Raw genomic sequence first — 144,179 nt, 5'->3', positions numbered from 1 at the left:
CAAGAGGTTTGGCTAAGGTATAAGAACAGAAAACAGAAATGAATATTATGCTATTAAATTACTACACTACCAGTTCACGGCAACGTAAGCTGTAAGCTTCAATCGCTACGTTTGTGGTCATTTATTTACGTGAGAACAATGGAGGCTCAGTGAACACACGATCATTAAAAGATTGGTCGCTCTCACGGGTTACACCAGCGTTTCGCGAACAATCCGAACATATGGAAGAAACATTGATTTTTATCGACACCGATTACTTGATGACTTGAAATTGACTCGTGAATTTTGCTCCGAGTCACGAGTCAATCCACATTTCTGATGCACCGAGTCAAGTCAAGTCATTTTAGCGAAGTGACTCGAGTCAAGTCAAGTCATAGGAAAAAGGTGACTCGAGTCTGACTCGAGTCATCCCAACACTGGTAGGTGGTCATTGATTCTGATATCGTTTTTCCGTGTCGCCCTGGCGCTGGTAGCTGTAAGCCGATAATGTCCGTCGTATTCAGATCTCATCATCATCATTGGTTTATTAGCAATTTTATCAGTTCAATACACCACAAAAATGCGATACAATGAAAAGACAGGAAGATGTCGAAGCAACAATAAAGGAGTAGTCTATGGAATCTGTCACCCACCTTGGCCTAGGCGATGTAAAGAGGAGGCATGCACATTGCACACTGAATGAAAGTAAAGAATATAGTATAGAATAAGAAAGCGACAAGAAATAGGGCGGCATGTCATGGGAAGCGAGATCGATAGGTCAGTCGTGGTCCGGTAATCTTGAGGATATGGACTGTATTTATTTAGTAGTATTACTTGTATTTCGACTTGAATGTGGACATGCTCGTCGACTGTCGGATGGTCGGCGGGATATTGTTCCACACATCAGGTCCGGCATATTTGATGGAGCGATGATCTTTTCTGTCGATCATATGGTATTTGGACGACGTGGACGCGCGTGTGTTGTACTTGTGCGCTTTTGATTCCGAGGTAAAGAAGTCATTGAAATATTCGGGGCAACGACCGCAGTGGAACTGATACATAAACTTGGTGATTTTCTAGTTTCCGCATATCTTCTATGTTTAGGACGCCAAATATCTTCAGCAGCGACTTGTTGGATGGGCAGCCAAGCCCCTTTTGGGCCCTAGCTATGATTCGGAGTACTTTATGTTGTAGTTTTTGCAGTGGCTTGAGTGCAGTTTTACTGGCAGCCCCCCAGCAGAGGATGCCATAAGTGTAACTTCGATTGGATTAAGGATTTAAAGAGTATCAGAAGAACCCATGCTGGCATGAAGCGCCTAAGGCCGTAGAACAGGCCGCACTTCGGTGCTAATTTAGCTTCTAGGGACTGAATATGTCTCTTCCAGGACATGTTCAGTCCTTGGTTTGATTCAAATTACATATGTACTGCGGTAGATTGGATTCAAATTATATATATACCGAGGTAGATTGGTTATCTAGATCTAAATTTTGGGTACATTCCTGAGCGCGCTCTCTCGTGCTTGAATGTAAGTAGTAGTCAGTATGCAAGGCGGCTCGTGGTGACGAGGTGAATTCATGAGTTAGGACTTGTTTTTCAAAGCTACTTGAGTAGTTTTCAAAGACAGCAAATTCTGCTTCTTAATTCAAGTAGTTTTGGACTGCTTTAGAATGCACTACTAACCGAGCGATGTAGCGTAATGGTGACGCGTCCGCCTTCTGGATCGGTAGGTCGCGGGATCGATCCCCGTCCGCGTCAGATCAAAGATCCGAAACTGGTATCCGCTTCTGACCCTGAGTGCAAGACGTTGGAAGCTGATGACTGAAGCAAGAAACAAGATCAAGATTACGTCATGCCTCGTCTGTTCATTCCCAGATTCTGATGGTGGCGACTAGAAAAAAAGTCATAAATCAATCGTCAGAACATATTTCCATCCGCCCAAGACAGACACACACTGTACAATGCGATATATTAAAGACACCCAATGCGATGTAATGGACAGAACCAAACCCGGGTCGCCTGCTTGGATGGCGCCAACGCTCACCAGTCACCACTACGCTATACCTCCCGTCAAATCTCAATACCATGGCCCAAGTGCATGGATGATGACCCTTTTTCAGTCATCGCCTGTGGAAATACCACTGCATGCCATATATATAGTGTTGGCGTACACCACTGCAATTGACAGTCAAGGCCCCGGTTCCATTCTGGACAATATAGGGTTATACCAAGTAAAAGTAATAAGTCTTCCAAGCTATAAGCTTTACCTCGAAAACTGAAAGACAAAGTAGTCTAAATTAGAGCCCGACTGATATTGGATTTTTGGGCCAAAACCAATAAAACCGTCAGATTTTATTCTTATCTGAACAAGACACACACAATGTAAAATGCGATAAGACACAATGCGATGTAATGAACAGATATAGGAGGATGCTGAACGACCAGTTGTTGTAGTTGCGTTCTCTTAAACTGGCATCCGCATATGCCTGATGTCGCAGCTCTTGCTTCAACGTTTTGTCTCTATTCCGCGGCCCATTGTTGCCAGTTTCATTCATTCTATGTGTCTACCGGGTTATCTAACACCTTCATCGATATATTCCGCAGATATTCAAGTAGGGTGGAATCTACCTCAAAAGGCGCATTTACAAAACGTCAGAGCATTTATTTCAACAGCTTATTATGCAGCCATTGTCATACTCGAACATGAAATAAACTAGAAAGGCTGCAACAAGACATCATGAAAGTGTAAGCTATATGTCCTGGAAGAGTCACATACAATCACTGAAACCACAACTATCGAAGGTATGTGGTCTATTTCGCCGCCTTACCTACACTCTGCAAGTCAGCGTGCTCTTGATACTCTTCAACACTCTATTCCTATCAAAGTTACAATACGGAATTCTTTGTTGGGGTGCTGCCTGCAAGAATACAATTGACCCACTGCAAAAACTTTAACATCGGATCATCCGTATCATTGCCAAAGCCCCACGGGGGCCTGGATGTGCAACTGATAAATCGCTTCTCAAAAGATTTGGTGTTCAAAACTTAGAAGATATGAGGAAGCTAGGAATTGCCAAGTTTATGTATCAGTTCCATTGCGGTCAATGTCCCTCAAATTTCAATGACTACTTGTATTCACCTCGGAGACAAAAGCGCACAAGTACAGCACACGCGCGTCAACGAAGAACAACTACCAGATGATCAGGACTGAATACAAGAAAACGCATTGCCCTATCAAGTATGCCGGACTCCAATTGTGGAACAGCATCTCGCCAGCCATCCGACAGTCGTCGAGCATGTCCGCATTCGAGTCGAAATACAAGCAATTTCTTCTAAATCAATACTAGCCAGTCTTCAGGATTACCAGACCACGACCTAACATCGACCTCGCCCTCCGCCACATGCCACCTCATTTTGTCGCTTGCGTCTTATATTCTCTGCATTACTCAGAGGTGGTCAAAGTAGTCAAGAAATCTACTCAAGTAGAAGTAGAAGTAGCGACGAAAAAATCTACTCAAGCACGAGTAGAAGTACTTCTTCCATAAGCAACCTAAAACTACTTGAAGTATAAGTAGAATTGACTGACTTTAAAAGTACTCAAGTAAGTAAGTAGTTATGAAAACGATCCTAATTCGTTCACATGGACTGTAAAAAGGTGCAAATTGAGCTATGCGATAGGTGAGGAGCTTGATTCATATTGATGCATACCAGCAGGTATCCAATATTCGCTAGCATAAGTATTCGTCCACATCATGGGATGAAAATGATAGCATTGATATGGAAATGCGATGCTAATCCTCTGTTTTCTCGAACAGCGCGTTTTAGAAAATAGCATGATATGGCGTCATTCCCCATATTATAAGGCTCGCAGTTTAGTTGAAGAACAATACGGAGGCAAAGTTGTATAGGATACGGTGTAAACACTTTGCGCGATTAGTAAACGTTATAAAAATTATGGTGGACCGTAAAAATGCCATATTGTGTAGCTTTATTTCCAGAAATTAAAGGCATTACTACACTTGCTTTTATACTTCCACATGTATGTTCTCCAGACAAAAGAACTGATAATAATTAAACTCAAAGTATATGATACTGGGAATTGAAAGTGAAATATAAATACTACTTCTAAAAGCAGAACATGTATTTCATGTTTTTAGTCCGGTAAGTTTCAAAGGTGGTATGCTAAAACAGCTCTAAAACTAAAAAAAAAGTCACAGTCCACTTTTCCAGATTTGGACACGCCATGGTCATGCTAGATTACGATATGACTAGTAAATGCTAGATTGCGAAACATCAGTTTCAAACGTTGTATACTGTGATGAATTATTTGATATGGACGAAGGGCGACAATGTGGTGTGAACGGAACCACGCCAACCCTCTACCTAAATTATATTCACCGATACTTTCGTGACATCATACTGGTCACTCCGTATCCAGCACTGCGCACGAAGCGCGACGAAAATTCAGGGCTTTACTAAACTTTTATGCAAATTAAATGTTCATACTCCGCGGAAACAGAAATTCCTCAGGCTATCTTCCTGATTGGAAGATTGAACTACTTCTACTTGACAAACTGAAAATAGCGAAAAGTAAGTAAGTAGATCACAAAATATTACGAAGGAGAAGTAGAAGCAGCGAAAATCAGATCTACTTGAGTAAGTACCAGAAGTAGAGGAAAACTACTTGAGTACTTCGAAAAAGTAGAAGTACTTCGTTACTGACCACCTCTGGCATTACTTTCCATTCAGTGTGCATGTGCATGCCTCATATTTACTTCGCCCAGGCTAAGGTGTGTGTCTGATCTTAATGGCTACTCCAAGTTGTTTCGACCCCTTTCTATCTTTTCATTGTATCGCGGTATTGTGATGTTTTGAAACGATGAGAATAATAATAAACCTGATTGATTGATTGATGGAAAGACTGCAATATTCTCAATCTAGCGGCCAAGGATTATTGTTTTCTGACTTCCTACCACCATGTTGTGACGTCACGAAAATTGCCGATATTTTTTAACTCCAATGGCCGATGCCGATAATTCCATCAAAGTGTGATATCGACGTGATATTATGAGCGAACCGATAATTAATCGGTTGGGCTCTTCGGTTCGGTTTATTAGCAATTTTTATCAGTTCAATATATAGGGCCTACACTACAAAAATCGCGATACAATGAAAAGATAGGAAGGTGTCGAAACGACTTGGAGTAGTCTTTGGAATCATACACCCACCTTGGCCTAGGCGATGTAAAGAGGAAGCATATGCACACTGAATGAAAAGTAAAAGAAGATAGTATAGAAAAGCAAGCGACAAAAATGGGGTGGCATGTCACGGAAGGCAAGATCGATAGGTCAGCTCTAAACCATAGCCACCTGAGGAAGTAGTGTAAGCAGGCAGAATCTACTGGAAGTAAAAGTAGAATTATTTTGTTACTAACCACCTCTGCTATCCGCTCACAACGAGATCTACGGATATAATAGCATACGACGAAGGATTTATTCTAGGGTTACCATATTTTGCAAATCTGAATAGAGGACACATTTTCAAAATTTCAGACTAGCAAAACCGGAGGAAAATCCTGAAAAGGTTAACTTTCCGGCCCAGCTCCCGAAATACCCGGCGGAACGTTACTTCAGTGCTAATTAATTTACTGTATGTAAGTCGATTTTGATATAAATTTAACCAAAATTCTCAAAAAAGAGGACAAAATCTCAAAAAAGAGGACATTTGGGCGTCCTCCGAGGACATTTCAAAAAAGTCAAAAAGGGGGACAAATCCTTGTGGACGTATGGTAGCCCTAACTTATTCCATTACGTTTTTATGAATAAACTTGTACTTGGACGTTTTCCTCATGATATCTAAATCAGAGATGAGCGGATTTGGAATTTCTATGTCCTAATCCAATCCAAATCCGAAGCTGCAAATCGTAATCCATCATCATCATCATTGGTTTATTAGCAATTTTATCAGTTCAATACACCACAAAAATGCGATACAATGAAAGGACAGGAAGATGTCGAAGCGACAAGGAGTAGTCTATGGAATCTTCATCATTGGTTTATTAGCAATTTTATCAGTTCAATACACCACAAAAATGCGATACAATGAAAAGACAGGAAGATGTCGAAGCGACAAGGAGTAGTCTATGGAATCTGACACCCACTTTGGCCTAGGCGATGTAAAGAGGAGGCATGCACACTGAATGAAAGTAAAGAAGATAGTATAGAAAAAGAATGCGACAAGAAATAGGGCGGCATGTCATGGGAAGCGAGATCGATAGGTCAGTCGTGGTCCGGTAATCTTGAGGATGGACTGTAATCCAAATCCCAATCCAAAACTTTGGTATATTCAAGTCCATGTCCAATCCTAATCCAACTGATCTGAATTGAGTTTGTCGCCATTCGCCACACCGCATATCAAACTCCCAGAAAATCGTTAAATCCAATCCAAATCCTAATCCGTTCAGAAAAAAATCTCTAATCCTAATCCAATCCAAATCCGACAAAATTTCACAAATCATGTTTTTTCAAATCCTAATCCATGCTCACCTCTGATCTAAATACCTCTTTCATGACACCTACTGTCGTGGGCAGTCAAGCTGCTGCAGTTGTTGATATCGTAAATGTAGCTGTTCTTCCAATCAACTGTTCATTGTATTGACCGACCAGATAAGCACATCGAGTATTTTTGTGTGGTGTGCTCTGTTGCCTTGTTGGCTTGCCCGCTACAGAGTTACGAACTGTTAACTGTCTGCGGTATTTAGTTGGAGCATCATCTAACACCCTTGAGGATGGTGAAACAGACGATTAAGATATTTTGTCGGGTAAAGCCCACAAGGCTAAAGACCGGGGTAAGTTGCAAGTTACTATTTTTGAAGTGTAAGATTATGTACTGCACAACCAGAAATCAACCCTCGGACCCTCGCGAATGGTTGAGTTTGCTTTTTCGTATTCATAACAATTCTTGGAATTTTCGCGATTCTGTTTACTCCACACACTTTTGATTCTTTCTCAATTTGTTAAGTTCCAAAATATTCATCATGAATTTCAGATATTTTCTGTGGATGATGACGAGACGTTGCCCAAGTCCTCTGTCGAATTTGTAGTTCCCCGTGATCAACAGGATGGATTTGTAAACAACAAGAGAGAGTCGTACAAATTTTCGTAAGTAAAACATGAGGCAGAAATCAGGAATATAGCACTTGTTTTTATTTGTAAAATCAGCCAATAGTTAGTCAATTATCGTTAATATGTTATTCTCCCACAGTTTTGGTAACTTTGATGTTTCAAATATAGTTATAACTTATTACAGCTTCGAGAAGGTGTTTGACCAACAAGCAAAGCAAGATGTGGTATTCGACCACGTCGCAAAAGATGTGGTTGACAAGTAAGATCATATGGCTTTTATCTCACATTATCCCTGTATTACAATTTTGTATTTCTTCAGCGTTTTGTCTGGATACAATGGAACAATATTTGCATATGGTCAAGTGAGTCGTTAAATATTTATGATCTCCTAATTTCAAACTTCTACACGGAAAGGGGAATATTGCTGCACTTCATTCATGAATATAATTTATTCACTAATTGTTCTACTACATCTTCTACCCCTGAATGATCATTGAGTCAGCCTCTATGGTTTTCTATCACAAAAATAGCCCGTAATCAGAAGCATTTCAAATGCATAATCACTTATCTTTGTCACAGACTGGTAGTGGCAAAACCTTCACAATCACGGGAGGAGCGGAAAAATTTGCGGACCGCGGCATCATACCCAGATCTCTTTCCTACTTATTTGAGAAGGTATCGAAATACATCCTTTAATTCTACTCGCACTCATTGCAATATTGGCAATGGGCATACGCACGTTATTTAAAACATGTTTAATTCTGCGACCAATGCCAATTTTATGGTATGAGAGAAATTTCTTGCTGAAATAGCGTAAAAATGTCCGAATAAGTTTGTAGGCTATATGGTTCTTGAAATATCTTATCTCTAGAACACGTACTGTATAATAAATGATGACTGCCTGAATGACATGACTTCGTGAGACCTTTTTTGTTTGCAATGTCATTGTCTAACAACAAAAATGGTGGGCCAAGCCGATGGAAAGTGATGAAAATCTTGCTCTGAGACAGCATGTTTCGTTTTCCAAATAGATTGATTGATTATGCTGACGGTAACACTGGCATCTTAGAATGTAACCAGCACTGTGGAATAAAACAGTAAGATGCTGTAATAGCAGAAGAAACCTGTGCTCTGGTAGAGAAAACACCTAAACAGATGCTATCTGATGTGAGATTTTATATTCCACCCCTAAGAATTTTAAAAATGTAAAATTATAATTGCTAAATTTTCAACTTCGAGCTATATCAAGAACAGATTTCAATTCGCACAGAAAATCAATATCAGGTGTCCCAAATTAATTGCCACAAAGTCCAACTGCTAGTACTGAGTACGCCCACGTTAATGGTACATTAGTCCCCCGCTCTCTGCCATTGCACTAAAAATAATTTCCTGGTACCTGTACCAACTGTTTGCACCATAAAAAAAAGCATAGACATGTGTTACTTTTTCAGTATGAAGCAGACAAGGGACACATATACTCCACAGAAATTTCGTATTTGGAGATATACAATGAGAATGGATACGATTTGCTTGATCCCAGACACGAAGCTGCAAAACTAGAAGATTTGCCGTAAGTCATTTTGTTCAGTTTGGCCGTTGGCAGACATATTTTACCAGTATGGCAACCTGACAGCAAAGTCCTGCTGATGGAAGATCCCGACCAAAATATTCACTTGAAGAATTTATCGCTTTTACCCGCGCAAAACATCGAAGAAGCTCTGAATTTACTTTTTCTCGGTGATACTAATAGGTGAGTTGTTTAATATGACACAATTTAATAAACCGTAGTGAAGGGATGAGCTTCAATAAAAGAGTGACCTTTTTCTGAATCCAGTTACCCAAATTAGCTCGAGTCTCATGCACAAGTAATATTACATACAGACAGACAGACAGAAGTTTATTTCCAAATGCAAGAAAGTATTGCGGTGAAATGGTGGCCAGTGATATGACCATCAAGTCAGCTGGTCAAGCCATTTTACAAATTTCACAAATTCAACTAGATAAAATACATCCCTTCTGTGCAATTTCATCCAAAATGTAGGCCTACCGTTCGTTCTAACATGGTAGGTCGATTCAGAAAAGTGGTTATGTGATGAAAGTTAATTTTCGAAATACCAAGATACAACTGATTCTGTAATGCAGTACAGAGATATTGCTAGTGCAATTGCAAAGCCACTGATATCACAATTAGGATGCTAATCCACACTTCTACCTATTTTAGAATGATTGCCGAAACCCCAATGAACCAAGCATCCACACGGTCTCATTGCATCTTTACGATTCACATCACGAGTCGTGAACCTGGCTCTGCTACTATAAGACGGTCCAAACTACACTTGGTAGATCTCGCAGGGTAGGCGATTCAATTGCATGAGATGATATTGGCAGAATTTCATGTAACAAACTTTGCAGTTCCGAACGTGTTACAAAGACCAATGTCGGCGGGCAGTTGCTGACCGAAGCCAAGTATATTAATTTGTCTCTCCATTTTCTGGAACAGGTGAGATATTTTAAAGTAGCGCTTTACATAAAAATTTCCGCAAATTCGTAAATAAACTATCATCTATTGAGAAATTTTACTAGTATATAGTAGATACTTTTATCAATTAAATTAAAAAGCTTTTAAAAATGGCTCGAGTGAGTAAAGCTGAATCTGTTTATTGCCTGATATAAGTAGATTAATTTCAACACTGACCTAATCAGTGGTCGCTTCCGAGTACATGTAAAATGTAGGCTACCGTTAATGCTGCTATTTCCAAGTCAGTTACAAGCCCTATCAACTTCATTGGCCACGAATTTTCATGACTAAGTCAACCGAGATTGAACATTTCTTGCAAAATTATTTGCTTTATTTTGTTTAGGCTAACAATTGTATGCCATGAGAATTGTTTCGCAATAATAATATATCATGTTTTCAGAAATCTTTTAATATTGCTTTTAGGTCATTATTGCACTGTCTGAAAAAAGCCGACAGCACATTCCGTACAGAAACTCGATGATGACATCGGTGCTGAGGGATAGTCTCGGTGGGAACTGCATGACGACAATGATTGCTACGGTTGCCGTGGATAAGAAAAATTTAGACGTATGAACAATGCTTGTAGAGATGTGCAGATCATGGAAAGAAAGCTGCTAATCTGGATCCAATCCTGTTTCAGAAAAACTTGCCGGATTCCTGTCCGGTCAAAATCAGAACATCTTTGAAAGCCGCTATAGGACTACTACATACATACACATTGTCACAACACAAAAGACTTTTTAACTAGATACTTGAATTGGACATTATCAACTCTAGCAATAATGCTTCTGCTTGGGCAGGATATGTGATATAGTAGGACATAGGATATGTTGTATCAACCTAAATATAATTACAATCGGATGTAACATATGTTCCATTGTGGTTTTTGCCTGGAGTGACGAGTTTGCTGTTACATCAGCCTGTAACAATGTTTGTTTCTCAATCACATAATGAGGTAACTCTACTCTAATTGATTAAATAGGTTAAGGCTGTGTGTAAACCCTAATTTCAAGTGCCCTCATTAATAGGCAACTTTTGAATATTTTATTGTGAACGAACACTTGGTATTTCAGGAATCGATATCGACTTGCCGTTTTGCTCAGAGAGTTGCTTTGATCAAGAACGAAGCGACTTTGAACGAAGAGCTCGACCCAAAACTTGTGAGTACTGTTCCGTGGAATTCAAGTCCCATTTGTACTCTTTTTAGAAATAATTTGTCACTGATGTCACATTATGTAATGTCATAGTCAATCAAACATGGTATTTTAACAATCTATCCACTGTTCTTCACACGATCGAAAGTTTAATATGAATCCAACCACTTTTGAGCAGTGTGTTGATGGCTCGAGTCAGACTAGAGACACTGCTCTGGAATGACTCGAGTCACGGCTTCAAAATGACTTGACTCTGACACGATGTAAATAGGAAATGACTTGCGGCTCAGAGTCACATTTTCGAATTAATTTTCAATTCGTTGAGAAGTGACCACGTCATTAATACTAATCTTTTGTGTACCGGATTCCATGTCACATTTCACTTAGAGTATATTCCGTGAGCAGCATTTCAAGCTACAAACTTAAAATTCAGTCACTTATATTGTCTTTCTAGTTTTAACGCGGCATGAAAAAAATTGGACAAGTATGACATTCAGTATTATATGCATCTGCATCTGAGCATTCACTCAAATGACCTATCTGAAAAGATTTCATGACTGTGAATTGCCTTCAAATTCGAATATTTAAGAGTTGATAATGTGGTGACCTTATCCCAACACTTCTTTGAAGTTGGTTTTTGAAGAGTTACGTCTTGTCTGTTATTAGCGATAACTCACCGCAACTCCTAAAATTACCAGTGATTGCTCTGCCAAATTCATTATGTTTTATGAAAAGATTTGATACCTAAATTGTCATTTATTATTGTGATGCATCAAATACAGTTCTTATCCCGAATTCCACATATCAAATAAGAAGGGTTTGAGTCGAGTAGCGAGGGTAAATTTATTTCGGATAACGAAATTATATGGCTTTCACACAGTAAGAGTTAATTACACAACTGAAACATTATTATTGTTCAGATGATCTTGAGATTGAAAAAAGAGATCCAGTCGTTGAAAGATGAATTGTCGTTGGTAACTGGAGAGCAAAGAAGTGACCAATTAACGCAGGAAGAGATTGAACGGTAGGTTTTGTCATTTTTGGGCTTTATATTCCAAATCTGTGTCAATATAAGCTAGAGGTATAATAATTGTAAGTGAAATCAAATTTGTTATCAAAGCTGTTGCTAAGCAAGACGATGGCACACTTTAATACGAGTTAGTCGTTCCCAAATTCTAACCTTTTTCTAGTCTAGGCTTTTTACGGCTGACACAAATATAGCCTTACGTATGCATACATTTATAGATACCGTAATTTTCCATGTATAATCCGCAAAATTTTCATGATTTTTTTGCCTTAAAATAGGGGGGTGCATATTATACATGGGTACAACAAGCCTTGAAAAAAATGTCCCTGGATAAAAAACTTGAAATCACACCTTTCTTCATGTTTGTTTCCAATCGCGCATCACTTTCAGCCATCGCGCGTAGTAATTAGTGGGAACCGTGTTGCCAATTAACGAGAGTCGTGTGCAAAAGCACACGATCTCCTGCTGAGTTGGTTTGCGGTTTGTAGGCGAGCGAAATTAGGTCACTAATAGTAGGCTTACCATACGTCCTCTTTTAAGAGGATTTGTCCTCTTTTTTGACTTTTTTGAAAGTGTCCTCGGAGGACGCCCTTTTGTCCTCTTTTTTGAGATTTTGTCCTCTTTTTTGAAAATTTAGGTCAGATTTAGAGGAAATCGCGAGTGATATGCCGTAAATTAGCGCAGAAGTGAAGCTCCGGCGGGTATTTCGGAGGGAAAAGTGGTGATTTAAGCCCTGAGCGAAAAGAAGACCTTTTTTTTTAGTCATCCACCTGGCAAGGTAGAGAGAAAAACGTTATTTTGAGCTCTGAGCGGAAGTGATGACCTTTTTTTTTTTTTTTAGTCAACCGATCACGAAGCGGGAAAAATTTACCGGTTTTTGAGAATTCTTCTCCAGTTTTGCATGTCTGAAATTTCTGAATAAGTGTCCTCTTTTTACATTTCCAAAATATGGTAAGCCTACTAATAGACACTCGCGCGCGCCAATTCATCGCGTCAACGACAGGCCCGAACAATCGCATATGCAATTTAGACATACACATTACACAAGAGGTCATGTGCGCAAGATATAATCGCTAGCGTAATCAGTCGCATCTCCAACAGACCTGTTGCGCATGACGTAACCGTTAGCCTAGGCGCAATCGCATGTGTAATAGGCATCGTGCGCAAGCTGTCGGTTCGTTGGCCTAAACTAACTCGCCGCCGGCCTCGCAGGCTTTGGCTGCTATCTACTATCGTTTAGAGACAATACCGTTAATTGTATAATGATTAGCGATCGTTGTGTAATGATTGTTCAAGAGTGTCATCGCAAAACAATGACATCGTATACGGAATCGGAACTATTCATGTACTGAAATGCATGGTGCGCACTATACATGGGTACAGGCTTTTTCCCAGAATTTACATGCTATTTTAGGGGTGCGTATTATACATGGGGGCGTACTATCCTTGGAAAATTACGGTAGTAGCATATTTTAAAAGAAATATCTTGGCCAAAATAGGTTAACTAAAAATAATGCTGCATTCAAGAACTAGCCTGTGAGAAGATATAAAATAACGAAATACTTCCACTTTTCTGTGGAACTCAAGTAGACTTTGCCTACTTGTAAGACTTACTCAAGTGGATATGCCTTGAGACTTACATGACGCTTTTTAAAACAAAACTACATACTTTGGATTTTCTGAAGTAGGAAGGGGTTTTGGGATATGCTTGCACCACTTTTCAGAGTGACATTATGAAAACTGAGCGAAATAGCCCCTGTATCACGGTAACTGAATATAGTTTCAAAAATTGCACATATTTCTACTGCCTCAGTCATTTGCGTTAGTGGAGGGGATGCTTCTTGCGATTTTTGAAGTAGCTACTTGCGATTAAGTGCTAACAATATGAGATCTATCAACCAAATTAATTCACCTTTTGAAACTACTTAAGTGAGTACTGCTGAAACTTCTTACTATCTACTTTGACTTGAACTAGTTTTGACACATTTTTTGAAATCAATATTTATATTTTTAGTTGTAATTCAGCAGAAATTCCCGGTAATACTTCTACTTCAGCTTAAGTAGCAATGCTGACTATTTTCACCATCTCTGTCAATTACACATATACATGAATACACTAGTAACAAAATCTTTTTCATTCAGCCTCAATGAAATGATAGAAAACTACCTGAACGACACGGACTTGGAGGCGACCCTCGACGTTGGCGGCGATATGAGAAAAATCCAATATTCTTACGGGGCATTAAAAAAGCACGCCTTGAAGTCGATACAACTAAGCAACGGACACAACGATTCTGCAAGCTCGGATGGGCCAGCACAGCAATCAAGCGAGAGTGAGGCTTCCCTTACGCCCCATGAAATCAAAAGATTAAAAGAGATTTTGGAGCAGCGAGATATGGAGATTAGTATCCTTTTCGAAGGGAAGTTCCTACCGATCGAAAAGATCGGTCATGGCTAATGTGGTGATCACATGGTATCGAAATTGGCCCGCGACTTCGTTTCTTTCTTTGCTCCGCTCCTTCGCTAGCGAGTGCTAGGGCAAGTCGTTAGTGAGGTCGCTCTTGATGTGTCTCACTCGCGACTTTTAAATATGTATTCAGGTACTATGATGCAGAGGCTCTTTTTCCCAATTTGTCATGACACTGTCACTCATAAAAGTGACGCAAGCATATACCCAAACTACTTTCTGTTTTACATAGTAGCTTAGTAACAAAAGTATTTAGTTTTGCCTAAACGTGGATCTAATCAAAGTAGTCTTAAAACGTAATCACTTTCAGAAGTAGGCAAAGCCTGCTTGAGTACTCCATATAAGTAGAAGTACTTCGTTACTGACCACCTCTGACTATAATGAGATCACATTGATAATAATTTTCTGTCCGACTATCGGAGCAGTCTAACAGATTCTTTTATCGGAAAATTTTGTGTACTAATGCGTTGAGCTGTCAGTATATCTATGCCTCAAAATTTCTCCTGCATCTATTTTCATGATTTTTGGATATTGAAGTTGGGACGTGGATGCTCACGAAACGTCTGGGAAAGTAGTCCTTTAACTGTTCGAATTAGACATCTTGGTGAACATGCTGAAGAAGGAAAGGAAAAGGGCGATGGACGCGGAATCCAACGCAGACTCTTCGAATCGATCTCAATCCGACGGCAATCTTTCTAGCGGCACGATGCCGTACAATAGTTCCGCTTACGAACCCAGCCCCCATAAGAAAGATGATAACGTGCAATTCGAGCTCAAGTCCCGTGTGAAAGGTACGGAAAAGATGATAGTGTTGAAGCAAAAATAAAATATTTTTCTTGTGCACCCGTTCGCAAACCGGGATCAACATACCAACTGGGGTTCGTACAACAGTTTGAGATGATTCGTAATCAGAATTCACTCGATATCAACCTACTGAGACCGAATGACGGTACCCCGCTACATGACAGTTGCGCTATCCCGAACAAGAGTATATAACTTACTTGCAGAAAAACATGTGTTTGTGCTTAGAGTACGCAACCTGTCAAACGCTTACAGAATTTGACAGTTTTCGCCATTTCTGTCATGGGTGTGGTTTTTGTATTTATCCTATAGGAATTCTTTGATGTTTGTAGGGCGTTGGAATTACAAATAGTCCACCAGGCAGAATACTTTTAAAAGTTTGAGAACCGATACTCTACAAAGAGACGGAGAGAGTCCCTCAACCTGTAGCCGATGAGTGCTCAGTTGTCGGCTTAATGATTTGGCTGAAGTTTAACGCCAAAAACCCTTGATGCCGCAAGCTTAACCATTTACCCCGGGCTATGGCAGGGGTTGGATTTTCTTGTCACGGCTGGCTTCTAGGGGTGACAGCCATTAGGCATCTAACCTGAGACCTCTTCATTGCAAGACTAGAGATGCAAGTTACTGAGCTAGTGCCGCTGTCCAATATTTCTGTCGAACAGCGATGTAAAGTCCAATCCAAAGTCGAGACTGATGGAAATACTTTGAAATTTTGATTCGCACCCTGACTCATTTCCGCTTCTATCGTTCAGATCCCGAGATGTCTGCCGGGAGGCAGGAAGCTTTTGAAATTTTCAAGGAAAACTACGCTCATAAGCAAGCGATCGTTGATCAGAAGGAACGATTGAAGCAACGATATTCGGAAGCGAAATCTTTGGGGTTGAAAGTCAACAAGACGAGAACCGTCATGAGTAAGAGACCGTGCATGCGTTATCGTCTCTGTGACCCAAGCAGAGTCAAATCAAATATTCAATTACGACTCATAATTACATCATCAGTGGAGGTCGAAGTTGTCAGCAATGATACTCAAGTAGAAGTAATGCGGTAAATCGACTCAATTACAAGTAGAAGTAGCAATGCAACCACCACTACTAGACTATTGATGAGATAGCAGAGTGTCACAGCGTTCAGCTTCTGACCAGATATAGACTAGGTGATGAAGTGAACATGTCACTCTCATTGTGCCATTATATTTGATGTTTGCAAAAGGATCTCACATCAAGGTTTTATTCAGATAAATTGAAGAGTGATTATGAGCAATTCAAGAAGCAGAGAGCCGTGCGAGGTGAGTTTCCATTTCTTGCATGTCAGCAATGTTTGTCTCAACGGGCTTGGGGATGTATGAGAGAAATCGTGAATTTTCGTATTTTCCCGTTAACCCGTTCGGCAAAAATATGTCAGTTCGTAATCTGCTAATCTTGATTTGTAGAATCGTGCGTGAAATCTGTTCATATTTCGACTTTCATGAAAACTTGCTCGGCGACTGTCCGATTGCTTGCGAAATACTGTTCTATAGTGGTGGTACTGTTAACGCACTTTTCATTCATTTATGTTTTATACTAACAGTCAAGTGAGTCGTCTCTCTCATCCTGTTTTTTTGTATGTGTGCTTTGCTGAATCTTTCGCAACTTATATTTCCTATCAATTGCAGAACGATGCATTGAAATCCTAGTGTGTGTCTTTTCAATACTTTGTTGAGATCTACCATTTTGCTAGATTTGGCCAATGTGAATTATGGATATTCACCCTCAGACCACAGCTCCACACGAGATACAAACATTGCATAGTAATGCAGTCATACGATCAGACTTTTTCCGAATTTTGCTACTATTAAAGCAGACATAGTCTATGTTGTTGCATTACATTGGTACATTCGACATTAATTTCTGAGTGACGGAAGGGAAGTGAACTGGCACGCACATAGGAACAGTGATTACCAAAATATAACTGCTTGCAGTAAACACACAAAAAGCATTCAAAGAGGTACAGTGGTAACTTGCCTTTGGGACAGCTCATTCCAGTTTCTCATTTCATAACTGCCCAAACTCATCATGACCATTGTTTAGGTGTGTGTATTATGTGGATTAATCATGTCATGCATAGTTAACAGTTGCAGGATATATATGCTGGTGATAGGCAACGGTAATTTTCTATTCAATACTATATCCTGATATAGCCAAAAGTGCCTGAAATTACCAATACCATTCCATTTATGCAATGAATCTGCTCGAATCAAATCTGAGATAATAATTAAATCCGTCTGATCTACGTTCCCTTGTTGAAGCTTTATGGACACTTTTTATTCAAATTTTACAAATTCTGTTAGCCACCATCAGCGGGAGTGACGATTCATTTGAGGACAACGAGCAAGAATCGCAAATTCGACAGCAAATGGAAGAAGTCAAAGAAGAGTAAGTGGACTGTTACCGGTAATATCGCACAGTTCCTGGCTTGTCGTTCTTTCCAAAGATTAAAACACTTGCTGCCATCAAGAAGTTTTGTGGAGTACCCAATATTTTTGAGGCTACTAGGGGCTTAAGTCATTTTTTGTCCATTTTCTGCGCTGATGAGCTTTTCATCAATGTCATGTCCGTATTTTTGAGTTGAAATAAGCATTTAGTCAATAGATTGGCTTCTGGCTGCGGCTTTTCCATCATTGAGAACCACCACCATGGACAAAGCTTCACTTACATATTGCCGCAGGTACAAGGAATCATTCACGATGCTGAAGGCGATGAAAGCTGAAATAGACCATTTACATCATCTACTCGATCGGACTCGGGTGCAGATGCAAAGAGATTTCGACGTGTGGTGGAGTCAACAAAGCACAAGACCACCAAGCGGGAAATCAAGGTAGACGAACTTTTCCGATTACGGGGGGTACCTAGAAAATTTGAACATCTCCAACAGTCATATATTTTTTCACTATCCTATAAATTGTAGACTTTCGTATTACCTGAATATGAGTTGATGATTAAATTTTCATTGACAAGTTATGCCTTTGTTGATAAACTTGTAGACTTTATCCCTGAAATTGCTGATGTTTACAATACAATGTAATCCAGGGTTGTAATGACTTGAGTCACGATTTTTGGTGACTCGACTTGACTTGAGTAAAATGACTCGACTCGAGTCTATTTTTGTATTGACTGGACTTGTACTCGAGTCATTGTGCATGTGCATGACTCGAACCAAGAAATAAGACTCAAGACTAGGATGGCCAAGACAGACATTTCATCGTAACTTCGAAGAATAGTAAAGTTACCACATCATTGGTGTTTTATCTATCAGTCGTGATACTTGGAAAATAGGGTCAGAAACTGTTAAGACTGAGGAGAATTTGTATATTGTGAATGCGAGCCATTCTATATCACTCGAGCAGAGTTGGAACAATTGGATTGAACCGGATTGAACTGAAAACTGAACGTTGACCATAATGACTTGGACTCGGACTCTAGTAAAAACGATCCGCCTCGGACTCTGCCCTCTATTAGCTGACTTGACTCGGTGGTGAATTGAAAATGACTCGACTTGACTCGAGTCAAAACTATAAAAGCGAGATTGACTTGGGACTCGGAACCTTGTGACTTGGTTACAACCCTGATATGATCAACCATTCTACGGTTTTATTTCGTTAATCCAGATAGGAGGGTCCCAATACGACCATGTCTGGCCAAGAGAGATTGTCAGTTACGAATTACTTTTTTTCTTCTACGATCTATTGCTATTTTTGTACGCTTTAATCAATATCGTTTTTAGATCTTCCAGCGTCCAAAAGCAATTATTCAATGGTAACGGTTATCGTTACTCCGACGTGCCTTTGCCGTCCACCTCAACCAGAACGAAAGAAGCGTGGAGAACCCCGCCCGAATCACCCCACCGATACCCAAAGCCTCCGGCACATCCTGCCGACACATCACCCTCACAAAGGACTAAACCGCCCGTAGGAAATTACCGCGTACCAGTTCCAGCGTTCAGGCTACCCGTCACAAACTCAGGCATTTCCATGCCGTCCGAACAAAATTCGAGCCATAGTGCACCGTCCAGGAGAGCGATGCCTGGTGATAACGAATCTGGGATGCTCCATCGTAGCTTGAGTTCTGGTATAAGAATGCAGCAGCAAGGGAGCGATACGAAAATACCTTTAACCGGCGATAAAGACACAGATGCTAATATCATGGCGTTCATCAAGGCGAGAGAAGGCCTCATGAAGAAGAAAGGACCTTATGGCTGATTCAGTTGTGTTTTTACTTTGCTAATTATATTTTTACTACGTCGAAATTATATATTTTGTAAGTACCGGTATTTGAGCTTGTCGAATATGGCACAATCAAATAATTACGAGGAAAGGTCGACCGGCCCATCACCGTTAAATGGCGAATGTCCATGAAGCCAGGACAATACCATGTATTCGTAGTGGCGAGCGCTAGATAGCTGCAGCAGAGTCCATGATGTTGCAGCGCGGGCTGTTAGTTCGGAATTTACGGATTGGAATTGAGTGAGAATCCTTCGTTAGATTGGTTTTCAGATAAACCCTAGGCCAGGGGAGGCCAACCTGCGGCCGTATAAGTACAATTGTGCGGCCGTCTACACGTAATGAGCGTGTGTTGATTGCCGCCAAAATGCAATTTGAATTTACGACTTATTGGCTACTCAATTTTTGACTTGAAAATTTTAATCTCATCATTAATTATGTGCACTAAATTTTAGAATACAACCCTCCATCAGCTGTACCGGTAAATATGATCACATGGGCGGAGAAAGGATAAATATTTGATAGTAGCCTAATATGTGCATTGTGCATGTATAAATATTATTGACGAAATTAATTCATGAGTTTGAGAAACGACTCTCAACAACTTTTCATGAGCGAGATATGGTCATGCATCCGGCTTCTCGATCGGTAGGTCGTGGGTTCGATCTCCGGCCCGCCGCGTCATACCAAAGACTCGAAAACTGGTATCCGCAGTTATCCTGGTAGGCGCTCAGCATCCACGGATAGCATGGAGGAGAAAAACGGGGGTGCAGACCTTACGGTCGTATCGCATTTCCGTCGTCAAAGCATCTCGATGGTGCAGGAAAAAAGGATATCATCTCTCTCTCTCTCCCTCCCTCTCTCTCTCTTAGGCTATTCGCGATTTCGGGGAGAATAGCAGTTCGAGTTCGACATAGGCTAAATAAATAGATGAGTCTGCGGTTCTCCGTTACCGTTCACCGCAATCACAATCCTGTGAAATACCTTATGACCAGACATGGGGTAATCGCGATTAGTAATCGTAATCGATTACGACGATTACAACACTTTGAAGTGATCGTAATCGCAATCGATTACATTCGAAAAAAATCCGAAGTAATCGTAATCGACTACTTCCCATCACTGGCGTAGCAGCACGTGCTGCCGCACCTGGCTCTCGCTTAAAGTGCCGCCACCCTAAGTAGACCGCAACAAATTTCGACATAGATTCATATTCAAGCAATCTTGTCAATAAAAATAATTACAAATAATATGCCGCGTCTCAGCCTCACCGTCTCAACGTTAATAAGGCCAAAAATAATAAAGACAAGAAATAGCGAACGAATGTATTGTGCAAATAGATAATCAGTAGCCGCCTCAAAACTTGACTTTTCGGGCTTTCGCCGAAGCAAAATCAGCAATAATATCCTCAAATTCAAGTTTTTTTAACGTGGTCTCTTTCTATAGGCAGAATGGATAGAGCTGATAGCCGATCATCATTCATGGTAGAACGTAAATAAGACTTAATTAGTTTGAGCTTTAAGAAGCTCCTCTCACACTCGCAATTGAAAAACCAATGGTCAGATAAAGTTTCAGACACAAGCATAAATATGGGGTCGAATCAAGTAGCTTTGCATTAACTAACCACCGTAAAACATCAAACGCTGTTGCACTACGATCAAACGTGGTTTCACTGCTCCGCACCAGCCTTTTAAATCTGTCGATTTCCGCAGCCAACTCCAAAAAGTCCACCTCGTCGTCATAAGTGCTTTTAAAAGCGCTGCTGAATAAATTGTGACTTTCGATTTGCAGCAGCGCGTGGGGATTCAAAAATCTAAGCATATCATTCAAGTGGTGTATGCCGGTAAACCTAGTTTCAGCTTCAAGTTTAAATCTGTCCGAAGTTTCAAACATGCATCGTCTAACTTCTTCAACAACACTGAGTCCAGCATCTTCTGATTGTTCGCCGGGCATTCTCCTTTTTCTGCGAACTCTCCGATCTTCAACTGGAATCTCGAGCTCTCTGCATTTTGTGATCGCTGCATCTACAGAACCTTCAACCACGTGAGCTCGTTCTTCCACTAAAAAATTAACAAACGCTTTCATCTTGTTAGAGCATTGCTCTAACAACAGTCCTTTTTGCAGCAAGTAAGTTTGTGTGTCATGAGATTCTCGCAGGATTACTTTCCAAAAACATAAGAAGGAATAGAAAGAGAAATTCTGAATCGCTTCCAGAATACTATGAGCGTCACCTCGTGTAGTAAGATTTTCGTTTGGATTACCTAGTTCCTCAAGAGCATCCAAAATTTCATCAAAACTTGCGTGAAGGGCCTTTACAGCGGCGTGATGTGCGCTCCATCGCGTATCAATCACTCGCTTCAGCGCGATTGGCGCATGCTTTAGAACAGGGGCGGGCAACTTCTCCAGTCGGCGGGCCGGATATAGGAAAATTAAGTAGGCTACTTGGCGGGCCGGATTGCTAATTCGATACATTATTCGCCCATTTATCCACATCTACAAGGAATAAATCGTATTTAATGAATGTATTTTAATGACAGCAATGACACTTCAAAGCCATTTCTCGCCAATAATGACGAAGACAATGAGGATTTGAGAATAGCATTGACATACAGGCGCCGCCATATCTGCTTCTATCTGATCAATCAACACACGGTGCAATCCTTAATTAAGATTTCTTCAAGGCGTTTCGATAACCCCGTTACCCCTAATTTACCAAGATATCAATTCATTAGGGTTGAGTAGGTGACGAGATAGCGGCGTTGCTCAACAATCTTGATATTGAATTCATGAGGTCCGCGTCCTCTACGAAATTTGAAAAGTGGCCCGCGACCCGTTCTGAGTTGGCGACCCTGGTATAAGCGGTGTCTTACTAGGATTACCATGCGTTCTCTTTTAAGAGGATTTGTCCTCGTTTTTGATTTTTTTGAAAGTGTTCTCGGAGGACGCTCAAATGTCCTCGTATTTTTGATTTTGTCCTATTTTTGAGAATTTTGGTTAAATATATGGCAAAATCGACTGAGATACAGTAAATTGGCACTGAAGTAACGCATCAACGGCTATTTTGGGAGATGAGCCGGAAAGTTGAGCTTTTTTTAGTCAATCAACTGATATTGTGAAAGGAAAAACTGTATTTTGGTCGCTGAGCGAGAAAGTTGACCTTTCTTTTTTCAGTCAACCGACCACGAAGTGGGAAAAATTTATCATTTTTTCAGGATTTTCCTCCGGTTTTGCAAGTCTGAAAATTTTGAAAAAGTGTCCTCTTTTTAGATTTCCAAAATATGGTAACCCTACGTCTTACAAAAGCCTAGAAGTGTCCCGTGCTACAAGTCGGCGGTTACGGAATGAAAAATAAGAAATATCAACCTGGTGTAAATGACCATTGTATAGTCGACAAACACCATGATTACAACAAACGACATTAGGGTTGAGTATACATCGTGAATAACGATAATGCAAGTCTTTTCGCTTCGACGTACTTACGCGTAAGCTCCACACTCGCACGCTGCGCATACACGTATATATACAATCACTAAAATTTGACGTAGTAAGCAAGATAGTAAGAAATCTCGGCAGACTGGGGCCGCGGGCCACACTTATATCATGTATGACGGAAAACCCTCCGCGGGCCGGACAAAATCCCTTCGCGGGCCGTATGTTGCCCTCCCTGCTTTAGAAGGACATCCCATCTATGCGTAGAAGCAGCAAAAAATACATACAATCTTTCTAAAACAGCAAAAAATCTGTCGCTTAATTGCGGTGATCCGACGGCATGAACGCCTGCAAGATTCAGTGTGTGATTTCCACACGGCACGAATAGTGCTTTTGGATTTATGTTTTTGATTTTTTGCTGCACTCCAGCATGAATTCCCGACATAGTAGATGGATGCGTTGTCGTGGTAGCCTTGTCCCCTACACATCATCACATCTAAGTTGTTTAGTTCAAGTTCATCTAGAACAGATTGAGAAATGTCAGCTGCCGTTTTTCCGTTCAGCGGAACGAAATTCAAAAACGATTCCTTCAGTTGGGCAACGCTGTTTTTGATTGTTACATATAGCCTACCTCACTATAAGAGTCATTTGATCAGTATGTGATATGTCCGGAGTACTGTCGCACATAATCGCAAAATATTTAGCTTCGCGCACCTCTTCAAGAACGATGCTTTTGACTTTTTTACTGAGAAGCAAAATAAGCTCATTTTGAGTAGTGGAAGAAATATAAGTAGTTGTCATCTTCTTAGAAATACAATTATCAGAAAGATGTTTGCTGAGTACGGGACTATATTTTGCCAGAAGCTTCACGGTCTCTAAAAAATTCCCTTGGTTGTTGGATTCAAAATCTTCACAATGTTCTCGAAAAGGAAGGTTTTGTTTACTTAGAAATAATATGACATCAACAACGCTTTCTAAAATTGCTCTCCAGTTCTTTCGCTCTCCATCCATATGTTTCTGCATGTTCTTGTCAATTGTTTGTTGCGATTGTAGTCTCATTGCAAGCTCTTTCCATTTTTCCATGCATTCATTGTGAATTTGGGAATTCTCATGTTCAAATATGCGAGGATTTAAATGCCAAAAATGATCGAAACATTTTGTGCTAAATAAGGCAAGGCCAGTAAGGTGGAACAACTTACAGCAATAACAATACAATCCAGATTGCTTTTTCGAATATAATAACCAACTTCTCAAAATTCTGTCACCGTTTCTGAGTATTTTATAGAATCATTCTTTAGAAACACTTCTTCCCTCAACCTTAGTGCTGTCGCCAACTTTAATTATTCTGCTGCAGGAAGCAAATGGCCAATCCTTGTTTTGATACTTTTCTGGCCCTGCTTTGACTAGCTCAACTCTCAAATGGTGATCTATAACTTCAGGCCAAGAGGCCACATCATTGGGCAGATTATTGACTACTGCAACTGCTTCTTCGTTGTTTTCACCTTGGTCTACATGTGTATAATTGATATCATTGGTAGGCCTATTACTCTTGGTAGACTCTGTCTCTCGCGTTTCTGCAGATAAGCTGATCTTTTCAGTATCTTTCTGGAGCTCAGCGTTATTGTCCTGATTTTCATTTGAATCGTTTTTTGGTAATGTTAAAGAGACGTTTCAGCTAGAAGAGGTTACAAATTTTAGCATATCTCCCTCGTGCTTTTTTATTTCTGCTTGTCTTGCTTTCTTCTTCTTTCTAAAAAAAGCTCCACTCTCTTTGACACGTTTCATTTTCTAGTCTTAATTAACACTTGTATAAATTTAAGCACAATCTGTGAATCTGACAATTATTACCAACTTAAACAGTTCCTAAGACTGGTTACCTTCACAGCTATCTCGGTCTGCTGTACCAAATCGTAACCCAGAGTATAAATCACTAACCTACGGATACATGCCCAACTTATTGTCACACTTGAATACTCATCCTATAGTTGGCCAGGCCCTCCGAGCGCTCAAATTTACCAATACTGATCTTAATCGAAAGCTATTGTTGCCCTGATTCTGTAAATACAATTAAATGCTGATCTGAAAATCTGCATTGTTCCGAATAATCGCACGATATAATTTTCATTATCATGGTCAATTGGTCATTGTGTTGTGGCGCTGCGATTGTTAAGAACGATCGGCCTTGACGGCTATTTCGGAGTATGGTTCCATTGCCATGTTAAACATATTAATTCGTGTTTTCGGAATCAGCGCGACACTAGCTTTCGATCGAAACCAGTTTGATTAGATTTTAGCTCACGCCAGCTATTGGACTACCAATTACGCTGATTTTAGCCGGCTGTGTACACTGCGCAGCCTCATTTTGCCGCCTCCTTGGAGCCTGCCGCCACTGGCGTAGAGCCAGAACCGCCAAGTGGCTTCTACGCCACTGCTTCCCATATGTAATCGATTTCTTTGTGAAAGAACGATTACTTTTCATTTGTACAAGGACTACGACATAAACTGAATATTCGTGAACAAGGAAGAGATATTATACCAGGTTAGTCATAGCACAAACGTCTGATTTTCAAACGCCACTACTCATTATTATGTCAGAAGTATTAGCTTTGCTCGTCATTGCGTAAGAAGTATCCACACATAGTACATAGATATTCGATGGATATTGTAGTGTGATTGTAAGAGCACCCACCGTGGTGTATTTCAGGTTATCAATACACTCCAGACGACACTACCTCGAAGCAGGATATTAATCACCATGCTCTCTGCCTAGTTTAAAAAAGTAACATATGTATTGATGTTAGGTGATGATTAGTTAAACGCAGTTTGGCCGTTGCTGCTTGGCGAGCAGTGGGCCTACGTACGTCCGCACACCTGGTAAAGATTCGAAATTTTGTACTCGTTGAATAAAACATTACGGTTTCCACAACGAAAGATTAAAAATAAACAGCTGCTGATATATATCATAACCGAGCCGTTCTTAATCGCTTCTCGTATCAGCAGCTCGCAGTTTATGCTGTATTAAGTTGAAGGCAGATATTTTATGTTCACTTTATCTTATTCCCATGACTCTACTTGAAACGGGCGACAATCGTTATTTCACAATTCTTTACTCAGCATTTGGACCTGCCGCCATAGCCACCCGCTTATATAGCCTACCATGTTAGCGTGGGTTGTAGGTAGAATCAGAATCAAAACAGCAATTCGCCCCCCACTCCAAACGTTGGTCAATTTTCAAGACTGAATTTCGTCAATAATATTGGTAATTGCATTTTATTGCTAATAATTTAATCCTCTCTCAGCCCCCCAGTTTCAGATTTACCTGTAGAGCTGGGACACGTAATTCATAATTATACCATCTGGTATGTGGTTATAACCAGAGGTGGTCAAAGTAGTCAAGAAAGCTACTCAAGTAGAAGTAGAAGTAGTGGCGTAAAAATCTACTCAAGTACAAGTAGAAGTACTTCTTTCATAAGCAACCTAAAACTACTTGAAGTAGAAGTAGAATTTGCTAACTTTAAATCTACTCAAGTAAGTAAGTAGTTTTGAAAACGGTCATAATACGTTCGCATGGACTTTCAAAACTGCAAATTGAGCTATGCAGAAGGTGCAGAGAGTTTCATGTACAATGCATACTGATGCATTCCATAAGTTATAAATTTCCGACAGAATTAGCATTCGACCGCATCATGAGATGCAAATGATAGTTTTGTTATGGAAATGAGATACTAATCTTATGTTTACTCGAACATCCCGTTTAGAAAATGTCATGGCATGTTCCCTCACGCATATTACGGCCTTTAGTTTGGTCAAAGAGCAATACGGAGAAGTTGTATGAATACGATGTTAACACTTCACGCGATTCGTATACGATGATAAAAAATATGGCACGACGTAAAAATGCCATATAGTGTAATTATATTTTCGGAAAATAGAGGGTGACGCTACACTTGCTTTTAAACTTATACATGTATGTTCACCAGACAAAAGAACTGAGACTAATTAGAACTCTAAGTAATGATACTGCGAATTGAACGAGAAATACCAATACTACATCAGAAAAGCGGAAAATGTAGAGCATGTATTTTGTCGAGACAGTCTTAACGGTGGTCTGCTAAAACAGATCGAACGCTCTGAAAGTCAGAGATTACGATATGATTGGTATGGTAGATTGCAAAGCGGTAATTTCAAACGTTATGATGGGCCATATTTACTGTAATGAAATATGTCACATGGGCGACAATGCGGTGCGAAGGGAACCAATCTACCTGCTACCTAAATAATATTCACTTTCGTGGAAACATATTTGTAACTCCATATCTACTTTGTGTGAAGCGCGACATAAATTCTGGGTTTGACTTGATTTTTTTTTAAATTGAAAGTTAGAACTCCGTGAAAACAGCCCGAGGGTTCCGCAGTTTTTCTTTCTAATTGGAGGGTTACACTACTTCTACTTGACAAAATGAAAATAGCGAAAAGTAAGTAAGTAGATCACAAAATAGTACGAAGTAGAAGTAGAAGTAGCGAAAATTCTATCTACTTGAGTAAGTACCAGAAGTAGAGGAAAACTACTTGAGTACTTCGAAAAAGTAGAAGTACTTCGTTACTGACCACCTCTGGTTATAACTACTTTATTGTATCTTGTTCATTCGTGACCTACGGTCTATCAGATAATCAAGATATATTGCAGTCGCCCAAACGTAGCAGACTAAAAGAATATCTTTCGTGAGATGCACACACAAATTGCCATGCCTTTATGCCTTTGTGGGTTCGCCGGGTGGCATTTGCATTTTGAGCTCAGATTGGAAGGCCAGGACTATTAGTCATGCCCACCCAACGCGAATATTGACAATGGACGAATACCCTAAGTTTCGGCCAAGATAGCTCTTTAGTAGCACACTCCGTGGAGTTGCGTGTTGGCCGAAACTGCATATGTCTTTTGGTGTGTCGTGGCGCGGCAATGACCGGCACCCAAATGCCTATTCCCATAAATTAGGCATGTTTTTTCTTTAGGGGTAGAGAAGCTATCTACTAGAGCAGGGGTCACTAACCTTTTTGAAACCAAAAGCTACTTCTTGTGTACTGATTATTGCGACGGGCTACCAGACTTACTCATGCCGTTTATCCACGCTCAGTTGGATTTCTCTTCACTTAAAGTATGACAATCAGAGCACTAGGCAAGGTACCAAGAACAAAATACTCTCACGCGCGGGGAATATAAACTATAGATTCCCGTTACGCCTCCGCGTTGGCGAATACGAGCAATGCCCCGAGCAACTGCGGTCGTATGGGTCGACTGACCCATGTTTAACTGCTGCTCATATGTAGGGTTGGGCACAATGATTCTCGAGTACTCGAATCTGAACCGGACCACGACTGACCTATCGATCTCGCTTCCCATGACATGCCACCCGATTTCTTGTAGTTTTTTTCTATACTATATTATTTACTTTCATTCAGTGTGCATGCCTCCTCTTTACATCGCCTAGGCCAAGGTGGGTGTCTGATTCCATAGACTACTCCAAGTCGCTTCGACATCTTCCTGTCTTTTCATTGTATCGCATTTTTTGTGGTGTATTGAACTGATCGAATTGCTAATAAACCAATGATGATGATGATGATGATGAATCGAGTATTATTTATAATGATTCGAGTTGAGTATTATTACGCAATTTCCATATACGTTCCACGCAACTGAAAGTTGGTTTATCAACGAGGATTATAATTTCGATATTAGTTTCCACTTCAGAAGGCTTCAAACCTTGATTGGCCGTATCGCAGCAGATGAAACACATAGTACTAAGCCACTAACGTTACTGGAAATAACATATTTCTGAAGTATGATCAACCCTCAACATCTCACAAAGTGCAATGAAATCGGTATGGTCGAAAACGATACCAAAATCTTTAACGTGATGGATAACAGGCATTATATTCTTTGTGGACGCATAAAAGGTACAAATCTGAACATGAAGATCTTACATTCTGTTATTACGTCATAATGAGTGATACTCGAATGGTCAGCTCGAAGAATCGAATCACTCAGATCAGTGCTTTTCAACCTGTGTGACGGTTCGTACTAGTGCGAATGAAAAAAAATTCAGTGCGAATGACGAAGGTGGTGCGAATAGTGCGAATGAAAATCCGGATCAAGTGCGAATGAAAGTCGTGATTAATTCCTAACTTTTCTAACGTGTAAATTCAAATAAACCTAATAGGAAATTTAAAATCAGTGTAACATTTGTAGTTGCGACGCAATTGTAAAAGCTTAATACGGCGCACCACTAATCGTAGCTCTCATAAGCCGTATTGAATAAATATTCATACACTATAATTATTACGTAACCAAAAGCCGGATTTGGAATCTGGTGTAGTGACAGTCAGACATGGGGTGATTACTTCATGAATGTAATCGATTGCGATTACGATTACTTCGGAATCACGCGATTACGATTACGATTACGATTACAGCAAAATCACGAAGTAGTCGATTACGATTACGATTACATTGGAAAAGTAATCACGATTACTCACGATTACATTTATTTTGCATCTTAGTAGTTATATTGGAAGACAATACATGGATTGCGCTGAAAAGGCCTAATGAGATAACATATTTCTTCAAAACAGATGCGACATTTACTTGTTACGTCATAATGCACATATTGCCCATTTTATAAAGGACAATTTATCGCACCCAATGATTTGCATTCTTGCCAGGTCCATAACTGCTGCACCCCAAATTCTCCAATAGGGTGGGGAGCGTGCTCGGAGGGGACTCAAAAGTATTTCGTGAACCAACATAAATTATAGCGCATTCTCGACAGATTTCATTAACTTGAAAATTCTCTTTGAGCTTTGCCATTTAAATGTCTCTAGATAGCTTGATTTCGAAATGCATACTTCTCCCCTCAAGAAATAAAGGATGCATAACTCATAGTAATAGGCATTATGGTGCCAGTCAATACCGCGCCCCGACACACCAAAAGACATATGCAGCTTCGGCCAACATGCGACTCTATACGAAGTGTGCTATCAAGGAAAGACGTTGGCCGAAATTTGGGGTATGTGTCCATTGTCAATAGCCGCGCTGGGTGGGCGTGACTAACAGTCCGGTCCTTCCAATCTGAGCCCACGATGCAAATGCCACGCAGGCACACACAGAGCATTAGACATGACAATGTGTGTGTGAGTCTCACGAAAGTTTTTCTTTTAGTCTGCTAAGTTTGGGCCACTACAATATCTTTTGACTATATAACAGACCGGAGGTCACGAATTAACAACATGCACTACAGTAATTATTGCAAGATACCAGATGTTATAATTATGGATTACGCGTCCCCTGCTCTTCAGGTAAGTCTGACCATCGGGGGCTGAGATAGGATTAAAAATGCAAAATAATGCAATTACCAATGTTATCGACGAAATTAAATCTTCAAGTTAAAAATTGACTATACCCTTTGGGGGCCCAAGACCAACGTTTGGAGTGGAGGACGATTTTGCTGTTTTGGTCTTGATTCTAGCTACAACCCACGCTAACATGGTATATAAGCCGATGGCTATGGCGGCAGGTCCAAATCTTCAATAAAGAATTGTGAAATAGCAATTGACGCCCGTTTTGAGTAGAATAATATGAGAATAAGAGAAGGTGAAAATAAAATTCTGCCTTCAACTATAGATAATGTAATGTAAGCTGCCATTACGAGAAACGGCGCGGTTATGATATATATCAGCAGCTGTTGATTTTTAATGCTTCGTTGTGGAAACCGTAATATTTTATTTGACGAGTACAAAATTTCAAATCTTTGTCTGGTGTACGTTCGTACCATCACATAGGCCTACTGCTCGCCAAGCAGCAACGGTCAAATTGCGTTTAACTAAGCATAACCAAACATCAATAAAAAAGTTGCTATTTTAAACTAGAGAGGTGATTAACTATCCTGCAGCGAGGTAGTGGCGTCTGAAATGTATTGGTAACCCGATATACTGAACGGTGGGTGTTTTACAATCACACTAATGTACATCGACTATCTATTTACTATAAGTGTGGAATGTGGATACTTCTTACGCAAAGACGAGCACAGCTAATAGGCTACTTCGACGTAATAATGAGCAATGGCATTTGAAAATCAGACGTTTGTGACTCAACAACTGGTATAATATATCTTGCTTGTTAACGAATGTTCAGTTTATGTCACAGTCGTCGTACCAATAAAAAGTAATCGTTCTTTCACAAAGAAATCGATTAAATATGCGAAGTAGTCGATTACGATTACGATTACTTCGGATTTTTTTCGAATGTAATCGATTGCGATTACGATTACTTGAAAATGCTGTAATCGTCGTAATCGATTACGATTACTAATCGCGATTACCCCATGTCTGGTGACAGTATATAGATATCTATAATCTCTATAGTGGCAGACATACAGTGTATTAGCCCGTCTGAGCCTGCGACAGGCTGGAAAAATAACATCAAATTGACTTTCTGCTTTCTTTCGCTAAACAATCAACATATTTTCGTAATAACTGTTCGATTAGCGCAGGTGTTCTCAGCCGTTTCTTGGCCGTGGCCCATTTTGCGGTTTGAAAATGTGCTGTGGCCCACCTCTTTTCTTAGAGTCATAATCCAGTTCAATGTGTGTTAATCGACAGCGCCGATATGCCTACATTCTCTAAAATATGCGCATTTTACTCCTAATTTACTGATGACATTCAAATCTAGACCTCTCGGGACATTAAATCGCACCAAGTGCGACGAAAATTCCCAAGTTGAATAAATAGCCTCCAACAAACGACCAACGAAATAATCTTGGGCCCCTTCGAGCTCTCCCAATTTTGGGTTAATTGGGGGCGGCAGTTACGGCCCTGGTAGATCATAGGCTAAATCTCCTGTGTATATTATGATCGTCCGCTGCTCCATTCGCGTCGCGAAACACAATGATCAAATCCCCTCATCCACTGTGTGATTAGGGTTTTAGTTTCACCATTGCGGGGAATAATATAATCTTTCTGGGCCAGCTTCAAACAATTCATTATTGAATGGGGTACTACAGAGAAGAGGAAAAAGCGTTTTTAATATGCATGTCATGCAATGTACATTGTATGTCATGCACCAAACCAACTGAAGTTTGCATGCTCTACAATGTACATTGTATGTCTTGCAATAAACCAACTAAAGTTGCGATGTCAGAATATTCAATCCAATGATACAATCAATTCACGTGACTCTTACATTATGTAGCCTACAATGGTTTCCAGACCGCACATTTTAAAGCGACTCCAAAGATAATGCGCTCCGTTTACGATTCGTTGCGGTCGTGCAGTACACCTTCACCAGAAGTTGCTAATAATTCGCAATTGCGGCTATTTTTATCTTACAATAATACGACTTGCCGAAGTACAGTAAATCTATACATCAATTATACTTCATTCCAAGTTTATTGCACACCGCTTTCAACAGCATACGATATATGACCCTCCCGGAGTACTTGGCTACTTCAGCATTTTATCTTCCAGTTATTATGTATTCGAAATTATTTTAGTTACTGTTAGCCGTAGGTTGTCATAACCAATGGAAAGAGCCGCCGTTATCCCTCCCGTTTTCTACTTGTACATGCTGACTCCATACGTGCCTCTATACCTCTCATCAGGGTCGGATGAAAAGGATTTTGAATATATGTTTAGCGTTATACATAACAAATATAACTAAACTTACTTTAATTCTAAAATTTTCTAAATAGCTTTGTGGCCCACCCAAAATGCTCCTGTGGCCCACCCTTTGAGAACCCCTGGATTAGCGCGAGGCACGAGGATAGTAGTAAATACCATCATTACAGACTCACGTTTGCAAGTTACTGTAACGCAAATTTGTACCCCTTCAAGGGTTATTAAAGTATGGACCGCAAAGGTTATAATTTTGGATCGACACGGTGCCAGAGCTATCTGTTAATATGTATGTAATATTCATTGAATCTATTGCAAAGAAGCCTGCGATCGTTTTTACATATCCAAGATCACTGTGTTGGGTACTGTAGCCAATAAGCGAGACACGCATTAAATATTGCTTTATCGTGAGAATTCATGATAAGATTTGTCCGACCGTTGAGATCAACTAGTGTAGGCTGTAGGGTAGGGCTGTTCAAAAATAACTTTTTTTTCCGGATTCCAGCCATTCACTGATTAAATTGTCAGGTTGCCACAACAAAGGCTGCACACCAAATTTGGTTCAATTCGAACATGTCTAAGCGTCCGCAGAGCCAATTAAAATTTTTAATTTACTACGTAAAATTTAAAAAAAAAATTTCAAATTTTTCTCTCAACCCCATGAAAATGTTGAGATGTCTTCAAAGACCATACAAATGAAATTTGAGTCAATTCCAACCTGTAGAAACGGAGTTATTTGAGTTTTTCGTTGATAATTCTCGGATTATCCACAATCAAGGATAATTTGAGAATTATCAACGAAAAACTCCAATAACTCCATATCTACTAGTCCGAATTGAGTCAAATTTTTTTTGCATCGTCTCTGAAGACAGCTCAACAATTTCATGGGGTTGACAGAAAAATTTGAAAATTTTTTTTTTTCAATTTTCCTATTTAAATTTAAAATTTTAATTGGATCCGCGGAGCCCTATACTTGTTAGAATTGAACCAAATTTGGTGTGCAGCGTTTTTTAAGGTAACCTGACAATTTAATCACTGAATGGCTGGAATCCGGAAAAAAAAGTTATTTTTGAACAGCCCTACTGTAGGGGTGTGCAACGAGAGAGTCCAGGCCTATGAGACTCATTCATTTCGAGGCCAACCTCTTCTGCATTGCGGCACATGAAGACGTAATCGTAAAGTTTTGGCGAACAAACCGCTGATAAAATGCGGCGCCAAAAACATAAGCGGCGACAAACCCTCGGTCTAAAAATGACCGATGCTGGATGGCCAAACCTTTCGAGATGGATTGGATATGCTCCGTGGTCGGCATGGAATAGTCCCGTTCTTGCAATCTGAGTAGACAGTAGTACAACTGCGATATGCAGAGGAATTTATTTCGCCCTAATTTGGAATCGCGTGCGTCAGACATGTTTTGTAGAGCTGTGTTGCGTGGAATTGTGGTGTGCTCGTTCTGCATGTCATAGATGCCAGTAAAATCGTAGCATACAACTGTAATATTAAAAAAATCCTTTTCATAGCTAAGGCTCGGATCGCGAGATGCCACAAAAACTCAGATTTCGGTGGTAGTCTAAAAGCTGCTTTACCGTTATTAAACTGTCATGAATTCTCAAGTTAGATAGAGTAGATAGAGTAGAACACAAAGTATCGTGAGTTATTTGCTCTTCTCATAAACTTGCGAGACAGAAGTTGGAGCAACGTATCATCAGGTAGCGAGCTCTAATGTGCCTACTCTCCTTGATTGTTTTGCACCTTATGTTCAAAAGACATAAGGCAAAAGCCTCAACACGAACACGTGGGTTTTTTCTTTCTTTCGACAAACTGGAGCCTCGAGGGACCTTTGTGTCAGCTCCCAAAAATGGTTTCTGCCAGCAAGCATTTTTCACTCGCGAAAAATACGCTATATTTTGGATAGAAGTGCAGAACAGATTTTAAAGGGGCACTGCGCTCTAAAAATGATGTGGTCTCAAATTGAAGGTAAAAACGAACAACAATTTTTGGCCGCAGCCATTTCCTTCAGAACCCCACCGTAATGGAGCTGCAATTTATTGAAATTTCTACAAGACCAGCTGCCGCGGCTGCTTAACCCGTTACATGGCACGATGTCTTCATCGTCGCACTTGCTCGACGCGATAAGACAGTCACGCAGAAAACGAAACTTAGACCCATTTCGTTCATAACATCGGCTGACAACTATCTAAAATTCGTTCTCTGCGTGACTGCCTAATCGCGTCGAGCAAGTGCGACGGTGACGATATCGTGCCATGTAACGGGTTAAGCAGCCGCGGCAGCTGGTTTTGTAGAAATTCCAATAAATTGCAGCTCCATTACGGTTGCGTTCTGAAGGAAATGGCCGCGGCCAAAAATTTTGGTTCGTTTATTTGTTGCACATCTGAACAATTATTGTTGAATAGGCCTATCTTCATCTTCTTTTTGTATAACACTTTTCGATTAGTTTGTGCGAATGAAATTTATTTTACAAAAAAAGTGCGAACGGAGCTCAAAAAGGTTGAAAAGCACTGACTCAGATACTAAATTTTACCCAGCCCTACTCATATGAAACCTGCTTCAACTTTCAAATCTCTCATTTAGAGATTTGCTACTGCGACGGCGAAGGACTCATTTGGTCCACGTTCGTGACCCCTGTACTAGAAACATTTAAATCGCGAAGTTCGAAGAACATTTTCAAGAATTAATTAAATCTCACGAAATTATTATGTTGGTTTACGAAATACTTTTGAGTCCCCTTCGAGCTCACTCCCCATCCTACTGGGGAATTTGGGGTGCGGCAGTTATACTGACATGGCAAGAATGCCAATCGTTGGGTGCAATAAATTGTCCCCTATAGAGTTGAGCAATGGGTTCATTATGACGTAAAAAATGAATGACGCATGCTGTATAAAGAAAGTTGTTATCTCATTAAGTCTTTTCATCGCAATCCTTATATTGTCTTCCAATATATCTTCCAGGGATATATATCCCTGATATTTTCTAATATTACAGTCCTAAGAAGCAAAATGAATGTAATCGTGAGTAATCGTGATTACTTTTTTAATGTAATCGTAATCGTAATCGACTACTTCCTGATTTTGCTGTATTCGTAATCGTAATCGTAATCGCGTGATTATGAAGTATAGGCCTAATCGTATTCGCAATCGATTACATTCATGAAGTAATCACCCCATGTCTGCTTATGACACAGAAACTAATATAATCGCTACTCAGCAGAGAAATTGGTCGCCGCCCATAATACTTTTTCGGAGTATCCATGCAAGTAGGTTTTGCCCACTTGCACTACTAAACTCAAGTTGTTTAGCCTATGACCAGCGACGGGCTTCAATTTTTTTGTCAGCAGGTTCTATCATATTTTTTCAGCGGGTTCTTTTACGAACTCGGAAATCGCCGGACATTACCGGAAATGCTATTACCGAGAATGAACATTACCGAGAACGGACATTACCGAGAATGGACATTACCGAGAACGGACATTACCGAGAATGGACATTACCGAGAACGGACATTACCGAGAATGTACATTACCGAGAATGGCCAATGCCAAGAATCTAGCTTAATGTAACGGATGTTGTCGAGAAATTTATACCTGAGAATCGATACCGAATGTGGCAACGCCGTGATGCACACACACGACCAGTTCATATGCATGACATGTTTGCATTGCATATATTGCATTCTCGGTAATGTCAATTCTCGGTGGTGTCCATTCTCGGTGGTGTCCATTCTCGGTGGTGTCCATTCTCGCTAATGTCCATTCTCGGTATTGTCCATTCTCGGTAGTGTCCATTCTCGGTATTGTCCTTCTCGGTAATAGCATTCTCGGTAATAGTATAGAAATTAAACATGGAACGGCAACGACCGATTTTGCAGCTTCGTTCCGCTTCGCCGAGGCTGGAGTGGAGAGTGGTTTTGCGTAAGCGACTGTAGGATTTCTAGCAAGCCAAAAGCTTTCTTCCCGAGCACATAAATTATTGAATATGGTCTTGATCGAAAGCCACTGCTGCACCGATTCCGAAAATATAAAGTAAAATAATGATCAGGCACTGATCCACCTAGAATCCGTCGTCCAAGTCGAAATATCGGCATTGTTCGGACAATCGGAGAGTCGCAACGGGTCATTGTTATGGTCATTGTGTTGCGGTTACCCGATTGTTCTGAACAATGCCGATATTTCAGACTTGGAGGACAGATTCTAGGTGGATCAGTGCCTGATCATTATTTAAATTTATATTTTCGGAATCAGTGCAACAGTAGCTTTCGATCAAGACCAGATTCAATAATTTCTGCGCTCGGGAAGATAGCTTTTGGATTGCCAGAAATCCTACAGTCGCTTACGCAAAACAATTCTCCTCTCCAGCCTCTGCGAAGCGGAACGAAGCTGCAAAATCGGTCGTTGCCGTTCCATGTTTAATTTCTATAGTAATAGCATTCTCGGTATTGACCGGACACCATTTTCACTGGTACCTTATGCCACCTACCGGTCGCTCTTTTCACAACGTTATAGTCAGTAGATTATGAATGTACTCAAACTCAACCGGTGCTTTATCAAAACATCAGAAAGTGCAGCATTGCATTATGTCATTCTTCGTGGACCACCTTCGTGGCGTCATGTTTGAAGTCTGCGAAGGCTGTATTGTGCGTCATTGTCATTTTCTGGATTTATGAAGGCGCGGCTAGTCGAGGATTTACAATTTCGTTTTGCAGACAGAAAACAAGCGCAAGAAGAATGGTATTCCGGCTATGACTTGAATGCGATTGTATTTTACGATTCAGATTTGCCGAGCGTGGATTAGATGCGTGGGCGTTGAGCGGGAGCTTTCAAATTTTAATGCTTTTCCGTTGATGTGTTGCTGTAATGATGCTGAAATATCTTCAATTTTCCCGTTAGTGTACTACTTGAGATCCAAGCTCGCTAAAACGATTTTCTGAGCGGGTTTGCACCGCTGTGACGTCCGTGATTAAGGTATAGTATAGATGCCCGCTTTCCCTTGCAGACACCGAGACACAACTTCAATCGTAATCGATTTGTAACGCCGACTGATTTATCATCCTATCGTTTAATTCCCGTCAGTTGCAGCTCGTACAACGTGCGATAACTGAACGTAGATGCAAATGAATGTACAATCACCTGGACTAGGAGGGACAAATAAGTGTGTTTCGATTTTTAGTTTGCAAGATCATTACTCGTTATTGTAATGAGCACAGTGTTATAGTGCAGTGTATATAGGATGCCAGCTCAGATGTTTGGCAGTGACATGTCAGCTCTTGAGATATGTATGGTAAGGGTCCATATCCTTGAGGTGTATATATCCATTATCCACTTTTCAGTTTTAATTTTGAATACCATAAGGAGAATGCATTCTAAGGCATTTTGAAAATAATATGTCACGCGGCACACACCATTGCAATAGCTATACGCTGACTAATATATAGAAAGTAGTTTCTGTTACAGTTGCAGGTATCGCTTTTGCTGTTCAGGCAGTGTTGAGTCATAAATGAATGCTCTGATACTGATACTAAACTCATGTTGCTAGTGTAATCGTAGATTTTTAGCTGTTAACCTGTTGTATTTATTTATTTTAGCGTTTGGCTTATTTATCTTGAGAATGTGATATTGCTCACTGTTATTGGCTACCTACCTTTTCATGTTAGTTCAGTGAACAGTCTTAACAAGTAGATTTACAGCAATTTTGAATTAGTTCGTTCAACGCTAAGCAATTTTGTGTATAGGCCTATCTTGGAGATTATTGTGACTGGTATTTGCAGTATTGCAATGCCTGTGGACTGTGCCCTTCAATGAAGCTCCACTAACGACCTCAATCTTTAATACTCGTAATATGTTCTAAAGCTAAGTTCAGTGACTGTTTGCTTCACCTGAATCTTTCTACTGGATGTACTGTTACCTTAATATGAAAATTTATACTCAATTGCCATATTTATACTCAATTGCCGTAAGAAATTGTAGCTTGATAATTTAATTTGATCAGGTTATGGGTCCATTAAATTATTGAGGTACGTTGAGGCGGCACTCAAGTGATTCAGTTTCATAGGCATGTAAATCATCAGTACGTACAGTGATATTTATTGAGCAGGAGTGTCTAGCTACTGTACTAGATCAATTGTTTTGTTTCAATTTTCTTGAAATTTATAGAAAAATGTACATGTAGGACAAGAAACTTTCAAAGAAACTTTTTCATAATTTAAATAAGTGAATAGTGACTCCTGTACTTCTTGCTAGAATCAATCTCATGATCAAGCAAACTTTAGTACAGTTGCTGATATTTAGTAGTAAATAGAAATGTCTGTTTACCTGAATTACTTAGCATCTTTCATTTTTCAACAGCAATCACTCAAGGTTCAATAATTTGTCTGCTCATTTAGTGGCCTACAGCACACTAATCACCTTGTCATAGGAAATGTGATAATGACTAGTGGAGAATATTGCTTATCAGGGCCATTGTCTCTAGTCTTACTCATTTCCTGACAGGCTTTTGTTGGTATAATGCTTTTTTGAAGGTCTGAGTGAGTACCCTTATCACAGAGTTGATAAGGTGTGATACGTGTGTAGGATAGTTGAAGATTGATATGATCTGTCTGGTCTACTTATTAACCTTCTTGACAGTTTCCTGCAGCTTTGTATAATGCATTCTGATGTATGTGATTGTTGTCATCAGTACATAGGAGGAAGTTGCTTATCAATTTCTGTAGGGTATACAATTAGCAGACAGAGCATTTGCACGTGTTAACATACAGAACTGGCAATTACCAAATCATTTAAAGACAGACGGCCACATACAATTCCAAGATGAAAGCTTTGCGCATAGGCTATAGAACAAAATCACTTAGTACATTTCAGTCATCAGACGACAGTTGAAGGCGTCAGGTGCTGATGGTGTTGGTTCAAGATCTGTATTTTTGGATTTTCTTATAGGCTGAGTTGTAAGAAGGAAGTATGATAATTAGACATATGTAAAATACTGCTGTATACTATGCATACTGGCTATTCAAGGATACGTAGAGGCTTATGCGGAACCTTGGTTTAGTTATAAGGCCAAAAAATAGAAGTTGTGCCGATGGCAAAGATATATTTCAGGATCAATGGCATACCTAGCCTACAACTACCTCCATTCCACAAAAGAAAGTAGAAATTTGTTGATGGGAAATCCGATTTTTACTGTTCATTTAGCATTACTGAGATTGGTACGACTGAATTTTGAAGAACATTGATCGTTTGAAGTGCTATCGTGCATTGAAAGTAAATGAGGCAGAGAAAGAGAACTGTTGGACATGTGATATCAATGAAGGGAAGGCTGTTTATTTTCGTGCTTTGACAATTTAGATGTTAGGTTATTCAGTCAATATCGACATAGTTTCCTCCACAGAATCCTTTAATGGCAAGCGTGCATTGTGGGAGCCTTGGATACTTGCTTTACAAACAAGTCTTTCACACTGACCTACTCTGGGGTCCGAAGTTCGAATCCATGGCATGCCAATCGAGAGACTGGACGCTCCCGCACTCAATGTCATCTAATCAGTCAAGCAGTGAATAGATATTTGAATTTTAAGGTCTTCATGGGACCTTCAATTCTAAATAGTGTAAGATGACAACCAACTCTGTGATTCCTTGGTTTGCTGTCGGTATGCACTTCTCCACCAAATATAATAGAGAAGCCTTTGTTTTGAAAATAACAGGATACTCAAAAGTAATATATAGCCTATATAATTCTCCTAATGAAGGATCTCCATGGAGAGGTGTGTGAATAAAAACATAATTATCGATGCAGCTCAGGTACCTTTTAATCATCCCAAAAGTGAAAATGGAAGCCTCTCTAATGGCAGAAGAGGTGCCTTATTTTTCTGTAGAATAATTTGATAGTGTTGTGTGTGCTTTCTGAATAAAATCAGCAGTATTGTTCCTACCATATATGGCGGATGTAAATAGCAATATTTCATACGCCACTGAATAAAGACCTGGCAGACTCCGAAGCTGACCTGTATAAATTGAACGACACGCCTCTGGCCGCCTATATATCACTAATCTAAATTTAATATGACAGTCGTCACACTTGATTGTAGCTAGAGGCAAAGTCACTCATTGGTTATAATTTAGTCAAAATCTAGACAAACTCAGAGCAAAAAGGCTGTTTGTATAAAAGTATAGGCTACTTGAAAAGGGTATCTTCAAAAGCAAATACAGTTGTGAAACACTAATCAGTATACTAGTGACCTTTAACAACCTACGGTTGGAATATGACAATGGATAGTTCTCATTAAATTTCCTGGAGCAATTTGATCACATATTTCCAGTAAATGCAGCTGCATGATGTAAATTGTCTTATGCATTATGTTGGAATGTGCTATGGAATGTGGATACGGTATATGAAATTACGGTATGGTTCACCTGGATTGTTAATAAGTATGCATTTGTGTAATTTGAACAGGTATTTTAAGTTAAGATTTCAGTCGGAGGGTATATGATCACGGGGTTGAGGATTGGGAATCACATTTTATGGATATAGCATCACTGCGTTATTATTCACCATAAAGCTCCTCAACAATACAACGATTCATGCCTTGGCTAAAGACTAACAAAGATTGACAAAATCTCGATCATCTTACGAGGCAGTGCCTAACAGTTCGAAGCCATAAATCATGCCTCGGAAGAAAAAAAGAGGTGGTGGGGGGATATTCTGCGGGTGTTTCGGCGCAAGAGATGAACCTCCTGAAATTCACATGGAGATCGGACCCGTGCCGACAATGAATCCTGACCTACCCATGCCGCCTGCCTCTGAGCTTGAAGCCAAGTTTTCTGAACTAGTGGTAAGTGCCATTAAATTGTATTTACTTTACCATCGGCAAGCTTGTGGATTGTAGTTTATTATTTCTACTTTGTATCCTTGTTCTATTTATACTGCATTGTCATGTAACGGATTTATCTTGGAATCAATGGATTGTCAAGTGAGCCCTTTTTGTCTTTACTGTGTCCTACAGTGGTTACATTTGTTGATACTGTAAACAGTAGTAAGCCTACAGGGTAGGTAGAATGTTGTACTGTTAAGTTGATGGGAAGTGTAGGATTTGTTCTGGATAGTTGCATTTGTGCTATCTGATATGAATGCAATGGTGTTATGTTGAGGTGTGTAAGTTCTTCACCAATCTTGTATATAAGAATTGAGCATGATGGTTCAATACCAATTTTGAGATGTTCTTGGAGTTCATTCCTTTTCAAGTCACTCTAACCTGATCCGTCATTGCTTTCTCCAATTATACACTTGAGGTGAATGGTGAATTTCTTGGTGATTTTTTGTGCATAATCAAATGAATTGCTACATATTTGATGAACACGCATGTGAGTTTTGGCGACTGCTATTTCTGTGGGGTTTTGATGAATTTATAAAATGACTTTACTTCAGAAAAAACACTAGATAATATGCCGAAATTGAAAGTATCCTAGATATCAACTCAGATTACAAGTGACCAGACCAATATATTTATGGGCATTGAAATTCAAAAACATTGGCTGGACCAAGACATGATGTCATTGGTATCGCAAAAGTGAATCTACAATCATATACTTGGAATAAATCACAAGAATCAGAACACAACCTCCCTCCTTATGTCCTGTTAGCAAAACTTATGTTCTTGTTTAGAATATATATGTTTTGCTGCTGGTTCCAGATAATTATGCTATCTCAACCCTTGAACTATCCCAGAAAAACTTGTCTTCAGACTCGGATTCTACCAATATATAAAATTAAGTTGTCAATCTATAATTTGTTATTGATGGTTGATTGATGACTAGTATTGTGTAATAGTGATGTTTCAACATTGATAGGCCTATATTGTCACCGAATTCTGTGTAATCTGCTCAAGGCCTACTTCAACGCCTGATCAATTGTTAAGAAGTAGATTCCTGGAATAAGCATCCTGCACCCTGGTGATATTTCAGATTAACATGAATAATCAAAAACCTGCTGCAATATAAGCTTGTGATATAATCTCCCAACTAGTGGATAATCCAACGCCATGGATATTATCCTGGGACCGAATGAATAAGAGTTCTATATTCATCAGAATGGTCAAGTTCTTTGAGCTGCAATTCCCGGACCATTGATTGACCAGATCCACGGTAACAGTGGTAGTTATGGTGCCGTGTGACAGATTTCCCCCATATTGATTTCATGAATCATTAATTTCCAACCTTTTGGTGCCTACCCTCATGGGATAATGTCCTGGTGATACAACCAGATCTTTCGTGACAGATGATGCACGATGATAAATTCTCTTTGGGTACTTGTGTCTAACGATTTTGCTAGGAAGTACCAATTTACCCTTATGCCCTTGCTGTTCATGTGGTTTGAATCCAGTAATGTGATCATTTCCTCAGTCGTTTACTATTCAATCTTACTCTGGTCTGAACGATCATCACTATTGTTGTTGTGTTTGTCATGGGAACGACATCACTTGCCCTTGTCAGTATCTGTACTTGGTTTTAAAGCATCACTAGTTGCTATCATTTATGATTTGTTATTCAGCAATGTTGATCACTTTTAAGTAGCTTGTAATATGAATAAGACAGTTTGAAAGATGAGTTCTAGAAAATGTCCTGATTGGCATGAAAGTTCCATGTGATGTACCAGTACGTTTTATTTGGCCCGCACATGTATATTACTCGCGCATTGGATAGTCTCGGAATAGGCTGCGACCGTTTTATACCAAACGGAATCGTGACAAATCGCGCTTTATTTTGGTGTCCAGTTACGTGGTTCTGCTGTAAGTTATCATCCGAAATCGCGTCGTCATATAGCGAATCAAAATAGCGTCATTTTTGTATCATTGTTAGTCCGTCTCGCCGCACAATTTCGTACAGTTGGAAACCTTTTATGGCGTGCAACTTATCATTTATTGTTGTCGTCAGCGGTGGCCTGTAAAGAATTGACGTCGGTTTGAATTCATGCGTCGTTCATGCCTGTTCGAACTCAACTCGTCCTGGCGAAATTTCGGCGAAATCTCTGTGATCACGTGAAACACTATTTCCGCGAACTCGGAATATTAACCCTCAACTCGCCGCAGGACAATATTCCACTATTCAATAATCGAAATGTTAGGTTATTCTAAACAAATATAATATCTCTAATACCTATACATCTTCTATTCACAGTAACACCGGCTAACGAGAATCAACTTGACACATTAGTACCATTTTCCCTGTCGCAATATTCCGCCTTTCGGACATTATTATCATGGCCGCCATTCCAAACGGGCGACAGATGCCAAAGTATGCTCAATTCCAAGATGAATTCAAAAATGTTTCGCCAATATATTTCACACAATCAACGTATTATCGGAAAGGTATTTCACAGTACTTTAAGAAATATCGACATTCAGAGTGATTATCGGCCTTGTTTGTTTTCAGTACGACTACCAACCTTAGATAATATTGCGCTATGAGACATATACCCGTCATTCCAAATGTGCGACATATTCCAAAGTATGCCCAATTCAAAGCTGAATTCAAGGGTCTTTCGCCAATATATTTCACACAATCAGCGTATTATCGGAGAGGTATTTCAAAGTACTTAAAGAAAAATCTAAATTAGGAGTGATTATCGGCCTTTGTTTGTTTTTAATACCACTACCAACCTCAGGTAAAATTGCGTAGCCTATCGGACATATGCCCGCCATTCCAAATGTGCGACATATTCCAAAGCATACAAATTCCAATCTGAATTCAAGAGTGTTTCGTCAATGTATTTCACATAATCAGCGTATTATCGGAAAGGTCTTTCACAGTACTTTAAGAAAAATCGACAGTCAGAGTGATTATCGGCCATGTTTGTTTTCAATACGACTACCAAATTAGATAATATTGCGCTATCAGACATATACCCGCCATTCCAAATGTGCGACAGATTTCAAAGTATGCCCAATTCAAAGCTGAATTCAAGGGTCTTTCGCCAATATATTTCACACAATCAACGTATTGTCGGAAAGGTCTTTCAAAGTACGTTAAGAAAAATCTAAATTCGGAGTGATTATCGGCCTTGTTTGTTTTTAATACCACTACCAACCTGAGGTAAAATTGCGCTATTGGACAAATGCCCGCCATTCCAAATGTGCGACAGATTCCAAAGCATACTAATTCCAAGCTGAATTCCAGAGTGTTTCGCCAATATATTTCACACAATCAAGGTATTATCGGAAAGGTCTTTCAAAGTACTTTCAGATAAATCGAAAATCAGAGTGATTATCGGCCTTGTTTGTTTTTAATACGACTACCAACCTCAGTGCGCTATCGGACATATGCCCGCCATTCCAAGTGTGCGACAGATTCCAAAGCATACAAATTCAAAACTGAATTCAAGGGTCTTTCGCCAATATATTTCACACAATCAACGTATTGTTGGAAAGGTCTTTCAATATACTTTAAGAAAAATATAAATTCGGAGTGATTATCGGCCTTGTTTGTTTTTAATACCACTACCAACATGAAGTAAAATTGCGCTATCGGAGAAATGCCCGCCATTCCAAATGTGCGCCAGATTCCAAAGCATACAAATTCCAAGCTAAATTCAAGAGTGTTTCGCCAATATATTTCACACAATCAACGTATTGTCGTAAAGGTATTTCAAAGTACGTTAGGGAAAATCTAAATTCGGAGTGATTATCGGCCTTGTTTGTTTTCAATACGACTACCAACCTTAGATAATATTGCGCTAACAGACATATACCCGCCATTCCAACTGTGCGACAGATTCCAAAGTATGCCCAATTCAAAGCTGAATTCAAGAGTGTTTCGCCAATATATTTCACACAATCAAGGTATCATCGGAAAGGTCTTTCAAAGTACTTTCAGATAAATCGACAATCAGAGTGATGATCGGCCTTGTTTGTTTTTAATACGACTACCAACCTCAGGTAAAATTGCGCTATCGGACATATGCCCGCCATTCCAAGTGTGCGACAGATTCCAAAGCATACAAATTCAAAACTGAATTCAAGGGTCTTTCGCCAATATATTTCACACAATCAACGTATTGTTGGAAAGGTCTTTCAAAGTACTTTAAGAAAAATCTAAATTCGGAGTGATTATCGGCCTTGTTTGTTTTTAATACCACTACCAACATGAGGTAAAATTGCGCTATCGGAGAAATGCCCGCCATTCCAAATGTGCGACAGATTCCAAAGCATACAAATTCCAAGCTAAATTCAAGAGTGTTTCGCCAATATATTTCACACAATCAACGTATTGTCGGAAAGGTCCTTCAAAGAACGTTAAGAAAAATCTTGAATTCAGCTTGGAATTCGTATGCTTTGGAATCTGTCGCACATTTGGAATGGCTGGCATTTGTCCGATAGCGCCATTTTACCTAAGGTTGGTAGTGGTATTAAAAACAAACAAGGCCGATAATCACTCCGAATTTAGATTTTTCCTAAAGTACTTTGAAAGACCTTTCCAACAATATGTTGATTGTGTGAAATATATTGGCGAAAGACCTTGACTTCAGCTTTAAATTTGTATGCTTTGGAATCTGTCGCACATTTGGAATGGCGGGCATTTGTCCGATAGCGCAATTTTACCTCAGGTTGGTATAGTCGTATTAAAAACAAACAAGGCCGATAATCACTCTGAATTTAGATTTATCTGAAAGTAATTAGAAAGACCTTTCCGATAATACCTTGATTGTGTGAAATATATTGGCGAAACACTCTTGAATTCAGCTTGGAATTCGTATGCTTTGGAATCCGTCGCACATTTGGAATGGCTGGCATTTGTCCGATAGCGCAATTTTACCTCAGGTTGGTAGTGGTATTAAAAACAAACAAGGCCGATAATCACTCCGAATTTAGATTTTTCTTAAAGTAATTAGAAAGACCTTTCCGACAATACGTTGATTGTGTGAAATACATTGGCGAAAGACCCTTGAATTCAGCTTTGAATTGGACATACTTTGGAATCTGTCGCACATTTGGAATGGCGGGTATATGTCTGATAGCGCAATATTATCTAAGATTGGTAGTTGTATTGAAAACAAACAAGGCCGATAATCACTTTGACTGTCGATTTTTCTTAAAGTAGGCTACTGTGAAAGACTTTTCCGATATTACGTGGTATTAAAAACAAACATGGCCGATAATCACTCCTAATTTAGATTTTTCTTTAAGTACTTTGAAAGACCTTTCCGATAATACCCTGATTGTGTGAAATATATTGGCGAAAGACCCTTGAATTCAGCTTTAAATTTGTATGCTTTGGAATCTGTCGCACATTTGGAATGGCTGGCATTTCTCCGATAGCGCAATATTATCTAAGGTTGGTATAGTCGCACTGAAAACAGACAAGGCCGATAATCACTCTGAATGTCGATTTTTCTTAAAGTACTATGAAAGACCTTTCCGATAATACGTTGATTGTGTGAAATATATTGGCGAAACAATTTTGAATTCATCTTGGAACTGAGCATGCTTTGGAATCTGTCGCCCATTTGGAATGGCGGCCATATGTCCGAAAAGCGGAATATTGCGACAGGGAAAATGGCACTAATGTGTCATGTTGATTATCGTTAGCCGGTCTTACTGTGAATAGAAGATGTATAGGTATTAGAGATATTATATTTGTTTAGAATAACCTAACATTTCGATTATTGAATAGCGGAATATTGTCCAGCGACCAGTTGAGGGTTAATATTCCGAGTTCGCAGTAATAGTGTTTCACGTGATCACAGAGATTTCGCCGAAATTTCGCCAGGACGAGTTGAGTCTGTTCGACCGTGGTATTTCAGCGCCGTTTGGCTTTTACTGTTACTAGCGGGATTCTTTGATGGTACCATTCCGAAATGGATCAAATGTGCATTTAATTCGGCGTGTTGGTTCCGTTTACACGTTAACGATTGATTTTTGTAATAATACGTTCCACATTCTTTCGGTGGGCTGACTCATCCTGATGATTGCGGGCCGGTAATTGATAGATGTCTGCGTGTGACATCACAATGTGTGAAAAGAGGTTAGTCGTCAACGATAAGCTAATGGCTGCGACGCAAGACAACCGCTGGTTACTTACCCTTACTGTCGTGGGAATGGTTCGAATTTAACGGGTACCGTCTTCATTGATTTTATGTATTAGCGGTTACGCAGACGGATGGATGGTCGGATGTGCATTGTTTCCTTATCACCTGCCTGATTTGACCTTTCAAAGCTTTCAAGTAAACAAATTGGTGGTGCTGGCATTATAATGGATATAAGAATGGATTGGTAGCTATGATGGTGTCGGTATTACAGACTTTGGTATGAAATCAGAGCAGATACGACATCCACTCTAATTTGATGGCCCTCAATCTTAACCATGTCGCATTGTGTATTATGAACCCAAGTGGTCAGTCTGACTCAGTCAAATTTCAAATGCAATGCTAGGATAAATTCGGTAACATTATGCATTCAATCGGCATCGTCGCGTTTTGCCCACCGGCTCGCGGCATCTGTTCCTCTATACACGCTCGCGTGCACCTATATATATCGTGATTCAGGAATAACTTGATTATGGATTAGATGCTCATTGAATATGAGTGGCGATAATTGCTTTGATCGTACTCGAAGCCAGACGTCCGTAAATGACTATGATAATGGCGATCGCCGTTAGACCGAACAATTAGGGCGCGACGTTTCAATATGGGTGTTTGCGGTGGTCGCGATTAGGTTTGTGGGGTTATTACGGACGTGTGTTGAGACAAAAGTATCATGCCCATTTGTGGGTCGCTGCTATTCGAGGCGCATATTCGAATGTTCAAATTATGCAGTCTTCCAGTGTCATTTTATAATTCCAAACCATGTGTTACGGCTATTTCTTGTGCAGATATATGACGTCAACATTTGACTTGACCAGGCCCGCATTCGTAAATTTCGAAAGTATTACGTTGTATTGTATGCAAATTGGATCCCGTCATGCAATAGTAATGCTTCACTACACTCCATCAAATCGTTCATATAAAATTCGTGGCAAAACGCACTGTCACAACGCAATCGAGCAATATCCGATGCTTCTACAGTTCTACACATACTGCCAATTTGCACGGCCGCGTTGGCAGTTTTGGCGACAGGTCGCAATTTATTTCGTTTCACGATTCCTCTATAGATAATGGCTGACAATAGCGCGACCGTGTCGAGGTCAACAAAAGGAATTTGTGTAGTATTTATAATTGGCCATTGTTTGTTTCATATCTACAGCTTACTCGTCATAAGTGCCATAATATACAAGCATCCCTTGGCATTGCCAATTTTTATGTCAAAATTAGTCTATTAAATTTTCGGGATGATATGCAATGCCAATTGTTCTTATTAATCGACGTCTTTTGATTATGCAAGCGTGTTGAATGCAATGTAGCTGGAAGTTAAGTGTCAGTTCAAAGTATCAGGCGTTATAAAATGCAGTTGACGACCACGGAACGCGTATGGATCAAACGCGGGAACACGTGTCGACGTAATAAATCCCGGCCCCCGTTTTTATGCTCCGTACCAGCACGTGTGCTCATGTTTTGTATCATGCTTTCAGGAAGAGCTGGATCTACCGTACGAGCGCCGCCAGGCAATGTACAGCATGTCGCCGGAAAAGAAATGGCAGATATACTGCAGTAAAAAGAAGGCATGCTACCCCCGCTACCCTTGATGATTGCTGGTAACTAACCTTGTGTTTTTTTAGGAGCAAGAAGACCCACAATTGGCCACGGACTGGCCCGATTACTACATCGACCGCTTGAATAACATGAGCTCGGTGAGGATACTATTACCGTTTTCGACCAGACTTGTGCAAACTACTGAATTTTCAACATACGGAACTGGAGCTAATGAACTTTAAAAATCCGCAACTAAGTAATCAACTAAAACACAAGTAGCTAGATTCAATTCCGAGGCAACTTATCAATTTTTGTTTTATCGGAACCGGATCTGCTTTCCACGTGAACATCATGTCACACGCTGGCTATGCCACTATTAGTGTTGATGACTCTGAGCCTGCCATGACTGCAAGACCATCACACAACAGTACGCCGGTATTATGATTCACGCCAAACGATGACACGTGTTTTCTATTTGTTCGGCAACTATTTTTTTTATCTAAATACGCATCTAGAACTAGAACTACGGACTAGGGCTCTTCAAAAATGACTTTTTTTCTCAAATCGTACTGGCTACTTGATAAAATTGTTAGGTTACCTAATTTAAACCTACACACAAAATTTGGTTCAATTCCAGCCAGTAACCGCTTTGCTACAGGAGAAGAAAGTTTCTATTTATTATATAAAAATAAATAATTAAAAATTTGAAAATTCTAAGTGTTAGGCTGTCTATAGAAACGATCCTCACCAAATTTGGTTCAATTCCAACCAGTGGAAGCGGACTTACTGCCGTCGAAAATTTGGATTTGAATAAAATAGTATTTACGGCGAGCACAACTATAATAAATAAACAAAGAATCGGTCACCGTAAATACTATTTTATTCAAATCCAAATTTTTCGACGGCAATAACTCCGCTTCCACTGGTTGGAATTGAACCAAATTTCATGGGCTGAACAGAAAATTTTCAAATTTTTTATTAAATATTTCTATATAATAAATATAAACTTTCTTCTCCTGTAGCAAAGCGGTTACTGGCTGGAATTGAACCAAATTTTGTGTGTAGGCTTAAATTAGGTAACCTAACAATTTTATCAAGTAGCCAGTACGATTTGAGAAAAAAAGTCATTTTTGAAGAGCACTCACTACTCACTTTTCAAAATGAAATACTAGAACTAAAACAAGAGCAAGAACTATTCAAAAAACCAGTAGTTGGTTTATACAAGTCTGACTGTGACGTATATCTTAAGTCACGTTCGAGTGCCTTTGCGATTGCTTCCATGATTGCCGCGCATGTGCGTTGGCTAGAGCCGCACGGGATGTGAGGAAATTGTTGGACAGGTCCGGAGCCGCACCATCTGATCGGATTGTTGAATGATTTGATGGTGTCGGATATCCGGAATTGTTGCGTAGATGAGCATTTCCGAAAGTAATATATTGTGCGGCGGTCCAACGTCTAGGTGGCCGTTTCGTCAGACGTTCGAAATTTGGGTTTGTTACGTTGCAACGCCTCGTGAACTGGTAGCCTACTCTGCGCTTCGTCAATTCACGAAATTCATAGCCGATCGTTGGGCGTTCAATGCAGTAATAGCGGTGTTGGATCGGCCGTCCGGGCGGTAATTAAAAGCAACAACTTGCTGTATTTTGTAAATGTGAGCGTTTAGCTATTTCGGGCACGCAGCTGATACTGTATAAAGGACATCTTAGTCGCAAGCTAATGAATTCATTACGCTCGGGGTTCGGACTCAGAAACGAGTGGCCAACGCGATTCTCAGCACGCATTATTTGGACTATATTTCAAAATTTCAAAAAAAAAAACGGTTTCTGAAGACCTTCAGCTTGAAACTATAGATAAATAACGCTTATGAACCCGGTTATGCAGCGATATATGTAGACAAAGTTATAATTTCGTATCCAGACATGACAAAATTATGCGCAATTTTACGGGATTTTACGGGTATATTGTGACGTAACCAACATAAATGACGTCATAACAAAAACTCCCAAGTTCGGGAAAGGTGAGTGTACCCTCTCCCACCCCTTACTTAACTGCACACACAAGTTAGGCCCGTCTGCATTCACGCTGTGACGCCACAACAAAGTTTTCTATTCGTCTTCTCTACCGTTCGGCGTTCAATCATGGCAGGGTAATATTATATTGATCGCATCGCGATTCGCAACACCCTTTTGCGTTATACATTTATAAACGACCGCCAGAAAATCCGTTGATTTTTTGGTGTCCGGTCAATACCGAGAAAACCATTACCGAGAATGCCATTACCGAGAATGGACACCACCGAGAATGGACATTACCGAGAATGGACACCACGGAGAATGGACATTACCGAGAATGGACACCACCGAGAATGGACATTACCGAGAATGCAATATATGCAATGCAGGCATGTTATGCATACGCACCGGTCGTGTGAGTGCATCACGGCGTTGCCATAGTCGGTATCGATGCTCAGGTACAAATTTCGCGGCAACGTCAGTCCCAGTAAGCTATATTCTTGACATTGGCCATTCTCGGTAATGTCCATTCTCGGTAATGACCATTCTCGGTAATGACATTCTCGGTAATGTCCATTCTCGGTAATGGTTTTCTCGGTATTGGTATAGAACCGATTTTTTATCTCGGCTTCGAATTTTGCGGGATTACACGATTTGGAGACACGGCGAGCGGCGTATCACCGAGGTTCCGACTCCTGAAATATCTAGGAAACCTCGTCGACCACAGGCTTTACATGTTTGCGGTTTCTCGCGCCTTGTGATATGGATATGGCGAGTGTTAAATTCGTTTCGTTTAGCTATGACACACATGATATTTACTGATTCCCTGCGGTCCGACAGCATCGCTGGCCATGATGTCATGTTGTATCCTGTTAGAAGCATGAAATCACCGCGTCGTAGTAATTGGTCACGTCTCGGCTTTGCGTCGTTGCGACAACCGCCGCGCGCGTTTGTCGGAATGAAATTGGAATTGAATGAAAGTTAGATTTCCACGGGCCTTACGATTGCGGCAGTAGACGTAATTCCAACAGCTCCAAAGGTTTATCGGTAATTATTTCTCGTTCATTCGTGGTTACTGAAGATGTCTCGACTGTCCGTGGTCACTGATGAACTGCATTTATTGCTCCCATTTATCCATCATGTTGAATGAAGGCATGTTGAATATGGTTTTTCATCAGAGGTGGCCAAAGAAATCATCGTTAACAGAAAAAGCAACGTAAATTTATATGTTCAAATAAAACTAAAGACTCCCAATTTCGTAAAAAGTAAATATTCTAAGCCCTTTATAGTTCTGCAGTAATATAGTCTGTAGCAGGCCATGTTTGGTACCAGGACCTGCAGTCATTACAGATGATGTGGTCTGCATAGCAGAACACAACATTGCGAATCGCAGTTACGCCATCCAAAATTTCTCTCTGAAATTATTTCGTCGGCCTTGTAGTGATTGTGCGTTTAGTTTGTAAGAGTCAGTCTTTGCGCAATTTTCATCGGCGCGATAAGTGTATTATCGACACCGAGAGAGATTGTTTTTGAACTCATGAACTACGCATTGGTGATAAATCACCTAATTCTGCGCGGCTTATCACCGCAAATTTACGCACTTTGCTTCGACGCAAAAGGTATCACCAAACGGCTGGTCTAGCGCCGGATGAAATGCCGTCGTATTTCAACCGCTGACCCCTGGCTACTTTCGAGTCTCCGACGCTCCAATCGTATATCGATTACGTGCTTAATTAGCGGGCTGCCACACGGCGTGTTAGCGACCGCACTATTGGCGTATAGACTCATTATGGTTATTCGTAGACCTGTTATTAGGTAATTTTGGAAACCTAAACCGCGCACCGTTCATCAAATCAAGTGTAATCTAGGGTATGGCACATTGTACATTGCAAAATATAACTCAATATTCCCCAGCTATCCCCAAGCTGCAATGGCATACTATAATGCGAAGTGATTGTAGTGATTCTAGTGCTCAACCCGGTTCCGTGCAAGCCGTCTTCTTGCCTGTGCCTTGTGAATGTTTTTAGTACAAACATTAGAACTTCGTTTCTGCAACCGCGCGTGGATAGAATTACGTCACTTCGTTTAAAATTACGAAACGGGCCTTCTAGTTTATTAGTTTAACCCTCTGCAGTTATAAAGGCAAAAGCGCGGAGCCTATTCCCGAACGACTCCGTCTTTCCCACGTATGACATCACAATGTTTTGGTTTTATCGCCCGCTGTAACGGTGCGAGACCAGGCGTTGTGCTGAGCGCGAGGTTGCTGTCGTGTTTTTGTAATACATTCGACCGCCTTGTTGATTTTAAGTAACTCGGCCCGAGCCAAGTGCTTCGAGTGGCGCTTGACAGTGCGATGAATCGATTCTTACTGTCGAACTTCGCCGAAAGTGACCGCTATCCCACGTCGCTAAAGTTGTCTTGACGCACCGCGAACATTGACTTAATTTCTACTACAATCCCGCCCTTTTTTATTCCTTTGTGCCTAAGATTAGTCACAGCAATTATACGGAAGCCCCGTTTTGACCTATCGATCGATTACGTCAGTATTTGGCGTCGGCCGAACTTTGTACGCGTGCGTAGTTGTGGTTATTTTTCCACCGGTAGTTGTGTTTCGTATTATAGACGCCGGAACCTTTCAATTATGAATGTTATTTGTCAATAACGCGATGACATTAAATTGCCATGAATAACTTATAATGTGGACTTTCAAATTAGTCTTCTTGCGAACCAGGCGAGAAATGTGCCTTCTGGCTTTACTTGATTTAGTTAAAAACGACGGAAAACATAGCGCGGTAGCCACACATCGAAGAACTTATACTGATAACGCGGTTGTAATTTAGGATAGCAACTTCCCTTCTTGAGTAGCGTGTCATTTTTATTTACAAGTCCGGATCCTGTTGGGGACAGATTTGCTGTTTTTGTTTTTATAATCGGTAACGCCACCGAATTGTTGATACGCGAAAATCTTCTCGCGAAACTAGGGCAAGGAACCTGTTGCGCGTCTACTAACGTGTGTAATATCCAGCGGCTCGTGTCAGCGCCGATAATTTGGTTTGACGCCGTTGACGGGCTGTTTTAAGCAGCGATTTTCGTGAAGATAGCGGCATTGTTTGGTGGCAAGTAATGTCACAATTACACCCTCGGACTTAATCGTTTTGTTGCAAAGCGTTGAATGACGTTTCTTGTGTGACTTGTGCGGAATTTAGAATCGCGTATTTCTGGTGTCATTACTGTTAAAATTGCTTACTAATAAGTCTCGTCCTCTGATGCTGATGAGAGATTTCAGACAGACTATTTCAGCAGAAGATTTATTAGATTAAAGCTAATAATCCTAACTACATCTGAGGAAAGAAACAATGCGAGAAAGCAACATTACTGCACTACTGTGAGCGCAGGCGGCAGCATATATGAGCAGTCTTCACAACACATGTTGTGAGGCAAAACTTGTGAATTCGCTGTAGCGAGAATCAGGATATAACAACAATCCCCCCTTTTGGGATTTCGAAAAGTTCACAGGCCGAGTTCGGAGTAGCCAGGTGAGTTATAGTCCGCTAGGCGACTCAACATTCTCGGTAGCGTGTTGGAGGCATTCTCCTGTACGTGAGGCGTGTCGTCGTCCTCGTGTTGTAGAGGTTCGGCTGCAGGATAGTCCGTATTGTCAATGGTTTGTGTCATTTCGAAGTCCCAGTCATCATTGTATAAATTCCTTTGCTTGACCAATTGTTCATGACTTCTGTCACTTGGGTACGTTACAACTTTGACGTCGTTCATGTGACGGGTGGTGTGTCTCCCATCAATTAATTTTCGCAGTTTCACACCATCATCAAGCACAGCAACTACCTCGTACTCTTCTGGTCCAAAAATCGGTTCAAATTTCCTCTTGTTGTAGTTTCTGATTATGACGTAGTCACCTTTTTCAATGCTTGATGGTTGCCGACGGACTGAGCTATTCACGAATGTTTGACGGGTGATCTTAGTTTCTGTGTCTAGTTCTTTGGCCGCCATAACATCCTGCGTTGTCAAGATTTTCTCAGGGAATTCTTGTCGGTAGCCCCCGTGAAACATCAGGTTACCCGGGGATTGGCCGGTTGCGGCTTGTGGTGATGACCGGTAGCTGCTGAGTAGTTGATTTAAGGCTTCCTGTTTGTTTTGCCCCTGTTCATGACAGATCTTCATCGATTTTCCGAGAATTTTCATGAAGGTTTCAACTGGATTGGCTTGCGGATGGCGGGGGTAGGCAGTCTTGTGTTTAATACCGTACGACTCTGAGAATTCCTTGAATTCGAGTCCATTGAACGGTGGGCCATTGTCAGTTTTATGCGATTCTGGCCGTCCATATTGTCTGTAGATGTCAATCATTGCGGGAATGACATATCTCGCTGCAGTACTTTTCAGTATTTTGGCATCGGGAAACCGAGTCATCATATCTTGAACCACCACAATGTGTCTGCCATCTGGCATTGGGCCAAAAAGATCGACACTGACTTGTTCCCAGGGGCGCTCGGGTGGTGTCAGGATCTTTTGCGGTTGTTTCGACCCTGGGTTGGTGAAGAGCTGGCACATCTTACATTGTTTCACCTTATTTTCAGCCATTTTGTTGAGGTTTGGCATCCAAAAATGTTCTCGGATACGGGCTTTCAGTATCGTTATACCCGGGTGATGGCCTTGGTGGGCCTTATCTATGGCTTTACTCCACAGTGATTCAGGCAGTATGATTTTGTCCTGTTTCAGGACAAAGCCTTTTGACAGGGTGAGCTGATCCTGGAATTTGCGATAGGGCTGGAGAGTCGGCTCTGATTTGGGTATGTAACCCTTTCTGATGTATTTAGTGAGCTTGCGGAGCACTCGGTCATTTCTGGTTTCCTCCCGAATATTGTCCAAAGATATAGCTTCTGTGTATGGGCTATGGCGGAGCCAGAACACTGTGCGCTCGAGTTCATTAGCTTCATCCTGCCACGACGAGGGAACTTGATCCAGTGGCTGCGCATGGCGGGAGAGGTAGTCGGCTGGGTTATGTTTTCCTGCCTCCCATATGACCTCAAATGGGATATCTTGATGACGGAGTCTGATTCTATCCGTCCGGATCGATCCTTTTCGCGTGTTACTGAAGATGCTGACAAGAGGCTTATGGTCCGTTATGACATGTACTTGAGGACCGCCCACAATGAAATTGCGGAAGCGTCTGAGGCCGAAATCGATGGCGGTGGCCTCCAGGTCTAGCTGTGGGTAACGTTGTTCCTCTTGTCTTGTGGCTCGACTAGCAAACGTGATTGGTTTGCAGTCAGAAGAGCTGTTGCCTTGGGCAAGAATTGCTGATATTCCTGATACATGAGCATCCACAAAAATATACGTGCTCAGATGTGTGTCAAAGTAGCGTAGGAGAGCGTCTTCCTGCAGGCACTGTCGGAGGTCGTTGAATTCCTTCTTGCATTTGTCTGACCATCTGAACTCTTTGTGCTTCTTTGTGAGCTGGCGTAGGGCTGATGTCTTGCGAGATAACAGGGGTATGAATTCCCCAAATGATTGCACAAAGCACAAGAAAGACATGACTTCATCCTTCGATTTTGGTGGCGATGCGTGTCTGAGAGCGTCAATCTTGGCTGGATCGGGTTTCACCCCGTGCTTTGTTACAATCATCCCCCAGAATGGGATTTCTTTCTGCCTGAAGATGCATTTGTCAGGATTTAGAGTCATACCAGCGGCTTCGATTTTCCGGAGAGCTGCATAGAGGGATTCATCATGCTCTTCCTTGCTTTTCCCAGCAATTATGATGTCGTCATGGATGACATGGATACCTGACATGTTATTGAAGATAGGGATGAGAGCTTTGGTAAGCTCGCCGGAGGCGGGTTTCGCACCCATTGTAAGCCTTCGGTAACGCATCAGGCGGTGCCCTGCGTGGAACACTGTGAGTGTGCGGGATTCTTCGTCTAGTTCGAGCTGGTGGAAGGCAGACTTGAAGTCCAGCTTGCTGAAGGTTTTGCAACCTGAAAGTTTGGCTTTGATGTCTTCGACACGTGGGATGGGTATGTTGGTTGGCTTGATGCACTTGTTTACTTCTCGCATGTCAACAGTGACCCGAATGTTGCCGTCATCCTTTGGAGTGAGGACTACGTTTGAGACCCATGGAGCCGGGCCGTGATGCTCCTCAATAATTCCGTCTTTTTCCATTTGATTAATGGCATTGTCGAATTTTGAGCGCAGGTGATGCGGAATCGGGCGTGAGCTTTGTGCAACAGGCGGAGCTTTCTTATCGGTGTAAAAGTGTACCTTGTGGCCCTTGAGAGTGCCTATCCCTCTGAAGATGCTGGGATACCGATCGACAATATCCGACGTGAACTGATTCTTAGAAAGGGCGCGAATTGCCTTCTCGTTAGAGGATTGTTTCGGAGGATGGAACTTGATGATTCCGAGTTCCTCGCAGAGTTTCCCACTTAGTAACGTCTCGACTTCCAGTGGTACTATGTAGAAGCGTGTCAAGCAACTGTGCTCGTTGTAGGTGACGAACCCTTTGTAGTAGCCAACGCATTTTATGGGCTTAGAACCAAACGGCCGAATCCTCGTTTTGGTTTTGCGTAGCGTCAGTCCTAGCTTCTCGGCTTTCCTTTCTGACATGACATTCAGGTCGGCGCCTGTGTCGGCAAAGCCAGTCAGTCGTTTTTCAGCCACGATGACCTTGACTGTGTATTTTGGTTTTGAGATGCGCCGAATAACAGCCCAGTTGTGCGGATTTGCTGGCTGGAGGGCTGACTGTTTTCTACGCGCTTTGTGACGAGAGTCTCTTGGAGGCATTCTCTTTTTATTCTGCACTTTGTGAACCCGTTTTGATTTGGGTGGTTTGCTGCGAAGATATTGATCAGGCTTCTTTAACATTTTCTTGTGTTCCGGTTGAGGCTGATGGTGCAATCTCCGGACACGTCTTTGCCTGGGTGGTGCTTGTGACTCTGAGTCACTGCTAGAGGCGGAACTTTCTCTCGATGAGATCGATTTGCGTCTAGGCTCGATAGAGCTTCGATGGCTCTCTTCGGGGTCATGCTGTACGCGTTTCGTAGATCTGCAGGCCTTGGACCCCTTGAAATGGCCCTTGCGCCTGCATGCGAAGCATTCACGATCGGTTGCTCGACAATCTTGTTCCCCGTGGCATGATGGATCTGAGCATGTTCTGCATGATCCGGATGTGCGTGCCGGTTTCTTCCGGCTTTTGCTGTACCTCTTGGGCTTGACCCGCGAGATTTTCTCGCTGTCGTCGCTGTGCTCTGACTGAATTTTCTGCGCTGTGTGGGCTGCTGCTTCCATTCTACGCCCATTTTCTACGAGTTCCCGCAGTTTCCATTGGCTTTTGAGGGCGCTTTTACGGATATCATTGTGTACGGTACCCACGATTATTTGATCACGAATCATGACATCTATGACATCGCAATTGGCATTAGCACAGCTAAATTTGCATGACATCGCCTCTTTGCGGAGACGATGGACGAAGTTGTCAAAGCTCTCACCTTGTTCCTGGTGAAGTCGATGAAACTGATAGTTTGCTAAGGTATAGTTGCGAGTTGTCTCATACCTTTCTTGCATTTTTATTACAAAGTCCTTGAATTGAAGATTGGCCCGTTCATTTGCAGGGACCGTGGATTCATAGTCCTTTTGAAAGCTTCGAGATGAGAATTTGCCGAGGAAAAGCTTGCGCATGTTGATTTCAACCCACTTAGCCTTGTCCTCTGCGTCGGTAGGTGGGTCGGCGGCGATGGCATCGTATTCATAACGGAACCTACTCACGAAGTCGCAGAAGGCGTCATGAGCGTTATTACGATGTAACTCAGGGTCGAATTCGCCAATGGACCCTTTCATTACGTAATTGGCTTGCATTTTTCGTAGTCAGGATTATAGGAGCGAGGATTAGAGTAGATACACGCGGCTGCTTCTGATCGATGATAATCCGTGTTTTCACTCGTCGCCAATAATAAGTCTCGTCCTCTGATGCTGATGAGAGATTTCAGACAGACTATTTCAGCAGAAGATTTATTAGATTAAAGCTAATAATCCTAACTACATCTGAGGAAAGAAACAATGCGAGAAAGCAACATTACTGCACTACTGTGAGCGCAGGCGGCAGCATATATGAGCAGTCTTCACAACACATGTTGTGAGGCAAAACTTGTGAATTCGCTGTAGCGAGAATCAGGATATAACACTTACAATTGGGCGAAGTTAATAATTCTGTTAAAATTTCCTCCTTTTCAACTTCATTGTGGTCGCGATGTAATTTGCGTATAATTTGGAGTTAAGTTTATGATAAAACGTTGGACCTAATTTCTTGTTTGGTCGATCCACGGGTTTACTGGTGCGTAATGATTGAGACTTAATTTACCTCGATACCTGGTATTGCTCCGGAGATATTGCATTTCGAGTTGTGGTTCCCAGCATTGAGTTGTAAATTATGTTTCTATTGCAGATATTGGTTTTGGTGTATGACGATGAACAGCTCAACCTGCGTTTGCAACTCGTGGACAATTTGAAAACAGCTCTCCGTACAGCACCAGTCAGGTAACAATGAAATTTAATTTACTACTAATAATATATCAATAAATAAAATGAATATTATAAACAAGCTTTACTGTGAATAAAGAATATAATAATGATAATCGGTTAAAATAAAACCAGATCAGGTAGCCTATACTTGCAAATGCGAATCCAGCCCTGGAAATGTTTTCCCCCGTCTAAATCCTTTTAAAATTCTTTTTAAATTGAAATAATCGCATTCATTTGGAATGGGATGGCAGAAACAGTTTGGTTGCAATTCTGCTGCTTAATTTTGAAATACCGGTATCCCCAATTGTTGACTATTAATCTTTGAAGGTAGTAAAAATCGTAGAAATGCTCCTTCGTATGGAAAACAGCAGAATATTTGGATGACAAATCGCCTGCCTTCAGGAAATAATTATCATAGTAGTAAATTGCTATGTTGACATCGGCGAATTCTCTCGACGTAGTAGTAAAAAATGAGTTTCTCGGTCAATTATTCCAATTCCGGTTTGACGCATCGTGAAATTGAATGTTCGCTTTTCTGTAATTTGATGGTACTACTTTGTAGGGTTGGCTGCGGAATTTTGCCACGGTACCGATATTTACTCTTTTTCACACATCAATTTTTACGCCGAAAAGCATTCATTCATCAAATTTATGAGGAACATACTCGAAGCTGTCGTCACGGGTTGTTGCCTCGGGGCATTGCATCAGACTACACTGATTTAACATTCCAGAACAGATAAATAACAACTTTTAAGGTCCAGATGAGATTTCAAGCGATATCTAATTACGATGCATGCACAAAATTAATGACTTCACCGGACTTGTTCACATTCAAAACGTATCATTTAGTGAATTTTGTTACATGCGCCTTCTGTCCTTTATCATCTCATGAATGGTGCATTCCGCCGGCCAACGATAAGTTTTTTCTTTTTCCGTTTATATATCGATTTGTCACGTCGAGCCGATTTCGATTACGCAGCGTCTTTTATCGGGTCTGTGATGTGACTGCGTGTTTCAGATTTGTGTCGCGCTTCATTGAACTGGACGGATTATCATGCCTGCTGAATTTTCTGAGGAATATGGTGCCGGAAGTGACCGAGAGCAGGGTCCACACTTCGATCATCGGATGCATAAAGGCGCTGATGAACAACTCCGTGAGATAAATGCGATAAATAAGCTATATTGTTTAGCGTATACTTGATCAACAGTAACGGAGAGAGACTTGTCTTACAATGGCATATTTTTTTTCTTGTACAAGCTCGATAACTCACTCATTAGCAATCTGTCGATGTTCTATATAAGCCGAGTTGTATTGAACTAAATTATTGAGGTGGATCCAGCCTTAATTGGTCTATTGATCTGAGCTCCCATGGTACTGGTACGAGATGCAAATGTTTCCAATAACCTCTACCTGGAAGCTGTGATTGACTGAACTGGCAGCATGCAAGGAGCCGCTCATTCCAATATTATTATCGCCATAAATTTTGGTTCTGATTGCTGTCGATTAGTTATTCAACTGCAACTTGTTAACAATTAATAACGGCATTTCCGACGAATCTTCATGGGAAAAAAACACTTTAATACCATATCTCATGTGTGCTTATCAGACCTAATGGCATATTGTCTTCAAAGTAAGCCTGCACCAGTTTTTGGTAACTTTGTAATTTATTTCTTGAGGCCCAATATTTTTTAGTTCTGCACCTGCCTCTCAACAGTAGCCCACTGTTTCATTTCAATTGTGTTATTCCTATGATACCGTTCCAGGTAGGGTAAAGCGCCCCGGTGGCTCCTACACATACACAGCTCAATTACTGGCACATTGCAGTGTTTGGAATAACTAAAAAAAATTCACAATGGGTGTAAATGACCATAGTAGTTGACAAACACCATGAATACCACAAACGACAATGGCAAGATTTTGTACATTTAAAAAGAGTGTTTTGTTCCTTTTCAGCAAGGACGATCTCACGTCCTCGGTCATCCGGAAGGCATCAAAGTGATAGCTCAAAGCCTCACATGCGAAAACATCCGAACGAAAACGGCCGTTTTGGAAATACTCGGCGCGGTCTGTCTCGTCCCGAACGGCCATAAAAAGGTGCTGGAAGCGATGCTGCACTATCAGAAGGTGGCCCACGAAAGGACCAGGTTTCAGGTGGGTTCGTGTGTGTTTGTTGGTGTGTTTTTGTTATCGCAGTGTGTGTGGGTTTTCGTGTAATTGCTTCTTACCGAGTTACATGAAGTCGCTCTCAACCATCGATCTGCCAAATACATTTCAATTTTATATCTCAATCGCAAAATGCATTGACTTCAATTTCTGGATATTGGACAATTTAATATAGTAGCAAAGAGCAAATTCAGATTTTTTTAAAAATAGCCTACATTCAAAATGAAGTCAATTTTATTCAGATTTACCGCGCAGAAAGTTCTATGAAACGACATAGCCCATGCAATATCAAAAGGACAGCATCTTTTATTTTGATTTACATCATTTTGTCGTTGACGTTTGGTTGATTTTGATTTTTGAAAGTTTACCAAGTCTGCAAAATATGCTTTAAAATTTCTCTGGTCTCTAAGCTGAAAAGGCCTGGAACCACTGATGTAAACCACTCGTGAAGAGCTGATCAAACATCCGTTTCGTGTGTTCTAGCACTGGTAGCTTGAACAAGACGGCATCTTACGAGTCTTATGAGTGGGTGTAGATCTTGTTATTGCAGAATGCCGCCATGGGAAATTTAATCGTGCGGTGAGGCGTAAATCACTGCAAGCAGAGCATCACTGAGATTTTAGGAAGATCGGTGTTGGTGTTGTTTGATCTGTGTTTGACGATATCATCACATAAAACTGCCATCTAGTTTTGAGTTCGAAGAGTCCAAATTTTGATATTAAGCTGTACTGTGGCGAATACTCAACTCGCTCATACTTTTTTCACCCTTCGCATTATGGGACATCACTGTTTGACATTTTTTTACGATCTTTTCTTGTGATGGCTGATGCCGGCTAGAACTTTTGTGTTCACACACAAGTGAATAGTGACGCTTTCCTGGGCCTAACTAACTCGGATATTTTATACTTTTGTAAAGAAGTAGCTTGGTATGATGTGCCCCATCCGGGTTTACTGCTGCCTAATGGAACGTCAATGTCTCCTGATAAGGACAATGGTTTTTAATACAATCTCAAAAGTGCGCCAAGTAATAGCAATTCGGAGGCTAGGCAAATATAGAGACCTGCTAACTTGCCTCTTTATTTCACTGCTGCGTATGCATTTTAGGTGACACCCACACACACCAAGCCCAGTTAACAGTTTGACGTTTTCTCAAAATGTTGCAACGTATTTTTGTGTTAGAAATATTTCAAGAATGATACTTTTGCGGAAAACTACATCAGATATGAAATACAATAAGAATGATGCTTGCGATGGGCCATCGTGATAATTCGTGGCTATGCACGGTGTATTATATCGTGTTGCTCTTCATTATTCATGGCGTTCCGTGGCGTAATATTGTTTTCTGATGTAGGGCAGTTATGTGACATTATTTTGCAATTTCTAATTTTGAAAAAAAATTTCAGGGTGTCGTTAACGAACTCGCAAGGACGTACCGCGCTCCCGAAGACAATGTTTTTGAAGTTGGCTTGAAAACGGTGATCATGTCGTTTTTCAACGCTATTGTCAAGTGCGGGGCTGGAGAGGTAATATTGGCTTGCAAAATCCTGAGGGGTCTGAGAACGAAATATCTATGAATTATTGACCTGGGAATATAGCAAATCGTCGCTAGATGCGATGTGATGGCTCTTCATCCGTTGGTCGACTGCTTTTTTAAACTACTTGAGTATTTTTTCTGATTTCACTCGGATTCGTGACATGACAGACATGTCTTGAAAATTTTCTACTTAATGTTGTCGATCATTTGCGTGCACTGGCGAAATGATTGCATAATGTTGTGTCGCATGTGTCTACCGGATTACAGGCAAAGATTAAATTCGTATCCCCGCCTCTGCGCAAATGGATTAGACGTTTTCTGTGGGAGGTACAATCTTGTGTTTGAAAGAGCTCACATTTGACAAGACACGTCACATATCACTTTCACCGCCACTATCGAGATCTATCTGAGCTATTTGTGTTCTGCTTTCGAGAGGTCTTGCTCACGCGTGTGCATCTGCACTGTGCACCGCGCACGGTGTATCAGCACTTGGAAGTCTAACACTGCAAAGTATCGGTTCCACTCCGCTCGAGGTTGAGTTTGTGACAAAGTTTTGCATGAAGTGCTGCGAGATTGCATTGATTGTCTTGATTTTACCTTACTCGGCAAAAGTGATAAAATAATGTGAAATTCGATATTGCTGTGGTGTACATGAGCAGTTGATTGCGTTTCAAACAAAGCAGCGACATTCATTCTTGCTGGGAAGGATAGGCTACTGAATACTTACTGAATGGTGCTCGAACACTCCACGTGAAGCTTAACACTCAATACGTAATTGAATCAGTCATATACAAGATATTTCTCTCCCTTAGTCGAAACTAACGTGATTTGAATAAGGAATATCGGTCATCAACGGGCATCTTGCCGTGCAAACTACCTCCAATTTCGGCATTTCTTTCAGGACAATCTGGAATTTCGAATGCATCTCCGTTACGAGCTGCTCTGTCTCGGAGTGCAGCCGATCATGGACCTTCTGAGGTCGCACGAAAACGACACCCTGAACAAACACATCAACTTCTTCCAAATGGTCCGGCGCGAGGACGAAGCGGAAGTCGCGGCTCGGTTTGATCTGGTACGTTAGCCTGTTTCTTGCTGAATTTTGTTCGTGCCTAAAATTAAGCTTCGGAAAGAGAGAGGAGCTACCTGTTTGGTATTCATATGGCACACCAAATTCACCTGATTTTTTGTTGTTGTCAGAATTTGATTGAATAGGAGAGACTGCAGTTTTTTTTCGTGAGTTTTGATTTTGTTACGTAGTCCTTCGCTTTGTTAGGCTATGATCTGAGTTTGTTGCATATTATTGTGTATGTTTTGAATTCAAAGTTGTTGGGAGTAGCCTACCTAATTTTACTATTATCTCAATTTGCTATGTTTTTGAACTACTTCCACTTCTATTCAGCAGTTTTTTAGGCAAAACTACTTGTTACACACCTTGGAATTTGTTAAGTAGAATGTAGTTTTGTGATATGCCTTTACCTGTATAGTGAAGTTGCCATGGCTATTGGGCAAAATAGCCCCTTTATCACATTGACTGAATGTATTTTCGACAATTTGATCTATTTGTAGTGGTCATTGATCCTTCTGGTTATTTTTGGAGTACTTTTAATTTGTAATAGATTAAACTTTATAGCATTACGTTCACTTTTACATGGTACAAATATGGACCACTTTGCTCCCATCTGTTTATTTGTGATTATGGCTGAATTGTGGTCGAAATAGAAAGCGTAGTAGGCCTATTTTACGTAAGGTGCTCAATACGTATTGGTCATCTTTTGTATGTTGAAAGATCCCGATTTTCCCCCGCCAAGTATTGGTATCAATCATTTCATTCCACCACTGCCTATGAATATAACGTCTGAGTGATAAGGTTTTGTCTACCTCTAGAATTATGTGGTCTGAATAATTGATACGAATTTGAAGAGAAACTCTTGGTACTGAGATTTCTGTGTTACGAGGTTACTTTCGAGGTTATCTGAAACACTGCAGAAATGTTATGTCTGCATATTGACTTTTTCACCTTGTCTTGCAGACGTGTTTTGTACACGGACATCACCATGAAACCTACTATCACATGCACTGTATTTTACTACAAGTTCCATGGGAGTAATACACTCCGATTTATCTTGTCAATTCGAAGGACTATCACCTTCGCATTCATGTATTACATATTCGTGATATTAGGAAGCGTGCACATTTCGTAAGACGTATTTCTCGATGTATAACGGGACTTATAATGAATATTTTATCCGCTCTGTATTATTCATACTTCGAAGGCACGCTTATAACTGCACAGTGCACTTTGCCAATGGAATATTTTGCGTTTTCAGGTTCACATTGATACGAAAAGTGCCAATTCTATGTTCGAAGTCTTGCAGAAGAAACTCGCCCACACTGAAGCGTACCAGAATTTCTTATCTGTGCTCCACCATTGTATTTTGTTACCTCGTGAGTCCGTCAATATTTGATTTGCTATTTTCATAGCTGTCTTGGTACCTGTTTGACGATGTTATGTAGGGTCATGTTAAATTGATGCTGAGGAGTTTAGTTATTTGAAGTTTTTACGGTTTTTCTCTTTAAAACGTCAGGGAGGTAGATTCTCCCTTTTGCTATTTGTCACTGCTCGCTGAGAATGTGTTTGTAGAGTGTGACTCTTACAAACTTTGGATATCTTGAGACATTACTATATGTTTGACAATGGCCGATGCGGGAGTTACATGATTCAGTGTTTTCTGATATGTCTGCTGTCTGTGACTCGACAGTGGCTTGTTTAGTCTTGAGTGACCGCCCTTGGGTAGCCTACGTTATGTTTCTGTGATCCTACACTCAAATGCATTCTTTCTAACCCCGGGATAATATTTCAAATGCTGCTGCAGTTTTATTGTAAATAATGAAGTATTTTTTAAATTACTGTCACCAATTAGAAACTTAACTTGAAACATGTCATATTTTGGCATCGGTAGAAAATATCAGTTTAGCAGAAAAACTCTTTTATGTTGGTATTGGTGTGAAATTCTTATATCACTCCACTGTCGGGTCTTGCTTGGCGTTATAATCCTCGCCCCAAACTGTATATGTGTCGTTGATGGCATTACAAAAATATTTCGAGCCCTCCACCCCTGAAATTTCCTTCGCAGCGGACCCATGGTGGATTTCTGCTTGTCACCCTGCATGCATTCTGGTGTGCTGTTATCTTTATCTTATTTTACAGTGGATCGAAACGGTTCCCCTCATCACTGGCAGCTGTTCGACAGACTACTGCAGCAGGTTACTTTACAAAAACTCGACGGTAGCGATCCGGATATCACGTTTCTACGAAATTTCAATTTGGAAAAGTGTTTGAAAATGTGAGTGGCCCTGCATATTACCGTGTGTCGTTGATTTATTCTGTGCCCATCACTTTATAATTTAGATTTTAAATGTTTGATTCGTCATTTCAGTAATTAACATTCTGAGAGTTGAAATGACTCAACTTGAGATGTTAATGAATTATATGACTGATTGCAGATTTATCACACCAGCTATCATTTCATACAGTAATTTTCTTTCCAGAATATTCCTAGCCTCTGGAGAGGAATAGTTCTATTTTTAAATTGATTTGATTTGGGATGAAGGTAATTCAAACACAACTCTCACAATGGTATTGGGAAGACGGCAAAAGTGCTTCCGCTACCTTGATATGTATTAGCAACCACTTCTAGCCTTTTGCTGATTGGCTCGATTTTATTAGACTATACACTACAGTTATGCTGTTCTTATGACATGAGAACTTGGTTTTTTACCGTACCGCTGCAGGGCGCCTTTTCCTGATCCAAGGTAGGTGGGACGCGTCAAATTAATGTGCTAGTCCATGTTAACCGTGTCTCATAATCACTGCACACCAACAAGCTAGCTCTTTGATTCGTAGACTATGTTTATTGTTTTGTTGGCAGACACGAAATTTCTTTTTAGTTAATGATGGCATATGGCATACATTTACTTTGGTTTGGCATTTGTTTGTTTGACGGAATGCTCCATTGCTTTCACAACTTCGATTCTAGGAATTATGGAGTTCAAAGGCAATTTCTCTCTGCTTCATCAAACTTTTGTGTCATTGTATCTGATGGTGACAATCGTTTTGTACACTACAGTTTTAAGTTGCTAAAATACTCTGTTTGTATTGCTGTACCAAATTGATGTCGATGTATGTGACGATGTAAATATGGAAGCTGTCTAAAATAAGATCTTCATTAAAATTCCCGGGGAGAGAGCTGGTAATAATGCAAATGAATAAATGAATCTGGTGTGTTCAAAAATTAAACTTGAATCCAACTGAATAGTTGAATTGTGCGTCTCATTAGCTGTATGGAAAATTCCCCAATGACTTAGAGATGAAATGATGGCATATGACATCTGGACATTGATAAGCGACCTTAGCAACTTGCTAATTATTCAAACCCCTGCAATAAGAGATTTGGTCACTTGTCATGGTCAGTAACGTTAGTACCGCCACTTTCTCTGATCATACAACTTGATTATCACTGACCGCACTATTTAGTGGTTTTGCATTCATATCACTTTTTCCTTCTACTTCCAAAATTTTGCCTTTCAATACTTCGTATTTTATCGAATCAAGAGAAACTTGTGTGTCGATTTGCAATGTTTCTATGAGTGCAATCGCTAAGGTTGACTAAGCAGTATTGCCTGTATTGCTATGCTTGAAAATAAGGTGTGAATTGCACCATTTTATGGCACTACTGAATAGATACCTCGTTATGAGAGTCATTGTGGGTTCTCGATAAAAAATAGGCCTGTGCCGAGACACTGCTCTTTTTGGGTTATGGTGCTTGCTCACACTGTCGCTACCAATAACTTATTTTCCACTTCAACTTGAATTAATTTCAACCTTCTACTTCTACTTATTAATGTCAGATTCAGCGATAACCTTTGGAAAATGCACTGTAACTATAAAACATGAGATACAAGCAATAATCCTGGCTCGTTAGGTCCCACCGATCAATATGATACTTCGTCCACTTTCCAAGTCTTCTGTATTTGATCATTTGTTTTTCGAGTGTCATACACTCATACTTCATTTTAAGTCCGTTCTATCTTTAGACCTTCAGATAAAGCATTACCGAGAACAGAATCTGTTTGGAGCAATATTTGGTAGATTAGAATTATTTAGAATTCAGAACCACCATCCATCTATTAGTATTGAAGATTTTGTATGTTGTGTTACCTTCACACAGGAATACATTCATAAGTTTTCTTTGTGTTACTTTACTTTATCATCATACGTCTCAATAGTCATCTTGATACTGGCGGGAAGTACTTAACCCAACGGTATGCACCATTTGCGGAGAATTGGCCCATGCCAATATTGTTGCCTTGGATTATATTTTCCATATCCAGAATTGAAGATACTTTACAATATGTTGGTGGCACCTGACACGGTATAGCTACAACGCATGTCACAATGTTGTGAAAAATTTTGATTTTAATCAACATGTCATGCTGCGTAGAAAATCTTCCATCAGAATAATCTTGACGCTATGAAATGTGAAATAAGACCTCTTCATAGTTGATGGATGATATGGTTAACATAACACAAACCTGTTACAATGTTACATGACCCAACATGCACTAATATACGATGATTCTAATGACTGTTATGATTAATAAAAAGGTTGTGACTGAGGTGATTCGTATTTATGAATCAATGTCATAATTGGGTTAAATTAAGTCATCTTCTTTTCGATGCAAACCTGCAAATCGATGTTTCCTCTTGATTTATGCCAAAATGGCCTGCATTATAACATCGCATCAATGTCGCGTTTGGTATGCCATGACATGTGCACAAGGATTCTATTTTTGTCAGTAACGTGCTTCTGATCCTGGAAGTAACATACTTTTTATTTGTGTTGTGTATTGTGAGCATTATTAGCCGCCTCTTATCAAAAACTTCAATTTCTTATCAATGAATCAAAATAATTTCCACAGACAGGCCTGTGATTTCACTGCCGTTAGTACCTAATTTGAATGTTATCACCGCTTAGGCACTGCGGTTTCCTGCCGTCTTACATATAAAATACTTGTCTATTTTTGTCACGTTACGGCATATTACTGCATCATTTTTCACAGATTGGCATGCGACTCGAATGTATTCATGCAACGTTCAAGCATGATGTAATTTCAATGCAATTTAATCGCTGTAGACTTGAAAAGTTGTTACTGCAAATTGAAATCTTAAGGGTCAAAACCAACAACATAATCTTGCTCATATAACTTGTACGGGTGAAGTATATTAAACTTGTGATATAGTGATAGCTTCCTTTATGAAACGGTGATCTGCGAATTGAGCTACTTGCAGTATCGGTCAACATGGAATTGACTAGCGTAAGCTAACACAAAGTACGAAGTCAGCAGATTGGGTCTCTTTTACCAAACAGACTCTACCAAAAGTAATATTCCACATTCCCATTATATTGTGCCGACACCATGCCATAAAGAATCATCATTGGTATTTTTTCACAGTTCTCATTTTGTTATTAATTTTCCAGACTCATCAACGAGAACGAGATCAAACAATGGAAGGAGACTGCGGAAACGATGAAAAAAAGTAAGCAGAAATCCCTTGTTTGCCGTGAACAAATTGCACACTCGTGTAATGATGTGAATTTATACTTAATTACAATTAGGAGTAACAATTTCCAAGCCATGCCAAAATATGTCAAGTGTAAGTAGAAAATGATGATTACAAATGGAAGTAATTTGAGAAAATAGATTCTTGATCTAGACGTCGTATAGGCAAAATCTAGCTGAACGCTCTGAAAAAGTTCAAGTAGCCTACTTTGTTACTTTGTTACTAGTTGCTGACGATTACCCCCCCGATGAGTGTCAGCCAAAAATATTCGGGCTCATTTCAATAAGCAAAAACTAGTCAATTGGATATTGAAGTTCTGTACCTCGAGAAGCTCTTTAATGAGGATTGTAAACCTGGTTCTGTTGGAAAATGTCCAATCGCCACAACCCTTTCTGGATTTTATTTTAAATTTGAGTCATTTATAAATTGGCAGGAAGCATGAATAATTGACTGCTAACCTAATAATATAGTCGTTGCGAATTGCTGGTTAATGACAGTGCGGCGATGCATTTTTCATGGACTCCATGGCAGAATCTACTTGTTCAGTACTTGCTCTATGAATTGCAATATTGAACATCAACATTTTGTCACGATTGACTTATTTCACTCTTAGCCTCCTATTAAATCTCTGACCCCATGCGGTCCATGTCCAAATTCTGAAATTCTTTCATATTTTCGACGGTTCATCAAGCACAAAAAGCGCGCATTTCAAATTGCCATAAATCTTGAAGATTGATGAATCAATTTTCGCGAAATAAATTTTGTTCAGTTTGAAATAGATCCACAACTGTCTTTAAATGTAGGCCTACATTAAAACACTTGGTTTATTACCTCAGTAGTTGGGAATTACATATGTCAAAAAATCATTTTCGCTAAACATTCAGCTCTAGCATGTCCCATCACGACCAGTCTGTGAAGCTGTGTTTTTTGTACATTTGTTACACTGTGTCATGTGTTTAAGGATGGGTTGGGCTGGAACTGTGTTAAGACAATTACCTCAAACCTATGCCAACAAGTTACATTGACACGCTATCTTTGTTGTGAAATCTAATGCGGACTGTGAAGTGGAGCTCCAAATCGTGCTCGAGAGCTTGAAAACTCTCGACTATATTTTGTTTGTATCTCCCTGGATGGCCTTCTTATTCTATCATCGCTTAAAGTGTCTTCCATCCTTGATCTATCCAACGTAAAAATCACAGTGAAACATACTTCCCTCAAGAGCACAGCATATTTGAACCCTCTCTGGTAGCACTGTTCAAACAAAGTGCAAGGTATTTGTGGTCAGATTACTGTACTGTTGAGCATTCGTTATCAAAATATTATGCTTAACTGGACTGAATTGAAGATATTTTCTTGCATTGATTCCGGATTGGGTGCTGACGTATTGCTGAAAACTGGGTGGGTGCTAATGCATCAGTGTTGGATTCCATGTAGTTATTCAATTAATAATAATATCAATACAGTTGCTTTAAATTTTCATATATGTTGTAGGCTATTTGTTGGATGTAAAAAAATTGTTTTTGGTTCGACTGAACCATAACTGTTTCTCTCTCCCTATGCAATTTCATACCCTCTGACTTTCCATTACCGACCGATAGCAAAAATGCAAGTAAATATCAGACCCTTGACTATTATCGCAATGATGAATAAGTCAATCGTCATTGCGGTGTTAGGAGAGCGTCGCTATCTCGAATTCTGAGATAAGGCACATTTGTAGATATTCTCTCTTGACGTTTATGATCTCAATAGGTCGCCCGGTCGTGGGGCACAGCATGAAAGCATGGTTCAACCTTCAATATTGGTGCTTCTCCGCAGGTCACAGATTGCACATCCCTGCTCTGAGAAAAGGCCATTTAGCTAGCCACAATCCTGGTGCTGATGCATAATAAGAATCAGCAATAACATACCGACAAGAAAACAGTGCGTGATATCGCTATCCACTCCGATCTATGTAAAGTCGTAATAATCATACTGGATATCCCCAGCCTATGATGTTTTCAGCTCGCGTTGAATTGTTGCGAGTAATTCCATCACCAGAATAAAGAAGGTCTCCTAAACGCAAAGGTTGATGCGTGAGATGGAATGTGGGGGCGATAGCATTGTTTTGGCGTTATTGAAATAGGGTGGAGTGAAAAATGGAAAATTTTGAATTTCAAAACGGACACTTGATATGTGGTGCCAAATTAAAAAAAAATAATTTCTATAATAATTTTGGGCTCGTGCACCCTCTAGTGGTCGTGCAATTGCACCGAACGAGCCAAAACTAGCTAATTTCGCTATATATTGATTACCGCTTATGCTAGAAAGCTGGTTTTGGGCTTAGAAGATGCGGAAGCAACAAGTTTCTATCTCACCTCCGGAGAACTTAGTCTTAAAAATGAACAGAAAAAAAGTTACAAGCAAATTATTGATTTTTAGGCTGTTTTAGGTAAAATTAGGCACTGAAGCAGTGGATGTGACGCCAAAAGCTTGTAGTGATTGATCTTATGACTGACAACTCCATATTGAAAGCACATAAATTGCAAATCTATATTGAAAACACAAAAACATCAATTCTATATTGAAAAAAGATATATTTCGAAGATGGTTTCACTACCAGAGTATTAGTATGTACAAACTTTTAAATCTTGTTTCATATTAAAGAATTTCATCTGCTTTCGAGATTTCAGTTTTTGTCTGATGAGGCCATCTCTACGTTCAAATCGCCATACATGGGCAATGGGCATATGCTTCGGTCACCACTTTAACGTCTCTTTCCACTGCCTGGTTGTGCCAAGGATGATTGATCCTTAATGGCGATGACCTTAGATTTTCCAGCTCGAGATATGAAAAGTTTTTGATTGCTGGTGGATGTTCCACATCTTTTAGATGCAAGTTGACAGTTTGGTGGTATGATTTGGCCTTGATGTTTATAATTGGGATTTTGAACAATCTGACTCCAGTGGCAACGTTGTTTTTAGGTTTCGGTTCATTAACATATCCTCCTTCAAAGTCGCCAATTGGAATCTGGTATTCAGTTTGATCTGCTCATAGTTGTAGTCTTGCAAGTCTTCTGAGGCCTTCATCATCATCATCGAGCATTCCCAGATGTGCAAAACATGCCTTTCGTTGTAGCAAAGACAGTGCAAGGTTATGAATTCGTGTATCAGAAAGCTTTTGTAACATGGGAAACTATGTTGCAGAAGTTTCTGGCACCATCAACAATGGAATTGCGCCTTTTTATTTCAAACCATGAAGGAAAATAAACCTCCATGCAGAACTGAGTAAGATAGTTCAGATTGCCTGATGGATGACTCTGTCGCACATAGAACATGCCAAATTTTGAGTTTCTATGTGCGACAGAGCAATCTGAATTATCTTGCTCAATTGTGCATGGAGTTTTATTTTCCGTCATGGTTTGAAATAAAAAGGAACAATTCCTTTGTTGATGGTGCTAAAAACTTGTGCAACACGAATTCGCAACCTTGCACTACCTTTGCTACAACGAAAAGCATATTTTGCACATCCGGATAATGTTTTTTGGGAATGCTCAGTGATGATGATGAAGGACTTGGAAGACTTGCAAGATTACAGCTATCAGCAGATCAAACAGAATACCAGATTCCAATTAGCGACTTTTAAGGGGGATATGTTAATGAAACGAAACCTAAAAACAACGTTGACACTAGAATCAGATTGTTTAAAATCCCAATTATAAACATCAAGGCCAAAGCATACCACTAAATTGTCAACTTGAATCAAAAGATATGGAACAGCCGCCAGAAATCAAAAACTCGTCATATCTCGAGGTGGAAAATCTAAGGTCATCACCTCAAACATCCTTGGCACAACCAGGCAGTGGAAAGAGATGTTAAAGTGGTGACCAAAGCATCTCCCCATGTGTCGGGATTTAAACGTAGAGATGGCTTAATCAGACGAAAAACTGAAGTCTCGAAAACAGATGAAATCCATTAATACGAAACAAGATTTCAAAGTTTGTGCAGACTAATACTCTGGTAGTGAAACAATCTTCGAAATACATCTTTTTTCAATATAGAATTGATGTTTTTGTGTTTTCAATATCGATTAGCAATGTATGTGCTTTCAATATGGAGTTGTCAGTCATAAGATCGATCACTACACGCTTTTGACCTTGAACCACTGCTACAGTGCCTAATTTTACCGAAAATGGTATAAAAATCAATAATTTGCTCGTAACTTTTTTTCTGTGCATTTTTAAGACAAAGTTCTGTGAAAGTGAGATAGAAACTTGTTGCTTCCGCATCTTTTGAGCCCAAAATCAGCTTTCTAGCGGAAGCGGTCATCAATATATAGCGAAATTTGCTATTTTTGGCTCGTTCGGTGCAATTGCACGACCACTAGAGGGTGCACGAGCCCAAAATTATTATGGAATTTTTTTTTTAAATTTGGCACCACATATCAAGTGTCCGTTTTGAAATTCAAAATTTTCCGTTTTTCACTCCACCCTATTATTGCAATTAATTAAAAGCAAATAGAATTGGATACGCTGAAGGAGGTGGTTGGCTAGCAGCAAACAACACATTGATAACTAAATAAATAGCTGTTACGTGTAGGTAGGGAATCGAAACACTTTACAGCAATAGTAAATTTGCACCCTGCTCAACATAATTTCGGAAAGTTGGCTCTGGTTGTGATAAATTTTACGAAAATGTACTTTACCCTCAGAGATTGCCGGATAGCTCAGTATAATTTTCAAGTCATCTCAATCCTAGTTTTGCGAAACACGGCATTTGGCATAGGCCTCTTTATGTGAAGATCAACCCCTAGTGATCAATTGTAATCGATATACGGAAACGGCAACAGTCGCACCCTAAACTCGAAAGGGGCCCAAAATTATATTTCTAAATCAACTGAGAATATTTTAGTGCAGATGAATTCGACACGATTTAGCTCGAACCAATTTTATTGCAGATTCTTCAAATTTCTACATAAGTGTATATTGAATTTGAAAAACGTGAATAATTTCAAGAAAGTTATTCTCGGCCGTCAAATTCCTCAACCCAATTATATGATAGATTCTTCAATTTCAACATAATTTAAAAATTGTATAACTTCAGAAAAAATTGGGAACATATAGCAAATATGAAAAATGATGCAAAAATTTGCCAAAAACGTATTCTTCAAATTTCAACAGCGTAGGTACCGTACATCAATGAATCATCGTTAAAAATCAGGAGTATAAAAGAAACTACATTATAACACAAAAATTTGCAAGAAACGTTCCTGACCATCAAATTCATTCGGTCCACAAAATTCGACATCTCTAAATAAATGATGGCAAGACGATATGAATTAGAAATTAAAATGTTAAATATAACATGAAAACTCTGAGAAAAAACATTCCTGACTGTCGGATTCCTCAATCGGGTGCGTTTTCTCGTTTCAGAACACGAGGAAGTGAAGACCCAGCTCGAGAGGAAAGAACGCGAGTGCGAGGAACGGGGTCAGGAGAAGGAGGAAGCTATGCAATCTTTGAACAAACTCAAATCCAAACTGGAAACGGAGACGAAGGAGCATCAGGAGGCCCAAAAACGCATCGCCGAACTCACGCAACAGATTGAGACGCTGCAGAAAACTGTAAGTCGCCATGCTAACACTCTTCGTTCAGCTATAACTGTATTAAATATGCCACGTAGAGAGCTACTGCATGGTTGTTTTATGCTGGTGTGTAACAACGCTACGCTATGCAATGACGGTATGGCAATGTACGGTAGAATATATACATAATAGACTGTCTTCAATGCTTAGCTGTAGCGAGCTGCTTTTAGTGATGCAAAATCCTAACTCTAACTTGTAGTTCATGGTTTTTTGCGTCATGCTAAATGTTCGGGTAGCAACCCGGCATGTGCTGTCCGAGGGATCCTGGCATTACAAAAGTTTGCTTTTATGATTTTAATTTATTAATTTGTTTAGTTTGCTGTTTTTGTACGGGTTTCAGCGATTTGAGACTTGTTTGTTTTGGCAAAATCGGTTGTTGCAGATTTTCGTGTTGTCGGTCGGTAAAGCAATTGAAATGGTCCTATAATTGGCAATTTCTGAGAAGTAATCAAGCAATTGAAGGGTGTGGGGATTTTGAGTAACATTGACACCGCACGTTATAGCGACAGTGCCCGAGCATAACGGCCAATTTGGTTCATATCACCCGAGCCTGCATATGCGTTATAAATCTGTATTTAGATTCACATATTCGCCAAGTCTGAAAGCCCTACAATGGTATATCTGTACTGCTTACTTGATATTTTCCCCTTTGGTATGGCTCTCGGTAAATTTTCAGATATCTTGTATTTGTGGTCGCACTTGTCGACCGCAGAAGAGTCAGCTTGCGAAATCTTATAGAAATCGATGCCACGTGGCTTATTGCTTAGTTCTATCATTACAACCAAAGAGTTTAAATTGTTTAGTTTGCCACTGTGTTCTGTTACTTTATGAGTTGGCTACGTGCTGGCATCCATGATACGTTGTTTTTGAGTTCTAGACCATCCCATATTCCCAGGTAATTGATGATTCTGTCAGCGATTCTATTGCATGCTCCAGAACCGAATGTGCTCCATTTGTTTTTCGCGCAAATTCTGCAATCGCAAAAATTACCGATTACAAAATCCGTTAATTTTTGCCCGGTGGCGCTGGTTTTCGTCCGATTAATTTACGTTGTTTTCTTCCGCTTTCTCTGTCGTCATTTGTTGCACGGCTTTCCATTCACGCGCCGCCGCTACGAAAATACCTCCGACGTTGTTTCTCTCTCTGTCTCTCTCGATGAAAATGTTTGCGGACGCAGCAGGCGACGGCCGGGTCCTCGTACCCGTTGTTATCAAACTCTTTAGCCCAATCTGGTGGGTATGAAAGTAGCGCTACTCCAGCTGTGGTGAGTAATTGGCTTTTGTCTTTGGGTATTTTGCATGGCTGTGTTCTGTAGATGTTTTGGTGTGCGGTGTCGTTTGCATTTCTATCAAAAGCAATGCATTTTGCTAGGTGCCATTTTCTGCCTGTTTCCGTTTCATTATCCTGCATCATTTGAGTGGTTATGTTGATATGTTGAGATTTCTGTGTTGTTTTATGATTGTTAGTACTTGTTGACTAGGTATGCTGCTGTTTCATGCATGTCACGCTAATGCAGAGCGTTGTTTTGCTTTGTCGTGCAAACGATTGTGTGAGTGTGACTAATTTTCAGAATCGATTTCATGTGACAGGCTTGTAGTCTGCTGCAGAGCCCTTGGTACCTGGTCTCGTTCAAGCACTTTTGGAATTGCAATTTCTGATGACTAATATGAAACTTTAGCAGTATAAACCGCTGACTACATAGGGTTATTTTTCTTGTGAAATAGATTTGAATACTGTGATATTTCAATGTAAGTGCAACGTACAGTTAGCTGCGTTATCTGAGAATCCATGTGCTGACCTTTCAAAATCTGTGACTTCAACAAATCCGATTAGCTTTATATTGGCACCGATGTGCTTCCATGATTTATAAAAATTAACGATGAGCATCAGTCTAACTAGTTAATGTTGATGGTGAATTGCCTATGAATGTGAACGATGCTGAACATTATTAATAAGAGTTTAATGAGTTTATTCCAGGATGAAAATAATTGTAGAATGGACTCTGGTTGCGTATTGTTGAATTTCTTTCTTATAATATTGTATTCTATATTATTTGGTAATTAGCACACAACCAGTTGTATCTATTTTCAATCCTTCGTCTCTTTTAATTAACAAAGCCATGGTAGCATTGACTTAACCTCATTTCATTGCATTGTTTTTATAACAAAAGTTGAATTTCATGTATTTTCTCATCACTGTAAGCTGTAACAAGCTCATGTGTTTGTCATTCATGTTCCGAGCATGAATATTTCAACGTAACTCCCATACCTTGGCTTAAAGCTGATGGTACGACTTTGACACAGAAATGTGTTAATTGTTTTGTATTGTCCTGTAATGAATGGGGGCTTTACAATGAATGTGACCTATAGATCTTCCAGAAGATTTAGTTGCTTTTATTGTGTTAAATTTGCGATGGCAAAGCGATCTCCCCCCGCCTCAGAGTATCATGGATTCATGGTCTGTGTTTTTTTCTGAAATACATTTACGTCCCAGTGATTTCCAACATATGTAATGGGTATTTTAGTCTCGCATACATGATACATGTATTGGCATAACACCATAGGTATCGAGGTAGTCATAGTTGGAGGTCAAGTAGAAGTAATGTTGTAACATACCATTAAAAGTAGCGATTTTCAAGTATTTTAGACATAATATTGCCAAAAATACTGAAAACTTGAGTCCTAAATCGTAAACACTTGATAAAGTAAAGCAGTTCGGCAAAACATATATGAGTACTTTGAAAAAGTAAAAGCATGTCGTTAGTCACCACCCCTTATCTGTTTAAAACTTCCTGAAAGGGAATAGCATATTGATATTGAAATAAACCCGAATATTTTTGGCTGAAACTAGTCATGATTAATCGTCAGTAACTAGTAGAGAAGTGAAAGAAGTATTGTACATCTATAATCATATTATAAAATATGACGTCACCGGTATGAAAACAGATGCCGCAGTCTTCCTGAAACTGTCTTCGTTGCTATTCTTCTATTTTTGGTCTCATTATAAATATGAACAGACCGAACAAGACACTTCTTGAGGATTGTCGCTATTATATCCACCATCGATTGCCTATCAGGGTCTGAAACGATATGCGGGACACAAAGACCGTGTCGGCATGATTACATTTCCCCCTTTGAACCATATTGACGAATTTCCAGGCCAACGCGGACCGGCTCGAAAAAGAACGGTTGCAGGAACTCATCTCGTCCGGTAGTATCACCGACGACGTAAAAGCTAAGATAGCCGCACAAAACGCTGCCCCGCCTCCACCACCCCCTCCCGCCGCAGCGCCACCGCCGCCCCCTCCTCCGCCCCCACCCCCGGGTGCCCCGCCACCGCCTGGTGCCCCGCCTCCGCCGCCTATGATGGGGAAAGGTGTCCCGGCGAATCCGAGGAGAAAAATACCGAAGCCGGCCAATCCGTTAAAGTCGTTCAACTGGTCGAAACTTCCTGAGAGCAAGATTACAGGGACAATATGGACGGAACTCGACGATATGAAGGTACATACGGACATAGTCGGGGTGGCCTTCATTGATAACCAAAATTGAAGTCGACTCTCTCAAATATACTCGAATATTTAGTATGCATACTCTACTCGAGGACTTGAGTCATTGTCTCCAACCCTAGATATACGGTATGCGAAAGCATCGATTTTGAAGATGTGCCAAATAGAATTAGTAACTGCAAGGTCTGACATATATGTGGGTACCGTAATCAGTTTTAACAGGTAAATTGGTACAGTAGCAGACTTTTCTCTGCCAATCTCCTGTGACAACTTTGAAATTTGGGTTTTGTTCTGAGTTCATGTACCTATTGTAGTGTTTATGCTGACCGGCTGTCGTGAAAGCTACTGATAGACCTATAGTATAATTCCACATCAGGCCTGCGCAAGGCATGTACCAGAATTGCTGCATGCTTGCTGTGATAAGGATAGTAAAATTATGATGATGATCACGAACAAGTGCGGTCACATAATCATAATCATTGCTAACCGTAGTTTTTTCTATTTTTCGATAAATCATCTCAATGCATACGTGTTTTGTAGGCGTTCAAACTGATCGACCTGCCAGACCTTGAATCGCAATTCTCCGCGTACCAAAGACAACAGGTAACGGTGACAGTGTTGGGTTAACAGCCATTTGAGTTTTGTGACTAACCCAAATAAGGCTGCTACAACATATTTCGATAGGATTGATGTGTCCGTGTGAGATATGTTGGGATTTGTTAACATAACCAGCGGAGTTCATATTCATGGCCGTGGCCGGTGTATTTAACTAGCTTGAGGGCACACTGTTTTTTACAATGTGCATGTTTGGTGATATAACCCTTTATATGATTTCACACTTTTGAACACCAGGCCAAAATAGTTTTGGTCTGGTTAATATAATCTGTAATTGTATAGTGAATAAATTGGCAATATTATGTTTTGTGTAATTCTGAAGTTTGCCATGCCTAATGGCTCATTTAATTATTATTTTGGATAGATCTTGAGATCGCCTGCTGTTTTGTTTTGATATGATTAATTCAAATTGTAATTCATTGGACTAGATCGAAAGTAGTTTTTCAATTGTTCGACTCAACTTGTGATATGCTAATGCCTGTCCCAAGTCGAGATATCTGGTCTTGTGTGGTATTTATTGTCGCTATCTCGCTGCTTTGAACAAAAATGTGTGTTACTAATGCAAATTGACCACATGCGGCATGTCGCTTAATTTTATCTTAACGATGCGCCTCTATTTTTTCACTTTGCATGTCTCTGCTCACTGACACACTACCACACGGATAGGACGGTCATAATGCCAAGGTGAGTTAACGCGAGCTTGCATTGCTCCATGAAATTACACAGTTTACGTTAGTGTTGTCAAATTTGATGGATACCTTGAGACAGTTTGATTATTATTTTTGTAGTGGGTCGCCTGTTACATGTGTCTTTTCTGGTGTGATTTGAGCCACTCTCACATAGGAATTCCTTGCATGACTATATTTATGACCTGTGGAACTTCTTTTGGTTTAAGATAAGTGTGTTAAGGTTTATATGGCATAAATGTCTCCAGTGCAATAAAGACAAATTGCATAATCCATGAATTCGTAAGGAATAGATCGGTGCTCTCAATTGCTTCTCTTGGAAGCGCATAGATACATGCGTTTGTTGCAGAAATGCACCAATATAACATTTTCTGACTATTGGCCATGATGAGTGCGCTTCAAATTTCTGTCATTGGTATTCAAGTGACTCGTCATTTACTTACTTTTGAATAATATATTGATATTGAAATAAACTTGAATAGGAATATATTTTTAAATTGCATATTGAAGTATTGAAGTTCTGTACCTCCAAGAAGCTCTTGAAGTGTTTTTCGCCACTTCTGGCATGCTTATTTTATTAACGATCACATTCATTGTGTCAGTTGTGTGCCTGATATATCGTGCTGTTCACTTGAATGGCCTGACGTAGTTCCGAATGAGAGTCCTCCATTGTTGCATATGCATCTGAAATATTTTGTCATACCCCGGGAGATCTCTATTGGAATATTTGTAACCAAAACAAGGTTTTTGTCGCCCAGAAAATAAAGTCAACAAACATCCTGTAGGGTTCATTGCAATCTATTCACAGAGGAATAAGGTTTTCAGTCCAATTGAATAACATTTAATATTGAATGCGAATTCAGTTGTGGAATCCCCAAACTACGGTATGCGATCAGTTTCTCTTAATTCGGGAAGATCTTGAAGACAGCCTATCTCTTAACCCTCTTGATTCAATTGTCTGGCATGTGTCCTCGTAATCTTTCACGAAAAAGGCCTACTGGTGCGAATTTCGTTTCGTGGATCGGTGTTGAGATTTTTCACCGATTTTGCTCTGTGATATCGCAGAGCTTAATTCAACCTTGTCAATCCCCGTGCGTTTAAAGAAGGATTGCGATTCGAATTGTCGATTTACTTTGTTTGTCCTGCCGAAATTTTCACAGCGTCCAGTATGCAATTATAATGCAATGCTATTTTTGTATGAAATGCGTTCTCAATTTCACCCTAACTGCAGTTGTCAGTCGGATATGTTTTTTCATGCTGTATCCCACGGTACTGCCGAGTGCATGCGATTTTTGCTCTAAACTCTTTAAAATCTCAAATCCGTATTAATGCTGCCGAAAGGAAATCGCTGCACATTTAAATGACATCAAGGTAGGTCGCATGGCCAAAACTGTCAGTGTGCTGTGATGCGACGGTTCGCGCATTACTTTTGTAACGATGGTCCGTTTCCGTTTCACAGAAATACGGCTCTCAAGAGGATCTGTCTTCTGTGAAGAAAGTGAAGGAACTGTCGGTAATTGACGGGCGTCGGGCACAGAACTGTACGATCTTGTTGTCTAAATTGAAGCTAACCGACGATGAAATTAAAGCCGCTGTTTTGTCTTGCGATCAGGTAAAACCAGTTAACAAAGATATAAAATTGAAGCCCAGCTAATATTGCTGATATGACATATTTTTGCCGATGAAGCCAATAATTTTCGCTGATATCAAAATGTGACATATTATGAGTTCGAACTTTGGATTAATGACTGTAAATTGCAAAGACTTGTCCCACAATGACTTGTTTATTTACATTAAAAATCCAATCCAATATGAAAATGGTGATTCCAGTCGGACGCACATCGACGCGTATAACATAAATGTTGCCAGCAAGAAATTATTTCACAATAAATTCATTTATTTACAATCAAACTCCGTCTGTAGTACTCACAATCTGACACGCATAGCGTAAAAGTTTCTTGGCAAAACTTATCCCACTGTAACCTCATTTATTTACAATCAAACTCCGGCTGAGTAGGAAATTAGTACTTCCAGGCCATCAGTTGTATAAGGTATATGTTTTCAGCATTTTCACCAAGAAGAGAATACTACAGTTTTTAAGAATCAATCCGACAGAATTGAAGACCCTTTTGCTTTAAACATTTTGTAGGGGTGATGACTAGGGCAAGTTTTTGTTGCAGTCAAATCCGTTGGAAGCTGCACTTATTTTTCACAAACGTTGCAGTGAAAAGTTTCATTTAATTTTCACACAGGTTGCATTTAAGGACAATTTCATTGATATTATTAGGATATGAGATACTCGAATCGTTTCGTATCCGAAGCACCGTAGCAAAACTCAATGTTGGCGATTTCGACAATATCGATAGCCTGAAAAAAATTGACCCAGTGAAAATATAATTTCTGCGTTCTAGCCTGAATGTACGTCAAATCAGAAAAGACCTCAAATTTAAACGACAGTGAAATAATCATATAGTGCCAAATATTTCCAGTAAAAAGTTTGTTGCGTGAAAAATCAAAAAGACTTGCAAAAAGTTGCATGAAAAATCAAAAAGAGTTGGCAAAAAGTTGCAAGAAAAAATGAAGAAAAGTTGCGATATAAGATTCCTCCAAACCGCTTGAATTACCATACTATATAACTTCTGAGTATTTAGGAAGCTGCCAGAAGTTGTAAAAAGAAGTTGCAAAACTTGCCCTAGTGATGACATTATGGGTCAGGATAAGCCGTAGCAAAAACCATTTTCCCGATCTGTGCTGTAATACTTTACGGTACTGCTACGAAATACTGAATGCGTTATTTTGTTAAATCTGTATTTTGTGGTCAAATTTGGTGCGTAAGATTATGATGACGATGATCATGATGATATCCTATCGTTGTTATGAAATTTTTCTGCCTCAAAAGTATTCCGAGTATACCGTGCTCACGTGAGCGCGTCCTTATCCTAGGCCGGAGACCTGCCGAAGGACATGTTGGAGCAATTGATCAAGTTCATCCCGACGAAAGAAGAAATCGACATGCTCGAGGAACATCAACACGATCTGGACCGAATGGCCAGGGCCGATAAATTCCTTTTCGAAATGAACAGGTGAATGGCGACCTGCTTTCACGCTGGCGTGGGGTTGTTCTGTAAACGTTTTTTGTTCCGCCTTTAGAATACACAATTACGAGCAGAGATTGTCGGCATTGTTTTATAAGAAAAAGTATCACGAGAGAATGACGGAGACGAAACCTAAAATCGAAGGTTTGTAGTTTTTCTGGCATGATTTCTGTCGAACGACCGCAGTATAGATGGAAGCCAAAAGTCGATATCTGCCTGTATTCCAGCAGTGGCGACATCGTACAAACTATTGGGTTTGTCAAATGTGCGACTACAATTAGGACTAATCCGCAACTAACTAACTAAAATACAACTAACTAGGTTCAATTGCAAAACAACTCATTAATTTTCATTTTATCGGAATCGGAACTGCTGAAATGGCACCGGTTTCCACTAGAGGTTGACCGACTATCACCCTGGCCGATATTTTGAACTTTCCCGATTCCAAGGCCGATATTTTATGTATTAAAAAAATTCCAAAATATTGGAAATTGAATGTTTCGTGTTCTCAACCTCAAGAAATCGACGGCTGAAAGGGCGATACGTGACAGATTTACCCTTGCAGGACGAGTTTAACTGGGTGAACATGCTTCCTGCGTTACAATCTACCTCTACTGGACTGATGTGCAATTCTGTATCACGTTCATCTGTTGGGGTTATCCAAAATTTCAAAGAATGTGTACACGGGGCCTCGCAATAATTCTTTCCAATTTCAGTTTTCTCGTTTGTTGTTCAGCTTTTTGTTGCATGTACAAGGGCCATCTTGCCTAATATGTATAATATTTTTGGCGAAATGATTCTCTGCTCCTTCCATATTAATACCGGCCTATGATATCGGTTATCGACCTTGTGAGTGTGTCGATAATCGGCCTGCAAAAATCAATATCTAGTTTCCACCCTCAACCTTCAACACCCCCTCTCCCGGCTATGTCACTGTTAGTAGTTATGACTCTGAGCTAGCAATGGCTGCAAGAACATCGCAAAACAACACATCCCGATGCACGCTACTCAAAAAACTAGTCAGTCGACCGTCAATGAGCTAGATTTGGTATTTTGAAGATATTCAATGCCAGTTCTCTCGACAGCCGTGTTGGAAGCCTCGAAGGAGATTCACGACAGTAAAAAGCTGCGCAAACTCCTCGAAATCGTTCTGGCGTTCGGTAACTTCATGAACCGCGGCCAACGGGGAAACGCGTACGGCTTCAAGTTGACGAGCCTCAACAAAATCGCCGACACAAAATCCAGCTCCGACAGGTTTGCGCCGGTTGTGAAAATGCCGTGCTGCGTGCGTTTTATCATTTCGCCCCGTTCTTTCAACAGGAGCTACACGCTGATGCACTTTCTGTTGGAGATGCTGACGAGGCATTGTCCGGAAGTAGCTAATCTGGCCAAAGATCTGATTCATATCGACAAGGCGGCGAGAGTCAAGTACGTGTGGAGTTGTTTTTTGTTTCGTGGCCAGAATTGTGACTGTTTTAACTGGAATAGAAGTAGAAGTAGCGATTTTGAAGACTTATAATATATGATATTGAAAACTACTTATAATGGAAAAGACAGGTGTGAAAAGCACTCGGGTTAGTGCTTCATGACTAGAGCCCGACCGATTATCGGCTCGCCGATAATATCGAGTCGATATCACACTTGGAAAGAAATATCGGTATCGGCCACTGGAGGTAAAAAAATATCGGCCATTTTCGTGACATTTTGAAGTCTTCACTGAATGCCAGTAAATTATAAATATAAATGGCCATGCTGCAATGCACACAGGCCAGTAGCCCTATGTCAAAAATATACTTTCACCGTTATGCCCCAGTGACTTCAGTGGGAATCCCCTGCCGTGATCGAACACCAGAGACAGAGAGCAGACATTGAGTGAATGGAAAGTTGTATGCAGAAGATTTCAATCGATTCATTTGAGAAATGAAAACTTCATTCAAGCTGGACTGACCGTCGTGATGACAGAGAAAATGGTCGCGTGTACACATTTACCTGTAGATAGTGCTGTTGGTGTCTGTGTAGGAAGCTCACAAGCCAAGGCTCGGTACCAAGTCACCAACAAAGCGAAAAATACCAGTAATGTATGGAGTCATCTGACTGAGGGGCCTCCATGATAACGAATATGCGGGCATATAGTGCAAGAAAACCAAGCAAAAAGGGAGTAGAGCCAATAATTCATACGAATATTTTTTATTCCGTAATGACATGGGCCAATTCTGACAGTGTGTAAAAGATTGATCAGCTGATTGTTGAAATGCTGGTCATAGTCAAGGGGATGGGTGGAACGGACGTGAACAATTTGAGTTGTTTTGCACATTCTCTTCAGCTGTTAATGATGTTCTGAAGGCTCCAGGTGCACTGCCAGAAGAATATCAATATTTGGTGGAACCAATGAAGAAAAGATCCCCTGCAGTCGTGGAACAAAAATAAACAAAGATTCCCAGTTCTTGCTGTGCTACCAACTACGGTACCAAGTGAAAGACTGTTCACTGTGTTTAGTACTGTATAGCCATCATCATTTATGAATACCACACAAGTTCACTCCATGGAGAAAACGCAGAGAAATTATGCATCATGAACTGTAATGTGCAACTGCTAGACTAGTGCTACTGATATATTTTTATTGTCCCCCATATCATTCATTTCATGTTAAGTATAGCAATGGCTGCAAACATGTTCAATTAAATACTCTTGAGGTGTTAAATATGCGCCTTGAGCTAGATTCCATATCTTTTGAATATCGGCTGAATATATCGGGGTTATCGGTGAAGGTACTGGATATCGGTTTTATCGGTATCGGCTCAAAAATCCAATATCGGTCGGGCTCTATTCATGACATGTATTTGGTCGAGGGGGTCACATACTTCAGCAAGCTGTGGTAGGTAGGTTACCTTCGAAACTGTGGGGTGCATTTTCGTGACCACTGCAAAATAGTTATTGCTACTACACATAGGTGGAGTTATCGAAAATATATTCAGTTAGTGTGATATGGTGGCGATTGCACGTGATTCTCATCACACGTAAAAATCATGGAAACACACTAAAACTTCTCTGCACGTCACAAAATCCAAACCCATAATGTGAAAAGTAAGTTTTTTTCACCTAGACAGCTGTTGAGTAGGAATGGGAGTAGTGTACAAGCATTGCAAGTGCTCCAAAAAAGTAGGACTTGCATATTGCTTGCGACTGCTGATTTGAAAGCTTGCCCTTGGGGCGCATTTTGGTATGTCGTGCAGAAATCGTTAATGTTACAATAAATTAAATTATTAAAAATTGATTAATAAGGAATGGGCCACATTGCTGTTGCAAATACTTTAGGGTACTACCTAACGCTCCATCCCAAAATCAGAGGCACTGACACATAATTCATTACTGAAACTTATTGTCTGAGTCCCATCGAAAACGCTCGCAATATGCCAACCGACGTATGTACTTTCAGCTTTGGCGACGTCGAAAAAGAGATAGGCGTGCTCAGGACTGGCTTGAGGGCGCTCAAAAAAGAATTAGAGGTCCAACAGAAGCGGGCCGCGGCCGGCCAGACTGACCACCAGGACAAGTTTGTCCCGGTCATGACGGATTTCGTGACGGTGGCCGATCTCGGCTTCATGGAGGTGGAAGAAATGTTGAAGGAAGCCCAAGACAAGGTACTTTAGATTTTCAACGTTGGGGTATTGGAGTGGCCGGCACGGGGACACTTCTATTTGGAATTAGTTTTATGGCAGGGATGCCATACCGTCCTTATTTATAAGATTTGTCCGTATTTTGAAAGGCAATGACTTTCAATCAGATTTCAATCAGGCACTGATTGGGATGGGCAAAAGTTGATGACCTTTTCATTCTTTTCTTATTTAGTTATCAGTTTCCCAGAGTTTTTGACTGTGCTGATCTTTTGATCGATGTCGATGGCAACCCTGGTTATAGAACTGATCGGATAATGATCAACCCTGCCTTTCCGTTATCATTATTATTTGTAGCGCTTGTCGCGTTGCCATTATCTATTCCTCGTGACATCCTTTCTGATTTTAGTTCAGCAAAGCCATTGCCTTGTTTGGCGAGGATTCCAAAAGTCAACCAGACGAATTTTTCGGACTGTTTCTGGAGTTTCTGGAGACGTTTAAAAACGCAAAGAAAGAGAACGAGGTCTCAAAGAAGAAAAAGGAAGAGGATGAGAAGAGAAAGAGATTAGAGCAAGAGGTGAGAAGCGCGACTGAAATAACTTTTAGCCGCCGACCCTTGTCTATTGAAAATGCGCATCCACGCCGTTCTGCTTGATCAGTGATATTGGCTATAAGACCACAGGTGGTCAGTCTCGAAGTACTGGTTAGGTTTTAAGACTACTTTTTCAGAAGGTCACGCCTCTTTGTGGCGTCATCAGTCGTTTTGCGATTTTGTTTCGATTTCAAAAGTAGCCGCTGCTGATGAACCGCTAAATGTTACAGACCCCCTCGACCTAAGCTCCATTTTTAAACAGTACGTGGACATATAAGCATGCGACACAGTATAATGGGACATTTGATGCTTTGGCAAGCTACACTTAGCATGTGGGTTAAAGTTACAGACCTAGTTGGGGTTGAGATACGGGTTCATGGGTTGCTCAGAGTGGGGTTAGGATTAGTTTTGAGGTTCGAAGTGACATGCGCAAATGTCGTGCAACCTTTTGAAAGTACTTACTCGGATACTTCACAGACCTTCGTTATCTGCTTTTGCTTAAAGTCGTGTTGACACGTCTCGAAAATATCCGCTTGTAATTGAGTTTAAATACTTGTACTTATACTTGAGCAAAGCTGCGTCTGAGAAATACTGCTGTCGAATTGCGATCTTTAAAATGGTACCGTCCGGTCAATTATTGCTTGGCGAATGTAATCAATCTCCTCAATGTGTTGCAGAGAGAAAACGAACGCGCAAAGCGAAAGGCCGCCTCGCGCAAGAAAGCCGGCGCCGGCGAGCAGGGAGAGTTCGACGACCTAGTGTCGGCGCTCAAATCGGGCGAGGTCTTCGATAAGGACAACAAGTTCGGGAAACGCAACCGTGGACGACGCCAGAACAACAACTCCGCCGCGCACGACGGCCGCGAACGCGTCGGACCCGCGCTGATTGGCAGATAGAACGAGAAACGCGTCGGTGCGATGGTTCGCGAGCGACAACGCTCGCGCTGGCGAGCGTACGACGCGTACGTCTGTGTACGTATATACGTGCGCGATGCGCGTCAGGGTCGAGGTTAGACGGGGAAAACTGTTACCGAGAGCTTGTATTCCTTGCTAGTATGCGGGACGCGGTATTACTTTATGTATTAGACGAATTTACCAACTTAAATGGTGTGCCGGCTACATCTCACGGCGTCTACGACTTTATTTATATTCGTATAGTCGCCAATCGTAACGGAACGCTCACTGAATCTCTGCCCTGCGCTTAGGCTGATTAGCGCGCGGACGCAATCATAGTTGTCGTAACGTAGAGGTTACTTTGAGCGTTTGAGCTCGTGCGCCTTCTTTTTAACGCGCGCCATTGATGGTTGAAAGACGTGCCTCGAAAAATATTGTTTATTTCGTTAAATATGTCTCGACTCGATATTTTATGAAAACTTGGCATGTGAGCACTTGTGTGTATGTGTACCGGCGACTGTTTTATATGTGTTTTTTTCACGTTGCGTTACTGTTTGGTCACGGGTTCTGTAAGCTATTCTTACCTGTCGTTCTCGGGCGTTGCTTCGTTTTTGACGTGCTTTTGAACTATAAGCGTCTTGTCGTTGTGTGTTTCCGTCGCTCGTCAATTCGATGGTAATGTCACTAGCTTTTCGTTTTTTGGACTACACTCACATGGTCTGTCTGTGCGCGCGTTTTCTTTAGTTGCGCATTGTGCGTTTACTCGATGCAAGTTAGTGAGGCTTTGTCGCTGTTCTGTTACGCGATTATTAACGATTTCTTGACGACTTTCGATTTTCCTTGTATGTAATAAAACATTTGGTCCCTAGAAGACGTGTTTGCGTGTACTGTACTGGTTTTCATCTTCAAGTGTCGTCGTGTCAAATACTTTTTACGTCTTCACCCCCAAGCTCCACTTGAAATAGATTTGACGTGCCTATATCTCTGGTTGAAATTATTTTGCCATGTTCGGCATTAAGTCTGTATCAGCCAGGTTGCATATAAAAGGCAGCAACCAATAAAGTCGCTGAGTTGAGCCGGTATCAGAAAGACTGTCGAGTGTACTGCTGATAAAAACGCCTCCCCACGACTCACTTAATAGTTATAATACACATCACTCGTTGATGTTTTGTGCAAGCCTGTTCCGTTGTAAATGTATATTTAAACACAAGTTAATCAAAAACAGTTTGCGGCACACTCCCTATTTGGTGAGTCGTTGGTCGTGTTATCATTTTTGACCTAAAAAACACTAAATATGGAAATTTTGACATTTTTTGACGACATAAAAATCAAATTTGACGATTTTTTCCCTCGTGTACTTAAATTAGGCATTGTGCGCATGCTGTTTGAATTGTGCATTTCTGACTGGAACTATCTATCCTTAGGAAGTAGCTTGTAAAAGAATAGAGTAAAACGTTCGACAGCAGCAGTGCTTTAGCGGCAGCATTGAGGTTCAGTGTATACTGCTGAAGGCTAGTAACACACCTAGTTCATCATACCGACAATATTGTCTACATCAGTGGTTTTCAAGTGCCAGTCCGCCAGACATAATAAAATTTTATGCCGTATTTGGAAAATGCAAGATGTTGAAGTCTTGTCAATTGATAAAAGTAATAAAAACATCAAATTTCAAACTGATTTTGACCTTCGCATTAGGCCCAGTTCCAGCTTATTTTATTCATTCGATGGTTTATGATCCACAATGAGTAGAGAATGGACGATCTACGACAGTAAGGGCTAACTATTAAGTAGGCTACATATCATTACCGTGTTTTCAAAATGAAAAAACGACCAAGAATTATTTCGTAAATCATCATAAAATAGAGTCTTTTCGGGCAGAATTTAATTATATTGAATTATATTTCCTTGCCTCACGCGATTTACCGGGACCTAATGAGGAAGCTAGAAATTGCCAAGATTATGTATCAGTTCCATTGCGGTCAATGTCCCTCAAATTTAAACGACTACTCCACTTCGGAGTCAAAAGCGCACAAGTAGGGGAGATGTGGTACCGATGGATCACTGGGACCGAAAATACTTTGAAAATTCTCTATGATAATTCCATGATTACACTCCGTGAACTTGTCTACAGTTGCATGCTGGCAAAATCTTTCCTCACATACAAAAAAATTCGACGTGCGCGAGCTATGGGGTCTCTCACAGATGTTTTTTGTTTTGGGGGGTGTAAAGTAAATTTAGATCGACACATACATTTTTCTTTGTAACCTTCAACGCGAACAAACCAGCAATCATTTTTATTGTGAAGTGTAGGGCTTGTATCAGGCTGTATATTGGCACCTACTATTTTTTCAGTACTTTCCTTGAGTGGATTTTTTTCCGATTCATGTATAAAATTCGTAGGGTGGGGACCGATGATACAATAGCCAAATCAAGCAAAATAATCAAGCATACTAATCATGAAACAAATGAAACATGCCTACGTACAGAAGATCTTTATGTAATAATTGCATATGATGTTTTATCGCTATAACGAGGTATTTCTAAGTCACACTGTCGATTTTCGGGCAATATGTATGTACACTAAAATTAATAAATCCGAGCCTAAATCGAAACGTGATTTTATGACATCTGAGTTAATATTTATTCTATGTTTTGACGGTTGCGATCAAACATTCTTCTTTGGCTTGCTGTAGCTTAGATTATAATACTGAGCAAGAAAAGTTGCCACATCTGAGTTTTTTAGGGTATATGTGTCATAGGTCCCCGGGTCGTGTGCCATTGGACCCACCTGGTGGGGACCGATGACACGTTCGAGCAACAAATTTTGAACGTCCATAAATATTTTTTGAAAAGACGGATATTCATGTATATGTGCGCGATAGGTATAGCTTGTACCAAAGTGCTGAGCCAGCAAAAGATCTGCTGTTTTCGGCTGAACATTTTGGGGCCAGCGATCATTTTCCAATTTTTGATCCATCGGTACCACATCTCCCCTACAGAACACGCACGTCAGCGAAGAACAACTACCATATGATCACTGATCAGGACGGAATACAAGAAAACGCATTGCTCTGTCAAGTATGCAGGACCCTAATTGCGGAACAGCATCTCGCCGGCCATCCGACACGTCGGACATGTCCGCATTCAAGTCGAAATACAAGCAATTTCTTGTAAATGAATACTAGCAAGCCTTCAGGATTACCGGACCACGACCTAACATCGACCTCGCCCTTCGCCAAATGCCAGTAGTGTAGTAGATCGCTCAACCGGTGGCAGGGGTTCTTATGGGCGGGGTGGTGAGGTGCCTGAAAACCGGGGGTGGTGAGGTGACCCTTATCTCTTATGGCGGTGGTGGTGAGGTGCCATTGTGTCTTATGGCGGGGGTGGTGAGGTGACCCTTATCTCTTATGGGCGGGGTGGTGAGGTGCCTGAAAACCGGGGGTGGTGAGGTGACCCTTATCTCTTATGGCGGGGGTGGTGAGGTGCCATGTGTTCTTATGGATGCGGTGATGATGACACCCTTTCGGGTATAGGCCGCGGTCGTGATTCGCCGTGAAAACTCGTGGTCGTGACTCGCCTTTTTTGCTATAGGCGGTGGCGGCGATTCGCCTGTCGTGTATTCTTACGGGATCTGTGGTGATTCGCCATGTGTTCTTATGGGTGCGCTCGCATGTCGCACTTTCGGGTATAGGCATCTCTCACACATCGCCGTGAAAACTCGTGTTGGCATATCGCGCTTTTAGACCCCCCTTCCGCTCGCACATCGCCATTGGTTCTTATGGGTGCGCTCGCATGTCGCACTTTCGGGTATAGTCATCTCTCGCACATCGTACTTTCGCATGTCGTACTTTCGCGTATAGGCTGTGTTGGTGATTCGCTATGTGTTCTTATGGTTGCGTCGGCATATCGTACTTTCGGGTGTAGGCATCTCTCGCACATCGTACTTTCGCATGCCGTACTTTCGCGTATAGATTGTGTTGGTGATTCGCCATGTGTTCTTATGGATGCGGTCGTGATTCGTACTTTCAGGCATCTCTCGCGCGGTGTTGAATATGTACGAGTCACCAACAATAACCGCACAAACGGAAACGTGGCTTGTTGTGAGGATTAAGCAGTGCATACGTCCGTTTTGGAAATTCGGAGCGCGCACTATCGTATCGATTATTCCACTAATCCAGTAAGTACTATTACATACAGGAGTATTCAGTATTCAGCAACGACACGAAAAGCGACCAACAAATAACCGCACTCGTAAATTAACACCTAAAAAAGTGTAAAATAGATTGCAAATCCCGCGATCGCTAACAAGATAATGTCTCGGGTATAACCATTTAGTGACTTGGTGTTAAAGACATACCGATCGCTCACAAGGTAATATTTCGGTAATTAGTTTGTCACAGAGCCGTCGCAGACGGTGATTCGAAAACCAACAATTTGACACTTTCTGGTGGTCGCTATATGTTTTGACACTTCGAACAGCGGCTGACTTTAGTTGCACGATAAGAATCATGTGAATATACAAGTAATGTATCAATTTGTCAACTTGAAATGAAACTTACTACACAAACCAAGTTGATTCGTATTTGAATGTGTTAATTCGGTACAATTCTAATTATTTTGAGAAATCTTTTGATTCGACCGTAACCTGAATATTACTGACGCCGACTTTCAGCCGCATCGAATTATTCGCACATTCCGCGCCGCTGTTTTCACACTTATAGAATCAATACCAACTATAACTCTACAAGAATCAAGAATCACAAGTATGTGCATTACACAGTTATTGTATTTATTAACTTGAAATCAAACTCTTAACAAAAACACGCAACTAATCATTTGCCAGCTCTAACATTATGAAAATCCTCGAGTCTTTATTTTTAGGAATGTTATAGTACGGTGTCGGAATCCATTCGTGGGATGTACTAAAGATAAATCCAGATAATCCAAAATGAAATATTTGGACTTTGACATAGTGTGAATTGAAATAGGATTGACAAACATGACTACCAACTTTGATCCAGCCACATTTCAAGATCATACTTCGAACCAAGTAATGTAACATTACAACTCTATTCACGATCCTGCTTTCCGTTTGTCAAAGAGATATTTTAACATCTTACCATACTCAAAAGAATTATTCACAACATTAACAATTGTTAAAAATCGAGTTTTCACTTACTTGATTATATCACTGCAACTCATAAATTTGAATTAATTCATCCTGGTTGTATTCGTATGCTCGGTCTTTTTTATTCAATTGTAAAGGTCGTTACTATTCTGAAGACAAAGTAAGCTATTTACTAATCGACACATAAATGACTTGACATAAACATATTATATTTTGAGTACACGAGATTTGAATGTCTGAACAATAACTGAGAAATAATTTATCGCAATAAAATCCGTATATTACAGCGTAAAAGATGTTTGAATGTCAGCAACTCTGTACGGTCATAGTTACTACCACTAATTTACCCGACCAACTCGTCATGATCATTCCTGAAATCAACACAAATATGACCACTGACTTGAGTTAACCACAAAACAGCATCAAGTTTTAAATCCACTTGTAGCTTACGGATTATTTGAATGCTGGTTATGTTTTGTTGTAATTGAGTTAACGGAAATAGTATTACGTCTCGACATCTTACCATCTTACCATATTCAAAGAATCAACCACGAAAACATTGTCAAGTAAATCCGTTACCCCGACCAACTCAAACAGTATCAGTATGAAAAACAGCCAAACATACACGAATCCATACAATCACTAAAACCTAAAATCCATAACAAGCTTGGTTGTATTCAGATCCGTACACATCTTTTTTTATCCAGCTTGAAAAGTCGTAACTATTCTGTAAGATAGAGGAATTACTACTCGGTATATTTTGTAAGACCAAAAGTAATTACTTCTCAGTGTCGGCGACTTGAGATTAACATATTACATTTGAGTATACGAGATTTGAATGTCTGACCAACGTAGTTGAGAATTCATTTCTTACAATCGAACGCAGGCGTTATATTGAAAATTTTCGCAATGTAAACATATGAATTGACACATTGATTTTGACATATGAGATTTTGTAATAGTCGATCATGACTTGATTATTAAATTATTCGCGTTAATTAGACCCGGCGTTGTGGTAAAGGTTATTATGACAGCAACAAACTTTTCAGTACCAATGTTATTAACATATTGAGTTGTAAAACTATGCGTGTCTGAAATGTTCTTGAATGGAAAATTATTCCACCTTGGTACATATCACCCTGCGTATCGCGGATATCAGAAAATATTTTACAAATGTAATTGTCTCCACTAACCAAGACTAAAGATGAAACAACAATTTCCTTTGTTAAACAATAACCGGTACAATACTTTATCATCGTAATCAGCAGTGAGAATTGAAACACTTTCGCACATTATCCGGTGTCAAGATATCACACTAGGTGAATTGACATACCGCCGCTTGATTAATACCTAATCCATTCGCACCATTTCACATACTTTGATCATTACAAAAGTAAATTGGAATATGTTTGCTAGATGCATTCAATTCAGTTAGAAATGTCTGGTACACAACAATCGTAATATCATGGAAGTACTTGCTACGCTGTAATTCACTTAACGTGTTTTGTATTGTTGTTCATTTGTAGTATTGATTGTTTTTGAACCCCCAAATAATAATTCCCGACATGAAACCAAACCGCCGAAAGTCGTTACCATCACAACGAAACAATTTGTACGATGTTTGCCAAATGTATCCTATAGTTAGGTGTACTAGAATTATTTGTCTAACACATACACCGACAATGCAACCGAAAATTTTTCCGTTATCATTCGCTAAAGTAAATGTCATCACAATACTCATCAAGCTGTCATCTGTAAATCAAGATTACATCCAACTTGTAACTGTATCGTTTAACTACCGGGTTGCATCAGTTTGCTATTTTTGTCATTTAGTGACTGCTGAACATACCAAACGATACACATTCACTTACGAAATACTGTGTTGATCGTAATTTCCATCATCGTGATAATCGAAGTACATTTGTTTCGAGTTCATAACAATCGGCTTTTCTATGACATGACGAATTTTTGAAAAGTTACGCTTAGAAGATTGGTGCATCTCGCGAAAAATAATATACCACTCATATTGATACTGTTACTCCATTGACCGGTATTTTCAAACGAGTCGATTTTCAACGAGTAAAATTTATTACTTGAGTTGTTCTGCTTAATGTAAATCAGAGGTCTCAAACACGCGGCCCGCGGACCGCATGCGGCCCGCCAGAACATTTCGTGCGGCCCACAAAGGCATTTCGTAATTTCGAGTATTCGACAATATATTCAGGTGTCATATATCTTTTTTAGATTTAAGAACTTAAAGTTCACTTTAAAACTACTACAAAAACCTGAAATCTAAACAAACTTCACCAGCACATCACTTCTAAAATCTACCATGCGATGAAAGATCGCTATTACGTCACATTTCAGGTTCATGATGATAAAACATGACCCGTTGATGATTCGTGACTGAAAATTGTGATTTTGTTTGGTGCAACCATTCGTCAAATTACTCGATTTTGCATTGACTGGGTGATAAACTAAAAATGACTCAAGTTGAGTAGGGTCAAACGTTCAAATCAGAGAAGGTCTTGCGTCTCGGAATAGTGACTTGGTCGTCCTACGGACGCCACAATCTATGAAACTGTCGTGCGGAATAGTAATTCATCAGAAGCCCGTAGTTTGCGTTGCGTAGGGTATATAGACATCTAATCAGGTCTGTATGGAAACCATTGGATTTCTGTGGCCCCCGAGACTTTTTTTTGGTTACATCCTGGGTGTTGTTTGTTCTCTTTATCCAAGTTATTATCGGTGACGGCTGTAACACGAACACCAATGGATTCTTCGGCGATTGGTGATTTCTATTCCAGGGTTCTTAACCAGAGGTCCGTAGCCCCTTCGTGGTACGAAGCACCACATCAGGGGGCATGAGACCCATTGTGGAAATAGGCCTATATGGTGTGGAATATTTTCTGGGCAAATTTATTCAACTGGAAAATATTCTTCGCGCTAGGCGCGATTTTATGTGGATGGGCTTTCTGATTTTTACGTAGGTACCATCAGAAATGGTGCTGAAAATGGACAAGGGGCACGGGAAATCTTATTGAAAGCACAAGGGGTACGATCAGTAAAACGGTTACGAAACGATGCTATTACTATGGAACAATAATGATTATATTTAAATTGGTATTGATCTGTTCAAATATTAATCGAAGAAAATTTAACGCTGGTTTAATTTGACTTTGGCAATGACAGCAACAATAGCCTATACTTATCACGACTGTATCAAAAAACCCGATTAGGCAACACCTCTTACATGCTCCGATATCAGGTCAATCTTTAGTAAATTCTAAAATATACTATACATAAAATTGTGGCACGTCGAAGGTCGACTAGTTGCAATATTATAACCCGACAGCTATTACGATGTCATCATGCGTCCTCTCGCATGATGTCGATAACTCATCATTTTGACAAACTATCCCCGGCACAAAAACTATAATATTCAAATATTTGAAAATGTGATTTTTTCGTGCCAAGCGTGAATAGATTAATAGTAAATTACATTTTCACGATGTTTGTGGAATGCCTGTCTGCAAGGTACCGTCAAATAATGCTTACTAGGATATGATACATTGAATACCCCTATTATTATTGATGCTGCGGCCCGCGGCGTCATCAAAATTAGCAAATTGGCCCGCGAGATCTGCATCAAAATTACCGGCTATGATAATGTCTGTGGATCGAAGGCTTACTCCCCGATGTTTGTATACCAACACATTGCATGCAATGTCACACACCTCCATTTACGCGTATACTGTTGTGGGCAAACAAGCGCGACGTATGTCTGGATGGTATTTTTTCGTGGAATGTAACATGTTTACTTTGAATATTGTTCATTGGTTTATCGATTCAGAGTTGATATCCGGATCCGGTTACATACTTTATCAGGGTTTCCGATTTCAAACTGAATGTCGAGACATACATTGACCAATAAAGACACAATATAGTAAACATGCGGGGGGAAAACTCGACCTGGAATTGTTGTCGTGATGGGTGACATAAATCCAACCGTCTTCCGAACCCCGTTATCCACATACCAACCATCGTCGAGGAGGTGTTTTATTCAGACATTTTGACTCTGGAAATTCCAAAGCACGAACCCGGACATCACAGAACTATCGAAGTCTATTGTCCAATATTCCAAAACATGCATTTCGGTGTACAAGAGGATATTGTATGTGGGTAACCGACGATTTTGATGGGATGCACCAACACAAGTGAATATTTGATTAGACAAATGTATCGGAGTCGTTGTTGGTGTATATTTTGTCGCTGTTCGCTGTAAGAAAATACAAAAATATCAAATTGTCGGTGTGGTTGTCAGATTTCAAAATGAAAATGGTTTTGTTACTGTAGGAAAAGCTAGATGACCAAGAGAAAATGTATTGTTACACTGGGTAAACGCCAGATCCCCAAAGGAAAATGATATTTTTACTCAGGTAAACGACGGATCACCAAGTGAAAAAGGTTTGTAACCCGGGGAAAAATATATTTCAAAGCGAAAAAGGTTTGTTACCCAGGGAAAAAAATATATTTCCAAGTGAAAAAGGTTTGTTACCCAGGAAAAAAATATATTTGCAAGTGAAAAAGGTTTGTTGCTCAGGGAAAAAGGTTTGTTACCCAGAGAAAAAATATATTTCCAAGTGAAAAAGGTTTGTTACTCAGAGAAAAAATATATTTCCAAGTGAAAAAGGTTTATTACCAAGAGAAAAAATACATTTCCAAGTGAAAAAGGTTTGTTACCAAGAGAAAAAATATATTTCCAAGTGAAAAAGGTTTGTTACCAAGAGAAAAAATATATTTCCAAGTGAAAAAGGTTTGTTATCCAGGGCAAAAATGGATTTCCAAGTGAAAAGGGGTTTGTTAGTCAGGCCAAAAATGTATTTCCAAGCGAAAAGGGGATTGTTACACTGGGTAAACGATAAATCTCCAAAGGACAATGGTATTTTAGTTAGGTAACGGTGGACCTCTAAGTGAAAATGATAATTTTACACAGGTAAACGTCAGTTGTCCAAACCAGAATGATATTTTTACTTGGGTAGGTATCTTGTGTTCAACGCCGGTAGTGTGATTGGTCTTGTTAAACGTAGTTACCGAGTTGTACAATTATGAAGGGGGCGGAAAATGAAATTGCTATTATGATCGTCAGAAGATTGTTGTATGTAGATTTGACAGTAACCCTATCATTCGCATATGACAAACACAATCATGGCCATTAACTAACTTGCTCGGTCTAGATCAATGCAAAAGAGATGATTCGTTTTTTGAAACCGTAGCGAAGACCACATGTAAATCGATGTGATAGACTTCTATCTCCTTACAGTCAGTCGTGTCGTGTCCATTTTAATACGGGGCCCACAGGTATGACATGCACACACTAACGCCGTGAACAGAAATCGATGATTTTGATTAATAAAAATATTTCTTGACTACATCGGAATGCCTATGTTGTAGAAAGTAAATACTTTTATGGTGTTGTGTGTTTAATGAAAGCGATTGGTTACAAGTATGTTTTGGGAAAGAAAATTTATTTTTCTGTATGTGACAGTTTGTGAGGAAATGAAAATAGATTCATGGTTTTAATTGGATTGCGCTGTTTAATGTATGCTTCAACATGGAGACTTGACGCGGAACAACAACTCGATTCACAAAACAATTTGTCACTGGTGTGCAGAGGGTTAGGAACATTTTAATACAGCTCCATCTACTGGTTGTTGTGAGGATAATCATGTGATGACTCAGCACTTTTCGTTAGCAAAGTAGATTGATCTGTGTGTAAGATTCGAGAGTCGTTACTAGAAAACGTATGTACTCTGCTGTTGGAGTAGCTGGTTTATTGCTATGACATTGACAGAATCTCGAGAAGTGAGTATGCCTTACATTCACGAAAGTTTACGTGGCTCCGTTGTAATAAATTGGTGTTAACTAATCTCGGCTGGATATTGCAATTGTGCTGGACTTACACGTGGTATTCGCATACTGCGCACATACAAACTTTTGTGTAAACAACTCTGATGTTACTGTTGGTACTAGTGCTGTGTTGATTATTAAGACACATGAACAACCATTCAGACAATAAAGGTCGTGAGGTAACGAAACAGTTTGTTGAGTCAAACCAACCATTCTTTAGTTTCGTAATGTGAGAATATCGAGTAAAGTTGATTACTTTGTGTAAATATCTTTCCTACTTTTGTAAGAGTTGTGAAGGTCTCATGAAAAAGTAACTAGTTGACAAAAACAAAATATTGAATGAAGGGTCGTCTGTTGTTTTCATAAGTCAAGAGAGTGGAAATTGTTGTTGTTGTTTTTGTTACACTAAATCGAAATAGTGTGAAAGCGTCACCAATCATTGCGTATGTTCGTAGCATGGAATATCGAATATTTTCGTGTGCCGTGAATATCTTTCATATACACTTAGTATGAAATGAGATGTGCGGAATAATAATTAGTGTCCAACAAAAGTAAAACTTGTTGTGTTTGCTTGTGTACTTTTTATCATTGTTTGTTGTTGAAAGACGGGTGAGTTTACATTTACATTAAGCAGAACAACTCAAGTAATAAATTTTACTCGTTGAAAATCGACTCGTTTGAAAATACCGGTCAATGGAGTAACAGTATCAATATGAGTGGTATATTATTTTTCGCGAGATGCACCAATCTTCTAAGCGTAACTTTTCAAAAATTCGTCATGTCATAGAAAAGCCGATTGTTATGAACTCGAAACAAATGTACTTCGATTATCACGATGATGGAAATTACGATCAACACAGTATTTCGTAAGTGAATGTGTATCGTTTGGTATGTTCAGCAGTCACTAAATGACAAAAATAGCAAACTGATGCAACCCGGTAGTTAAACGATACAGTTACAAGTTGGATGTAATCTTGATTTACAGATGACAGCTTGATGAGTATTGTGATGACATTTACTTTAGCGAATGATAACGGAAAAATTTTCGGTTGCATTGTCGGTGTATGTGTTAGACAAATAATTCTAGTACACCTAACTATAGGATACATTTGGCAAACATCGTACAAATTGTTTCGTTGTGATGGTAACGACTTTCGGCGGTTTGGTTTCATGTCGGGAATTATTATTTGGGGGTTCAAAAACAATCAATACTACAAATGAACAACAATACAAAACACGTTAAGTGAATTACAGCGTAGCAAGTACTTCCATGATATTACGATTGTTGTGTACCAGACATTTCTAACTGAATTGAATGCATCTAGCAAACATATTCCAATTTACTTTTGTAATGATCAAAGTATGTGAAATGGTGCGAATGGATTAGGTATTAATCAAGCGGCGGTATGTCAATTCACCTAGTGTGATATCTTGACACCGGATAATGTGCGAAAGTGTTTCAATTCTCACTGCTGATTACGATGATAAAGTATTGTACCGGTTATTGTTTAACAAAGGAAATTGTTGTTTCATCTTTAGTCTTGGTTAGTGGAGACAATTACATTTGTAAAATATTTTCTGATATTCGCGATACGCAGGGTGATATGTACCAAGGTGGAATAATTTTCCATTCAAGAACATTTCAGACACGCATAGTTTTACAACTCAATATGTTAATAACATTGGTACTGAAAAGTTTGTTGCTGTCATAATAACCTTTACCACAACGCCGGGTCTAATTAACGCGAATAATTTAATAATCAAGTCATGATCGACTATTACAAAATCTCATATGTCAAAATCAATGTGTCAATTCATATGTTTACATTGCGAAAATTTTCAATATAACGCCTGCGTTCGATTGTAAGAAATGAATTCTCAACTACGTTGGTCAGACATTCAAATCTCGTATACTCAAATGTAATATGTTAATCTCAAGTCGCCGACACTGAGAAGTAATTACTTTTGGTCTTACAAAATATACCGAGTAGTAATTCCTCTATCTTACAGAATAGTTACGACTTTTCAAGCTGGATAAAAAAGATGTGTACGGATCTGAATACAACCAAGCTTGTTATGGATTTTAGGTTTTAGTGATTGTATGGATTCGTGTATGTTTGGCTGTTTTTCATACTGATACTGTTTGAGTTGGTCGGGGTAACGGATTTACTTGACAATGTTTTCGTGGTTGATTCTTTGAATATGGTAAGATGGTAAGATGTCGAGACGTAATACTATTTCCGTTAACTCAATTACAACAAAACATAACCAGCATTCAAATAATCCGTAAGCTACAAGTGGATTTAAAACTTGATGCTGTTTTGTGGTTAACTCAAGTCAGTGGTCATATTTGTGTTGATTTCAGGAATGATCATGACGAGTTGGTCGGGTAAATTAGTGGTAGTAACTATGACCGTACAGAGTTGCTGACATTCAAACATCTTTTACGCTGTAATATACGGATTTTATTGTGATAAATTATTTCTCAGTTATTGTTCAGACATTCAAATCTCGTGTACTCAAAATATAATATGTTTATGTCAAGTCATTTATGTGTCGATTAGTAAATAGCTTACTTTGTCTTCAGAATAGTAACGACCTTTACAATTGAATAAAAAAGACCGAGCATACGAATACAACCAGGATGAATTAATTCAAATTTATGAGTTGCAGTGATATAATCAAGTAAGTGAAAACTAGATTTTTAACAATTGTTAATGTTGTGAATAATTCTTTTGAGTATGGTAAGATGTTAAAATATCTCTTTGACAAACGGAAAGCAGGATCGTGAATAGAGTTGTAATGTTACATTACTTGGTTCGAAGTATGATCTTGAAATGTGGCTGGATCAAAGTTGGTAGTCATGTTTGTCAATCCTATTTCAATTCACACTATGTCAAAGTCCAAATATTTCATTTTGGATTATCTGGATTTATCTTTAGTACATCCCACGAATGGATTCCGACACCGTACTATAACATTCCTAAAAATAAAGACTCGAGGATTTTCATAATGTTAGAGCTGGCAAATGATTAGTTGCGTGTTTTTGTTAAGAGTTTGATTTCAAGTTAATAAATACAATAACTGTGTAATGCACATACTTGTGATTCTTGATTCTTGTAGAGTTATAGTTGGTATTGATTCTATAAGTGTGAAAACAGCGGCGCGGAATGTGCGAATAATTCGATGCGGCTGAAAGTCGGCGTCAGTAATATTCAGGTTACGGTCGAATCAAAAGATTTCTCAAAATAATTAGAATTGTACCGAATTAACACATTCAAATACGAATCAACTTGGTTTGTGTAGTAAGTTTCATTTCAAGTTGACAAATTGATACATTACTTGTATATTCACATGATTCTTATCGTGCAACTAAAGTCAGCCGCTGTTCGAAGTGTCAAAACATATAGCGACCACCAGAAAGTGTCAAATTGTTGGTTTTCGAATCACCGTCTGCGACGGCTCTGTGACAAACTAATTACCGAAATATTACCTTGTGAGCGATCGGTATGTCTTTAACACCAAGTCACTAAATGGTTATACCCGAGACATTATCTTGTTAGCGATCGCGGGATTTGCAATCTATTTTACACTTTTTTAGGTGTTAATTTACGAGTGCGGTTATTTGTTGGTCGCTTTTCGTGTCGTTGCTAAATACTGAATACTCCTGTATGTAATAGTACTTACTGGATTAGTGGAATAATCGATACGATAGTGCGCGCTCCGAATTTCCAAAACGGACGTATGCACTGCTTAATCCTCACAACAAGCCACGTTTCCGTTTGTGCGGTTATTGTTGGTGACTCGTACATATTCAACACCGCGCGAGAGATGCCTGAAAGTACGAATCACGACCGCATCCATAAGAACACATGGCGAATCACCAACACAATCTATACGCGAAAGTACGGCATGCGAAAGTACGATGTGCGAGAGATGCCTACACCCGAAAGTACGATATGCCGACGCAACCATAAGAACACATAGCGAATCACCAACACAGCCTATACGCGAAAGTACGACATGCGAAAGTACGATGTGCGAGAGATGACTATACCCGAAAGTGCGACATGCGAGCGCACCCATAAGAACCAATGGCGATGTGCGAGCGGAAGGGGGGTCTAAAAGCGCGATATGCCAACACGAGTTTTCACGGCGATGTGTGAGAGATGCCTATACCCGAAAGTGCGACATGCGAGCGCACCCATAAGAACACATGGCGAATCACCACAGATCCCGTAAGAATACACGACAGGCGAATCGCCGCCACCGCCTATAGCAAAAAAGGCGAGTCACGACCACGAGTTTTCACGGCGAATCACGACCGCGGCCTATACCCGAAAGGGTGTCATCATCACCGCATCCATAAGAACACATGGCACCTCACCACCCCCGCCATAAGAGATAAGGGTCACCTCACCACCCCCGGTTTTCAGGCACCTCACCACCCCGCCCATAAGAGATAAGGGTCACCTCACCACCCCCGCCATAAGACACAATGGCACCTCACCACCACCGCCATAAGAGATAAGGGTCACCTCACCACCCCCGGTTTTCAGGCACCTCACCACCCCGCCCATAAGAACCCCTGCCACCGGTTGAGCGATCTACTACACTACTCATGCCACCTCATTTTGTCGCTTGCACCTTCTATTCTCTACCTTACTTTTCATTCAGTGTGCAATGTGCATGCCTCTTCTTTACTTCGCCTAGGGCTAGGCCAAGGTGGGTGTCTGATCTTGAAGACTACTCCAAGTTGTTTCGAAACCTTCCTATCTTTTCATTGTATCGCAGTCTTGTGATGTTTTGCAACGATGAAAAATAAACCGGGTGGATTGATTCAAGTCGAAATCCAAGCAATTTCTTCTAAATGACTACTAGCCAGCCTTCAGGATTACTGGACTAGAGCTGTTCAAAATAACTTTTTGTTCTGGATTCCAGTCGGTCAGTCAATAAATTGTCAGGTTACCCTAAAAAACGCTGCACACCAAATTTGTTTCAATTCTAACAAGCATAGGGCTCCGCAGATGTTCAATATTTTTGTTATTTCTTTTTAAATAATAAATAGAAACTTTCTTCTCCTGTAGCAATGCGGCTACTGGTTGGAATTGAACCAAATTTGGTGTGTAGGCTTAAATTAGGTAACCTAACGATTTTAACACGTATAGCCAGTACGATTTTAGAAAAAAAGTCATTTTTGAATTCCCCTAGTGTACCTGTACACTGTACAGTGTACAATCTGTACATACAGAAGACGTTTGTCATCTGATATACCTTCTATTGTTGTGACCTGTGTTCCACGTAATTTGTGGCTAGGTAGCGTAGGAATACTTGGCTCGCAGTGGTAGACGCGCGTTCCTCGCGTCAGTCCTTGATCTGACAACTTCATCGTTATATAATAATCATATTGCAGTTTCTCGGAGCAAGAGTACGTTTTACAGATCCGCGTGTATTGTATTGTATTGATAAGGCAAGACATTGGTGCTCACAGCCTTATGCGGCTTTGTGCTCCACGACAATGGCCCAATGGCAATTTCAACTTATTTTTTCCATGGCGACTTTTCTTGCACAGATCCTCGTGTAATATGGAGCCTACACAGTACAGTATGTCCTTGTTCATTGTTCATCGTATGACTTTCATATAGTTGGCTATCATTCTAAAGCTTGATTGGGTAAAACGAAGTCAACACTGTCGCGTATAGCTGCTTCACGTCGCGATGAAAGCCTGCGTCTCGCAATATTCTGTAAAAAGAAGAAAAGAACGGCTTATGCTACTATGACAAGATTAATGTCACAGACAGAATGTGGCTCTCCAACCTGCTGTCGGGAATTGGACCATCCGTATGTAATATATATAGGCCTCCACTGTAACACATTTTAGCTTATAGGCCCACTCCGTAGTTAACCATTGCAATGATTCCGAGGATAAATGTTACCGAGTATGTTTGATGCTTACACGAATGTGATTGATTTCAACATCGGCAGGCGCGGGTTCCGGCGGCTCTTGATTAACTGGCACGTTGTGCTCCATCTGCGAAATTTGGGATAGGTAGCAATCGGTGCTACAACAAAGGCGCTTAGCACAACGCCGCATTTTTCTCACCTGAGATCCCAAGCGGTTATTTGATGAAAGTCGGATTACTGGAGGTGACCTAGATATGACACTGGTACTCTGCGCTGAAGACAGTGAGACCCCGGTGGCTACGGGAGCTGCAAACGCCTGTATTGAATATATACATATCATTGAGTAATTGCGCGTATGTGTCGATGTCAATTGCCACCACGAACAGAACGCATAAGTTAGCTTGATATGTAATGCACACGAGTTTTCCCCGGCAAACGGAATACACTGGCTTACATGAACAAAATGCCAATCTGAAACGTTGCCCAAGTCGTGATGTTGTCATTTATATTGAGTATGGAATGGATGATTGCGCTAGACCAGAGGTCTCAAACACGCGGCCCGCGAGAACATTTTGTGCAGCCCGCGACGGCATTTTGGAATTACAAGTATTCTATTATATTCAATTGCCATAGGCATATATCTTTTTTTCGATCTAAGAACTTAATGTTCACCCTGAAACTACTAGAAAAATCACTGGGATCTCAAAAAACTTCACTATCACATCACTTTTAAAAGCTACCACGCGGTAGTAGATCAGCTATTACGTCACATTTCTAGCTCACGATGATAAAACATGACCAGTTGATGATTCGTGACTGAAAATTGTGATTTGGTTTAGTGCGACCTTTCGTAAAATTACTCGATTTCGGATTGACTGGGTGATCAAATAAAAATGACTCGAGTTGAGTCGGGTCAAACGTTAAAATCAGAGAAGGACCTGCGACTAGGAACGGGGACTTGGTAATCCTATGGACGCAACAATCTATGAAACTGTCATGAGGAATAGTAAGAGATCAAAAGGTCGTAGCTTCCGTTGCGTATAAGATATATAGTTATTTACTCAGGTCAGTGTTGCAGCCATTGGCATTATGTGACCCAGTGACGTGTAGTTGGTTACATGCTGGGTGTTGTTTGTTCTCTCTGTTATTATCGGTGGCGAGTAAGGTAGTAAGTACGCTCCACAGCTATAAGACCGATGAATTCTTCGGCGATTGGACATTTCTATTCCAGAAGTTCTTAACCATAATCTGTAGACCCCATCGGGTACGATACACCACATCAGGGAGTACGAGATGCATTGTGGAATTATGCCTATATGCTGTGGAATATTTCCGTAATCAATTTATTAAAATGGAAAACAGTCTTATCGCTACTCGCGATTTTATGTGAATGGGCTGTCTGATTTTAATACAGGCACCATCAGAAATTGTGTTGAAAATGAACATGGGCTACGAGAAATCTTATTGGAAGCACAAGGGGTACGATCGCTAAAGTTAAGATACAATGCTATTGCTGTGGCTCAATAATGATTATATTTAAGTTGGTATTTATATGTTCCATTAATAATCGAACCGATTTAATTTGATTGTGGCAATTACAGGAACAATAGCCTACTTATCACGACTATATCAAAACCCGGATTAGGCTACACCGCTCAAATGCTCTGATATGCCCCCTTCAGTAGATTTTAAAATATTCTTACATGAAATTGTGGCACGTCAAACGTACACTAGCTGTAATATTATAACCCCAAATTAGACGATGTCATGATGTATTCTCTCGCATGATGTCTATAACGCATTATTTTAACAAATTTTGCCCGGCACAGAAGCAATTTTATTCAAATATTTCAAAATGTGATGTGGATTGCTTGTCTGTAAGCTCCCGTAAAATAAGGCCTACTGGGAAATTATACATTGAATATCCCTATTATTGATGCTGCGACCCGCGCCGTCATCAAAAGTAGGAAACTGGCCCGCCAACACATTTGAGTTTGAGACCTCTGCGCTAGTCAATTACTGTTTGTCTGCGTCGTCTTCAAAGTCATGAGGGTAATCTACTGTGCTACGATACTTGAAGTTGATCTTCTCGTAAATTAAGTATACTACATATATTTGTCAGGATGGTGTATCGTCAAATAGGGCATATGCTTAAAATAACACGGCCTGCATATAGCCTACAACCAGAAAATTCCAAGCATTGTGACATCACGCATGGAATGATGTCACCAGCGTGTTTCATAACTGAAAATCTGGTTCGACAAATTTAGCTCCGTAATTGTAACAACATGAGTTATTGTTGGCTTACCGTTGCTCGTCCGACATTGCTGTACTGGAAAGTGAAAGGGTCATATAGAAGTGGGTACTCATGAATTGATATTGTTTTATTTCATTTACTTACTGATGTTGGAATAACTGGACCTTCTTCCCAGGGCGAAATGTTGTAGTGCGGATTATTCTTTCGGTAGCCATACTATAAAATTGTGGTAGCATTAGTTCAAAATTAAATATAGGTTCCTGAAGGGGCCGCTGAACTTGCGTAAGAATACGCAGACCATAAATCAAACTAATCAACCTTGGGTTCCTTGGATAGCTCTTCTTGCATGTCCGCAATTCTCTGCTGTCGTTTTTTTATCTTGCCGTGGAGAACAAGATAGGTGGCACCCGCGAGCAGAAGAAGTACCGCAAAGCTCAGCAAAATAGTGGTTACCAAAAGCCAAGCTGTAACCCGAACGATAGTTAGGTTTTAGTAAATAACCGATAAAATATTTTCTCACGATTATCGCAGTTTGTCCCATCAAATCCCCATTGACAAAGACACATGCCGCCAGGAGTAGATTCATCGCATGTACCGTAGTTGCAGTCACTGTTCTCCACACAAATTAATCCTATAAAAAGCGACCTTTAGAATATATCGTTTGTGACTTTTCCTCAGCTTACTTGCGCATGAATTATCTGTGGTAAAAAGGTATCCATCTTTACACGGGCACGATATTCTCCCGTCGTCCGATGCCGTACACATCGTCGATGTGCTGTCGCAGTATTGCGATATTTCGATCGAATCTTCGCAAAGGACTGGATCAATCTCTGTAGAGATGTAATATACTAGCCTTAGCTGAGGGTCGTGTAGAAGACTGGAAAACGATCGCTCTTACGCCCGGTGTCACTGCATGTGGCCGACGCCAACAGGAGTAAATTTTCAACTGCGCATTGACTGTCTTCACATCGACACTCGTCGTCCTAAATAACGATATCCATTGACGTTTGCGTTGTACTAAATTGAGTAATAAAGGGATTCACCATATTCGTGGAAGAATTACCATTCCACGGCATACGGTGGAAAACATGAAGCACCTAATATGGGGGAATACTCCACCAATTCGATTAGCAGTGATGTCAGGGGTCGGTTACCAACTATTTGGCTTTATTCCGAACGCATCTCGAAGTTGCACCATTGTTACATCGAAGCATGTCAAAACACTCATAGGGTCATGAATAAAGCGTGTTTTTGAAAATTAGAAAATACGAAAACTGCCAATCAAGCTTGCGCTGTTTGCTCCTGTATCCGTCCCGTACCGTCAATCCGACATGTGTAAATTAACTTGCTTCTACCAAATTGCATCCTGGCTACGCCGACGGACTTTCATTTACACCAGTGGCTCTTAACCTCTTTTCCTGCAGCCCCCACTTTCGAAAATTACCAGGGCCTGGCGCCCCCAATATTTTAAGGACGGTAGTAAAAACAAGGCGCAAGAGTTCGGATTCCGGTTGGTCTCTACGGTTGGGACTTTTAGTATTGGCAATAGCTTGAATCGCACCCGAGGACCAATCGACTAATTAACGCTATGATAATTCTATGTGCTATATATTCGGGATCAAATCAAGGTTGTCATAAAAACCATCGGGTACCGGCTCATACCATCTGGTCGATTAACTTTTACATTAATGTATTCCCAACAAAGCAATCCATATCACATAACGTTCATGTAGGTTACAGGTCACAACGCTAAATATCATCATCCTTCATGATACGATGAAGAAATATTCTGAAGATTTGATTTTGTAGCTCTCAAATCCAAATATATTTAGTTAATCATTTCGACCGAAAAGCTTCAAAGCATCTTTAATGTACTTGTAAAAAGAGCTCTCACTCTCGCTCTTAAAAGTTGTACGGTACCTCCTTATTCGACTTCGACACACTGCTCGCTGCGGGATAAAATACTTATTGTTCGAAACATTTTTTGGAAAATAACTCGAGGTAGCGTGATGATAATATTTTAACGGGGAATTGGCGATCTAAAAGTACGCGCAATTAATTTTACATAAATTAGAATAAACCACTGCATACATGGAAACATGTTGCAAAGATGGCCGGCATATAGTTCGCGCGACGAAAATTTTCGAGATTTTGTCGAACGTTAATTTGCAATGAGAACTCAGGGATATATAGAAGTGTTGTTGTACTATGTCCCTACTGAACCCTCTACTGCAGGGGTGGCCAATCTTTTCGGTCAAAGGACCGCATGAGATTTACGAACCATTGCGCGGGTCACTTGAGTGTTGATGACTTTTTTTAGGCTTTCAATATGAGCGAAACGGATGATGTAACGGTGAAAAGGAGACGTATATTTATACGCATCAAAATGTATAACAGTTTTGATATGAAGACGCAGTGTGTATAGACGATCTAGCCGCGCGCATCGCGAAAATATTTTAAAGATGAATAAATTCGATCAATAATAATGTTACTTATACATTTTGTGCAAGGGTTTTATCGTCGACGATTTGTCTGCGAGTGCACACAGCACACGTCGCACGTTGGGCGACACATCCACTCACAATTTCGATGCTAATATAGTTAAACTGAATTCTGTAAATTGGGCGTATGGTTACTTTTGAACTTTCAAGGGGTACCAATACTAAAAGCGAGAAATCGCGTGACAATACATCGCGCGAAGTGCTAAGAGAAATGTCAAGTCATATAAATCTACCACGAAATATTCTACTTTATGGTCATATACAAAGATCTACGAAAAATGTGACTGGCCCCAGGCCACGCCAATGCGTCGAAACTGATATTTTAATCATCAACATCACAAGTTTCGAGGTCAGGCTAATCAAATCTGTCGTTGGCCTTACAAATTCACGATAAATTACATGGATAATTTATTTTCTTGATATTAGAACTAATTTCGAGAATTACCTCGCGGGCCACGGGTTTGGCCACCCCTGCTCTAGTGCGACGTCATTTTTCTTCAACGCCCCCCATACCGCCCGCGAAGCCCAGCGCCCCCCCCATATCACACCCTGGGCATTTCGGCCCCCTTCAAAATTCCAAACGCCCCCTGGGGGCGCTGGGGAAAGGTTTAGAAACACTGATTTACACAATATAGTCATCACCATTACTTTCGATGTAATGTTGGCCCGTCCCTACACTCTTAGCCTAAGGATGGTACATAAAAACAGAACCTACCTCAGAATTATATCGCCGTATATATCAGACACAACATTTTAATCGTAATGATGCTTGACAAACTAGGACGAGCGCAAATGAAGTACGAAGGAACGCAGGCATATAGGATCGTTGGTAGGTCTAGCTAGGTATATGCACGGAACTATGCACGTGGACAGGGGCACGTAGGATTTATATAGCAATGCATTCACGGCGGGGATCGTAAAGTTGGATTATCGTTCAAGTCGTTTATCGCGTTCATCAGGATTTAACAACCCCATGATTAATAAGACCGGTTGATTGCACCGCATGAAGTTAATTTAAATCTCGCGATTTAACAAACCGGAGTAAACTATGGATAACTCTGCGTAACATTCCTATGCCCATATATTTCCGATAATGACCGAGACGACTGTCTCCTAGGTAATTGCTTCAGTGAACATTGAATAATCAGACAATCAACGAATTGTACGAATTGCACAATGAAGAGAGCGATATATCTATCAATATTCTCTAATCCGTTTCGTCGCTGTACCGTCTGATTAGGCACTACTTTCATTTTGCGATGATGATAATTCTACATATAATATTCAGTATCGTTATCAGCAGACGGCCGTTTCATTCAACAAATTGACAACTGAGAGCCAATAACGCGTTTTCCCATTATGATGCAAGAGATAGCACCACTTGATTGGAAACTCGGGACACCTCGAGTAATCATCGCTCGTAAGTCGTAACTAGGGCTGGGCACAATGATTCGAGTACTCGAATCTGAATCGAGTAATAATTTTAATGATTCGAGTCGAGTAGTAAAAGACGATTTTTTCGAGTACTGAAATTATACGCTCCTCGCAACTGAAAGTTAATTCATCAACCAGACTTATAGTTTCGATACTAATTTCACTGCTAAAGCCTTGAAACTTTGATTGGGCGTATCGTAGCATACGAGACATAGAGTACAAGCTACGAACGCTACCGGAAATAGCACGTTTTCGAAGTCATGATCATCCCACAACATTGTTACCAAGTGCAATGAAATCGGTATGGTCGAAAAATACCAAAGTATCTTTAATGTGATGGATGACAGGCATTATATTCTTTGTGGTCGCATAAAAGGTACATATTTGAACTTTGACACATTACATTCTGTTATGACGTCATAACGTGTGATACTCGATTACTCGACTCGACTCGAAGCATATTCAGTGATTCAGAATCGAATCACCCAGTTACTCGATTTTGCCCAGCCCTAGTCGTAACATTATCGAACTTCATGCGTCGCGATTAGCAGTTTTCAATCTGAGGGTTAGTATTCTTCCGGATCAGCTAACTTTATGATCTCCGCCTAAAATGCGCCCCGATTAGCAGTTTTTAATCACATGATTAGTAAACTCCCGTATCAGCTACCTTTATAATTTCTGCCCTTACAATTTAAACCATGAATCCCTCATACAACCTTCTCTACCGCAAAGTAACCAAAAGAACTAAACTAGCGATTAAATTTATACAGAAAACGAAAAACGCCGACTGATAATGATGATTGGCTCAAACCGCGCAATAATCAAATTGTAATTACTAGGGCAAGTTTTTGCAACTTTTGCAACTTTTTACAGCTTCCAACAGCTTCCTAAATACTCGGAATCTATGTAGGGGAGATGTGGTACCGATGGATCACTGGGACCGAAAATACTTGAAAAATTCTCCATGATAATTGCATGATTACACTCCGTGAATTTGTCTACAGATACATGCTGGCAGAATCTTTCCTCACATGCAAAAAAATTCGACCTGCGTGAGTTATGGGGTCTGTGAGGAATGATTTACGTTTCAGGAGGTGTAAAGTAAATTTGGATCGACATTTTCATTTTTCTATATCACTTTTCAGACTAACAAACCCGCCATAATTATTGATGTGAAGTATAGGGCTTGTATCAGGGTAAATAATGGCACATATTTTTTGAATCAATACTATCCTCGAGTGAACTATTTTCAATTCAATTTCAATATTTATGGGGTGGGGGACCTATGGTACCATAGCCAAATCAAGCCAAATAGATGGACCAACTAATCACTTAACAACAGAAACTCGCCTACGTATATATAGGCTGTAAATCATAGTTACATGTGGTGTTTTGTCGCTATTACGAGGTATTTGAAAGTCAAAATGTCGATTTGCGGGTAATATGTATGTGGTATTAATTTTGTAAGTTTGGGCGTAAATCAAAACATGATTTTATACCAACATTTGAGTTGCTATATTCTATTTTTTTCCTCAAGGTCGTGACGAAACATTCTTCATTGGCTTGCTATAGCTTAGCTTATAGTACACAACGAAACAGTTAACAAATTTGAGTTTTTGAGCGTATGTCTCATAGCTCCCATAGTCGTGTGCCTTTGGACCCACCGGGTGAGGACCGATGACACGTTCGAGCAACAAATTTTAAACGTTTGTAAATATTTTTTGAAAGAGCAGATATCCATGTTAATGTCCGCGAAAGGTAGATGTTGTATCGAAGTGTTGAGACAGCAAAAGATCTGCTATTGTCGGCTGAAGATTTGAGGGCCAGAGATCATTTTGCAATTTTTGATCCATCGGTACCACATCTCCCCTACTATGATGTTTTGAGTTGTTTGGAGGGATTTTATACTGTAACTTTTCCTATTTTTCTTGCCAATTTTTACTGCAACGTTTATCAATTATTGCGTAAAAATGTAAAGGAGTGATTCGAAAATATGTTATAAATTATTTCTAGTATATGGTTATATTCTCATTGATTTGCATAACAAAGAGCTATGTGATGGGTTAGCTACATCTCACTGTGTTATCTATGACAAAATGTGTTGCCACAAAGAAGTTCAACTACCGCTGCCAAGCACGACCGACGACCGTGCCCGAACAATATGTACAATGTACATAGATCGCTTTAATGATTCTGTCGTTTAAATTTGAGTTGGTTCCCCATTTCATGAATGCCCTGGCGAGACCGCCGAAAATTACATTTTCACTGGATCACCTTTCTTAGGCTATTGATTTTGTTACAGTCGCCAAGAGTGAGTTTTTCTACAACGCCTAGGGTCGAATTTTCAGACCTAGGGGGTTTGGTGTGTGTTATTTGACTTATTCTAGGGCAGGACCGGGCAATATACGGCCGGATCCGGCCCGCGACGACGTTTTGTCCGACTCGCGGGCAGCTTCCCGTCTTACCTGATAATGTGGCCCGCGGCCGATCAGTCTGCCACGATTCCCGACTACTTGCTTACTTAGTCAAATTTTAGTGACTGTATGTATCCGTGTGTGCGCACTGCCTAGCGTGCGAGAGTGGAGCTTACGGGTAAGTTCGTCGAAGCGAGAAGACTTGCATTGTCACATTTACTATGTACTTAACCCTAATGTTGTTTGTGGTTATCATGCTGTTTGTCGACTGCAATGGTGATTTACGCCAGGCCGATATTTCTTATTTTTGATTCCGTAACCACCAACTGGTAGCATGGCACACGTCCAGGCTTGTGAGACACCGCCTAATAGTTATGCCGATGAGATGGCAAGGAGGAGCCTAGATCAACTTCCAACACGTAGGTAGCAATTCTGGAGTCGGACTCGGACCCACAACACATTGGGTTTTGTAGCTGTGGATTATACCACTACACTATCTTTCCATCAGGGCTATATAGTTCTATATATACCTGCTTTTCACCTACTCAACCCTAGTGAATGATCTTGGTAAATTCGGGGTAGGCCTACCGGGCTTATCGAACAACTTAAATTCTTAATTAAGGATTGCACCTTGTGTTGTTTCATCAGAGAGAAGCAGACATGGCGGTGCATGTATGACAGTGGTTCTCAAACTGGGGGGGGGGAGCGTAAAAGCATCTGAAGGGGGGTGCGAAGTCACAGTTAAGTGAAAAATATTTTGAAGGGGGGGGTGCGATTTACCTCAAGCTCACGGTATTTACTCTATCTATTGTTCGAATTTCATATTTGAGATCTCTCTCATCACTAGCCAATAGCCATACATAACCTTTAAACGCCATCAAACTATCCGTTGGGATGGCTAGCATTCTCATTCACTTCTTTAATATTTGTTATATCACGATAAGGGGGCGCGGAATTTTCCACTATCAAAAAGGGGGGCGTATTTAAAAAGGTTCGAGAACCACTGCTGTATGACAATGCTGTTCTCAAATCAACATTCTCTTCGTCATTATCGGCGAGAAATTGATTTGAAATAATATTGCTTCGTTCAAATACATTCATGTATAGGCCTATGTGAATAAATGGGCAAATAATGTATTGATTCACCAATCCGGCCCACCAAGTAGGGGAGATGTGGTACCGATGGATCACTGGGACCGAAAATACTTTGAAAATTCTCTATGATAATTCCATGATTACACTCCGTGAACTTGTCTACAATTGCATGCTGGCAAAATCTTTCCTCACATACAAAAAAATTCGACGTGCGCGAGCAATGGGGTCTCTCACAGATGATTTTTGTTTTAGGGGGTGTAAACTAAATTTAGATCGACATATACATTTTTCTTTGTAACCTTCAACACGAACAAACCAGCAATCATTTTTATTGTGAAGTGTAGGGCTTGTATCAGGCTATATAATGGCACCTATTATTTTTTCAGTACTTTCCTTGAGTGGACTTTTTTTCGATTCATGTATAAAATTCGTAGGGTGGGGACCGATGATACAATAGCCAAATCAAGCAAAATAATCATGCATACTAATCATGAAACAAATGAAACATGTCTACGTACAGAAAATCTTTATGTAATAATTGCATATGATGTTTTATCGCTATAACGAGGTAGTTGGAAGTCACACTGTCGATTTTCGGACAATATGTATGTACCCTCAAATTTATAAGCCCGAGCCTAAATCGAAACCTGATTTTATGACAACATTTGAGTTAATATTTATTCTATTTTTTGACAGTTGCGACCAAACATTCTTCTTAGGCTTGCTGTAGCTTTGATTATAATACTGAGCAAGAAAAGTAGTCACATTTGAGTTTTTTAGGGTATATGTGTCATAGGTCCCCGGGTAGTGTGTCATTGGACTCACCGGGTGGGGACCGATGACACGTTCGAGCAACAAATTTTGAACGCCCATAAATATTTTTTGAAAAGACGGATATTCATGTATATGTGCGCGATAGGTAGAGCTTGTATCAAAGTGCTGAGCCAGCAAAAGATCTGCTGTTTTCGGCTGAACATTTCAGGGCCAGCGATCATTTTCCGATTTTTGATCCATCGGTACCACATCTCCCCTACTTAATTTTCCTATATCCGGCCCGCCGACTGGAGAAGTTGCCCGCCCCTGTTCTAGGGGATGGGTTATCGCTATGATGTTTAGCTTTTTGGGGGAAATTATCCCCGCATTGCGTAACTTTGTTGCTGTCTACCGCGAAAAAATGTAATTTTTGGCGGTCTCGCTTGCCAGAATGTCGGTGAAATGGCAAAATAACAAATTTGACAGCTCTGCAGGAACTAGGTTATACAACGGAACCTTTCTAGAATCTCTTACCCTACTAATTCAACAAAAAATTTAAATGCAACTTTTTACTGCAACTTTTCTTAAAATTAACTGCAACTTTCTCGCGATTTTAGTGCAACAAAAACTTGCCCTAGTAATTAAAAATGAAATAAGGTAATGCTGTCCCCGTCGCAAACAAGTCCGGTGAAATATTTGATCAACATTCTGAGAACGGGGTTTCTGAATTTTGAAGTATAGGTTCTGTTTTCGAACACCACCTTCAGGGTGTCAATACACACTCTTTTGACTTAGAAAGTACCTTATTTTTGTTGTCACCCGCTTCCCCATTCCCCATACCTATCCCAGCCCGCCAATTTAGAAGGCTGCGTACCCCTGCCATATGGGATATTCATCGCTGACTCACTTCTTTCGACAATTTGAATGCAACCAGTTGAACTATAAATGGCGCGGATTGAAAATTGTCCTCTCCCCTACAAACTTACAAACAGCGGTTCCGCCTCCAGAAAGGTTTCAAAAATACTTTGAATCAACGCATCATTGACGTTTGGTTCGTCGTCCGTTACTAGCTCGTAGGATACTTCTCCGGAATTTTCAGCGAAATTTAGTATGCTGACGCCGCGGAACCAAGGTTGGGATGAAAATGCGTTGTTCACCTGTATATAACCATGAATATTAAACAATGAAAAACGTCTGCGATATTGTACACTTCAAATCGTAAAAACTTTAAATGAACAACAAATATTGCGATTTCTTTACCAGTGTTTCCGCGACACCTTCGTATCTTTGTGGAGTTAAGTTTGGATCCACTTGAAAAACAATTCTCCCTCCAAAATGCTTTACTGGAATTAACACATAAGACCATAAAAGTGTGTATTAGCTACTGAGAAATTTGAAACAGAATAGAATATACCATCATTATTATTGGTCAGAGGTGGTCAAAGTGGTCATCGTTGGTGCTCAATTAGTTGTAGAAGTATCATCGTAAATTTATACTCAATACCAACTTCAAGTGAAGTAGAAAGTGAAGGTCGAAAGTAGGCCTACAAAACAAGTGAGTAGTTTCGAAATGTAGATTTGGTTGCGAGGGCGCATACTTTTAACAGGATATACAATGCATACTATATTATACTATATATCTACGCGACTAACGCAAAATGATTAATAGCACTACAAATATGTGACTGGGGTTATTTTGCTCATTTGGTACAACAGTTTGATTGATAAAGGTAATGCTGGCACATCCCAAAACTACTTTTAACTTTTTTTCAATATCATAGTATAGGTAGGTAGGAAGTGGAATTGGCCTTTAAAAGCTTGACATACATACATACATACATACATACATACATACATACATACATACATACATACATACATACATACATACATACATACATACATACATACATACATACATACATACATACATGCATGCATACATACATACATACATACATATATACATACATACATACATACATACATACATACATACATACATACATACATACATACATACATGCATACATACATACATACATACATACATACATACATACATACATGCATACCGACAGTCAATCGCGTGAGACTACGTCTACATAATGTAAGTGTTTAACCTGGTAATGATTATCACGCAGCATGCAAAGATATGAATCGACCTCGTTTGAAATAATGTTGTCAGTTGAGGTCCTCTACGACAGAATAATAAAGAACGAACGCGCATGATAACTTCTTACTCTTCTCAATACACAATCCGGTACTGCTCAATGAATATCCAGGCTTGCAAGAGCATTCCGATGTGGAATTTCTTGCAACGCAGTGTTGATTACTGATGCAATCTCTATCTTCCTCGCAGTCTGGCAATTGTATTTCAATATTACTTTTGAATAAGATTGGGATTTGAGCTTAGGCTAATAGGCTACACTATAGGCCCGAGGACGCCAAATGTCGATACGTTGCAAATGACATTCATGTCGCGTCGATCAGTTTTTTGCAGCGCCGCTATATAGTCCAGTTGTATTAGATTAGTCATTTAGCAATTCAATGGCAAGGGAGGGAAGATTGATATGAGGAATAGAGGATAGGCTGCATCATCTAATGTTGAAATTCGTAGCATTGACTGATGATTTGATACGTAATCTTCCTTTGTTTTTATACCTCGACTTGATGGGCATATAAGTGACGATATCATGTCTGTTTGCTTATAATGTACTCGATTATAAATGTATGAAAATCATACCCCGCATAGCGAAATCCGAGCTTGGCTGCAGACTTGTCAATGTAGAAGAAGTTGTTGAGGCTGTTGTCGAAATGGTCGTGCTCGTAGTGGTAGTGGTAGAGGTTGTTGAAGAAGTGGTGGTCTCTGTTGGGGTCGACAGTTCCGAAATCGTTGTTTCGTCATCGTCGATGTCTGACAGAGGTGCAGTGGTGACAGCAGCTGCGGTAGTTACGTCTTCTTCTCCTGATGCTTCATCATCATCAAGATCGAGTGGCCTCGTAGTGACTGCAGATGGAGCTTTGGAAAATGAGGAATATCTTAGCGTATGACACGCAGAAAAACTAACCTTGAGGAATTCATAGCGGGCTAGCGTGTGATATGTGGATGGCAAAGAAATTATAGACTATAAGCAGGGTTGCCATACCGTCCGTATTTCTAAGATTTGTCCTTATTTTAAAGGGTCAGGTCTTAGAAAACTCAATTGTCCGTATTGCTAAGAAATGTCCTTGTTTTCGACTTGCTTCCTTATTTTGTCTTATTTTCAGCAACTGCAGAACTTCGATCGTTTTCTTCTGGTATCTGTGTTGCATATTATTCTAAAATTATGCTTTTGCGTCGAGATTCTATGACATCATGAATTAACGGAACTCGCGTGGCGTACATACCAGAGTATTTGGCTTCTAGGTGCTGAGATAGATAGAGTGACTGGTATAGCTAGAGCAGGGGTGGGCAAACTTTTGAGCTCGCGGGCCGCATTCAACATCCGCATTTATTCGCGGGCCGCAGTATATGAAACTGGGATCATAAACCAAAACGCAATATTGATATTTGATTATTATAGTGAGGACATAGAGATAATATATGTGCTTATTTAAAACAAGCCAAACATTGCTTTGATGATATCGTACATGCGTCAGAAACATATAGTGGCGAGATTTCATAGGCTGGCGGACCTCAATAACCAATTTGTCAAAACTATAGAGATGAAAGTCAGGATTGAAATTCAAATCTTTGAGCAGCGATCTGTTCACAGATTTACTAATTCCACTTTTGGTTCAGTTCCAGAACACACAATGCTGACAGCATCCTAACCATGTTAGCTTCAAACACGCTTCTACTATGTGTAGATAAAATTTAAATACCCCAATTCCACGCATACAGATAACGAATCTACCTAAGACATGCCCAAATAGTTTTTTATGAGCACAACACTTCAATAATTAAAAAAGGAGTGGCCAATCTGAAACCCACTCGTGATTCGAATTATTTCAATTTCGTTGCAGCTATCTCGCTGTGATATTAAGTATTAACCTTAGACCAGTGCTTTACAAACTTTTTAAGACACGCCCTCCCCCCCTCTATGTCGGTGAAAGATTTCGCGCCCCCTTATCGTCATATCACAAAACGCAACCAGGTTGCTAGCAAACCTAACGGGTAGTTTGATGGCTTGGAAGGTTACGACTGTGGATGAGAGATTTTTAAATATGTCATTCAGACTAAATACAGAGCAATAACTTTGAATTATATTTAAATCACGCGTAGCGCTAAATAATTTTTCAGTTAAGCCCAACTTCGCGCCCCCTTCAGATGCTTTCACGCCCAACAGTTTGAGAACCACTGTCTCAAAATTATCACGGTGAAATATACTGAGAAAAAGTTAATCAAGTCCCTGCATTAATGTGATTTTTATTAGCTTGCGCATTTTATCAATACCTTTTTAAAAGGTTTCTTCAGACTCTCGCGGGCCGCACAGAACGGTGTTGCGGGCCGTAGTTTGCCCACCCCTGAGCTAGAGTGACCGTATAGCAGTTTCAGCTATAGACTACCAAGCTATCGCAGCGGACGTCATTTTAGCAGTAAACAGCAGCACACAGACGCCAACTTGCGAGGTACCGTGCGCCACCTAGTCCACCTCGTACAAAATGCTCAAACGCTCCAGCAATTTTCAACTAGTATTTAGGCGAATCCGTGCGACCTCGTCAGAGACGTCGTCGATATAATCATGAAATAGTTGTCGCGAGGCGAGCTACTCAATACGATGCCGCAATCATAACCCATTCGTGCTTTACGCAAGAGACGAGATACTGATAAGAAGATTGGATCCGGGCAAAGTGCGGCCCGCGAAAAGTTGCATCGAATTCTAAACATAAAGCCTACTTTTGAATGTTGATGAGTGGAAAACCACAGGCTGTAAAAACTGAACCGCAAATTCGTTCACTTTTAAGGCTGTTCAATAGCATACCGCAATTACGCAACCTACGTACCTCGCATGCGTAATCAAGATTCAAAATAAAGCCAATGTAGCAAAGAGTGCCGTAACAATTAAAGTTACAAGAAGTCACTCTTTCTATGTAGTTTTGTGTTAAAGTTAAAGACTGTTCTCTCTTGTTTCGGCGAAGTGGACTAAGGAAAAGAACAGACTTAGTGAAAGGACAGTCAAGAGATCCATGAACCACTTTTTAGTAACAAGGAGTTGCTGGAGCAGAATGTTTCTGGCAAAAAGTATTGAATGTGATATGCCACGGTTTGAATAAATAAAAAGTATGTACGAAATCGCTTTTTATGTGCTAATCTAATTTTTCGACTGTCCTTATTTTTGTGTCCATGTCGATGGCAACCCTGGCTATAAGTCTTGGGTGTACGACTTAGTGCAGTTAGGGCTCATGACTAGGGATAGGCAAAACGATTGGAGTACTCGAATCGAAATCGTGTATTTATTCTAATGATTCGAGTCGACTAGTTCGAAATGACTTTTTCTAGTAGTAGAAGAATAGTTTCTATATAGCTTTCCACTGTGGAAGTCTCAAACTCTCAATTGGTCGTATTATAGCATAAGAAGCATATAGTTTCGCACGTTCGTGGAAATGAGATAAGCGTTAGTGGAAATGAGATAGGCTATCTGTGATGTCGTAATCAAGCGACAGCAACTGTCACAAATCGCAATTAAGGTAATGCATAAGTGGCACTGCTGTGGTGGTAAGTCGTGTGCACTTGGGAGGAGAAGTTAAGGGCTGGGAATCGAGACCCATCCTTGTGAAAATACAATGAAGTCCAATATATCTACAATTCCAATATTTATAGGCTCAGTTGTACTTGAGCGTTTTTTTTAAATTAAATATTTGTTTTATAAGCAACAAATCGGCTTCAGAATATAGGTCATATATGCACGTTGTAAGAAATTCCGAACCTATTTGAAATCCCTGATGTACCCACATATAGACGTTAGCATTACCTGCGGTTGTCTGAGCAATAGCAGACGATGTGAACAAGCACTGTACGCACAAGAATATCGCTGTAAGCTTGTAGCGAAAATTCGTTTTTTCCATACAGGCTTACGGTGGTATATGCAGTTCTTTTCCAACTTGTTATAAGCTGATAAATCTATATGTTTGCCTATATATGTTATATCCATAGACTCTCGAAGATATAGAGATACTGAAAAAACTGTCGACTCACAGCAAGGGCTAATTACCCCGGTTTCAATCGAATCACTCATATACTGGAGTTTGCCCAGCCCTATACTTATAGCACGTCTCAGTTCCGGTCTAGGTTCTATTGCGTCGCTGCCTATACACTGTTCCGTGTCCGGATTGTGAAAATTGGAACTGTGATAAGGTCGGCCTATTTATGGATAACATCAGGGTTGTAATGACTAGAGTCACGATGTTTTGGTGAATCGACTTGACTCGAGTCATTTTTTCAAATGCAGAAAATGACTGGTCTCGAGTCAATTTTTGTATTGACTCGACTTGTACTCGAGACTAGGACGGCACGACAGACTACTATTGTAACTTCGAAGAATAGTAAAGTCACCACGTTATTGGTATTTCGTCTATCAGTCCTGATACTTGGAAAATAGGGCCAGAAACTGTTCGGACTGAGGAAGATTACGATATTATGAATGCGAGCCATTCTATATCACTCAAGTGGAGTTGAAAAAGTGGATTGAAATCAAAACTGAACAGTGAACACTATGACTTGGACTCGGACTGGAGTCACAAACTATAACTCGGACTCGGCCCTCTACCCACTCCCTTGGACTTGGCTTGGTGGCGAATTTAAAATGACACGACTTGACTTGAGTCAAAACTATAAAAGTGAGATTGACATGTGACTCGGAACCTTGTGACTTGGTTACAATCATGGATATACCATTGACGAGAATATGAGAGGGTCAATTAGTTGTTGCCAGTCTTTTTACACTAGATTTAGCGTGTTTTCACCTGACCTAGTGTTCTAGTGTATTTCGTTCAAAATTCGGCAAATCTGGTGTTTTTTCTCTAAAAATATTTGTAAATCAAGATGCTATTTTCATGTGCTTCACATAATTGATAATTGAACCGATTGAACAGCAATTACTATTCGTCTACACTTGCTCATTTGGAACAAGAACCAACCCAATGCCGCACATTTCTATCAGTAGCAGGCTGTTCAATATCCTGGTAATAAATCCAGGACTGGCAGTTTGTAAACCTGATCCTAGTACGGGTGAAAGTTTATATGACAAAGACTCAGATGGACCATGCCAGCCGTCAAGCTTAGTGTAATTTTTATCGTATAGCCTAGAACCGGGTGTCAAGTTCCAGAAGTCGAAATTAGATTACTCACTGGAAGCGGATACCTTGCCCCAATTGACTGAACCCAATATTGAATGGTTACCAAAGATTTACGTATAGCCCGGCAATATACACGCAGACTCAGCTATCCATCCTTGATCGATTGTCTTGCCAAAATGTAAATTTGTAGGGCCATATTATTTGAAAATCAAGGTACAATATGTGTTGCATATCTACAGGTTATTCAACGTATATCCGTCGCAAGGATATGCTATCCAGCCAATGTCCATACACAGAAACTACGGTCTGCATTCACAGAAATAACTATAACACATCGCCTGAATACTGCGTCATTCAATCATCTCTGACAATCATAATTATGGCGACCTGATATTGCTATAGCGATACGACGATACGACTCAGATGCTTACACTCTAATACAGAGCTGTAACCACCTCGACGGTGGAGAAATATTTGAGTAAATGCAATATTTGCAACATGGTAAGTACAATGGTACGGACGATGACTTAGGTATTAGCGAACACTTTTGTTTTCTGTACATATGATTGGAATTCTCAATAGTGAGTGCACTTGAGTGGGTTGCATTCCCGAATTTTATTTATTCATCCTTTGTTCCCTCATACATGCGTGAGCAATCCTAATTTGCTTTGGTTACGCATCGTGTTATTTGTTTGTGTTTTATCCCATTCACAGGGTCAATGACGTGGTAGCATGTTTTTATCAAATCAGCTGCCCGTCCTGAAATTAATGAGAATGGTCAGTGTTCGGGAACTGAATTGGGTAGGCCTGTAGTTGAGGACAAATATTCAATAGCGTTTAGCAGCATCATAGCGTATGGCCGGCCACCGAGCGTTTATTGACGATGGTCTTTATTGAATGTCAAATTACCACTCCAACTCTACAATTTTATAATTAACGTTTTCCTTGTGCAACTTGCATACCAAGGAAAATGTTCCGTATATCGAGAAAACGAAGGAAACCTTACTCAACCACTATCGTCGTCGATCAGGGCTCCTCACATCCAATTCTCCACATTGCCAAGCACGAGGGTCCTAAATTTGTTGAATCTCGAACTCTAGCAGTTACGTGAATGTTTAATACCAACTCTGTAAAACCATTTTTGGCTTCGCTCGATCTAACAGCCCGTTACACATGGATTTTGACGAATACGCGCAATTATCATTAAGAAATATAGGTTAACTTTGGAATATAGCTAGAACTAGTCTATCGCGAGTTCGAGCCATATCATCTGCTTGCGCTCCGTGGACAGAAAATTATGCTGCACAGTGAATGGCCGCCCTATACTGCACGCATTGTAACCTCAATAAATCTGGCCATCATATTAAAGTGCTGGTGCCGCTGGTCGCTGATGTCAAAGTTGTGAAAAGTAGTCAAGAAGACTGCTCGTGTAGAAGTAGTAGTGACATAGAATTCCACTCAAGTACGAGTAGAAACAGTGTTCGTCGAACTAGCCCGAAGCTATACTCAGGGCCGTAACAGCACTTCGTCAGCCCCCCCCCCAAAACTTTGGTCTTGGGCCCCCCATAGGGTTATTGACCTAACTTCTGGGGGGCTTCGCCCCCCAGACCCCCCCTCCGGCGATACACTGTTTACCACTATTCATCATATTTATTGGGAGTATGTTTAGTGAAACAGCTTTGCCGCCTGAGCGCGCGAAGCGCGGTAAAATTCTAGAATTCATGATTTCATCGGTCAGTATGATCGGGAATTGCATATATTGGTATCAATTTTTATCTTCTCTCTGCTCACGTAACCAGATTTGCCGGTAAAGCTGATTGAGGTGTGTTTGAAAAGGTAGGACCACTCAATAATAATTAAACATCTTCGGGCGTATACCCGTTGGCAGGAACGAAACAGCACCTCGTCAGGCCCCCAAAAACGTGGGTCTTGGGCTCTCATAGGGTGATAAAACGACCCCCCCCCCATCACGTTGTTCGCGTTTGTCACGACATTATCTGTACTGCATTGTGAGCCAGCGCGAAGCGCGAAAATTTTCGATAATTTATGATAAAATCGGTCAATCAGATCGGCGATTGCATATATATTATGCTATCAATTTATTGTCCTCTCTACTCACGTAATTAGATTTATCGGTAGAGCTGAGTGAAGTGTCTTGAAAACGGGAGGGCCCTTAAATAATGATTAAACATCTTCGGGCGGACGGACCCGTTGATATGACTTCGTTACATGATGTTATTTCGTGACTTCCAGTGTGCTATATCAAAAAATATAGAATCGCCCAAACGTAGGCTTCTAAACTAAGAGACGCACACGATTTCAAATTGGTATTTCTTCACTGGAATAAAATTTTTCCCAGCGGGATGGTATTTGTCTTGTGAGGTTCAGATTGCAAAGACAGGAACATTCGGTGCCAGTCATTTAGGCGCCTATGGACAATTAAACCTATATGCATTTTGTATAGCCTATATCAGTGGTTCTCAACCACCGGTCCGCGGACCGGTGCCGGTCCGCGACGACATTCCTGCCGGTCCGCCAGGTATATTACAATTTTATACCTTAATTTCAAGATGCAATGTTGAAGGCTTGTCCATTGATAAAATAAATAAAACATCAAATTTGAAAATAAAACATCAAATTTGAAACTGATTCAGAACTTCGTGAGGTAACATTAGCGCTGGAAACATATTCGATTTGATTTGAAGCTCAAGACGTGGAAATTGATAGATACGAGCTGACTCGTCGCTAAACAGTACAGTTTGCGCGATCATTCGTTTTCGATTCATTCATTTTGTGCATGACCGTAATTGGGGCACCCCGAACCGCCAAATTGGAAAGGGCCGAGCCTGAAAGGGGCCCATAATTATTTTATGAATGAACTCAACTTATAGCGTAATTTTGTGAAACGTTTTCCAACATTTTTCAATTTCTTTTCACGCTTTGTGCGATTTCGTGTAATTAAAGTTTTTGCTTATTAGGTGCCCTTCTCCAAGAAATCCGCATGATTTATAGAAATAGGCATTCCGGCGTCAGCCATTACCATCCCACAACGTACCAACATATAATGAAGTTTAGGCTAACATCCGACTCAGAAATGGGTGTCAAAAATTCGGCAGCGAGAAAACCGATTCAGTCATGAATGATCGAAAATTTTCGCTATTGGCGCGATTAAGCTAAATAAACTCTCTGCTCACACTAAGTAGAATGAATGTGATCACAATTACGGGTGAAAACATCCACCCAACTGTTGGGTCTGGGGGTTAAGCCCCGGATGTTTGGCGGATCGCTCTGTTAGTGCCAATACCAACGTTTGTGGGGTGGGCTAACGGAGTGCTTTTTCGGCCCGGATTTGCGGATGGCCGGTATGGCTGCTGTAAGGTGTCTTCGTGCGGCGCATTGTATTCGTAGTTGCGAGAGTAGCCTGCGTCTGGTGGTAGTGGGCAATGAGCAAGGTAGCACAAGGTGTTTGGTGCGACTCCGAAGCGCTTCTTCTCTCAATATCGTCAAAGAGAAAAATATTATTCGAGTTGGCGTGGTCGGTTAAACCCACGGCCTTCGGCGCGAAAGACTGTAAACGACTCTCGGCGGTAGCACGTTTATCCGGACAAGGCAATTTGTATTGACTCAGCATAGTCAATACCATAAAATCGCATGGATGCCATCATGAAGATGATTAATTACGACCAAAATGCTCTAAATGTCACTCTCTAGCACCATCTAATTGCAAAAAACTGGCATACTGTACATTCTGGCTTCATTTCAATTGTTGAATGTCCACCGGTCCGCCAGACAATTTTTGAAAATTTACCGGTCCGCGAGGTGAAAAAGGTTGAGAACCACTGGCCTATATAACGAAGTCTTCGGTCTGCATAAGGGCATAGACCTTTTCGGCCAAGCTTTTCTCGCTGCCGATCGTTCTGGCACACTTTTTGGAGTCGCATGATACATGGCCTAAAACTTGATTGCATGTCATGGTTGGTCGTGGCGCGGTAATGGCCCAATACCCTATAATATAGAGAAACGGCTACATGAAATCGCGCGAAGCGCGAAAAATTTTGAAAAAATTGCATAAATTTTCAAAAAATACTCTATGATTTATGCTAATTCACGAAATAATTTTGGGCCCCCTTCGAGCTCGCCCCCCCCCCAATTGGGGGGTTTGGGGTTCGGCAGTTACGGTGCTGGCTATACTTCAAGTTGAACTAGAATTTGCTGGCGTTGAATACCACATCCGCCACATCTGTATGCCTTAAACCTGTCTGCAACTAATATACGACGTGTAGGAAATTGTTTGCTATCTTTTAAGATGAACATCAATAGGGTTCTAGGTATTATTTTCTTAAACTGTGGGGCGTCGAAGTTAGGAATAGAATGCCTGTAAAAAAGCGTTACGGCCAGGACCGTAACTACTGCAGCCAAATCCCCAATTAGTGGGCCTAACCATAAATACCACAGACAATTGCTTTCTAAATGAACATTGAACATAAACAAAAACATATATTGGGGCAGATTTATGCTTCATTAAAATTTTCTTCGCGCTTTGCGATTTAGTGTCACCAGATTTATTGATTGATGGTTACTCCTCCCTCGCAAAAACAAACAAAAAAAATAAACACGAATGAATTCAAAACGGTCATAATTTGCTGAAATAAGTCTAATTGTATTCGCGATAGTGAGAGAACGGTGTATTCCTAGTATCGTGTAACGCCGATGGAATGCTTCAGTTAAAGGCAGTAGCATACCCCCGGAGTCGTTTGCCATTTTTCTGGAGATCACGAATGTGCTGAACGTAATCAGCTTCCAATGTTCGTGACTGAACGCCGGCATTTCCATACTTGATTATTTCAATGTAATTACCGCGCGTTTCCTTTAAATCATCATTATCAATAGGCGTGTCATTTTTTCTATATATTCAATTGCTAGACTAGTTTTTGTTGGTTACTTTAGCATTGTTATATATCTTACGTTGAGTCCGCCTTTGCCTACTTTGCCATTATATTCAAATATGTGGTAAAGTGCTGTCTTTGATTTATACCGGCGCTACCGACCGTCATATTAGACAGACTTCTGCTCCAGTAGTCGCTACACGATCATTTCGTGTGCCGCGTAGAAACATCCAAAATAGACAGTGGGTCAGTTTTGTTGCCATTTTTTTAGCAGTCAGCTTAACAAAGTTTGAGGTGGACCACGCAATATTTTCCAACTGGAAATGGAATCGCGAACATAAACGGCTGAGAGCCACTATTCTAAGGGCATGCAACCTGTATTTTTACGCTATTTACACTAGTGGGCACTTAAGAGTGTCCGGATTTTGGGGCACGAGAATATGGTAATCCGATAGGCTACTTGATTACCGTCATGCCAATCTTCAGTGTTTTGCTTGTGTATCATGATAAGCACGTTATCGTTTATATAATGTGTTCCTTGCTGAGTGTTCTCATTCGAACAGAATGATGCCACACTATTCGACTCTGCAGCAATTCTGCTGACTTCCGATATTGTAGCATAGGGAATATAACTTCATTTGACATCTCCAAGTATCTATCATGTGCGCATTTCGCAAGGATTTGGTATCACAAATATATGTATTATAGCTGCAAGCTTGATTCGGATGTGGATATATGGCATTTCCTATAGGTTACTGTAAAATTATAGCGCGTATTTTATATGAAACTGATGTCGATTTGGTTTGAAATATGATACGAAGTTCGTTCGACAGTTGAAATAGGACATGCATTTAAATCATGAGTCGTAAAGAGGATTTGAAGATAAGAAATCCACGCATCTTCGGTAATTTAACGATGAGATTTGTCGAAAAGCAATGCTACGACAACAGACTTTGCACGGCCCCTTTGCTTACTCTGTTTTTCGATCAATCTATACCTTCACGCCACTGAGTAACGATGGCAGGTTTCATTTCTTTTCCGATGAGCGGAAATCAATCTGTTGTTAGTCTTCAGATTGAGCGGAAATCAATCTGTTGTGACTTGTCAGGTAATCTCTCAGGCGAACGTGAATAATTATGGCATATTGTAACGACTCGATGGGATAATGTGCACGTTCGATTTGATTATGCGATCCTTGATAATTAAGAGGCATGTCTCCGCAAAATGTCTTTGCGATAGGTTTTTCACTGAGAACAATGCTAGGAAATAACAGATTTCTTCAGTAATCTTCACATTTTGGACCAAAATTGACCAACCTACAAACCAAACCGCCAGACACGAGCTGAAACGTTACATCTGGTGTGTCGAACTCAACTTGCGGGAGCGGGCCAGATTTAAACCTTTAGATCTCTTTCGGGCCGGACCGGTCAAATGATTCCAGACTGTTAACTGCAAATCCATACCTTTTGCGTTTTTTGATGGAAATGCTTTATTATTATCAAGCCTTGCCAGGGATATCTAGAAGTTCTAGATATCCCTGAGCCTTGCACACATAGTCTCTGTGAGAAATACAACTGCACTGTAAATCCGCAAGGTCGTATTGAACACTTCATAACACTTTTTTCTGCGTACAGACACACTTTTTGGGCATATAAACGCATTGGGCCATTATCGTCGCAACGCTTCTGCGTATTTCTCCGTTTACTTGTAACACTTCGCCACTGCAGCTTATTTTCAAGAAAATTTATACTTGATAATGTATCATCAATTTCGCATTGATAAACCATCGGTACGCTTGGCGATCACATTAAATCATGTTATATGTAAAATAATATTACTCACTTGACCCAGCACTAAGTTTAAGGGTAATATTTCATTGAAATATACATATTCCTCCGTGACGCAGAGGGGTCACCACCTTCGTTACGGTAGAGCGCGCTCGATATCAGTTTGGATTTGAATTAGTGGTTCGTCAGGCTTCAGGCAGAGAGTAGGGTACACGATAAAACTTGGCGAAATGGATATATTGAAGCAGTTTCTACTACCTGATGGCGTAAAGGATCGTAACATCCATGTACTGTAAGGTATGGAAATGCGGTAAATGTTATTGAATATATGTAATGTGAGAATAGTCATAAAATGAACTCGTTTTGACATTGCAGTAAGGTCGTTTGTTTTAGATGTTTTAGTAGGCTACTGATATCGCTCATTCATATGAATGTTCTTTAGATGTTTTGTAGTATATGATTCGTCTGATCTTATTGCTGGATGATCGAGCTTCGAATCTGATAATATATCATGCTGCGAACAGGTCCAGTACTACGGTACTGATGGGAAGCTGCTATAGAAGTAACTTTTTTGACATAAGGATAAAGGGATGTTCTCTTTATCCACACTGAAATATCCCTATGTAGGCGATATTGTGGTCCATTGTGGACAAGTACTGCAACGTCAGCAATTGAATGCCGGTATGACAGTCATGCAACGGTTTTCATTGTTTTTCAACTGCAACACATTTTACACTGTCCTGTTTATTCTAAGTGGTAAGGTGTTAACTAAAGCGATTTTTTTGACATGTCAAAATAAGGTCAGAATTTTGTCAAAATTGTACCGTTAGGTCAAAAATTGCCAAAATTCTTTACAAAATCAAAATTTTGTTGGCAACTTGCATTTCGTTTGTATCATAGATGATTGCACTATAGAATGTAAACGTGGAATGGCAGCGACCGATTTTGCAGCTTCATTCCGCTTCACTGAAGCTTTACTCAGACTTATTTTACGGCAGCGACTGTAGGATTTATGACAATCCAAAAGTTGTCTTCCAGAGCTCAGAATTTACTGAATCTGGTCTTGATCGAAAGCTACTGTTGCACGGATTCCGAAAATATCAATCAAAATAGGGTCAGGCTCCGCACTTAGATGACAAATCACCCTCAACATCTAAAATTTGCATTGTTCAGAACAATCGGATGAACGCACAACAATGACCATAACAATGACCCATTGCGGCTCTGCGATTGTTCGGACGATAATTCAGACTTGAAGGGCGAATTCTAAGCGGTTCAGTGCCTGATCATATTTTCATTTACATTTTCTGAGTCAGTGTGACAGTAGCTTTCGATCAATACCAGATTCAGGTAATTCTACGCTCTGGAAGACGACTTTTGGATTGCCATAAATCCTACAGTAGCTGCCGTAACATAAGTCTGAGTAAAGCTTCAGCGAAGCGGAACGAGGCTGCAAAATCGGTCGCTGCCATTCCACGTTTACATTCTATAATTGCACTGTCGGTGAACTTATCATTTTACAATTTACATCTTGTAGCCCACTTTATAGTCCCACCGTTGTAGACGGACCATCGTCTGGTCATTGTGAATCATAAATTGTCAAATGAAACAAATACTCAACATAGTCTATTGCACTATCCTAACTGAAGCAAGACTGCGTGGGCATTGGTTTTTCTATTAGAAACCGTATGATGAAAAATTGCGATGTAGACAACTTTGTCATAATGAGAGAGAGAGTGCAGTGGACGCACAACTTCAGTGTTGCCGGCCAACAACTGCAGCTGGTGAACGTTCTTTCTTAATTCTTGCCACGCTACTTAGTTAGGACAGACACTTTCTACCCGAAAATGTAGGAAAGTATCTTTCGTTGTACTACAACAAATTTTTAATTATTTCTACCATAATACGAGATGTAACTAATACTAGAATTATTCATGGGTCGAGATTTCGATAAAATAAGTTCTTTTTCATGTAAAAATTTGTCAATTTTCATGCTAAAAGATTTTTTTCAGGTCAAATTACTTCGGAAGAACAGACAGCCCCAGTCAGAAATAAAGATAAGTTCCGGTAATACAATTCTAACACTGTGTGAGAAACACCTAATTTAAGTACATGGGGTCAAAATTAAGTTTTCCATCATCAAAATATGTGTGAATTTGAATTTTTTACTCAAAATCTTACCTTTTTAGGTCCAAAAAATCGCCCCAATAATAGCACAGCCAAACAAACAATCTTTTCAACAAACCATGGATCACAAGGGGTAGTATTTGTTTTGCCCAATCCCTCATTTGACTTTTCTGAGTTTATTGTGATACGGTAACTGAACTAAACTCTATTTTGCAGGTAGTATGTATTGAACTTGGCACCTTTTTGATATGCATTTGCTGTATGGAATACTGGTAAGCATCACGGTGTTTTGTAAAGTGAACTGGTATATCCTTAGAGAATGAATTTGATTATGTTGCAATCGGTTATCTTTGTGATAAAGATTTTTATGAATGTTTGCTGATAAAATTTCACAGAAATTGTTAACAATTCAGGAAGTATACTAACTGTGCCAGAGTAAAATTGGTGGTAACGTCATGTGCAACTTTCTATTCCATTAAAGACACCCTTCTGTCACGTACAACTTATTGCAGAAAAAAATAACTGTATCCAGTATGATATCTGCGTGATTACTGAGCAGTTCATTTGTATTGCGAATTTTCGCAACAAATATTTTCTTTTCGATAGTCTTGGATTGATCCTCAAATTCGTCCAACTGATGTCTACTCTTTAAAAAGAGCCCCCTGGGTCTACCGTACCTGCGCTATCAGACAATGTTGACAGTGACGTGAGGAGTCGTTCGTAACGGGTTTTGTGCCAGCACAGTCATCTTATGCGATGCAGACCTTCTCAAGAACCCATGGATACATGTGATTATGTAAGCCTATTTATTCAATTTATATATCACCATTGATTATGTAATTTGCTGGTTTTTGCAGTCCTACTTTTCTCACGAACTATCTCGCAGAGTAGCTTACGAACTATTCGATATGAGCTGAAAAAGGCTTCATCTGTGTACACTGTACAGTGTACAGTGAACTGTATACTCTGAACACTGAAAAGGGATGTAGTTGAAAGTAATGAGCTCGTGTAACTTGTACTTTAACTATTGCTTACTGAACTATAATGGACTAGGTCAGTGGTTCTCAACCTGGGGGGTTGAGCACCTCTCCTGCGCTTCTGTAACCTATTACCTGTGTGAAATATTTATATTTACTTGTGCATAAAATTTACAATTTTCCTTTGGTATTTATTGTATTTTCTAGGAGCAGCAATTGGATTTGACCAGTACAGAAAAAGAGCCGCCATGGCATGCCACGAATCAGAGACTCATCAAGCCTGGGTTGCGACCGATGGAAAGAATATGAAAAATGCCCTAAAGTGCAGGTAGTATGTATTGCAAATGGCACTTTTTTGAAAAAGATTTGTTGTTTGAAATACTGGTAAGCATCGCCATGTTTCGTAAGTAAACTGGTATATCCTTAGATAATGAATTTGATTCAGCTGCATTCGGTTATTTTTATGAATGTTTGCTGGTAAAATTTCACTAAAAGGATTAACAATCCAGGAAAGTATGGTACTCGGGCTGGAGTAAAATTGGTGTTAAGGTCACATGCAACTTTCCATTACAATAATTAATTGTTCTATGAAAGACACCCTTTTGTCACATACAATACATCCAGTCTGATATCTGCGTAAGTAAATACTGAATGCTGGTAATGTCTTATTTTGTGATAATATTGTTGATGTACAACTTTCTTTCGAGTTCTCCACTACTTGCTGACGATTATACTATATATTAATATATTATATACTATTCAATTTTATATTGAAGTTTTGTACCTCGAAGAAGCTGTTCGAATATTGAATAGCTCCCTTGTATTGCAAATTTTTAAAACAAGTATTTTCTTTTCAAAAGTCTTAGATTGATCCTCAAATTCATCCAACTGATGTCGACTCTTCGAAAAGAACCCTGGTTTCACCGTGCCTCTGCTAACAGACAATGTTGATAGTGACGTGAGCAGTCATCTGAACAGATTTTGTACCGGTGCAGTCATCTTTTGTGGTACATACTTTTGCCTCAAGAACCCATGGAAACATGTGAATATGTAAGTCTATTTATTCATTTCATATATCACCATTGATTATGTAATGTGCAGGTTTTTGCAGTCCCAATTTTCTCAAAAAACTATCTATATATGCTATATTAGCTGAAGAGAGGCTTGATCTGTGTACATTGAACAGAGGTGTTGTTGAATGTGAAGAGCTGGTGTAACTTGTATTTAAACTACCGCTTACTGAACTATACTTGGAACATCAAATGGAGATCATTTCCCATGTCGTGCTAATTCCAATTAATTTTGTTAGTTAAATTTAATCAGGAATGAAGGATTTTCAAAGATTGAGAACAGTTACAATTACCGCAATGAAGAAAAAGTAATCAGCACCTTCGATAAGATGTCACAAAGTTTTCGTACTAAAGACAATCAATGTGTCCTTTGTCTGGTATATTTTCTCGTCTCAATTCGAAGCACCTATAAAATCTTGGAATCAAAGTTACATGTAAAGCCTACCATATGTCAATTATAATAATGGAAAACCGAACCCATAGGGATAACAATTCTACTACATTTATTGTCGGATCTTGTTTGCAATCAATTACATTTTCAGCGAAACGAGGTTGATGAAGTCAACTGTCATCTCAAAGCCAAATTGAGACACAAACGAATATAATCCAAGACCCAAGCGCATGTCTTATTGAAACAGGTACCGTAATCTTTCTTTTTTGTGGACCATACAAATTTACATAGACCTGCGACGTTCTGCTATAACTGTCATTTTGAGTTACAGTTCTGCATTCTCACTGTTGCCTGTGCGTCTGAATGTCAATGTAAATGTCAAAATGGCCGAATTGAAAAAAAAACGCAGACCTGATTCAAGATGTTTTTATTAGTCGTTATGCTAATTTTAGTCCTTCTTCCTGTTCAACTCTACAACAAACGATAGGCCTAGATTGTTCTTAAAGTGAATCAGTTACAGCAATTCAGCTATATAATTCATATATACCTCATAACTGTATGTTTTGTTGAAGATGATGATTTTCATATCACTTGAGACATTGTTAAACTGTTTTATATATTATACATATTGTACAAGCTGCTGTACTCATCTTTGGAATATTCTAGAACTTTGATAGTCAACCTCGAGTCTTCCAGTAAGAGTGATGATGACTCATTTTGAAAGTGTTCCGGTTTCTGGTGTATCTTGGAGTTGATCATATAATAACTCTTGTATATTGGTTTCAAAACTGACTCCACCATGTGCAGTGTCTTAGGCCGCTGGCTGTATGAATAGGTCACTGTAATACACTCTGCTATGTCTGTGAATTGAAATGTCATTGCCTAGTAAAAGTACAGATTCAGAATTTCATCATGTTCGACTTACAGCAGATTGTGGTTTATCATATGTACAAGTAATTGAAGTAATGTTAACAAAAAAAAGATCCAAGACTGTTGTTGCTTGCAAGAAGTTGCACAGTGGTGAAACTTTTCTAGGTGGTGATGGTTTTCCTTCTGGTAGACAGATAAAGAGAGTTGTTTGATCACAACTAAAGTGATCAAAGTTGAGCATACCCTCAGTGACTTGTCTTTTAGTTGGGCGTATTCCAGAAGGAAAACCATCAACACCTTGAAAAGTTTCTCCAATATGCAACTTCTTGCAAGCAACAACAGTCTTGGATCTTTTTTTGTTAACATTACTTCAATAACTTGTACATATGATAAACCACAATCTGCAGTAAGTCGAGCATGATGAAATTCTGAATTTGTACTTTTACTAGACAATGACAGTTCAATTCACAGACATAGCAGAGTGTATTACCGTGACCTGTTCATACAGCCAGCGGCCTGAACCACTGCACATGGTGGAGTCAGTTTTGAAACCAATATACAAGAGTTATTATATGATCAACTCTAAGATACACCAGAAACCGGAACACTTTCAAAATGAGTTATCATCACTCTTACTGGAAGACTCGAGGTTGACTATCAAAGTTCTAGAATATTCCAAAGATGAGTACAGCAGCTTGTACAATATGTATAATATATAAAAACAGTTTAACAATGTCTCAAGTGACATGAAAATCATCATCTTCAACAAAACATACAGTTATGAGGTATATGTGAATTATATAGCTGAATTGCTGTAACTGATTCACTTTTGAAACAATCCAGGCCTATCGTTTGTTGTAGTGTTGAACAGGAAGATACCCGTTCCACCAAGTTCATGACATAAAGGTTTGTGATGATGTACTATGATGAAAGTTCAATCATTCTCTCTTCCTCATCATAATTGTGCTACGTTCATATGGAAATTAATTGATAGATCCCGCCGACCATGATTTTGTTGGTAAAGCAGCAATGTAACAAATTGTAACATGCAAATTGGCATTGCAAACTTGGTAAAACTAACCAACATTTTTAATGGCGCTATAAAAATCAATAATTTGCCTATAACTTTTTTTCTGTACATTTTCAAGACAAAGTTCTATGGCAGTGAGATAGAAACATGGTGCTTCCGCAGCTTTTAAGCCCAAAACTAGCTTTCTAGCATAAGCGGTTATTGAGATATGGCAAAATCAGCTATTTTCGGCTCGTTCGGTGAAATTGCACGGCCACTAGAGGGTGCAAAAACCTGAAATTATGATAGAAGTGATTCATTTGAGATTTGGGACCAAATATCAAAGGCACTTTTTGAAATTCAAATTTTTCTTTTTTTCACTCCACCCTATTTTACATGTATCCGAACGCCTTTCCTAAGCTTGTGTAACCTGCGTGTGTGAAATCTTTATATTTATTTCTGCATAAAATTTAGAATTTTCATTGACATATTCAAAACTTTGGAATTTATTCACATTTTCAAGGAGCACAACTTGGAGTCGACCAGTAGAAAAGAAACAAACGCCATGGCACGCCACGAATCAGAGATTGACCGAGCCTGGATTGCAGCTGATGGCAAGAATATAAAACTGCTTCAGTGAAAATGGAGTATTCAGAAACATTCTTGACGTTTTGAGCTGCTACGCATTGGATTGTCATACCCTAAAGGAGTGGTTGTCAAACAGGAGAAAGCATTTGAAGCGACGTGAAGCCGCTGTAAACTAAAATCTTTTTCGCACATGCATGCATGGCAGCTTGTAGTTATTTCTCTGTGTATGGTCAGAATTTAATATTTGAATATTCTCTCATCAACAACCATTACCGTCACTGCCATCCAACTATCCGTTGGGATTTCTAGCGTTCTGGTTGCTTTTTTAAATTTTATTATACGACAACAAGGAGTGTGTGAAATGTTTTGCTATCATATGGGAGCGTGTCCAAAAATTTTTAAGAACCACTGCCCTAATGACTTGTATGGACTCAAAGAAACGATTTCTTTGTTATTTAAACAAAAGTGAATGGCATTAAGCTGATATAAATACTACTAATGCAAGCCCTACGATATTTTAAGCAGGCCCAATTTCATTAAGAGTAAAAAAATACTTATGGTTGTTTATCGTGGTAGTGGTAGTGATACTGATACATTCATTGTTTGTTTGTTTACAATAAAATTAGAAATTTACAAGCCATAATTTGAACAGTTTTGAATAAGTTGTAATGATTTGTGTTGATCATGTTTTCCGCTAACGGGCGTAACCAATGAATTTGATTCCATGCCCCTGTCACGAAAGTTCAGGATACTAAATGATATTTTTTATCACTATCCCTAATTCCCTATGCATTCATTTTCATCATTGAGCGATTTGCATGATATTTGTAGTAAGTTTGCTCTTGATCATTTCTGATGTTCGTAATTTCATCGACTCTTCCGGGAACGGTTTCAACTGCTGATCTGAATTTATGAAACCCTGTCACAGCAGCTATTGGAAATTTCAATGTTTGCACGTATTTAATCACCCAGGTTGGGTATTATAAGCGTCATTTATTCATGAATCAATAAAATCTGATTTTACTTTGAGCCCTGCGTTCCGGTGACTAGTCAACCAGCCACTTTAAGACTGAACACTTTTTAGGTAAACACCTTAAATTTGAACACTTCGCAACACTTCTAGGCGTTCAATTTTTGGATCACGTTTCGTGTTCAATTTTCCGGGTTGAGCAACACTTCAGAATTTACAGTGTGTAAACGCAGATGTTCGAATTTGTTTAGTGTTTTTCAATCACCATGTATCGGTTTCTTTGGTAGCAGGTGACATTTTGCGTCAGACAGCGGTATGACCACAGATATTTAAATAACATTGTTTGTGTGAACATTATATGCACAACGGTTTTGCAATGGCGTTTTATCCCATGTGAATATGTAATTTTCCGTGCACTAGGTTCAACTGACAAAAGGTGACTAAACCTTTTAGCCTTCTCGGAACTCGGTGGCAACGTCACCGACGTGTTGGTGTCTGATGATGGCTCGAGTGAAAACTGAAAACTTCCGTCCGATGATTGCAATGTGGCATTGCCAACAATCCTAAATTTAGGATTTTACACACTTTCCCAAAGTGTCAGGGATACTTTAGGGTGTTTCTCAGATGCGTACAGTGAAATCAGGAATTGGATCTAACTCCGGATTACGGCTGTATTCGAGGCTACTCAATAGGCTTCCTGTCATTACCAGCCATTTTCGTTGCCGGAAGTATTTTTCAAAATCACATCTGGATACGATAGGTCAATCTTGTTTTCATTTGACCACTAGGTGACTTTTCATGGAATGAGCAGCATAAAAATTGCAATTGCACAAGGCTACCAGTCATCATGCATGTCCTATTCCAGCCAGCTTGTCGAAAATTCGTTGTTTGCTGGCCTTTGCTGGTTCTTTGTGGTATTCATGGTGTTTTTCGACTACAATCGTCATCAGCACCAGGCCGACATTTCTCATATTTTATTCCGTATCAGCCGACTTGTAGCACGGCCCACTTCTATAAGCTTACGAGGATCAGATGGTGAGGAGGAGTCTAGATCAACCCCGAACACTAGGGGTAGAAATTCTGGAGTCGACATCGTTCGGACTAGAACCCACAACCCATTGGTGTTACAACGGTGGATTATACCACTACGCTATCTCGCCATACCGACCTTTGCTGGTAATTTCTATAAAAGGCCCTTGGCAGCTAAAGTGTTATCATGTTCGACATTAGCTGTCTCGGGGGATTTACGTGAAAGTGTGAAACCGCATTTGGCCCGCTATCCCACAGTCGTCGAGCGCGTCCATGTTGAAATACAACCAATTTCTACCGAATGTATACTAGTCAGCCTTCAACATTACCGGACCACAATCTGACACTTCGTCCTCGTCAATACCGACACATGCTGCATTGGTTTTCGTCGATTCCTGTTGTGATATCTTTTCATAAATTCACTGTGCATGCTTCTTATTTACATGCTGTAGGTAGACTAAGGTGAGTGTCTAATTGAAAGACTACTTCCAGTAATTTCGGCACCCTCCTATCTTTTCATTATATCGCAAACTTGTGGTGTCTTGATTTGATAAAAATTTTAAATCGTGATGATGATGATGACACCACAAGCATTTTCCAATCACTTAGAAAATACTTCGCGGGCCGGATCAAATCGTCCGGAGGGCCTAATGCGGCCTGCGGGCCGTACGGCCCTGCGTTAGACTTTTTACTGTCGCTTGAAGTAATTTTGACACATTGTGGAAATCGCTATGAAACGAAGTCTTTAGTGACAACTGACAATAGCCTGATGTCTGCGGTGAAAGTGATGTGTGGTACCGTTATAGAGTATCACGAACATCGGAGGCAGTTTCCCAATCAATACGCGTCTCCACAGTGCTACATTCTACATCACGATATTTTTTGTTTTCGGAAATCAATGTCGTGCGATTTACCGGATTCCCATCGACACATCGTGAATATAAATCTCCGATACACTGCCGAAGTCGTATTTCCAAACGCAGAAGACTCGTCATCGCCAAGGTATCCGAAAGACGTCGAAATGAAGCTTCTAAATATCGTTACCATCGCAATTGCAATCGCAGCTATGGCATGTGCAGCTTATGCCAAAAAAACTATTCGCCGCCGAGGGGTAAGAGGCCTGTTAAGCTGGCTAATGTTATTTATCAGTATGTACTAACCGTAATGCCAATTTGGGTCATCAGGCTACTGCTGAGATGGGATCCTCTTCAATTTCTTTGCTGTAGTTTGTTCTGTTATGTTACAGTCAACAAAATTTTTATTTCAATTTGACATCGCTCGAAACATCAGCAATCGTGCTTTCGTCGTGTAACAATTGTACTACGTGGCTGAAACCACCCCTTCACCAATTTCGCCCAACTTAACCTTAACACGCTTAACACGAGCCCAAAACTGATTATCTCGATGTTCTTTTGTATCCTGTTTTCTTTTGCCCTTTTTATTTTATCTAATTGAAAAGTCGATATATATATATAAACTCAACCGGATTATATCTGACTCGTCTATGTTCTCGTCAGCGTAAATATATGGCAGCGGTTTCTAATCTTTTTATTTAGTCATGACTCACTTTTCGTCTTGAACATATTCGGTGGCCTATCTCAATTTCTGCTCGTATTATAAAAGGAGGGTCTTCTTTGTGACATAATTGTGGTTTGCATGCATTGTATGTGCACCGTGACCTGCGAGAGGCACTGGTGCGGGGGAGAACGTGAGAGCGGCGGCGGTGGTATGTCGGACTAAGTTTGCCTGTACTAATTCTGTTAATACAATTACTATCTACAAGCTATCGCGGCAGTATGTCGACGGTGAGGATAACGGACCTTATGCCTTTGTATGTGGACTTCGCTACTTCGGGGGATGTAGCTGTGTGGCTGGATAAATTTGAGACTGTTGTGAAACTGCGAGGTTACAAGCCAGAAGAATATGTTCCTCTACTGTTGGACACTGCGGCGTTCTCAGTATATAGACAATTAAGTGACGAGGATAAAAAGCAGTACAATAAAGTAAAGGCTGCTCTCTTGGCAGCGTTTGGCGTCAATTGTTACGACGCGTACGGCCAGTTTCAGCGCAGGACTCTTCAAGAAGGTGAGAGTGTTGATGTTTTCCTAGCTGACCTCCAGAGACTAGCTGCTCTTGTGGGTATGGATCCTGATGCTTCGGAACCGATGGTAAAGTGCGCTTTTGTGACGGGGCTTCCGATCGATGTGGCATGCCAGCTAAAATCTTTTGCTGAAATTGAGAAACTGAAAATTGGTGAATTGGTGATACGAGCTAGAATGATCTTGTCCACCAGGGTGCCTGTTGGTATGCTCTGTGCGGCTGGCACATATAAAAGGAAGACTTTTGAGTGCTTCGCTTGTGGGAAAGACGGACATATAGCACGCGAGTGCCCAACTAGGGATAAATGGAGACGGAGTTATGGCCGTGGACAGCCGCCAATAGAGTGTTTTGAATGTGGTAACCCTGGTCATATAGCTCGGTTCTGCAAGAACGGTGCTGCACGGCCAATCAATCAGGGAAACGGCAATGGGGAACGGTCAGCATCGGATGGGTTCCCCAGCCACCGACAATGAGGAAAAAGGTGCTGCCAATCATTTCTGTAAAAATATTTGAACTATCTGTAGAAGCTCTCGTTGATAGTGGTTGCCAGAGATCGGTGGTTCGAGAAGATGTGTGTAAGCAATTGGGCGTGCCAGTGAAGGGCCCAAAACTAGTTGTGGAAATGTTGAATGGGGAATTAACACATTGCCATGGTGAAGCGACAGTTAAACTGGAAATTGACGAAGTTGTCCACTGTATGGAAGTTTTAATAGCAACTCGTCTGGTTTGTGATGCAAGGGTGATTTTGGGGACGGATGTGATCGAGATGATGGATGGGGTGTTTGTTGGTCCAGATCTCCGAGTACAGTTTGGTGCACTTCCCACATATGCTGCTGTCGGTGTGAGTTGTCAGGAAGAAAATGAAAAGTTGAGTGAAGAAGATGAGAAGCCGATTAAAGAAGAAGTTGAGAAGTTGAGCGAAGAAGAAGTTGAGAAGCCGATTGAAGAAGAAGTCGAGAAGTTGAGTGAAGAAGAAGATGAGAAGTTGATTAAAGAAGAAGTGGAGAAGCTGGTAATTGATGATAAAGATTTTACCGCAAGTTTTGATGGTTCAAAGTGGGTTGTAGAGTGGAAATGGACGAATGAAGAACCAACCTTGTCAAACCGTTGTCCAGGGTACGCGATTCCACCTGAGTGCCAAGAAGAGTTCCATCATGAAGTGAATCAATGGATTCAAAACGGCTGGTTGGAAGAATACAACACAGACGTTCATGGACGTCAAAAGGGTCTGATCCCTCTGATGGCAGTAAAACAACCAAACAAATCAAGAAAGGTGCGGCCAGTTATGGATTACCGTGAGATGAATAGTCATGTGATGAGTCATCCCGGTGCAGATGTTGTGGTGTGCCAAGAAAAACTGAGAGAATGGCGGAAGAAAGGTACACATGCATATATCTTAGATCTGCAAAAAGCATATCTACAGATTCACATTTCAGAGCGCTTGCATACATTCCAGATTGTGCAGCATGGTGAGAAGAAATACGTCATGACGCGTATGGGATTTGGTCTAAATGTTGCGCCAAAAGTAATGTCAAAGATCCTGTCCGTGGTGTTGTCGCAGAGTCAAGAGATAAAACGTGGAACAGATCATTATATCGATGATATATTTGTTGATGCCAGTATCGTGGATGTGGAAACGGTGAAGACGCACTTATTGCGGTATGGGCTAAGAGCAAAGGAGCCTGTCCCATTGAACGATGCACGGGTACTAGGACTGAGAGTTTCTGCGACGGCTGCGGGTTCGTATGAATGGGCCAGAGATGGAATCCTGCCAGACTCTGGTGAAGTATGGTCAAAGAGGCAGCTCTTTTCTATGTTTGGTAAACTCATCGGTCACTACCCTGTGGTCGGCTGGCTGAGGATTGCTTGCAGTTACGTAAAGCGCCTTGCTAATGAAGTGGCGTGGGACGAAACGGTACCACATCATGTGTCACAATTAGTTGGCGAAATCCTTGCAAGGGTGAAAGAGAAAGATCCGGTGGGGGGAATTTGGCGAGCTCCTTCTGGAGGAAGGGCGCAACTTTGGTGTGATGCTAGTAACCTAGCAATTGGGTGTTGTCTGATGGTTGATGGTCATGTAGTGGAAGATGCGGCCTGGATGAGAAAGCAGGATGATGGTGCTCACATCAATGTTGCAGAATTGGAGGCTGTGGTGAAGGGACTGAATCTAGTGCTAAAATGGAAAGTAAGGAAAGTCGAGATTATCACTGATTCTGCCAGTGTTTACAACTGGGTGAGATCAATTTTGAGGATTTGAACCGACCAAGAGTGCATGGCTTGAGTGAAATGATTGTTAGAAGAAGGTTGGGATTGATGGCACAGTTGATTGAAGAATATGATATGAAAGTCAATATCCGTTTGGTCCCCTCTGCAAAAAACATAGCCGATGCTTTGACAAGGGTACCGCGTACTTGGCACCAGAAAGTTTGTGTGGGAGTCGCCCCGCAAAGTCATATATCACATATAAGACGTGTAATGGATTGCGGCCCAGATCAGGGGCAAAGCCAGAGCAGAATGCCACATCTGATTGACTTATTTCCAACTGATGACGAAAAAGCTAGTGAATCGACAATGGCTTCGGGAGGTGAACCGTTGGGTGAAGAATTGATGCCAGAAGTAGAACAAAGACCATCTCGCAGAAGGGCACAACCGGGTTGGTTGGCAGACTTTGATATGGGATAGTATTTTATTCTAGTGTGTTGTATTGTTTAGTGATTTGTTTCATTTCGTTCGCTATGTGATCTTGAGATCAGGGGGGTATGTGGTTTGCATGCATTGTATGTGCACCGTGACCTGCGAGAGGCACTGGTGCGGGGGAGAACCAGTGATGAGCATCGGAGCGGAGTCGGAGTGGATTCGGAGAGGAGTTTTGCCGATTTTGTGACAGTCGGAGCGGAGTCGGAGTTTACTACAGATATTTTTTCGGAGAATTTTGGAGTATTGTAACTTTTTTCTCCGATATCTTTGGATAGCTCTGGCCAGAATACACTCTTGATTATGATTACAAACCAAAACGCAGAGAGTTGACACCTTGTAAAGTTGTAATATGACGGGTAACATGCAAAAATGATTGCAAAGTGCAAAAAAATCAGCCATCTGCACTGCAATTGGGGACTGGAGAGTAGACAATACTATGAGGCCAACCCTATTATCACATTAATTTAGTAAAACACATTACCAAGTG

At 40.2% G+C, this 144,179-nt stretch overlaps 3 protein-coding genes and 3 long non-coding RNA genes across 16 annotated transcripts in view; 5 read left to right on the top strand and 1 right to left on the bottom strand.

Moving 5' to 3' along the window:
* The first annotated feature begins 6,583 nt into the window (after window positions 1-6,583).
* Window positions 6,584-19,373, top strand: LOC145450304 (kinesin-like protein KIF6). Its single transcript, XM_080328816.1, has 19 exons — window positions 6,584-6,824; window positions 7,025-7,137; window positions 7,286-7,360; window positions 7,421-7,463; window positions 7,681-7,776; window positions 8,553-8,671; window positions 8,735-8,851; window positions 9,323-9,454; window positions 9,514-9,601; window positions 10,043-10,186; window positions 10,693-10,779; window positions 11,694-11,797; window positions 13,943-14,205; window positions 14,864-15,058; window positions 15,821-15,979; window positions 16,303-16,353; window positions 17,395-17,479; window positions 17,772-17,921; window positions 18,828-19,373. The coding sequence occupies exons 1-19, from the start codon at window positions 6,765-6,767 to the stop codon at window positions 19,300-19,302; spliced, it is 2,556 nt and encodes an 851-aa protein (XP_080184942.1). The 5' UTR covers window positions 6,584-6,764; the 3' UTR covers window positions 19,303-19,373.
* A 21,391-nt stretch (window positions 19,374-40,764) lies between these two features.
* Window positions 40,765-89,385, top strand: LOC145451064 (disheveled-associated activator of morphogenesis 1-like). 10 transcript variants are annotated; one of them, XM_080329549.1, is made up of 27 exons: window positions 40,765-41,250; window positions 48,977-49,066; window positions 49,124-49,195; window positions 59,499-59,590; window positions 60,594-60,729; window positions 61,530-61,727; window positions 63,143-63,262; window positions 63,541-63,600; window positions 64,175-64,345; window positions 65,601-65,718; window positions 66,482-66,617; window positions 67,066-67,086; window positions 69,813-69,871; window positions 75,303-75,493; window positions 76,695-76,778; window positions 78,673-79,014; window positions 79,560-79,622; window positions 80,301-80,318; window positions 81,662-81,691; window positions 81,780-81,932; window positions 83,264-83,403; window positions 83,471-83,559; window positions 84,501-84,669; window positions 84,736-84,843; window positions 86,852-87,056; window positions 87,439-87,606; window positions 88,299-89,385. In XM_080329549.1, exons 1-27 carry the CDS (start codon window positions 41,083-41,085, stop codon window positions 88,515-88,517), a joined length of 3,420 nt encoding a protein of 1,139 aa, XP_080185675.1. In that variant the 5' UTR covers window positions 40,765-41,082; the 3' UTR covers window positions 88,518-89,385. The 10 variants fall into 10 exon arrangements, with proteins under 10 accessions (XP_080185675.1, XP_080185674.1, XP_080185678.1 ...); XM_080329548.1 differs by having other exon boundaries at window positions 76,692-76,778; XM_080329550.1 differs by lacking the exon at window positions 67,066-67,086 and having other exon boundaries at window positions 40,769-41,250; window positions 76,692-76,778.
* Window positions 89,386-104,981: 15,596 nt separating this feature from the next.
* LOC145450668 (uncharacterized) lies at window positions 104,982-122,096 on the bottom strand. The gene is made up of 14 exons (XM_080329176.1): window positions 121,868-122,096; window positions 118,657-118,932; window positions 118,154-118,273; window positions 117,171-117,253; window positions 116,897-117,067; window positions 108,612-108,696; window positions 108,397-108,543; window positions 108,234-108,344; window positions 108,032-108,177; window positions 107,858-107,929; window positions 107,765-107,788; window positions 105,656-105,772; window positions 105,509-105,583; window positions 104,982-105,294 (listed from the first exon to the last, which is right to left on the bottom strand). Exons 1-14 carry the CDS (start codon window positions 121,959-121,961, stop codon window positions 105,205-105,207), a joined length of 1,611 nt encoding a protein of 536 aa, XP_080185302.1. The 5' UTR covers window positions 121,962-122,096; the 3' UTR covers window positions 104,982-105,204.
* A 7,935-nt stretch (window positions 122,097-130,031) lies between these two features.
* Window positions 130,032-134,027, top strand: LOC145450863 (uncharacterized). 2 transcript variants are annotated; one of them, XR_013918615.1, is made up of 6 exons: window positions 130,032-130,161; window positions 131,877-131,931; window positions 132,208-132,263; window positions 132,598-132,787; window positions 133,176-133,296; window positions 133,829-134,027. It is a non-coding gene; the product is annotated as an uncharacterized LOC145450863 (long non-coding RNA). The 2 variants fall into 2 exon arrangements; XR_013918614.1 differs by lacking the exon at window positions 131,877-131,931 and having other exon boundaries at window positions 133,829-134,024.
* A 469-nt stretch (window positions 134,028-134,496) lies between these two features.
* LOC145450941 (uncharacterized) lies at window positions 134,497-137,925 on the top strand. Its single transcript, XR_013918645.1, has 2 exons — window positions 134,497-134,676; window positions 136,832-137,925. It is a non-coding gene; the product is annotated as an uncharacterized LOC145450941 (long non-coding RNA).
* A 1,329-nt stretch (window positions 137,926-139,254) lies between these two features.
* The window catches only part of LOC145450830 (uncharacterized), a 6,035-nt gene continuing 1,110 nt past the window's right edge, over window positions 139,255-144,179 (top strand). Inside the window, exon 1 of the long non-coding RNA XR_013918595.1 lies at window positions 139,255-140,006. This is a non-coding gene — a long non-coding RNA (uncharacterized LOC145450830). The remainder of the gene's footprint in view (window positions 140,007-144,179) is intronic.

Source organism: Botryllus schlosseri, chromosome 11, assembly GCF_051294905.1.
Source record: "Botryllus schlosseri isolate E-star chromosome 11, Bs_hap1, whole genome shotgun sequence".
Taxonomy (NCBI): Eukaryota; Metazoa; Chordata; class Ascidiacea; order Stolidobranchia; family Styelidae; genus Botryllus; species Botryllus schlosseri.
This window is presented reverse-complemented; position numbering and strand designations above follow the sequence as displayed.

Excerpts from the sequence above, each read along its gene's own strand:
- LOC145450668 (XM_080329176.1), bottom strand. The coding sequence starts at position 121,961 with ATGGAAAAAACGAATTTTCGCTACAAGCTTACAGCGATATTCTTGTGC. Across the intron at positions 118,933-121,867 it reads TATTGCTCAGACAACCGCAG|CTCCATCTGCAGTCACTACG; the intron begins GTAATGCTAACG and ends CATTTTCCAAAG. Across the intron at positions 107,789-107,857 it reads GTCCAGTTATTCCAACATCA|TACAGCAATGTCGGACGAGC; the intron begins GTAAGTAAATGA and ends TTCACTTTCCAG.
- LOC145450304 (XM_080328816.1), top strand. The coding sequence starts at position 6,765 with ATGGTGAAACAGACGATTAAGATATTTTGTCGGGTAAAGCCCACAAGG. Across the intron at positions 6,825-7,024 it reads CCACAAGGCTAAAGACCGGG|ATATTTTCTGTGGATGATGA; the intron begins GTAAGTTGCAAG and ends CATGAATTTCAG. Across the intron at positions 8,852-9,322 it reads TTTCTCGGTGATACTAATAG|AATGATTGCCGAAACCCCAA; the intron begins GTGAGTTGTTTA and ends TACCTATTTTAG.
- LOC145451064 (XM_080329548.1), top strand. The coding sequence starts at position 41,083 with ATGCCTCGGAAGAAAAAAAGAGGTGGTGGGGGGATATTCTGCGGGTGT. Across the intron at positions 64,346-65,600 it reads TCGCGGCTCGGTTTGATCTG|GTTCACATTGATACGAAAAG; the intron begins GTACGTTAGCCT and ends TTGCGTTTTCAG. Across the intron at positions 83,404-83,470 it reads TTCCTTTTCGAAATGAACAG|AATACACAATTACGAGCAGA; the intron begins GTGAATGGCGAC and ends TTCCGCCTTTAG.